The sequence below is a fragment of the Nelumbo lutea genome, chromosome 2 (assembly GCF_056320005.1).
Source record: "Nelumbo lutea isolate HS-2025 chromosome 2, American lotus-T2T, whole genome shotgun sequence".
In the NCBI taxonomy this organism is placed as follows: domain Eukaryota; kingdom Viridiplantae; phylum Streptophyta; class Magnoliopsida; order Proteales; family Nelumbonaceae; genus Nelumbo; species Nelumbo lutea.
In genome coordinates this window covers 31,427,138-31,566,584 of record NC_142685.1, presented here as the reverse complement: position 1 = coordinate 31,566,584, position 139,447 = coordinate 31,427,138, and the positions used below count along the sequence as shown (strand labels likewise).

Below are 139,447 nucleotides of genomic sequence, written 5' to 3'. Positions count from 1 at the left end.
TGAGAGAGTCTCCAATCTGAAAATCAATTGGAATAAGAGTTGTGTAGCGGGGGTGAATTTACAGCATGATGAAGTCTAGTTGGTGGCTAGGGCTTTGGGTTGCGAGGTAAGTGGTTGGCCTCTGGTATATTTAGGTTTACCCTTGGGGGGAAATCCTAGAATAGGAAACTTTTGGTACCCAGTTTTGGAAAGATTCACTAAGAAGCTAGCAAGGTGGAGGAGAAATTATATCTCACTAGGGGGTAGAATCACTTTAATCAAGTCCACTTTGGCCAACCTTCCGGTGTATTTTCTGTCTACCTTTAAGCTTCCTTCCAAGGTTGCCAGTAAGTTAGAAAAGCTCATGAGAGATTTTCTGTGGGAACCAGGTGACTCAAAAAATGACCATTTAGTGAAGTGGGAAGCAGTTTCTAGGAGAAAGGAAGCGAGGGGTCTAGGCATTGGAAATATTAGATTAAGAAATATAGCTTTGTTAGGAAAGTGGTTGTGGAGATTTCCTTTGAAGCATGACAGTTTGTGGCACTTGGTGGTGGAAAGTATTCACGGGATGGCAGCTAATGGATGGGATGATGGCGTCGACCCTAGGGCTTCTCATTTCTCCCCTTGAAAAGCAATTGTTGGAGTCTTGCCTTTCATTCAGCCTTTCATCAGATTTGATGTGTGCTCAGGTAATAAAATTCTGTTTTGGGAGGACCTCTCGCTTTGGAACACCCCCCCTTAAAGATAGATTCCTAGTAATGTATTCTCTTTCCTTAAATAAATTCAAAACCATCTCCTCACTCCGTGTGTCTGAGGGGACTTGGGATTTGGGTTTGAGAAGAGGGTTGAGGGATTCAGAATTGGCTTCTACAAATGAGTTGTTCACTGTGTTGAATTCAGTTTTCCTAGACCTTTCCTACCCAGATAATAGAATTTGGAAAGAGTCCTCTTCAGGAACTTTCTCTTGTTCATCTTTTTTCAACGCCTTAGTTCAGTCTTCTTTTGTATATGTCTCCTTTCTTGCTAAAGAAATTCGGTATTCTCCTGTGCCGCTAAAGGTTAGGGCTTTTTGTTGGGAAGTGGCTCTTCAAAAGATCAATACTATGGATGTACTTCAAAGAAAAAAAGGCCAAACTGGAGCCTTTCCCCACATATCTATTACCTTTGCTTAAGAAATGGTGAGACAGCGACTCATCTTTTGATTTCATGTCCTCTTGCTTATTATTTGTGGGATTGGTTCTCTTCTTTGTTTGGTTACAGATGGAACCCCCCCCCCCTGGGTGTGCTGAACCTTTTTGACTCTAGCTTCTTCCGACAACTAAGGAAAAGGGGTAGGATAATGTGGAGAATAACAAGAACAGCCATCCTATGATCAATTTGGGAAGAGAGAAACAATAGGATCTTCCTAGGGCAAGAAAAATCCAAGGAAGCACTTGTGAAGGTTGTCACCATCAAGGTTATGCATTGGATGAAGGTACATCATCTCTTAAAGGACTTCTCCTCAGCTGACTTAATTAGAAATTAGAGCGCTATAGTTGTACCCTCACCTTCCTCCCCTATGGTACAAGAATGTTGTGTAACACCGCCTCAGTTCAGGGTGAAGCTAAACTTTGATGGAAGCTCCTTGGGTAATCCAGGTCAGTCGGGAGTTGGGGGGGTGTTCAGAAATAAGGAAGGAAAAGTCTTGGCCCTTTACTCGGGCCCAATTGGGGTGAGAGATTCATTAAGGGCAGAAGTAATGGCCTTAATTCAAGGTTTGAGACTGGTGAAACAATGGGGAATGCAGCAATTAAAAGTGGAAGGAGACTCCAAGCTGGTAATAGGCTGGGTGCAAGTTGGAAACCTGGGAGTGTGAGACAGCCTCTAAGAGAGATTATTAGCTTAGCAAGTGAGATTGGAGTGCATTTTAAATGGGTAAGAAGGTCAGCAAATGGAATTGTTGACACTTTAGTTAAGCAAGGAGTTACTAGGGAGGCTTTATTTTGGACCTGTTTGTAAGTTTTTGTTTTTTTCCATCCATTTTGTGGGTGGTAAGCCTGTAATCGTTTCAATTCTCTAATGAGAGTTGTTGTTTCCTATCAAAAAATATATATATGCTTGCAGAAGAGAAGTTCTCTCAATTCTAGGGCATCAATGAGATGATTGAAATTTCTCATGCTAGTAGTGATTCCTTGGTTTGAATTATTTATTTCTCCCGAGAACCTAATAACATTAAAATCTCCCCCCAAACACCAAGGGCCAATCCAAAGTCCTCTGATAGCAGAAATCTCTTCCCAAACAAAGCCCTATATCTATACGAGTTAGGGCCATAGACATTTGTTAGTGTTAGGATTCCCCCATAAGCTCCCCAAGAAGGGCAAGAGTCCAGCTAAGACCTTTGATTCCCCAGATACATATGATCCAATTTCTGTCAATGTCTGCTAGCTTCGTCTCTTGGATCATAACTATATCCAGATTCTCTTTGGAACACATTTCTTATTAATCTCCTTTTCTTTTCACTGCTCAATCCTCTCATATTCCCACTTAGAATCTTCATCTCACCAACTTGATAGACCCTGATGATTTACCTGGTATCAGCTCTCCCCTTTTCTTCTTTCCTTTCCCCTAATTTCCTCCTTTTCATAACTTATACTGCATTTTTTGTCAACCACTAATCAATTAAAGACCCAACAGGACCCTTTAAAAGGGCCCTTTCTTTAAGATTTGAAAAGTAGATGGGGCTTATTGATCCCATGATTCCAATGTTGTCAAGAGATCAGGTCTGGGCTAAGTCAAAGTAGACCCAATCCTGACACGATAAGAAACCCAAACCTTATACATTCTACAAGTAATAGACCCAAAACCAACCCTGTTATTAATTGGGCTTAGACTTAGAACCCGTTTGGCACATTATCTGCCTGGGTTGTCGTCTGTCTAGAAGCTCAGAAGCCCGTGTTATCGTCTTTTCCCATTTGGTTGGGGGAAGATCTAGCCGCCAAAAGACTCTGCCCCAAAAAGACGAGAGAAGCCCATTTCGGGCTATTTTCAGGAAGCTCCAAATGGAGCTTTTCAACTTTTTTCGTCTCGTCTTCACACGGAAAGATGCGCCTCCAACCAAACAGTCTGTGGGCTGCCAAGATCTTTATGTAAAAGCCCACTATGTCTCTTGGTTATCAGATCTTTCAAAAAAGACTTGCCAAACAGCACCTTAATTTTAACTATCTGGCCTTTTAGCTTGGTAATTTGACAATAAATTTGCTAATTCTCTTGCTTCCTTCTCAAAATATCTTATATATCTATAATATATAAAGTGGATACTTGCCTTGGTTTTGGTGCAGGTCATAAAAGTCAATCAAAAGTCATATCCTAAGGTTTACCCTATCTTTACTTGAACACATGCCCTTATACTAGTCTCTTATAAAGTAACAGCTTTTTACATCTTATATGAAATTATTATAGGCAAACTATGAGAAACAATATAAAAATGTTGGGAGGTATCTTTGTCATGTGCTATGATGTACATATATGTATACATTTCCATAAGTATAATTGTATGTGTATTTACACTTTTATATTATAGCCTATAGGTACAGGTCCTTAACTAAACCCAATTCTGGCCCTACTATAATCTATAATCAGAATTCAGGACTCAAACTGCAGACCTAGAACTGACAATTTTTTTTATCAGCAAAAAGATTGTTTCATTAATTAAAATATGTGGAGTTAATTACAGAATGATGACCCAATAGTCATCCCCAAGGATTACAACCCAAGTTACAACGAGACCCAATATAGTTTCTGCCTTGCAGCCCCTTGTTTGGCTAAAGTATCTGTTAATCCATTTGCACTCCCCCCAATCCACCTAAAATCAGCATTTATATCCTTTTCTAATATCTTCACTTCTCTGAAGATATGCTTGAGGGTCCATGGGACGTGTCTATTACATTTTGCCCAAGAGATTACAACTTTTGATCCACTTCCACCTGACGAAAACCCAATTGCTTTGCCAATCGAAGGCCCTGTAATAATGCCAATAACTCAGCCTTTGTTGAGTTTGTAATGGCAATTGGCCTTGAATATAGAGCCAATATCTTGCATTCTTCATTTCTGATTGCTCCCCCAATTCCTACCACTCCCGGGTTGACCATAGAGCTTCCATCAAAATTCAGTTTCACTTTGTTTACCTCTAGTGGTTTCCATTTAATTCTTAAGATTTCCTTGCCCTTAGAGGACTGTGCTATCTCTTTCCATGCCCTTTGGATGTCAGTTACAGAGAAAACTTGGAAACTATCCAAGGTTTTTATCCACAATGCGACCCTCAATTTTATGCTGTCAATGACCTCTTCCAAAGTTCTGGATTTTCCAGCAAAAATTCGGTTATTTCTTTCCTCCCATACTCCCCAAGCAATAGCCGCTTTGGTAACTTTCCACATAATTCTCCCTCTCTTCTTTGGTTGCCTCAAGAAGTTAGGATTGAAAATGTCTATCACCTCTTGGGGAGGGTCCCATCTGCAACCAAAGAGAGCAGAAAAAAATCCCAAATACGACGTACAAATGGGCAAGAGATCAATAAGTGGGAGAGGGACTCTCCACTATTCCTACAAAGAGAATACATATGAGGAGAGAGGCAAGTGAAAGGCCTCCTTTTCTGCAACAAGTCGCAAGTATTTGCCTTACCAAGGAAAAGGGTCCAGCAGAAAGCTTGGATTTTTTGGAGGGGTAGATAGGTTTGCTCCAAATTTCTTTCACCGGGAGAGCCACCCCTTGGGGTCTAGCAGAAGCAAGATGACTGAGAAAAGAGGATCAAGAGAAGAGCCCATCTGGGGAGATTACCCAGAATCTAGAATCCTCCAAATTGGGGTCCAAGTAAACTGATTGCAAGGTTCCAAGGAGATCAGTCAACGAGATACACTCTCTATCCCTAAGGCCTCTTCTGAAACCAAGGTTCCAGTTGATGCCTGAATGGGGAGCCACACCCAAATTAGAAATGGTTTCATTCTTGAAGTCAGAAATGGTATAAAGGTCGGGGAATTGATCTTTAAGTGATGATTCCCCAACCCAAAGGCCTTCCCAGAAATGGATTCTATTCCCCTTTCCCACATCAAAACAGATGGAACTAGAGAATGTAGGGTAGACTTCATGATTAGCTTTCCAAGGAGAGGCCGAAATGGAGTGATGAGCCAATCCCAGCCATTGCAATCTAGACCATGAATACTTGCAATTACTTTGTGCCACAACCTATCTCTTTCAAAGGGAAACCTCCATAACCATTTACTCAACAATGTGGTGTTCCTTAGGGCAGTGTTTCCCAATCCTAGACCCCCTTGCTCTTTTGGCTTACTAACTTCTTCCTACTTGACTAACTGATCATTTTTTCCCTCCCCCGGGTTCCCAAGGGAAATCCCTCATGAACTTCTCTAAATGTTTCGCTATCCTTTCCAGGATACGAAAGGTAGAAGGAAAGTAAATGGGTAGATTTGCTACAGTGGCCCTAACCAATGCAATTCTTCCCCCTAAAGATAAATAAGTTCTCCTCCAAGTGGCAGCTTCTTTGCAAACCTTTCAACCACCGGCTTCCAGAATCCTTCTAAGATAGGCCAAGGTAGGTAATGGGCCAACTTCTAATCTCACACCCCCAATACCCCTGCAAAGCTCAAGAGCTCCTCTTCCTCCACATTAATTCCAGCAATTCCGCTTTTGTTCCAATTGATTCTCAAACTAGAAATATCCTCAAAATTCTCAATCAGCGACTTTAGGTTACTCACCATTTCCAGATCAAGATTCTCACAAAACAAAATTATATCATCAGCAAATTGGAGATGTGAACCAATTACTTGATCTCTTCCAACCCTCCCTGACATTATTAATAATTGGAACAAAATATATACACAGGTCCTATGTAATAGGGTTGATAGGGACCATGACTTGGTGTAGTGATAAAATCTTGGGCTGGCAGGAATTAGAACATGGATTCAAATATGAGGCCAGCCACTTTATGCGGGAAAAAAATTCCAAAGGTTAGAACCATACCATTCTACCCTCCCAAGACCCCAGATAGCTGGGGCCAACACTGGGTAATGGCCATTTTTTTAATACCCTATGTAATAGGGTTGATAGATTTAGGTCTGTCAGGTTGACCCAAACAATTGACAGCCCCATGTGATTCTCCAAACAATTTGGTCTTTTGCTAATCTGTTATGTAAAGTTGAAAACAGAAAATGTTCTTTCTCAAACAAAAGAGGTTTGACAAAGAAGGTAAAAGCTTTCAAACAAAAGAGGTGGATTTGGTTAATAGCCAGGTTTAACAAAAGTGGTAAAAAGAGGATCATTAATGGTCCTAGAAAGCTGCTTGACGAGGGAGAGTTGCAGAGAACTTCCAAAAGGACTAGCAGATCAGGAAATCGAAAAAGAAAAATCCGGTAGGCTGAAGGTGGGGATTCCGACTCTCACTCGGAGACAGGTTGCAGTAAGGAAGAAAACCTTAAAGAAGCCAGCAAAGATGAATTGGGAAGACAGGAAAGGTTGAAGGTCCAGGAAGAGAAGAGATCTCCAGTCAACCAGGATTCAAGCACTACATAGTACGCAGCTGAGGCTGCAGAAGGAAGTAAGGGAAGAGTGCATGTGCGTTATGATAGAGAGAGAGAGAGAGAGAGAGAGAGAGAGAGAGAGAGAGAAAGAGAGGTGGAAGAAGGAGATAGTGAGGATCATGCTTCGAAGCATGGGGTGATGAGGGAGGAGATTGGGTGGAGCTTAGAGTTTCAGGGATGTCGGGGGGAGCTGTAAATTTTATGGTTTTCAGGGGTATATGAAGCACTTTGGAACTAAATCCTTGTAATTTTGTCTCTTTTCAGTGTAATTCTGTTATGTTGTTGGTTTGCCACCAGCATTTTGAGATGTACTGTTTTTTTCGGTTTAATGAAATTTCTTTTTGTCCTTGAAAAAAAAAACAGAAAATGTTGACTTGATGGGTAACTATTCTGCTTGGATTTGTTATAGTTGATCCAACAGTGTCCTTCAACATTTGGGCTTTGAGCAGTGGATGAGGGTCTATTGATTCTTTGATTCTCAAGACAAGGCAAGAGAATTTTTCTTATAGGGGGATGCATCCCCACTGCTGTTATTTCGGGGAGTACACTCATTAACATTCCAAACCATTAGTTTGGTTTGGCAACATTAGGTGATAAAAGACTTTTCAGTATTCATTAAAAGGGAATAAGACTTCCTCTTGTTGTGACATATCAGATAATAATTATCAAGGCCTAGAAAAGTGTAGAAGTGATGGAAACATCTAAAAAACAGTTGTCTTTTGATTACTTCTCTCTGCTAACTGGCTTAAATATTAAATCTATTGCAGACCTTCTTGATGTGCTGTCACAAAACAAAGATGAGAAACCAAACCATGCTTATGTTCACATAATTATGACTACAGGTACACCTCTCAAAGAGATGCAAAAATAGACTTCAACTATGTTCATGCATTTGCAGGAATCATTCTGCTAGATACTCCAAATTTGTGATGCTGCAATGACCATTTCAACTCTTCAAAGATGACACATTATCTGCATAAATTTCAAATGGTAACGTTTTACAGCACAACAAAGGGTCATACAGATCCTCACTAACAGATATAAGTAAGATAAGATCCTAATCATGCAATCATCTCCATGTGTCATTCTAGTTACATGTCCAGCAAAAAGATAAAAAAAGAAAGACTGAAGAACAGGAGAATTATGAAATAGAATATAAGGTTTCATTTAAATTTCTACAGTACAGAGCCTACAACTTATATTGAATTTTGACTGTGCTAACTCCTACACTGCCTTCCCCATAACCAGTGGCTTAGGAGGGGAAAGAGATCTAACTTCAGGTGCAGAACTAGGAAAGAGTGTGTTAAGCTTGTGCATGAGGATGTCAGCCCTAGATGGAATCTCATTAAGAAGAAACTGCTGAACAATTGGTTTCTTAAACCATTCCAATACAGAATCTCCTGGGCTCCTCAATACAACCTTACTGACTTCAAATGGAGATTCTACTGAACTTAGCATCTGTGCTATCACAATCTTCAGGGTGGGTCCTGTAACTAATTTGATCCGTCTTGGAACAACACCATAATACAACATGCGCTTCCTAAATCTATGGAGGGTGTGAACAACAGCTATCAAAGCAGCACCTACAGACAAGTTTCTAACATCCAAGGACCAGGCAATATGCTGATCAAAAACTATTGCCTTGGGGAAAAGCTTATTCTCATAGGCAACCTTCCATACACAACGAGCCCGGTTGATTTGTCCCATGAGCACAAGATAGTTAAGAAGCACATTAACATAGTACCTAGCAGCACCCTCTTCCAACTCATAATCAATGCTCTGGAAAAATTCTCTGACAAATGACAAAACTGGCTGTTTCCTCTGCTCTGGACCAGTAAACAGTCCACACATGAAAGCATGTGCCTTATGTTTTGTAGCACTCAAGATAGACATTATGTGTCTCTCATTCTGCTCATCCTGGCACCGCACAAGATGGGCCAAGATTGATGTATATAATATGAGATCAACCTTTGCAGCTGAATTGACATAAGTCTCAAGGAGAGGCTTGGCTGACTCATACAGTCCATTCTTCATGCATGACTCAAAGAGCTGCCTGATGATGAAGTTGTTGGTTCGAATTCCAGATGCACCTATGAAACGTAGCCACCTCAAAGCAAGATCTACAGACCCATCTTTAATATAGATCATCAAAACATCACTAGCACTCACATCAACAGAGTAACCCATGGTTTTCATCTCAAGTAAAACCTTTGCAGCCACATCAACAAGTTTCTTATTTGCCAGGACTGTCAATAGGGCAGCATATGTGCTTAGACCGGGTCTCAGGCCAGCGTTGGTCATTGAATTATACAATTTCATGGCAGAATCTACTTGTCCAGAAGCAGCATGCATTTCCAAGAGGCAAGAATAGGTAGAAGGGGTAGGTAGAAACCCAGCTTTTTCCATATCTGAGAAAACTGACATTGCAATGTCAAGTTTCCCTGATTTCGCATGGGACTCCACAATCATTGTGTATAACCCATAATTTGGCCTGAACCCTGCTTTCTTCATCTCATCCCAAAGCCTCAGAGCTGTCTCTAGCTTCCCAGCCTTAACAAATGACTCAATCAAAGAGACGTACATCGTCACAGATGGCCTGAACCCAAAACCCTGCATTTCCATGTAGACTTTCATTGATGTATCCAGCCTTCCAGCTTTCCCCATTGAATCAACTAGAGATGCAAAGATAGAAAAGTTTGGCCTGAAACCCTTCTCTTTCATTTCTTGGAAAAGCTTGAAGGCAGCATCCAGACGCCCAGATTTTGCTAGGCTTGGTATCATCAATTCATAGGTAGACCCATCCAATGAACACCCAGATTCTTCCATGGTCTCGTATATCTCAAATGCCTTGTAAGGCAGGCCCTTGTTCAGAAACAATGTCATGAGCGAATTATAGGTGTGAGTATCAATTCTAGATCCTGAATCTTTAATTTTCTTGAAAAAACAGAAGGAAAGCTCTAATTTCTCAGCTCTGGCTAAATGCTGAATCACCCGATTATATGCCGTGAAAGATGAAATCCCATTATTTGCACATTCTCTAACCATATCATCGAATAGTGACTGAATTGCTTCAAATTCTCTGCTCTGATTCAATCGATCAAACAAATGAGTGTAGCATTCATCACTCGGGTAATACCAAGATTTCCTCCTCGCCCATTGGAATAAGCTCAAAGATGCATCACTTTCTCCAATCTCCTTCAACGCTTGGTTTAAATGAGACATATTAGGAACAAAATGGAGTTTATCAAGCTGGGTTTCCATTTCAGGACCCCATCTCCACCTCTTAACAACTTCCACGATCTTCGAAACTGCGGAAGCATTCAAAAACGGCTTCTTTAGTTCGCCCACCATAACATGGTCATCTAGCCCTGGCTCAACCGATCGAATTCCCTTTCCGGAGAAAATCACACTGCCCTTTTCATCTAAATACTCTATATCTTCCGTCCATTCAGTCGAATCATTACAGCTCTCTCCAGAAGAAAAAGTTCTGCAGAAACTAGAGTATCCTGTGGGAAACTTAGGGAAGATCAAATCAAAGTTCTCCTTCTGAGCTAAAAAACTAAAATTTCCGGAGCAACCCCTATGTATTGATCGGGAGAAACCTACGTTAACTGTGTTAAAGATTCGGTTAGAGGGAACAATAGAGTTTCGCGTAAGAAAACAGAGATTGCTCAGTCGAGTGGTTGCTCGTTTCAGCCTTATAGGGCAAAGAACACTGCGGTAAATAGCCATTATGCGTATTTCGAAATGAAGAGACTTCATGACTCGAAGATATGTTAATAAACCGAACTCGAACTGAGAATAGGGTTTGTTCGAACACTAACCTGCATTAGGGAATTCGCCATGGTGAAGGAAGGTTAGAGTCGAGACTCGCGCGCTCGGCTATGCTGAAAACGCTACTTATTGGTGCGCAGGAAGCCCATTGTGACCTGTTAGTGACGGGATCTGCTAGCTGCTACGCACAAAGGTGACCTGTTACTGTTAATCCGGTTTCTGCCACATCAGCGCCCCACAAGCGCACCATATGCATATCTCAGCGTGCATTAATTTGTCATTGGGAGCTCAATACACGGTCGGGATTTGCATTTGTGAGGCGCCCTATGTGGGGCACAGATGCGAATTTGCATTTGCCATTTCTTGAAAAAGGACTCATTCCTTTTTGCATTTAAAAATGAGTTCGTATCAGCGCCTTGTAAGGGGCGCCCCATAATGCCCCATGCTCCCATAGCATATTCCGACCTTGTATTGGAATATCTCTCACATCGTGAGAAGATATTCCCAATACAATGTCAAGATGTATTGTGGGACATTGTGGGGCGCGCTCTTGTGGGATATTGAAAAATTAGGGGCATTTTAACAGTAAAATGAATGGTATTTGTTTGCCGTATAAAACGTCATTAATAGAGTTTTCACACCGAATGGTTTGAAAAAAATTGAGTCCTAGAAAAAAGTGAGCATTGAAAAATGTTGACTATCGATGTAGAGGTGTTTTGTAGTGTGGTGTAGTTGAGACCATACCATGTCATCGCAGGGTAGGTGTTCTGCACTCGGTCAAATTTTGGTAGCTTAAAGGCCCTAAACCACACCTAGGCATTCTACGAGGTGTGGTGTGGTTTAGGCCACACCCTATATTTTGATTATGTGTATCTCATATACACAATGCAAGGTGATCTATGCCGTCAATGCAAGAGTAATACTTTTTGGCATTTTAAGTAAAATACAAATCAATAATATGAATTAATTTTAACATGTGATACAAAAATTAATAGTAATATAATTTAAAAAAGTAAAAAATGTAAGAGAATTAACAAATAAAAAGTCAAAAATTTAAGATTGATCAACAAATTAAAAACATTACTAATAATAAAATTAGTTAAATAATAATTAATATTTATAATAAAATAATAATTAAATTTTAAAAAAAGTTAAAATTAATATTGATAAAAAAACTCAAATAATTACTAGTAATAAAATTAATAAAGTAATAATTAATATTGATAATAAAATTAATAAAAGGATAATTAAAAATATAAGCAAACCATAAAAAAAAAGTTAAAAATTATATTGATAAAAAAATAAAAAACATTAATAATAATTAATATTGATAATAAATATCTCAACTTATATACTTGTTTTTGAGATATTTTTTTTATTCGGCATCTGTTTTTGCTTTACTAGGCAAATCAGAAAGGCAATAAAAACCTCAAAGACAGTTTCGAAACTTAGGCTTTGCATGAATTTAAGGCCTTTACATGCTTTTCCTTTACTATTTTAAACGTGTTACTCTTCAAATTGACCATAGAGATTGCATCCATACAATTCATTGGTACTCGTCAAACAAAACTTATAATTGACTGGCTCGTTGTTGGGTGGTTGGAGTACTTGATGGATAAAGTTTGATTATGGTTACTTGGTTTCTGTCATCCCATGGGTTCAGATGTCCTAGACGGGGTACTTTACCACCCCCAAACCCATCCTGCTTCTTTTTAGCTCTTTTTATCTCCTTCATAAAGATTTTGCACTGCCAATGAACCAAAGTAATACTGGTTTCTGTTGGAAGTTGTTCTCCTTCCTGTATTTTATTAGTTAATGAGATCTTCCTCAGTTTCCTTTGTTTTCTTTGGAAGGTTGGGTTTTAATCTGTTTGTTCACAAATTCAGTTTAGTTTACCAGCATTATTTAGCATGCATTGTTAAGGTGTATCAGAGTCTTGCTGTGCACAAAAGTAAATAAGATTATAAGATTAGTTTTTCCTTTTCAGTAAGCAATTAGAAGTCTGATTTTCTTCACTATTTCTAGTTTATGCATTTTAGCTTCAACTCCATTATAGAAAAATAAAACAAAAGTAGTGTCCTTAGAATTTGGTTTTCCAAGCTCAATAAATTCGGCGATGCAGATTAGAGGTTTCTTGAAAGTGCAGCCCAAGACATATATATAAGAACATATAACGTCGGTTGGAATGGTTAAAACAAACAAAATCCTATCTGTTGGAGCTTCGTTCAGGAATGAAACACAAACCTTGACTATCTATTAGACGTTATCCCACAGACATCTGTTGGAGCTTTGCGTAGGGATGAAGCAATGTCATACAAAACATAGTTCGACCCAACTCCCAAAACATATAATAACATACAAGTACAGAGGAAGGAAATAAACCAAGTAAGAACAGGGGCAATTACTTCCCTCTAAGAGTACGGCAATGGAGGTGATAACCAGGACGATAATGGAGGTTGTCGGGTGGGAAAAAATGACTGTGCATGCCGAAGAGACTCCGGATCTCCTACCCACAATACACTACCCCTGTGAATTGGGAACATCTCCCTCTCCATAATACTATGCAGAGGATGAGATGTTCTTCGTGTATGATTGAGATAAACGTGGGTAAGAGATCCGGACTCTATCGAAGATAGAGAAAAAATAATGGTAATCGAAGGCCCTCGTCTAGCTAAGAGTGGTGGAGAGAAGCATAATAATGGCAGTGGACTAGTTGCAACAGCAAAAGGTTTAGGGCATTCGGATAGATGTGATGTATCACCATCAAAATAGATTATGGGACTATAGTCCCTTTAACATGGTTGACACGAGTCCCATCTCCTGCCCATGAGAACTCTGCCCACATTTATTGCAGCCACACATAGAGGACATGTAATCGAGAAATTGGGCATGGTATGGTCGAGACTCGAGATTAGACCTATTCACTGGTGAGGCTTTTACTCTTTATCAAAACCATGTTGTATTCAAAACCCAAGCCCAAAGCCCAACCTGAGAGAGAGAGATTGATCATATTCTCTGTAGCATAAAAATGATAAGAGGAGATAGTTAACGGTAAACAACCTATGGTTTGGATGGAAAGGAAATTGAATGACTAGTATAAGCACCATTATGTGAGTGAGAAGTAGAAAGATTGAAATAGAAAACCAAAATGAGTACTGATTGACAATATTGCAATTTCTTATATAGTACTTTTTTTACAATATTGCAGTTTCCTTTTTTGTATTTGGTATTGCTGAGTGACGAAGGAAGATTTGGCCTGACCTCGTAACCACTCGACATGTGGAAAGGCAACAGCTCGGCACAATAATACGCCCAAGGCATGAACTCCGAAAAGAGGAGCGCGTGGTCCGAACTGCCTACGAGGAGCACGAGCTCTCCCTTGGACCCCGAGCCTTACAAAAGGCAACAACCCGAACTGGCCCGCCCCATGGCAATTCGATCCACATCTCTACCCGAACTCAAGACTTCACCTCGCACACCACTTCAGCACTTCGCCTCCGGAACGTCGAACTGGACAACCACACCATACCTGACACCGAAGGAGTTCGTATCTCGAGGTGGCACACCTGACTGACTTGAGACCTGACGCTTAACAGCCACATTCCAACGGCCACCTACCACCGCCACCTGCCACCGCCATCTCCAGTCATAGAGACGGCTCCGACAAAGAGAGCAGTGGCGGTTCTGCCTCAGTAGGGGTGAGAACACCCGACCTGACAGAAGCTTAGGATTGAGTGCACGAAGTGGTTATAAAAGGCTCTCTACCCCCCAAGAGTGAGGTATGTGAACTTTGCGCCATCTGGTTTATCATCTTGCCTTTGAGGATACTAACTTGAGCTTCGGAGCATTCTCACTGGGTCCCTCCTCGGAGATACTCACTTTCTTCCCCATTTTAGGCACCTTCAGCTCCAGCCAGAGGCAAGATCATTGACAGCTAGGACCGGCCGAATTACACACCATCAATTGGCGCCATCTATGGGAAATGCTTCTAAAAGCCTCCCTCTAAAACTCTTATAACCTCCTTTTTCCAAGAAACCCCAACGCTCATGGCATCTTCCAGCAACGCCGGACGTAGCACGGAGATGAACGCTTCTGGGGAACAACTTCAAGCCCCCGTGGTGTGCATCGGACAGTTCACCATCCCCCTTTCCAGTGGATGGGATCCCCAGACTTACTGCACCACGAACAGCGACGCCGGTGAACCTACCCGCCGTGAACGTCCCCCTTCCTCTCTTTGTCAAGACAACCTTTACTGAACCAACTGTTGTCCCCCTGGCAACTAGCCAGAGCCAGTTTAACGACTTGATGCAGTGCATGCGGGCAATGCGAGCCCAAATGCAGCAGTTCCAACAGCATCAGCTTCAGCAACACCAAGTACTGCACCACCTCTCTCAATATCACTATCAGCAGCAGTTCCCCCAACTGCCTATGAACCAACCGCAGCTTCCACTCTGGCACCCTGCTCCAAAGCCGGTTAAGGCTTCCCCTCAGGGTGGACGCCATCACCGAGAAGAAGCCTCCCAACTTCAGAACCCCCCTAACAGCCAGGCCTCATCCCGGGCCGAAGGGAAAGAAAAACCACCCCCGTCTCTTAGTTCGTTGGCGGGTCGAGAACCTCACTCGCAAAGTCAGCACCTCGGCGCTCCAAGCCTGAGCTCCCGCCCATAGAGAATTGATTCAACGTCCTAGTAGCGGACTACCAACATTCCGGGCCCATTGAGCTTGGCAACACAGAAGCCAGCAGTGCCAGTACCAGGACCACTCAGCAACGAAGGTGCCGACGAAGTCTCCAAACTGCCACCCGTGTCCTGACTGAGCTCAGAGGTAAAGAAGGGACAAGCTCGGACGAGGTAAAAGCTGCCCCTATTCTCTCAATTCCTTCCCCCCTCTCATCAGAACTACTTGCGGGCCCAATGCCCAGAGACTTCAAACTCCCCCCTCTAGACAAGTATGATGGGTCCTTCGACCCCAATGACCACATCGATAATTTCAAATCCCAAATGCACCTCGCAAGGGCCAGTGAGTTGTGCATGTGTGTGGTCTTCACCACCACCTTCAGGGGGGTGGCCCGCACCTGGTACAGGAACCTGGCCCCCGGGTCAATAAGAAGTTGGACCCAGTACGTACAGATCTTCACCGCACACTTTGTTACCAGCAAGCGGTGCCCCAGAACCGAGGAAAGCATCTTCAGAGTTGTCTAGAGGGAAGGAAAATCCATTCAGAGCTACATCAAGCGGTTCAATGACGGCTAAGAGAGGAGTAACACACAAGGAGTTCAAATGGCACATTGTAGCTAGCCAGCCCGCAACCGTGGCCGAGTTCCTCAAGCTCGCAGAGAAGTTAATGAGGACAGAGGAAGAGATCAACTAAAGGATAGAAGGCGGGGTCAAGAAAAGAAAAAGAGAAGGCGAGCCATCCAACCCAGATGACAGAAGAAAAAACTCAGCCCAGGAGTCGAAGCCAAGCCACCCGTCCCGAGCTCCCTTAGTAGCTTGGACCGACTACACACCCTTAAACACGAGGCGGACTGAGATCTTGATGACAATCATAGACGCCCCATACGTAAAATGGCCACCTCGCCTAAAAGGGAACCCAAACGACAGAAATAAAAATTTGTACTGTAGTTTCCATAGAAATCACGGTCATAGTTTCGAACAGTGTAATAATCTCCGGGATGAGATAAAGGAACTCATCCATCGCGGGTACTTGAGAAATTTTGTACAACATAATAATAATAATAATAATAATAAAATAATAATAATAATAATAATAATAATAATAATGATGATGATGATGATGATGATAATAATAATAATAAGACAGGTCAACAAGGGGAGCACGGAAGAGATGCCCCCGAACCTAGCAGCAGGTCAGCTGAACCATCGCAAAGACAGCCTCTGGAAGAGAGGCCAGTTCAGGGAACCATCCACGTAATAGTGGGAGGTTCGGTGGTAGCGGGTTGTACTTCGGCAATGGCCCAGACGTCAATTCACGAAGCGGCCCGATAAGAACAGAACCCTCCAAAGAGGATGAAGGAGGAAGAACCAATCTTCTTCATGGAAGACGATGCGCGATGTGTCCACTACCCCCACTATGACGCACTTGTCATAAAACTAAGGATCGACGACTTTGAAGTCAGGCGCGTGCTTGTAGATTCAAGTAGTTCGGTAGATATCCTCTTCAAGTCGGCATTTGACCAGCTTCAGTTGCAGAGGAGTGAGTTGAAGCTCGCGAACACTCCTCTGGTGGGCTTCAGTGGAGCGGTCAGACTCATCCACGATTTTCTAGTGGTTGCAACCCCTCCCCATACAATGCCATAATAGGGTGGCCAATCAAGCATGTCCTACAGGTAGTGGTCTCCACCTACAATTTGGCAATGAAGTTCCCAACAGACTTCGGTGTGGGGGTAGCGCGGGAAGACCAGCTTGAGTCCCGTAAGTGTTATGTTGCCGCCGTGAAGGGAAAAACCAAGGCGGCCGACGACTTTGAACTGGAGCGGCCTACGAAGCAGGGCGAGGAACGAGCTTCGCCCATAGAGGAAACGGTCGTAATCCCAACTTCGGCTACGAACCCAACCCAAACACTACAAATCGGTTCTTCCGTCAAGGAGCCTCTACGAACCAAACTGGTGAATTTCTTACTTCAAAATTTAGAAATTTTTGCATGGTCCGTGGCCGATATGCTTGGTATTGACCCTAGCCTTATAACTCACAAACTTAATACTAACCCTATAGTCAGACCCATTAGACAAAAGAAACACAACTTAGCCCCGGAGCGTTGGAGGGTGGTCGACGAGGAGGTCGAGAAGCTCCTCACAGCGTACATCATAAGGGAAGTTCATTACCCGAGCTGGGTAAACAACAAAGTGTTGGTGAAAAAGGCAAACGGCAAGTGGCGCATGTGCATCAACTACACCGACCTGAACCGAGCATGCCCGAGAGATTGCTTCCCCCTCCCTAGAATTGACCGCCTAGCAGATGCAACCTCGGGACATGAGTTGCTAAGCTTCTTGGACGCCTACTTAGGCTACAACCAAATCAGGATGGACCAATCCGATGAGGAAAAAACCAACTTCATAACCGAGTTCAGCATGTACTGCTACAAGGTCATGCCCTTCGGGCCGAAGAACGTTTGAGTGACCTTCCAAAGACTTGTGAATAAGATGTATCGTCCCTTAATTGGCACGAAAATAGAATGTTATATAGACGACATGGTCGACAAGACACAATTTTCCTAGGAATTAATACAAGACTTAGATTCTGTCTTCCAAATTCTGCGTCAATTTAGCATTAAATTGAACCCAAACAAATGTGTCTTCGGTGTCACATCGGGTAAGTTCCTAGGGTACATTGTCAACTGGCACGGTTTTGAAGCCAACTCGAACAAGATAAAAACCATCCTAGATATGAGACCACCCCGAAAAGTAAAAGAGGTTCAAAGGCTAAACGGCCTTATAGCCACTCTGAGCCGCTTCATGTCCAAATCGGCAGACCGTTGTTTGCCTTTCTTCAAGGCAATCAAAGGCAAAGGGTTCGAATGGACCCGAGACTGCCAACTCGCGTTCAACGAACTAAAAAGTTACTTCGCTAGTGTGCTGATTTTAGCCAGGCCCAAGGAGGGCGAGGTCTTAGAACTATACATCTCGGCAAGCGACGAGGTGATCAGTTCGATACTAATAAAAGAAGTAGATCGGGTCCAGCGGCCCATCTATTACGTTAGTAAAATTCTGCATGGAGCAGAGACGAGATACCCGCAGATAGAAAAGCTAGCGTACGCACTGGTAATCGTAGCTCGGAAACTCCGCCCATATTTCCAAGCTCACACTGTCATCGTCTTGACTGACAAACCTCTGAGGCAAGTTTTACTCAAGCCCAAGGATTCCAGTCGGCTGACGAAGTGGGACATCGAGCTCAGCAAGTATGACCTTCAGTATAAGCCACGAACTGCTATTAAGGCCCAAGCCTTGGCAAATTTTATCGTCGAGTGCACATTCAGCCTCGAAGTCCCTAGGCCGGTTGAGCTCAAGATCCCTAGTTCGGGTGAGCCCGGAGCTCCCAAGCCAATAGAGATAGAACCCCATGAAGTAGTAGTCAGTTTGGCATCTCTCCTAGCTAGGACAAACGTGAACTAGGATGAGGAGCCCTGGATCCTTGACGTAGATGGCTCTTCAAACCAGCAGGGCAGCGGGGCTGGAATAGTGCTGCGAGGCCCGGACAGTATGAAATTGGAATACACACTACGCTTTGAATTAGCAGCATCCAACAACGAGGCAGAGTAGGAGGCATTAATAGCCGGGCTGAACCTAGCGCAAAAGGTAAGAGCAAAACACATAGTTATCTATAGCGATTCCCAGCTTGTGGTCAACCAGGTCACAGGCGAATACAAAGCACGCGAGTTGACTATGATCGCCTACTTGGAAAAAGTAAAGGAGGCTCTGCTCAACTTCCCGTCACACTTCATCAGGCAAATCTCGAGGTCAGAGAACAATGAGACCGACGCTTTGTCCCGGTTAGCCAGCATGGGTCACAACACCATGAGAACTGTGTACATAGAGGACTTGTCTTGACCTAACATTCTCGGTGGGGCAGAGCAGGTCGCTCCCGTCCTTGAAGCAGACCCGAGCTGGATCGACCCACTCGCAGGCTTCTTGCTAGATAGAACCCTCCCCCCGGACCGCAATGCAGCCAGGAGGGTGCGTGCCAGGCAGCTAAATACGTCATAATAGACGAACAAATGTACCGACGGTCCTACACGCTCCCCTACCTACGCTACTTGCGACCCACCAAAGCCAAGCTCGTACTCCGCGACACTCATTAAGGTTTGTGCGGCGGACACTTGGGAGGCAGGGCCCTTGCCCAAAAGGCACTTTGACAAGGGTACTATTGGCCAACGATGAAGGCAGAAGCCGTCGAGCTCGTCAGAAAATGCGACAAGTGTTAGAAGCATGCCAATATCCACCATCAGCCTGCCGCCGACCTCAAGTACCTCACTAGTCCATGGCCCTTTGCGCAATGGGGCATCGACCTCCTGGGGCCATTCCCGCCAGCAACAGGTGGGAGGAAGTTCCTAGTGGTGGTGGTAAATTACTTCACAAAATGGAGAGAAGTCGAAACTCTGGCAACAGTTATAGCCCGAAATGTACAGAACTTCTTTTGAAAGAACATAGTATGTCGCTTCGGGTTACCTCGAGTATTGATCTTCGACAATGGCAATCAGTTCGTAGATATCAAGTTTTAAGAATGGTGCCAAGGTATGGGAATTCGGCAGAACTTTACTGCGACTAGACCGAGCTAAAGGGTTGTGGGTGGACGAGCTACCAAGTGTTCTATGGGCTCACTGAACTATGGAAAAAACTGCTACGGGAGAAACCCCCTTTAACCTCACCTACGACACCGAAGCGGTAATCCCAGCGGATATCAAAATACCTACACTGTGACTAGAAAGATATGACGATCAGTCAAACGGAGATGAGTTGCGTACCAACCTCGATCTACTGGACGAAGTAAGAGACCTTGCATACATCCGGACCGCAGCTTACCAGCAAAGAGTAGCTCGGTACTACAATGCCAGAGTAAAAAAGCAAAACTTCCGCGTCACCGACCTGGTCCTCCGTAAGATCATGGCACCCGAGCCCGACGTGGCCAAACTTGGACCAAACTGGGAAGGGCCCTACCGAGTAAAGAGCGTGCTCGGGGGCATACGAGCTTGAAACCTTAGAGGACAAACATGTACCCCGAGCTTGGAATGTCGTTAACTTGAGACGATACTTCCTATAGATCACCAAGCGAAGTGGACCAAGTCGATACCAGAGCCTAAGGGCTAGGATGCCGGGCTAACAAGGACCTCGACATGAGCACCAAGTGAAGTGCCAACAACGAGCTGATTGGTGTATCAACATATGGTCAGTTCGGCAATATGGTCAGTTCGAAAGAAAGAGGGAAAACAACACTTAGCCGAAAAAACATTCTATTCCAAGATGCTTTGTTTACATTCCAAAAAAAAAAAAAGAGGGCAAGCTCATAGGCCCGAAGGCACCTCTTCACCATCAGAAGGCACTTCGACGACACCCGAAGGTCCTGCCTCGTCCTTAGAGTCTGGCTCATCGTCAGCAGCATTGGCCATCTCCTGAGTAATGTGCGAAGTAGCTATGGCGCTAATATTGAGCTCGGGGTATGTATTCCAAATCATCCACCGGCTCAGTTTAAAGTCCGTCTATACGAGCCCACCATTAGGTCGTAAAAGCACGACGAGGCGATATATTCATCGACGGCCTTCTTCTTGGCATCCTCGATGCCCTGAGAAAAGATCTCCATCCTCTCCCTAATATTCTCTTGAAGGTATTCAACCTGATGCTGCAAGTCCAGCCTCAAATTCGCCACGTGCTTCACCACAACTCTCATGGCCTCGGTATCTCTCCGAGACCTCGCCATCCTAGCCTATGCAACGCGAGAAGCCACCTCAGCAGTGTGAGAAGCTGCCTCAGCAGCTCGAGTAGCCACCTCGGCAGCGCGGGAAGCCTCTTCGGCAGCTCACGCCTGCCTCGAGCTCCTTTCCACTTGGGTCGCCAAGGCATGGATAGAAGAATTCACCTACCAAAAGGAAAAATAACAAATGATCAAAAGAACAATAGCAAGAAAAAAAAGCAAAGAGCTCGACAAAAAATCGCTGACTTACCACTATGGCATGAGTGGCAGCATGACAAGCCGCCTGGTTCAAAGGAAGCTCGGCCAATGCCGTGACCTCCTCAGGATAAATGGCCTCCCTACTCTTCTGAAGAGCGTGGTTTGGTGACAACACGCTCATGAACTCACCTTGGGTTCCCGAGCCTGTGGGCCCAGCTTGCATATAAGCAGACCTAGAGTAAGCGGGAGCCCCCATGTAAGTAGCCTCGGCATAAGGGGCCCCTGCCGCGTCTTGCATTGGAGGGGCCATCTCAGGCTCCATGGGCGGATCCAATTCTCCCGATTTGGCACTCCACGAGCCATAATTAGTGATAGGGGAACTCACTTATGCAATAGCCAATTTGAGAGGTTAATGCAGAAATATGGAATTACACATAAATTAGCTACCCCTTATCACCCTCAAACTAGTGGCCAAGTGGAGTTGGCTAACAGGGAACTCAAAAGAATTCTGGAAAAGACTATAGCATCTGCCAGAAAAAGATTGGTCCATCAAATTAGATGATGCATTGTGGGCATACAGAACTGCATTTAAGACACCCATTGGCATGTCCCCCTGCAGATTGGTCTTTGATAAAGCATGCCATTTACTAGTTGAATTAGAACACAAGGCCTATTGGGCTTTTAAATTTTTTAATTTTGACATTCAGGGCACAGGGGCTAAAAGGCGGTTGCAATTGAATGAATTGGAAGAATTCAGACTTGCTGCCTATGAGAATGCCAAAGTTTATAAAGAAAGAACAAAAAACTCGCATGATAAGAACTTACTGAGACGAGACTTTTATGTAGGCCAACAGGTATTGTTATATAATTCCCGTCTCCGCTTGTTTCCGGGTAAGCTGAGATCCAGGTGGTCTAGACCCTTTACCATTTCACAGGTTTTTCCCCATGGAGCTATAGAAATCACCCACCCGGTTCATGGCACATTTAAAGTAAATGGTCTGCGCCTGAAACCATATTTAATGGGAGGTATTGTACCCCCTCCATCCACTATTTATCTTGATAACCAATAATCTTCTTTGCTCGATCCAGAACAGGTAAAGGCATCTCTTTGTCATTTACCCTTTTAGAATATTAGTTAGCAAAATAAAGATCTTTTTCTCAAAATTCCAATTCTTTAAGGACATTGTTCATCCTTTTCTTTTCTTCAGTTTGCTCTAGAAAGAGTGATTCCCTAACATTACGAACATTGAGGACAATGTTCATCTTAAGTGTGGGGGAGTGAGCCTGAGGCTAGGGTATGGGGGCTGAAACCATGCACCTCATTCAACCCAACACACATATGCATGCAATGACATAACCAAAAAAAAGACTGGAACCCCTCAAGTTCATTACTATTTATTTGATGATTTTTAAGAAGGAATTCAATGAGTTGAGGGAGACTTATGTACTCCGCTATTTTGAGCCAAATAGTAAAACTAGCAGCTCAAAACATGAGTCCTATTTACCTACCTCAAGTAAGTGACTACTGTGAGATGGAGCATAAGATGCACTCACACCAAAAAATAAAAAATAAAAAAGAGAGAAAAGTGTGTGAGATGGAGCATAAAATGCACTCACACCGAAAAAAAGAAGAAGAAAAGGGTGAGATGGAGCATAAGATGCACTCACCCTTATAAATAAGTAATTGTGGTGACAACTGAGGTTCAAAGGGGCACTCTAAAGTTGAACTCTCATTAAGATTTAGTTACAGATGTGAAACTTTGTGAAATTTGATTATTAACCTTGACAATTAAGGAGTTGATTTATATATGAATTAGAAGTGAAGGCTAGACTATGATGAAATTCATATTCTCATTTCCTTGGATCTTATACATATGTTAAATGGTAATTTACAAGAATAAGAGTTGAGCATTTACAAAAGTTCCCCGACTACTCAATGCATTTATATCTTAAAAAAGTTCACCAGGTAAATGGTGAGAACAGAAGGGGGGAATGTTTAGTTTATGGCTGATGTCTTTGCTTGAGGACAAGCAAAAGCTTAAGTGTGGGGGCATTTGATGAACCTACAATTTATCTATAATTTTTGAAGACTTTAGCATGGATTTTTATGTCGGTTTTATTAATTTTTGCCTTAATTTAGCTTAATGCTATGAATAAGTTTCAAGGATGATTCATCCAAGAAAATGAAGGAAAAAGGCATAAAAATAATGTTCAAAAATATCAATTTCAACCCAGCCCAGTTGTGGAAGCAAGAGAGAGCACTTCGGCTCAAGAAGAGCAAGTGAATTCTTTGAGAAAACACAAGAAAAGAAAGCCTATCTAAGAATAGAATTCAGCCCAGCAAAGAAGGCCCATTCTCAGCCCAAAAGAGCAGCTCAAAATATAGCTATCATGTGCTAAGAGAGAGCCTACGTGCAACCCAAATAACAGCCCTTAGGAGGCTTTCAAGAAAGCTCTAGAAAGTTCAAGAAAATTGTGTAATACACCCCATTCTAGAGGCTTCAAGAAGGGGCAAGAGCCCCCTTGAAAAACTATATAAAGCGGCCTTTAGGAGGAGGGAGAGGTGTTCAATTGCTTGAGAGGAATGCTCTTCCACTCTTAGAGGTTCGGCCACCTTGAGAGAAGAGAAGAGAAGAATGCTAAGCGCAAAGAAGAAAAAGAAGAAGGGCTGAAGGAAGTTCAAGTCAAGCAAGCAAGAAGAAGAAAATGTGAGTTCGAAATTGGGGGTTTGTGATTCAAAGATATTTTGTAATAATTCAATTGTAGTTTCATTCTCCTTTAATTTGAATTCAGTTTCATTGTTATATTTTCTTTCATTTTCTCCTTCTTCCATTCTTTCTTGATGTATTTCAGCTTGGAAAATTTCAGTTCAACAATCAAATTCTTTTTTTTATTCATTCGAATGGTTATGAATTGTACTTGAAGTTTCTTGAATAAGGGTTAAATTGTAGAATAATTCGGCCAATTAACCTTCAAAACTCATATCTGAATTCTATGATCTGAATTGCTTGAAAGAGAATTCAGATATACAAATTTCAGATTGGCCGAATGGATTTAAAGCTTGGAATTCCTCGAGTGTTTGAGAGAAACTCTAGGAATTTAGATCTACTATTCAATAACAGAATTGAGTGAATGTTAGAGATAACTTGCATAATTCAGTTGGTGATCAATTCAGATTTAAATTGATGCCTTAGAAGTGTTTGAAGAAATGCATGCATGGGGATTAGATTCTTGGTAGAGATAGAAGAACTGTCACTCATGCATATGATGAACATGCGCTTGAGAGTGTTCATGACCTTGGAGTTTCACCAAACCAAGGTTCAATAATGATTTATTCGAATGATCCAAATTGATAGATTGCTGAATTCTGAGATTGTCATTTATTACTTACTCTTCTAACCTAATTTGAAGGCAATTAGGCCAATGATTTAGATAGATTTTAGTTTAGGATTTTTAATTTTCATTAAAATTTTAATTTATTTGTTAATCAAATAAAAAGTACCCAATTTAGTATTGGTAATTGTTTCCTAAATCATAATGGGAACGATATTTGACTCACTACTTTATTACTTAAATGGCTAGTGCACTTGTTAGTGTCACAATGAGCCATACATCAGAATCCAATGGTGAGTTGCCGCTGGTTGGTAGCTAGAGAGAAAAGCAAGAGAAAGAGAGAGAGAGAGAGAGAGGAAACCCGATGGTAAACTTCCACTTGTTCTCTCTCGATGTTGTCAATCACTGACTGCTTTCTTCAATTTACAAAACAGAGAGTTGAAGAGCATCGATTATGAATGGAAAAAGATGACTAGGGTTAGAAAAAAGTATAAATACATGTATATTATTAAAGTTTCTATTATTTAAATTATTATCGAGCTAAACTTTTTTATGAAATCCCAAGCCTAACCCGAAATTAAGTCGGGCTTAGATAATAGGGCCCGAGCCCGAGCCCACGGGCCTAATAATATGTTCAAGCTCGACTACAGCCAAGCTAGGCCATCGGTTTACCCGACCCATGAAGAGGCCTAGTCGAGACCACAAGATATTGAATTTCGAACCACACCACACCTATACCAAATGCATCAAAGGTGCTTTGGTGTGGTTCGAAACCCACTATCTCGTGGGCCTACCACACTATTAAACACCACCATAATATTAATTGATTTTATCAATGTTGTTTTTACATTGATAATCAATGTAAAACTTCACTTGATGTAAATCAAATCTCCATCCAACGCCGACAAAACCAAACTGCTAATGATACTTTACACTGCATCCAACTGTCGACAAAACTGAATCGGTGGTGATGTTTTACACCACAAACAAATGTAGCCTAAAATAAGGAATGTCAAATGCTTAGTAAAAATGTTTACTTTTATTAAATTTTAATTTATATAGTAAAAATGTTTAGTAATGTTAGAATTTGTTATTATAAATTAAGAATAACATTATTGTAATTAATTTTAACAATTATTATTATTAAATTAACAATAGTAATGTATTTTAAATTTGCATTTATGTTAATAAATATTGAAATTAAATTTTATTACTTTATAATTATAAAATTATTATAATTAATTATTAAATTTTATAACAAAAATATGAAAATATTATTTATAATTATAATATTTTTTAACAACTATTAAATTTTATTACTTTAGTTTTATTATTTGCCTTGTTATATTATTTATTTTTCTCTTATTAGTATTTTATATATATTTTTGTTAATCTTATTTCAATGTTTAGGTTTTAATTTAAATTAGTTTAAAAAAAACTTAAACAATAATATTTTAATACATTGATGAAAAATTAAATGCATGTATTTAGAAGGTAGAGAGATATAGAGAAAGAAAGAGATAGCAGGTGGGAAAGAGACTTAGAGTATAATTTATTGGGCATGTGAATTTGAGATAGATTAGGAGAATTTTTAGGATGAAGTTGTAGGTAGGAGAGATAGTTTAGGAAAAAAATTTAGGAGGTGAGATGATTTAGGTGATTGGGGGGGGGGGGGGCGGGGGGGGGGAGAGAGAGAGAGAGAGAAAGTGAATTTAGGGAGATTTATAAGGAAAAAAGGAGAGTCTTTAACTAGTTGTTTTACAAATGACACGGAATAAAAAAGTCAAAACTTAAAACAAAAAAAAGGAGAAAAAGATGGAGTTCCTTGTTTTAGTGTGTGTGTGTATATATATATATATATAGGCAAATTTCTTAAACAACTACCCTTATAGTTTAGCTAATTGACTAACTCTACCCATATTGTTTACCTATTGTCTTGCACCACCCCTAATGTTTCTAACAATTGCCTAAAACCTCCCGTATTGTTAATGCTCCATCATAAACCGTTTACATGTGACATCACGTGACTGTTATACTTTTCAAAAATTCTTGGCTTATCTTTTTATGGTCAAAAATACCTTTTGGGTTTGGGCAAGATGATTTTATTATAAAATGTTATATGGGTTGTGGTTGGCACAACAAATTTTGTCAGACCAATATGGTGGATCAGCATGTTGCTACCACGCCGATTTATGGGAAAATGGCTGAGAAATGCTATGACCATAGGAATAATAAAATATTGTTGTGGTTGTTGTTGTTGCTACACGATTGCTTTCCCTATTAGTTTTCTCTAAATAGAGCTGCATGTCTAGGTTCCTCTCCCATTCACGACTTGCTTCAATGAACTTAGCCATTGAATCAAGATCACTCGTTAAGCTTCTTCGAGCGCTCCCTCCCTTTCCATCTTTCTTTTTCCTATTTATGATGAAATTGCTAAAGAAATCACCAGTATTTCCTTCTCATAACCATGCCTAGCTTATTTTTTCCAACAACCAGGTAAAGCCGGTCCTTTTTTAATTCATGTTCTTCAAATTTTAAGATTCTTAACATTATCATCTTTGAGGTACAATGGAAGGAAGTATCTTGTGTTCAGATAGAAGAAAATTATTAGTCATAAACAACATTTATTTTGAATTTCTCATGTCGGTTGTACTTAGTGAGCTTCTAGGAAGATTTTAGAAGAGAAGAGTTTGCCATTTCATATTTCGTATTGGACTGAGACGCACCTCTGTCCCAAGACGTGTGGTTCTGAGGAGGAGATGTGATTGGGGAGAAAGAGATCACCATTTTAGCTTTGTTGGGTCCTAATGCTCATATCGCCATTTCATATTGGATTGGGATGCATCTTTGTCTCAATACGTGGTTTCAAGGAAGAGTTGCATCTCTTGGAGAAGAAAGGGTCCCTCTCTTCTTTTACCTATCGTCATTGGTTGTTTCAATTGCATCACCAGTAGCATCATCTGCCCCATTATTTATTTCAAAAATGGTAGAGGCGGTGGGGGCTATTTCTGAGCTTAGCCACCGAAAATGGATAATGGTATGGTTTCTTTTGATTTGGGTTCTGTTGCTGCCAAGGATGGGGCTTAGGGCAACACGGTAACTTCCTTATTTGGTTGACACTAATGTGTCCAACACAAGAACAAGAGAGTAGACGTCAAAGGCCCCGGGTGTTATCCCCGGGGCGAAGACTCCGATGATCAAGTTAGTCAAGTGCTTAAGAGGAGTCGGACCAAGCTTGAGACGAGGGCTCAAATTAGGTCACTCGAGAGCAAGAGAGCTAGAGAGCAAGTAGGAGCAAGATTATCTTACCTTAAGTTAAGTGCTCCCTTTTATACTTGACATTTCCATGGAGTAGTTGTAGGTTGTTGGGAATGGACGATCAGGATCTCATCCGGCCAATGCCATGTGGCGCAATCCTGACCTTGCCATGTGCGTTTATATCACTTGCCCCACACTCTCGAGGTCATGATAGTCGATGTCAAATCGACATGTTGAACTGAGACCAGGATTGTGCCACATGGCATTGGCCAGACGAGATCCTGGCCATCCATTCCCAACAACCTCCAACTACTCCATGACAAGGTCGAGTATAAAAGGGGGCGCCCAGCTTAAGGTAAGATCATCTTGCTCCTACTTGCTCTCGAGTGACATTGTCTAAGCCCTCGTCTCAAGCCTGGTCCAAACCCTTTCAGGCACTTGACTAACTTGACCATCAGAGTCTCTGCCCCTGGGATAACACTTGGGGCCTCTGATGTCTACTCTCTTGTTCTTAGGTTGGACACATCAGCCTTAGCCAAAGAAGCGAATTTACCTTGTTGCCCTTGGCCCCATCCTTGGCAGCAATAGGTTCCTCTCAATTTGTTGCAGTTGTGTCATCTTCGGGATGGCTCCAATTGGAGTCAAATAAGTAGGAGAGCAATACCAAATTGGAATTGAAGCCTTGGACTGAATGATCATAATTGGGATGTGATTCAATGAGAGAGTGTGAGATAACAGCAAGAAGCATGCGCACAATGAGATCACATCTCCGCCCCACAACACATCCCCGCCATGTATTGGGAATATCTCCCGATGATGACATCATCAGGACTAGTACCATCATCGGGAGATGTTCACAATACATGGCAGGGATGTTTTGCGGGGCGTTGAGGGGTGGAGATGTGAACTTGTGCACAATAGACTTATTACTATTTTGAGCATCGTGCATTGTTGGAACGAAGATGGAGGCAGAGGCGGAGACGAAAACGAAGATGGAAAATGGAGATGGAAAACAGAGTGAGGCGATGACGGAGATGGAAATGAAGAAGGAGGTAGAAAACAAAGACAAAGATGAAGCAACAATCTGCTTCCTATCTATCTGAAATTTTTCATCTAATGGGTTCTATTTTGAAAATTTGAAGAATAGTGGAGGGAAAATTTGACATTTCTTTCTTTTTGTTAACACTTAACGATGATGTCAATTGTCAAAAACAATAAGGGAGGTGCAATACAATAATTAAACAATAAGAGTAACTACATAAAAGTATTCATAGAATCTCTCTCTTAAGATATCTCCTCTAATCATGTTACTCCCCAATCAATTCTTACAATCTCTCCCCTAATCTATATTCACTCTCTCTCTCTCATTTAAAATATTCATACTAATATAACCCATATTCAATGACTATTAAATAGTGTTATTACCAAAATTTAATAAATACGATTAAAATTTTACCAAAAAATAATAAATATTGTTATTAATTAATTCATCATGACTTTTTAAAGTATTTTGGGTAAATATTGTTATATTCATGTTAATTAAAAACATTTTATAGAAATTGAAAACTCTTTAACTAATTTATATAATAACTGAATGTAGAAGAGGGGAGTGGGTGCCTTAACTTGAACCTGTCCGACACTAGGAATGAAGCAGGGAAAATTTGAGGATCCCCCATCCTTGATGAGGAGTGGGTGACTTGCCCTGAACTCGCCCAACATTGAGGATGAGGCAAAGAATTTTAAGAATTTCCCATCCCTAACGAGGAGTGAGTGCCTTGCCTTGAACTCACCCAACATAGAGGATGAGATGGGTAATTTTGAGGATTTCCCATCCCTAACGAGAAGTGGGTGCCTTGCCTTGAGCCCGCTTGACATTGGGGATGGAGCGGGGATGTGGTAGAGTGTATTGACTACGAGGTGGGGACAGGGATGGGGTGCCCCGCCCCATTGCCATTCTTATATAATTGTTAATTATTAGTGAAATTAATAAAAATGTTAGCTTTTCTAATTATTATTTTTTATTTAAAGTCAATCAAAATTTTGTTTTAAATAATGAAAGTAATAACAATTATTAAAATTACTAAAAAGAATTAATAAAATTAAATTTATTAAAAAATATTTGTTCATATTAAATTAACAATAATTATTTTCTATAAATCAACATTAAATGAAAGTACAATTATTAAAATTTCAAATATTAACAATAACTTTGAATACTTTTGTTTATTTAACAGTAAATTGTGATTATTAATTTATTAATTGATAGTAAATAAAATTATTCAATCTTTCATATTTTCCCGTGCATCACATAGGTCCCCGCTAATATATTTAGATAGATAGATAGATAAACAGATAGAAAGAGAGGGATGATCAACCCCAACCATTTCTTGAATAAAAGGTAACGGTACCAAACACAACCTATATGGATTTTCAAGTGTGGAATATTTATGATAGATACCCAAGTTTAAAGCTTTAAAAGAGAAAATGATTAAAAAACAACATATTATCAGATTTTGAGAGAATAGATTTCTTTGATAAACCCTAAGACCAACCTTAGAATTGATCTTGACATGATTGGTCTTGGTTCCAAAAACCTAGAATCAAACTCTATGGGGTAGATTTTAGGTTCAATTTTGGAATCATTGAGGTTAAGAAATGAAAAAATTCCCGATTAGTATCCTGTACTTTACCTCTACCAAACGTCCACCGGTAAAGAAATTGCCATTGTTTTCCCAAGTAGTATAGGTCCGCATAAATTGTACCCGATTGGTTGAAATACATGTTGGTCATGGTAGATTAATCCCACGATTACATGAAGCCACCAAGGCTCCTCGTTAGGGATGCCAATAGGTCGGGTCTACCCAGCAGACCAAATTGAACCAACCCAAATCGATTGTGTTAGTTTTGATTCCAAGTTTTAAACCGTTGAGTCAGGTCTAATTTTAAGTTCTATGTCCTGATTGTTATTGTGTCGAGACTGGTTCTAGTTATCCCAAACCAATTAGGCCCTGACCGATTAGATGTTTATAATAAATTATGGCATCTCTTGATTAGAATAGATGCCTAAAAGTGTAATTTAGGTGGATAGAATATAAGGCAACGCAGCGACGTTTCAAAGAAAACCCCCTTACCATCAACCTTTTATCTTCTATTATTTGGGGGAGCCACTGAATGCAAGATACGTTATCTATTTTAGAAATCACTAGAGGGGACCCGTGCAATGCATGGGCTTTGTTATAATAGTTTGAGACAAAAGAAGTTAGGGATGAAAGTTGGGTGGACCCAGTCCAAGCCCAACCCTATTCAACCAAAACTTTTGCATAGGTTGGATTTAAATTTTTGGACTTCATACTAGGCTTGGGCCAAAAAGCTTAAACCTAACTAAACTCAGACAGCTTAGGTTAAGGCCTTGGGTACTGAATCGATGCAATCTAAGCATGCCCAACACTTATGTTATACATAATTATATATTATCAATCTATTTTACATGAAAATTGAACTGCAAAGATCAATATGCCCAAGTTTAAGCCAAGCACAAATAGGGATGGCAATAGAATAGGTTCAATAAGGGCTTTGTAAATTTCAAATTCTACCTGCCTCCATAAACCTCGCAATCCATACCTAACAAAACCCATAGTGGGTTAGATTTTGAGAAGCCAAACCCTCCCCGCAAATAAAAATGTAAAATCCTCCCTGACCCCATATTCAAGGATAAGGGTGATAGGGTTTACAATCCACATCTAATTTTCTATTATTTTTTGTTTTATATAACTAATAAATAAATAAAGTAATTAAGGGCAAAATATAAAAACCTCTTCCTGACAATCATAAAACCCACCTTTAGTTTCACTTTAACAAAAACCTTTCTTGTACTTTTAAAGAAATCAACAAAAACCTCCCTTCCCGTTATTAACTCAGACGGAAAACCTTAGACCGATGCATCAATATTTTTAAAATACCCATCTAACCCTTTTATAAATTACTCTCTCTCTCTCTCTCTACTAACACTTTCTCTCTATGAGTCAAGTGACGTTATTTCTTTATATCCGAGCCTCCAAATGCCCCATCTCCCTTTATGTTATGAAATCTCCGAGAAGCTTGGTAGTGCCAAAAGTAGAAAAATGTTATTTGTTACAGTGGGTTTTTCACCAACTTGAACACCACTGACGAGTTACGGAAGCTTAAATCAGGGTTTCAGCAGATGGATTCCCATTGTTTTAGGGTTTCATTCACCCTCTACTGTACAACCCAATGATTGCAGCATTGAAGCAGAAAACAAAGGACCAGTCAATAGTCTTAAGTCAGGATTTTTCAAATACCTGAACTGGTAGCTCCTAAAAATGGCTCTAACAATCTTTTCCCTTTTTCAAAATAGAAATTCCCCTTCATGAGTGTATCCCTATTCCCATCCGCTCCTCCCCTCTCTCCATTATAACTCTCTGATTTAGATTTAAAAAATCAAAATATAGAATCCTCCCGTTATCCCTCCTTGAAATTAAAAATGAAAAACATAAAAAAACACATCCTTTCTCCATCAAAAAGAAGCCAAAAACCATCCACTAACCACCATTACATATATCTCTCCCTCCCTCATCGTTTCATCATTTAACCTGCTTTCTCGTTTTTCTCGGACAACAGCAATGGATGCCATCTCTCTGTAAGACAACATCCCTCACTTCTTTGCCAACCAAATTAGCCCAATTCATGCAATCAATCCCTTTTTCACCAATAAAATGAGGACCAAAAGGCCTCTTGATAACATTACCCATCTCATCAATCCATCAGTTTGATGCAATTCAGTTGTTGATGTTGATATTCTTTTGTAGGTAATGCCGGTGCATAAGCTTACTAGAGATTTCATGAGGGAGATGGGGCATTTGAAAGCTCGGGGGGGAGAGAGAGAGAGATGGGGGACGGGCATAGCTTTTGAAGTAGGGGAAAGAACGGATCAAAATGTGAATTAGTGGCGTCACTTGACTCCTGGAGAGAAGATCAACAGAGAGAGGGTAATTTTTTATTCCTAGAGAGAGAGAGAGGGTCATTTACAAAATGTTTATAAACTAATGTACAAAAGGTAAAATGGGTATTTGGAAAATATTGATGCATGGGTCTAATATTTTCCATCTAAGTCAATGATGGAAGGGAGGTTTTTGTCAAAGTGAAATTAAAAGGGAGGTTATGATTGTAAAAAATTTTAGGGGAGGTTTTTGTAGTTTACCATAACATTAATAAACAACAAAGTTTCCAAATATTTGATTAAGACAAAAAAATCACATAAACTATTAATTATCCTTCACATCAAAATCAAAATATTATTAAATTCAACACATAATATACAAAAGTTGATATGCTTTCCAACAATATGTGTTTTGGGGATTGGAGGGTTGAATTTAGCCTAGTACCATACCCTACTCGTGACATACGGGTTGTAAAATCCCAAAACCTGACTTGCCCCAAAACCTATCATTCAAGCAAAAAACCACCCCGTTGGGTAGGGTGGAAATTGCACCTAGGTTGGTAAACTCGAGCTTAATATTGATTTGGGCCAAGCCTAAGCTCGAGGTTTGAGAGTTAGGATTAGGTTGACCCTTAATCCGACCCAACTCACCCAAGTAGCACCCTAAAAAAGAGGACTGTGACAATCCTTATTCTATTAGTTTTTATTGTTGATGACATTTGTATTTTAACTTTTACAAAATTCTTATTTAGTATTAATTTCTATTATTTTAAATGGAATAAAGGATTTTAAGTTAATGATAATTGAATGCAAAACTAATAATTTTATAACAAAATTGTAGTATCATTATCAAATTATAAGAATTAATTTTGAAACTAAAATGAAACATGTATTAATTTGTATTTACTTAATTTTTAAATAAAAAATATTGTATTAATAGAAATTATTAAAATAATTTTATTAATTTGTATCATTTTTACATATAATTTTATATGGAAGAAACTTAATTAATAATTTGTTGCTTTAACCAATAAAATTAAATTACCTAAATAAAAGTAAATTATTAAATAACCCAAGTTAGGCGTACAAAGTTCACTAACTACTAATTAATTATTTAAAACTAATTAGCTTGATTTAACTGAGCTAATGACGTAAATTAGTTAAAGTACTCAAGTTAATTTAATTTAACTAACATCTTTTTCATCCTAGCATGACCTACCTAAAAAACAGAAGATGATGAACAAAAAAAGGGTAAGTTTTTTAAACATTAATCGACTAATTATACTTTATTGTTTAATTATTGTCTTATGCTATCTTTACTGTTTCTAATAATTACCATCGTCGTTAAGTCATACCGGAACATATGAAATATCCGTTTTGCCCTTGAGTCAGAAACATGTGTAAAAGTTAAAAATTATTTCGTTAAACAGATGCACGGATAAGCTCGGATGAACAGAGCACCTGAGTAGAGAAGGAGAACTGTCATCGCCTGCAACAGTTGCCGCTGCAACTTCCGGTGGTGCGACGGCGAAAAATAGTGCTTCTTCAACATTTTTTTTTATCGTAAAAGCGCTATACACCATTTTTTTATATTCTTTAGCCAGATTTAATGGTAATGGGTAGCAACAACGAGTTATACCGCCGCAGGTTAGAGTTTCAAGTTCAATACCTGTCGCCATCGCCTCCAAGAGTTGCAAGGGCAGATCTGTATCGCCCTCAAATTTAATACTTCCATAGTGAGCTTTACCGTCACCCTCTCACATTTTTTTTTTCCTCTTTTTACACCTTTGTCACCATCGCATCCACCGACCGCACCGCTGAAACTCGATGGTTGTTTGTAGAGGGGGCCACCGCCGCAGGTTAGAGCTGCAACGAATTGCTTCCGACGAGCTGAGGTGAGTGTAAGAGAGAGAGGTCGGGGCTTGCACACATCTGTGCTTGGGGAAAGAGAGCAGTTGGAGCTAGACCCGTAACATCTCCGCAACAGCAGCAGAGCCGCTTCTGATGACCAAAGCATTGAATTGATTAGTTCAGGCATAATAGCCGGCCGATCAGTATTATCAGCCTTCTTCTTCATCCATGATAAATTCAACAAAAACCCAAAACAAAAATAAATAGCCATAGCATCAATCACGCCATCCTGTCCCGAGCCTCTTAGCGCTAATGGCGGAAACGACAGTCACCGGTAGCGATTGTCGTGCTTACTCTCGAATTGGCAGGATGAGAATGCCACAGTGTTTTCTCTGTTCTCTCCTATATCACCACGGTAAAGTGAGAAGATCCAGTGGCCGCACATGCTCTGCCTAAGGCTTCCTCCGTATCGGTCTTTTTAGCCATCTAATCAACCATTCAAGCTCTCTCTCTCTCTTTCGGTATGTAGGTAGTACTTCCACTCACACCGACTTCTCCCCTTCCAAGGTTTCCCTTTTTTTGGATCAGCAAAATGACAAGATTGAAGCTTGTATGGTGATATGGTATGTAGGGTATTATGTATATACTACAATTGAAGAAAGAAAGGGAAAGCCAGTCACTTCATGGCCCATTTTCCACTGCCCCTGCTTCATGGCAACAGGTGCAACACAGAGAAAACTAAACCAACAAAGAGTGGAGACAAATCCCACCAGTACATACATAAAAAGAAGATCTGCTTCCCCTGACACTTGGCTGAACATTTGTATAGTAATGCAGTGCATTGACAGTGGAAGTAACATCAAGCACCTCGAGAAGAGTCTGGTTTTTAGCACGTAGCATCACAAGCTTGGTGACGACACCAAAAGGCTGGACCAACTGAAGCAGATCATTTTCAGATATTCAGTGTCGAAAATCCCGCTATTAACACTTTACTTAATAGAACCGGTGCTGATTGTTTACTTCAGGTTTCTTTCCATGCACACCGACTTCTCAGTTTCTGGGGTGACTTTTGTTGATGTCGTCGGTGCTAGGGTCGCATGGAACATTACCAATTTCATTCTTTGGGGTCCACGGAATGCAAAAACGTGGTGGGTTGCTTCTACTGCTTGGTTCTCATCATCGTTTCCAACAGAGGAGAAGACGAGATGATTCTTAATGTAATCGCGGATGATTTGAAATCTGGATGAATGAGTTACTATGTTGCAAATACTTCGAGGGTGTGCTTGAGCATTTCACCGTCACCGATTGAACCAGAGAGGAGGAAGAGAATAGGAAGAAAGATAAAAGATAGAGGGGATAGAGAGAAATCAGAGAAGGGTAATATTGGATTTTAATAAAGTATTAAACATCAAGAGGTGTCACATGTGTATGGATTTTAACGGATGATACTAACACAGGGGTAGAGTTAGTCAATTATTGTAAGGATGTTTTAAGACAATAATTAAACAGTAAAAGTATTGTTTGTCAATTAGTTAATTAGTGAGAATAGTTTAAGAAATTTATCAAAAAAATAATGAATTTCTAATGGCATCAAGAGAAATTAACACCAAGAACCCTCAAATCTTTTGTAAAACTTTGCCTAAAAACCTTTTAAAATAATAAAATGAAACATATCCTAACTTGTGCTCCAAATAACAAAAGAATAAGATGAAACATAATGCAACGAACAAATTGTAAATGTAGCATCAGCTATGGCACGTCTTCCCTCCATTGGATTTACCTAGTCACCTTCTGTCAATCAACTGCTAGAAGAGAGCGGGAAAGATAAAGAGTACAACAGAGTGAAAAGACGTTATCGAGAGCATTGGAACTGAAGATTAGATAGAACTGTAATTCAATTGTAGAAAGTTTTCCTACTATATTGAGTAGAAGATAAATAGAGAGAATAGACTGCATAGTTTCAAATGTGGAAATATTTCATACTATATTCGAATATAGGAGAGAGTTTGAGATGTGGGAAGTTTCCTATTATATAGAGATTGGTTTCCTATTATATTGGGTTGGATTCCTAAAATCATGATATATATTATATGCCTAATTACTTGGGTTCAAAGAAAAGATTGCTAATTAATTAAATAAATTTCATAATTAATAAATATGGTATTTGTTTTAAATTTTCAGTAATTATTTTAAAATAACTATTTCCAGTATTTATTTTAATTTACTGTAATTGTTTTAAAATCATTTCAAAATAAATTTTAAATTTTAGTAATTTTTAGTGATTTTGAGATTTTTTTTGTAATTTTTGATAAATTTTAGCAATTTTCAGAAAATAAATATATTCAACATTATCTATTAATAAATATGGTATTTATTTTAAAAATTATAAAAAAAATAAAACTACTGAAAATTATTAGTGAATGGAAAACATAATTACTTTCAACATAGTATAAAATTTAATTAAATAGCTTACTGTAATTATGGTAAACAAACCTGGCTTAAGAAGTTTGTTTGTGACTAAAGTAATTAAACAAAAAATATTTTAAAAATTATTGAAGAACACAATAACAAAAATAACACAGTAACACACACAGTAAATGGGTCGGACCTGAGATGGACAGAGCAAAGATTTGACCCATTTGAATAATCTCTATTACCCACTTTGCATCTACAGTGATCGCTCAAATGTGCAATCACGGTATATACGTCCCAACTAAAAAAGATATTGCTGAATGTAATAGCGTACTTCTGCAGTAGCAAAACACCAAAACCAGTGCAATGAACACAACTCTTCTTCCATTGCTACTGTGAGTAGGGGTGAAAAAAAAAAAACGAACCAATCGACCAACTGACTAAAACCGAACCAAAAAAATTAATTAGCCGAATCAATTGGTTTAGTTTTGGTTCAATATTATTAAAAAATCGATAATTTTGATTCGGTTTCCATTTAAAAACATCGGTGGTTAACCAAACTAATTGATATATACACAGTAATATATATTTATATAATATTATATTATATATATATTGAAAATCGAATAAAAGAATTTGGTAGTATGAGAGACTTTCAGCTTTTCTCTTTAAAATCTGAACCTTTCAATTGAAAGTTCTGTAGTCCACCAGAGTGCCAGAGCGGTTTTCTCTTTTGTCTTTTCCCCGTACTGCTAAGTGTCAGACTCTCTTAGTCTTTTCTATTTTCTCTCTCTCACCCTCTCAGTTTCCTATTTTGTCTCTCTCACTCTCTCAGTTCTTCGACTCTCTTCTTCTTCTTCGACTCTCCTCTTACTCTTCTTCTTCTTTGACTCTTTATATTCCCCACTCTAGATGACTATGCGGCCCCACCAACCACTAGCACGACAACACCAAAGCAACAATGTCGATCGTCGCCTTGCCGGTAAGCAAGCACCAACGGTCAAACGCCATCTCTGACTCTAATCTTTGTATCTCTCTTCTATCTCTCTCTCACCTCTCCTCTCTGCGTCTCCGCTAGGTGCCACCTCTCAAGCTGTCACTCCAGGTGACAAATTGGCAGCAACCACCAGCACCAAGCAACTCGGCACCGGCACCAATCATCGACACTTTTAGTTTTTCTTTTTTCATTTTAAGTGCATAAAAAACCCAAAAAAAAATGAACCGTAGTTAATCGGTCCACCGGCTAACTGATTGCATTGGTTCGGTTTCGATTTGGAATTTTAAAAAATCAATCAGGCTGCTTTGGTTTGAAAAAATACCCCACGGTGAGCACCCCTAACTGTGAGTCTGTCATCACCTAAATCAATTAAATGTAACAATAATTGGATGATTAACAAAGTGACTTCACTTGTGGGGGAGATTTTAACTGGTAGAGGTATGTTGGCAGTGATTTCCAACTCAACTTCATGAGAATCAAAGGACGATTGAGTTGCAAGAGGAGAAGATGGTGGTTTAGGAACACGATGGAGTGGGGTCCCTATTTTGCTGCCTAGAAGAAGACGATTCCCCTGTTTTGGCAACGAGTCTTGCTTATCTATAGAGCACAATAAGCGGGACTTTGTAGTGTCATTGTTATACCTTTTAATCCAATTATGGTTGAACCGCAGTAGGAGAAGACTATAGGTTAGAAACACAATGGGGCGGAGCCCCTGTTTTGTGGCTTAGAAGAAAAAAAAAAACGATGAAACAATTATTGCCTTACTTGCAGGATGGGTTTTCTCGATTGAATAGTTGGCTGAACTGGAGAAAAGAGAAGATATGCCGGTATTTCACTTGGAAGAAAAAGACGGTGAGATGCGTTAGGAGTCCGATTTTGGGTTGAATGAAAATCATAATTTAGAATCGTGATTGATTCTAACTTTATTAAATCACGAAGCCTTAATTGATATTTCCATCATTGATTTGCCACATGGCCTAATGCAGATTTGTGAATGGATTAATTAGAAGAATGGTAGAAAACGTTGATATTCCTAATGGGAAGGTTTAATTTCTTCATAATTTTGCTTCTGTTTGTTAACGTTCCCATCAAATGAATGTTTTCTTGATTAAGTTAATGAATTGATTACCGATTACTATAAAAAAGTTCCCACCAAATGGAAAAAGTCATAGGGTCCAATTTTCTGTTATTGTAGTTGACAGGTCTTTTCTTGTGATTATTCAAAGGCATTAACAGGGGTAGAATTGAAATTTTTGGTTGATTTCGATTCCAGCTTTTAATTGAATCAAGCAACTGTAATTGGAATTTGACTGAACCAAACAGATGCCAGGAATGGACCATTCGGATTCTAATTCGAGGATTTTAATTCCGATTCCAATTCCAATTTTAGTTGTGAACCAAACGGATCCTAAGAGGCGTATTGGCCCTGTTTTCCTATCACATTTCCTCTCACGATTTGTGAAGTAGTGGGTCAAGCATGATGACGCGATTTCGTAAGAGAGAGAAATGGCATTGATTACAACTTTATGAGGGATTAAGAAAATTTAAAATGAGAGTGGCGGAGAATTCTCCACTGGGGTAACGGATAAAGCTCATGCCACCTGCATGACATCTTTATATATTTAAATTCATTCAATCGGTTATCATTGGGTTAGACCTAATTAACCAAAGTAATTAAGGATTCGACATTGGGTTTAAAAATATTGTTCCAATAACATGTGGTATAAGGTTGGGACTTGGGACAACCTAATTTCTTGTTGGTTCTAAGATGGTTCCACCCTGTCTCGAACTAGATCCGACCTGGTCTTTGTTATCGCTATTCGCTAATGACTAATCAGCCAATTTAATCGGATCCGGTTCTGTCCCAACTCCTCATATCGCTTTTCTTGTTTTCCGTATCTATGTTCCGCTCACATCCTCTAAGGCCTAAATGATTTTATTTTTAAAAAGTACTTATTTTAAATGCTGAAATCATACATTAAGTGGTAAACAAAGTATTAAAAAAGTTATTAAGAAGTATTTTTTTAAAGAATTTATAGAAAAAGTGATGAGATTGGCTTTTTTGTTTTTTTTTTCCTTAGCACTTATTGGAAAAGTGTTTTTTCAAAATGTATGGACCGATTCAATCCCTAAATAATTTATTTAATACCCATTTTGCCCCTACGCGAGGGTTTTCTTCCCTCTCTTATTCGAACATAGCAATTAGGGCTATTCATAAGAAGGCCCAACCTGACCAACCCAAACCGACCCAATCCGAGTCGGCCGGATTTTCATCAGCACTGGTCGGTTTTCGGGTTGGGCAAAATCATAAACCGATGTATCTGGTCAGTTTCGATTTTCTTATGTAAAAACCGAAGTCGACCCGAACCAACCAAACCAATTAGTTTTCTAGTTCGATAGTTCCTAGTTTCCTACTTAACTAGTCTTCTACTAGAACTAAAACATCCCTATCTCTTAGTTTTTACTTAACTAAATTGTATATATCCTAATTTCTATAGTCTTTTACACCAAATAGGCAATTACAATTAGAATTAGGTGTCCTTCTAGTTCTAGGCTTCTCTGTCATTTTTGTATAGAAGCAAAACCGAAATCGACCCAAATCGACCCAACTCGATTCAAACCAACCAGGTCGGTTTTGCCTATTAGTGGGTCGATTTCAATTTCCACCTCATATAACCCGACCAGGTCAGATCGGTTGGGAAAACCCTTGTAAACCGACCCAACCCAACCCATAAACAACCCTAACAGCAACCAGAGGGCGGCTACTGCAACTGCAAGCCATGGTTGGACCGCCTCTTCGTGATGAATCAAAACTCCAAAGGTGAGAAACTGCAATAACTACGAACTGGGGGTGTTTTAGTAATAACACCTCTGCCAACTTTACACATGCATGCGCTGGAAACTCGTGCCAGTCCACGAAACGTCCATTAAGTGCAAGTAACGGAGCTTTTTTTATAATTCTTTTTCGTAGGGTTTAATACAATTATTCAAACTCAAACCCGAATTGCTCTTCATCTTCCTCCTCCTATCTTCCGCCGTGTTCTTACTTCCGAGGAGCTCTCTCCTGTTTTTGCAACAACGCATACCGCTTCCATTGCAGATCTGGCTCGAATACTAACTTTTTGTTTGCAATCCAACTCTTGATCAGCACACACCACACAGACTTAGAAGCCTAGGTTGCTTCTTGCTCCCCTTCTTCCTTGAACCGACGAGCGTCAACTTAGTCGAGTCCTCACCTTCAAGCATTTTAGCAACGACGGCGTTGTTGTTTCCTCCGTAGCAAAGCTTTGATGCAATTGCGCTCTTTATGAATATTCCTCTATCGACGATTGCAGAGGTTGCGGGTTTTCTCAGTATAGCTTGGCTAATTTGTTGGTTTTATAACTATTTGCTTAAGAGTGAGCTACATCAAGGATCGGTGGGGATTCCGTCAGGCCGTATCAAACTGATTGAAAGGCATATCTCGGGAAAACTGATCAAAAGTTATTTCTGCTAGGTGCTTCTGCTTTGATTCTGCTTACATTAGCACAATAATGGTCAGTAGATTAGTCGAGTTAGGTGTAGCGTGTGAGAGAGGATGTGATTATAGTGAAAGGGATGGTAGAATCTATCGTATGGTCGTCAAAAAAATTGCAGAATAGGTGGGGGAATTTCAACAATTTTGTTCCAGTCTTTCTTTAATTTTAGAATCAAGATTCAATGATCCTACTTAAACTATAACAAAATCAGATCTGAACCAAAAGTGAAGGGAGTAATTATACATGATCTAAAGAAAAATTTCTCCCAAAGTTGGTGTTCACGCCCAAATAAGGAACCAAAATCTGCTCCTACTGAAGATGATACAGCAACTGTGGAACAGAACTAGTAGAGTGCGTTCTACACACTGAATCATTCACAATAATCTTTTGGATGTCAATGAGCACCAAACTGAATCTGACAGAGAAAATGAACTGTGACAGATGATGGCGGCTGCAACTGAAGGGAACTAGAGAAATAGATGGCGAACTTCTTTTCTTTTCTCTAGGGTTTCTGAGATCCTATCTCACAAAATTGCAGGTTGTGTCCTGTCTCCCAAGGATTCGAATTCTTGTAATTCAATTAGGGTTTCCTTCAGTTGCTTAATAATTAAGAAATGATTTCTTCAGTTGCTTAATGATTAAGAAATGATATTTTGATCATATCAGGAGTTGCCCTTATCCAAATCTGTATTTGGATTATGACTCTTCTTAATCCTATCTACAAATTAGACAAGCTTTTGGGCTCATCCTAATCTCATATCCGCCCCCTTAATAATCAAATCAACCTAGTTCGAAATGGGCTTTAAGCCCAATAAAGTTATGTGCTCAAAAGTCTTCCAAACTGTTGTCCAGTTTGACTTTTTTATATGGCGTGGGACCCAATCATTGATGTACACACCAGCTACATGGGTTCGGCCCAACTTTTGTTACAAAGCCTGGCTGAATTCACTAGAGAGCCTACTGAACCCCCTGAGCCCATCACATGTACCCTATGGCCCCAACACTTACATTAAGTGGACATTGGGCCAAGCCATTTTATAAAAACCCAAGGACTATGGGCAGGTGCAAGATTTACTTATCAAGTGTTGTCCCAAATGGCCATACACTTAACCTTTCAGCCCATAATGATCAAGCACTGCCCAACAAGAGAGGACTTTTCCTTCGAATGCAATAAACAATGCTACACTCTCAACTTACATGGATCATGGGAATTAAAACCATTTGCAAACAATTTTGAAAGCATATTTAAATATATATCTTATATATAAATTTTGCAAAACAAAATTCCAACGATTGAAATCAATTGCCGGCAGTTTGGTTTCCATCAGAGATAGTGCATCCCCAATCATTACTTTTGTCTGACAAAATGACTGATCCCGTCACTATGATCACCCACTCAGATGAATGTCAGACTCTCCTAACATACCCAATTTTTTACCCCCGCTAAGGATCTCACTGATTGGTATATCAAAGACAGTCTAATCCGATACCTAGTGCAGTACCATAATCGGGTTTAGGGGTTAGGTGTAACTTTACAGTTTTGCCCATTAATTTTCAAGGTCCAGAACAATATTGAAAATCTGGTTCGGTTCAAGGGTTAAAGTAATTCTACATTGCATGTGCCTGTGTCTCACCCTGATGGCTAAGACAAGCCACCCCAACAGTTAGCAACACATTAACATCAGCCTTGGCAGGATAAATCTCTCAAGACTTATCCAACGGCTGTAAACATTTAAAACCAACACAAATCTCATTAAGTGTCTAATTTTAGGGTCTTACACAGAAATATACCATACAACATGAATTAAACATGTACTTTATTTGTTTATATTAAATATCAAAAGTACATCAAAACTGATTGAAGCTAAGGGCATACAAAAAGTGTCAAATATACGGTTCTTATTTCATAGGCGAATTCATTCTCAGAAATAGCCCTCTAGCTTAATGTTTGACTTAACGGTTCTTGTTTCACAGGCTCGCACGAGTCTTTTCTAGCGCGCCTTTGAGAGGGGTATTCCTGTGATTTCCGCCGAAGAAAATAAGGTTATATTTAATTAAAAAAGAAAAAAGCATATTTTATTCTTTATTTATTATATATATAAATTACCTTTTAATTTCTTTTTCGTTTCCGTTTTCTCTCTCTCGTTCTCCCTTCTCTTCGCTCTCGCCAGCAGTAGAAGCTCTTGTGCTCCGAAGAAGCCAAAGGCAAGGTAGGAACCTCATACGCTCTTTTCTTATGGTTGTGCTTCTGTATTTTTCTTCGGTTTGCCCTTTTCTTTTTCTTTCGAAAATTTCGCTACGAAATTCCAAGAAATTCGATTTTGTTTGTCGAATCTCTGGAACTAGATTCTGGACTTCAAATGCGAAACCCTAGACATGGTTTCATTGAAGAAGAAGCTTTTATCCAGGGGTTCGTTCTTCAAGGATGGTTTCATGTCTTGGCTTGAGGGCCTCAGTTTGTTTCTTTCATGGATCGACTAAGCTTGCACAGTTGAACTCTAGTTCGCAAGCTAGTTTTTAGTTAAATATCGACGTCATTTGTTTTTTTTTTCTTTGCATCCAAGTTTTTAGCTTTCTGATGCTCTAGGCAATGGCTTAGCGAGTGCTAACTGGAAATGGAGAGTTCCAATATCATAATACGTTAAAGAACCATGTGGAGATTGTTTGATATGCAATTGGAGGATATGAATTAAAGACACTGAAATTCTATACCAAGGTAAACTTATAGAAGCTTCTGAAGGGATTTGATAACTTTGTTATCAGTGTTTGGGCACTTATGCTTGCTATATTGTTTCTAGAAATTGGATTTCTTTTTCTATGATTGGAAACAAAGAGGAACTAAGATTATCATCGCCTAACTTGAACATAAACCCATGGATTAAAATGAAAATGATTCATGCATAGGGTGACAATGATGAACGTGATATTTGAATGGGATTTCAATGATTACTACCACACGTTGTAGGAGTCTTCGAGGAAATCTTTTAAAATGAATCCATAAATATGTATATCTATTTATGATAGGTAACCAAAAAAATAGCAATTACCACAATGTTGGTCAGTTGATCCTAGTTATCTGGGGTCTTGGGAGGGGTATACTGGGTATGATTTTAACCTTTGGCATTTTTCACACGAAGTGGCTGCGCTTGCCGCTCAGGACTTGAAATTGGGTATGATTTTAACCTTTGGCATTTTTAACCCTGTTCAGAAGTTTGGACCATACTGTTCATCCTACTTGGAATCTGGAGCAAAAGCTATAGACATAGGATTTAAGACCCGAACCCCTGTTTGTGTGAGAATTAAGGATTTAAGACCCGAACCCCTGTTTGTGTGAGAATTAAGGATTTAAGACCCGAACATGAACTTGTTTGAGTTTGTCTCGAGGGGCGTGGCACAAAGGTGATTTGTAGAATCATGAATGTAAAATGTTTTACATCACATTAGCCACTTGAAGTAATGCAATTGAGGAAAAAAAGAGATTGTGGGCTTTACATGCTTGAAAATGTTTTATATGTTTGATTTATTTTTAAATTTTCATTTGAATATGCTTTACATGTTATGTTTATGTATTTTAATTTCAGATAATAGGTTTCTTAAACCATTAATTTTAAAATTTAAGTTTATATTTCTTATTAATATTGTTTAATATTTTTATTTTTGCATTTTTTTAAAAAAATTGGATTTTTTTTGATTTTTTAGCAATTTTTATTTTTATTTTTCTGCCTTGCTTCAATTTAGATGACTCAAGGGGGAGAGAAGGTCTAGAGTATCTGGTAGCAAACACCACGGAAGGCTTGGATGATTCAAGTGTAAGGGATAATATCTCTGAGTTGAGTGATTCAGTGGCTGGATTTGTGGAAATACTTGGTTGCAGATTGAAAAAACCAAATGATTTAAAAATTTACTCAAGAAAAAATAAGGAGGATGGGAAAATTAGGAAGAGAAAGTTAAGTGAAATGGAATGATTGAAAAGAGATGTGGAGAGAGATAAGGAGTTTAGTGAGAGTAGGGGGAGAATCAAAGGGAATAGGTAGATTGAGTAAGAGTTAGGGTAGGAAGAATGAAGATAATCAGTTGGAATGTTAGAGGTTTAGGGAGGGAAGAAAGAGATCCATTGTCAAAGAAGTGTTCAGAAGAGAGAAGCTGGACTTAGTGCTAATCTAAGAATCCAAGTTAGCTGAATTTGATAGGAGATGGATTAGAAATATTTGGAAAGAAAGGGGGCTGAATTGGGCTGCTTCTTCATGGGGATCTTGTGGTGGTACAGTGACTGTATGGAATAGTGAGACTTTAACTGGACTAGAAGAACTAGTGAGCAAATTCATCGTCTCAGTCAAATTCAAACAGGTGAGTGATGGTTTTGAATGGGTGATGACTAATGTTTATGGCCCAGGCAGATACATGGATGGTTTTAGAGTGGCCTTTTACCAGGACCGTTGGGTGATCTTGAAAGATAATATTCCAAGGGTGTTCCTAGAGTTTTATGTTAGATGGGTGATTATAAGGTTCAAAATGTCGGTGTTGGTGGAAATGTTGGTCGTCTAAATATAAGAAACATGTTGGAAATGTCGGAAATATCAAATGGAAATATTGTAAAAATTATAGACATAGTGGAAGCATTGTAAATATGCAAAATATATAATGATATTTTATGAAATGATAAAAGAAGCATAGTCACACCCTTTTAAATTATTATCTTATTCCAAATCACTAGACAAAGCTAAGAAACTAAGGTTATAGACAAAAGAGTATGTTCAGAAGTTGCCTTGTAAACCTTAAGATTCAAAGCTTCATGATAGAGTGAGTTAAACCAAAATTTAAACTCATAGAAAATGTATATGGTTGTAATAGATCAACTAAAGCCCTGGAATTAATGTATATGGTTGTAATATATATGGTCCAGATGGCTTTACAATAGGTTTTTATCAGGACTGTTGGGAGGTGTTGAAAGAGGATCTAGCTGAAGTCTTTAAGGAATTTGTAGACAATCACACTATAAGCCCTGGAATTAATGCCACCTTTTTGGCCTTGATACCTAAGAAGAATGATGCCAACCACCCAAAAGATTATAGGCCTATTAGTCTGGTGACAAGCATTTATAAAATTCTGGCTGAAGTGCTCTCATTGAGAATCAAAACAGTCCTCCCTACCATCATTAGTGAAACTCAGGGGGCTTTCATTCAGACGCGACAAATAACAGATCAGATCTTAATTGCGAATGTGTGGAGGAAATGAAAAGGTCTAGTAGGAAATGATTCATTTGTAAATTGGACCTTGAAAAGGCCTATGATTTGGTGGACTGGGAGTTTCTATTAGAGGTTATGCGGAATGGTGGTTTTGGGGACAAGTGGTGTAGTTGGATATTTGGGTGTATCAGTACTTGTCACTACTCTATTATGGTAAATGGTATGGCAAGGGATTTTTTTTTCCAGCTTGCAGGGGTGTCAGGCAAGGGGATCCACTTTCACCATTCCTTTTTACCTTAGTAGCTGATGTGATTAGTAGGATCATTACTAAGGCTGACAGGGAAGATGCCATTAGGGGTTGGAGAATAGGGAGACACCAAGTCCCCATCACCCACCTTCAGTTTGCAGACGACCTAATGATTTTTTGTGAAGGAGGTCTTAGTGAAAAGGTAGCAAACCTAAAGGAGCTGATAAAAGGATTTGAAGGTGTCTCTAATTTGAGTATAAATTTGGAAAATAGTTGTGTAGCAGGTATAAATTTGGAGGTAGGGGAGGTCGAGGCTATTGCGGAGTGTCTTGAGTGTTCCACCTCTACTTGGCCTATGTCATATTTAGGGCTTCCTTTAGGGGCAAATCCTAGGGAGAGTAGATTTTGGACCCCAGTGTTAGAGAAATTTGAGAAGAGATTAGTCTCTTGGAAGAGGAACTATATCTTTTTAGGAGGAAGAATTACCCTAATAAGAGCTACCTTGGCTAACTTACCTACCTATTATTTGTCTGTCTTTAGGATACTAGTTTGGGAAGCTAGGAAGCTGGAGAAGTTGATGAGAGACTTCTTATGGGAGCTGGGACAAGAGAAAAATGATCACTTGGTTAATTGGGAAATTGTGTGTAGAAGTAAAGAAGAGGGGGGTTTGGGAATTGGGAGGGTAATTAGAAAGAATCAAGCTCTGTTAGGGAAATGGTTGTGGAGATGGCCTTTGGAAAGAGAGAGATTGTGGCATGAGGTGGTGGGAAGCATTCATGGGAGGTCAGAGAATGGATGGGATGCTGGTGTATCGAGGCAAGCTAACCTAGCAACACCTTGGAAGGCTATTCACAACACCCTTCCTCAATTCCTCAAGTTTATCAGGTATGAAGTTTGTTCTGGCAACTCTACCCTTTTTTGGGAGGATATTTGGGTAGGAGACTCACCGTTAAAGGATTTGTTCCCCTCGCTTTTTTCTATTTCTTTGTACAAAAAAGAGGTGGTCTCAAAATTTGTCTCACCCTTGGGAACACCCTTAGATCCTACTTGGGATTTTGGTTTTCGTAGAGGACTTAGGGATGCTGAAATTGAGTCTCTTTCTTTTTTTCTTGGGTGTCTTAATCAGGTATGTTTGGATCCCTCCAAGCCAGATAAGAGGGTTTGGACTCCTAGACCCAATGGAACCTTTACTTGTGCTTCTTTTTTCAAGTCCATCTCCCAACTTTCTACTCACCAACCCTTTCCGTCAAAAGAAATTTTTCATGGGAAAGTAAACACTTTAGACAACCTACAAAAGAGAAGACCTTTTCTCTGTATTTCTCCTAATTGGTGTATCCTCTGTAGAGCTCACAGTGAGGATTGTTACCATCTATTAGTATCTTGTCCCTATTTTGCAGACCTTTGGGCTTGACTACTTTCGTTGTTTGGGGGTAGTTAGAGTCTACCGCCAGAAGTTCACATGCTCTTCAATCATTCTACCTTTTATTGGCCTACAAAAATAGGGAGAATTATGTGGAGATGTGCTCGTGCTGCCTTGACTTGGACTCTTTGGGAAGAAAGGAATCTCAGAATTTTTCAAGATAAGGAAATGAACAACCAAGATTTGAAAGACTGTGTGTTAAACATGACAATACATTGGCTGAAGACCTTGGAAATCTTTCATCAATTCTCCTTTAATGACATTTGGAGAAATTGGTTAGCAGTAGCAAGGTGCTCATCTTTAAAGGCCAAATCAATTACAAGCTGGTCTCCTCCACCCGAAGGCTCAATTAAGTTGAACTTTGTTGGAAGCAGCATGGGTAATCCAGATTATCCGGAGTGGGGGGTGCTTTGAGAAATGAGAAGGGAGATATTTTGTTGCTCTACTCAGGTCCTTTGGGAATTGGGAATTCCATTAGGGCAGAACTTTTAGCTGCCGTACAAGGGGTCCAATTTGCAAACCAGCTGGGGGTACAACAACTAATAATCGAGGGGGATTCCAAAGTGCTGGTGGGTTGGTTGAAAAATTCTGAAGAGGCTATGTGGCAATACAAGAATGAAATGAAGAAATTTAGTTGGTTGACAAGGAATATGTTGGTCACTGTACAGTGGGTGGGGAGATCAGCAAATACCTTGTCAGATGTGTTAGCTAAGCAAGGGGTAAATAGCGAAGAATTATTTTGGGCTCAGTTGTGATTCTTGTTTTTCTTTCCTAGTTTACTTGTAAGTTTCAAGGAGGGGCTGCAGCTCGCGCCTCTCACTAGGATGATGTATGAACTCACTGTAATTTGCTTATGAATCAATAAACTTACTATTATTCATAAAAAAAAAAGATCAACTAAATAATCTATTAGACAAAGAAAAACTAATATTTGATTTAATGCATTAAATGAATATTTATAGCTCAAAGTGGTAATCATGTAAGTTAGGAGGGCAATAACATTGTTACTCCACATATCTACAATATTATTACCAACTTATGTTATAATACTATTTCTTGTACTCCATATAGTGCTGGTAGTGTTCACTAGGGAATATGTATGTCATGGAAACTATCTCTTGTACTCCACATAGTGTTGGTGGTGTTCATTGGGGAATATGTCGATTCCGGTAAAATTTTGTGTCACTATCCATGGAAATGGAAATATGTCGTGGAAATATTAGGGAAATTGGGGACATTTTAAACGATCATTGATTAATTTGAGTCTTAATTCCACTTTCATTGCTTTGATTCATAAAAAAATGGTGATGCGGTGCTTTTGAAGGATTTTATATCAACTAGTTTGATCAATAGTCTTTATAAAGTCATTGCTAAAAGGCTCTACATAAGGGTGAGGACCATTCTTCCATTCATTATTTCATAGGCTCAAGGGGCTTTTGTATAGTATAGGCAAATCACTGATCATATCTTAATTGCAAATTAGAGTGTTGAGGAGATGAAGAGGAACGAAAGAAAATGTTTTATTTGTAAGTTGGACCTGGAGAAGGCTTATGATTTGGTTGACTGGAACTTGCTATTGCAGGTAGTGAAAAACTTTGGCTTTGGTGATAGATGGTATAAATGGATCATGGAATGTGTTAGGACTTGCCGTTATTCAATTTTGGTGAATGGAATGGTTGTGGATCACTTTCTAGCCCTGAGGTCTAAGACAAGGTGACCCTCTTTCTCCTTTCCTCTCTACTTTACTTGCAGATGTGCTCAGAATATTATTCTCTAGAGTGGACTCTAGGAATCTGATTAGAGGTTGGAGGATAGCAAGTGATGTGGTTTAAATCACTTATTTGCAATTTGCTGATGATACGATCCTTTATTGTGAAGGGGGCGATAATAGAAGGGTTGGGAACTTAAAGTGGATTGTGAAAACCTTTGAGCAAATGTTTAATATGAAGATCAACCTTGACAAAATTTGCGTTATGGGTTTGAATATGGAGGAGATGAAGATATTAGAGGGTGCAAAAATATTGGGTTATACGGTTTCCCAATGGCCTATGGCCTATTTGCCTTTGGGGGATAATCCAAGAGCCAAGAGTTTTTGGAACTCTGTGATTGGAAGATTTACAAAAAGAATGACCTCTTGTAAAAAAAAAACTTTCTTTGGGTGGTAAGATGACCTTAATTAGGTTAACACTTGCAAACCTGCCTATGTATTATCTCTTTGTGTTTAGGATCCTAATGGGGTCAAGTAGAAGGATTGAAAAGTTGATGAGGGACTTTTTATGGCCAATTCTCTATCCAACCTCAGCCACTCCAATCCTTCCACCCTAATCCTTCTACCTTCTTGCCTTTTACTACATTGAAGTGATCCACAAAACATTTAGCAATCCTTTTGTGATCCTTGAAGGTTTCCCTGTCCACTTAGCAACAAAATTCTTCTCGTCCCGTTAGCAATTGCGTGGAAAAATTTTGTATTACCATCCCCCTCCTTGATCCATTTGTCTTGATTTCTATCTCAAACATATCACTTCTCTTAATAATATTTCTTTTAGTTCCTTCTTTAAAGTCCATCTCAGATTGCTTTCCTCCTTAGTTAAAATGCTGAAAGTCTCTTTGTCATCCAATTGTTCAGTACTAGAGGTCACATTTAATTTATTTTCCTCAATTCTTCCGAACTGATCCCTATTCCATTCCTTGATTATAGATTCCAGCCTTTGTAATTTCTTGTGGAATAACACTCCTTTCCATTGGAAATCTCTCATCTCCTCCCTCCACCACTCCACTCTTAGTGAGCTTGATCGTCAAAGCTACCGATACTCAACATCTCAAAAAACTTAGCATCATTGTCATCGTCGACATCATCCTCAGACGACTAAAATCCTCCTCAGAATCTGTTTTTGGCTTCTAAGGTTGTGTTGCCCTAGAGAGGCCTCCTTTCTGTCATTGGACCCCAACACAATCTACTGTCACTGGGCTGTCATTGATCCTCGTTCGAACCGGGTTGAGAGAATCTCTCAGATTGAGTGGAATGGACAACTTCTAACAAGGGAAATAGATATAGCACAAGCCTTTGTGGAGCATTTCAAAGCCATTTTTGCTGGGCTGGGCAGAAGTAGAGATTGTTTAGATAATCTTGAGTGGGGGATAGGGCCTAGGGACTTGATGGAGGCTTTGGAAAAAAAATTTGAAGTCGAAGAGATAAAAGAGGCAATTTTCTCTATGGAGAGATCTAAAGCTCTAGGCCCAGATGGCTTCACGGTGGCTTTCTATCAAGACTATTGGGAGATAGTAGGTGTTGAGCTTGTGGAAGTTTTTAAAGAATTTTTTGAAAGGGGCAAGTTCAATTCAGGGGCAAATGCAACTCTTATAGCATTGACCCCTGGGAAGTATGTTTAAAATCATCTCTAAGGTTTTGGCTGAGAGGATCAAAAGAGTCCTTACTTTTTGATCTCTCCAAACCAAGGGGCTTTTGTTTTTGGGAGACAAATAATTGATTAGATTCTCATTGCTAATGAGTGTGTAGATTTTAAGAAGAGGAGAAAGGAAAAAGGCTTGGTTTGCAAACTGGATTTGGAAAAGGCCTATTGACTTGGTGGATTGCAGCTCTTTGCTATAGATTTTAAGGTTGAGAGGTTTTGGAGCTAATTGGCGTAAGTGGATAAAGTGGATTTTTTCCTCCTGTCATTATTCCATACTAGTCAATGGAGTAGCTAGAGACTTTTTTCCAGCGAGAAGGGGCCTTCGTCAAGGAGATCCTCTCTCCCCTTTCCTCTTTACTCTAGTTGTAGATGTATTGAGTGTTTTGATCTCAAGGGCTGATATTACAAATCAGTTAAAAGGTTAGAGAATTGGAAGGGAAGAGCTGGTGGTGACACATTTACAAATTGCAGATGATATTGTCATATTTTGTGAAGGGGAAAGGGAAGAACTGGTTCAACTGCAATGGCTGGTAACCCACTTTGAACGGGTTTCTAACCTTAAGGTGAATTGGGACAAGAGTTGTGTAGTGGGATTAAACAGAGAGAAAGAGGAAGTAGAAAACCTTGCTAGGGTTATGGAGTGTGAGGCAAGGGAATGGCCGATATTGTACTTGGGACTACCTTTGGGTGGGAACCCAAATTCTGATAGCTTCTGGTATCCAGTAGTGGAAGAATAACACTAATAAAGTCAACTTTGACTAATCTGCCAATCTACTATTTATCTACCTTTAGGATTTCCACCAAAGTGGCCAACCAACTAGAAAATCTAATGAGGGACTTCTTCTGGGAGCCAGGGGACACAAAAAAATATCACCTAGTGAAGTGGGAGATAGTGTCCAGAAGTAGGGATAGTGGGGTCTAGGGATAGAGAATATTAAACTAAGGAATGTTGCACTGTTGGGAAAATGGTTGTGGAGATTCCCCCTAGAACAAGACAATCTATGGAAAAAGGTGATTGTGAGTATTCATGGTATGGCAGACATTGGGTAGGATGCTGGTCTTGACCGTAGGGCATCTTGGTATTCTCCCTGGAAAGCGATCCATGGTTTATTGCCTTCCTTTCTTCCATATATCAGGTATGATGCTTGTGAAGGTAGTAAAGTGCGATTTTGGGAATCCTCTCTTAAAGATATATTTCCATCTATTTATTCCCTTTCCCTTAACAAAGAGTCAACAATTTCCAATGTTCTTGGTACTGAAAATTCTTGGGACTTGGGACTATGGAGAGGGTTAAGGAAGTCTGAAATGGGATTAGTAGATGAACTCATTTCCCTTCTTAGCTTAGTATTCTTGGATCTTTCTTGTTCAGACAGCAGAATTTGGTCGGTGTCATCCTCTGGATACTTTACATGTGCTTCTTTCTTCAATGCCCTTTTTCAGTCTACTAACGCTGAAGAATTTTTTCCCACAAAGGAAGTATGGTGTAACCCTGTTCCCCCGAAAATTAGGGCTTTTTGTTGGGAGGTAGTACTCCCGAAAATTAACACTTTGGATAAACTACAAAAAAGAAGACCAAATTGCTGGCTTTCCCCTCATGTTTGTTGTCTTTGTTCGGGCTGTGGTGAGTCAATTACACATCTATTATTGTTTTGTCCTTTTGCTTCTTTTGTTTGGAATTGGTTTTCCTCTTTGTTTGGCTGCAGGTGGACCCCGCCTTTTGATGCAGCAAGTCTCTTTGAACCAAACTTCTTTAGACTACGTAAGAAAAGAGGTACGATGATGTGGAGAGCTACGAGAGCTGCCATCCTTTGGTCATTATGGGAGGAGAGATAACAGAATTTTCCAAGGAAAAGAAAGGTCCAAGGAACAAGTAATTTATAACATAACTCACAAAAGACATACATTGGCTGAAATCAACTGACTTATTTAGAGGCTGCTATTCAATGATTATTTGGTGGAGGACATATTTAGAGGCTGGTTGACAGTGGCAAACCTTTCTACTACTATGGATGTGGTTTAGCCCTAATGGATACCAGCACACACCAAAGGGTAAAGTTGAATTTTGATGGAAGTTCTTTGGGCAATCCAGGACCCTCAGGAGGGTGGGGGGAGTATTCAGAGATGGGGAGGGCAGGCTAATAGCACTGTACTTTGGCCCAATAGGTAAAGGTGATTCTTTAAGAGCTGAAATTATGGCCTTACTCCAAGGACTGAGACTGGCCAAGCAATGGGGTTTCCAAAACTTTGAAGTGGAGGGAGATTCTAAGCTGTTAATAGGATGGCTGCAGACAAAAAGTCTGGGGGCATGGCCTCTGAGACAGCAAATGAGGGAGATTTATTGTTTAGCAAGGGAAACTGGAGTAATCTTTACTTGGGCAAGGAGGTCAGCCAACAGTGTGGCTGATACTTTGGCAAAACAGGGAACTCAAGAGGGAATTATTTTTTTTGGGCTGTACTGTAAACTTTGGGATAAAATATGGGGTCAACACTCATGCTGTGAGTGATTGGCATTGTACTGCTCCTTTACTAATGCAATGAAAGTTACTGTTTCCAATAAAAAAAGAGGAGGACAATGATACACCCTGTTTACTGTCTACCGGCACCACAACCTTTTGGGCTTCGAAAACTTTAGGCCCAATAGAGATCTGCTCACTTGAAATGTTTGACTGGGCTGTCCATCTAACCGGGCCCACATGACTTTTAATATTGCCACGTGAGTCCTTTTTAGTACTAAGACTGTGGCCCAATCTTTATTGGCCTAAAAACCCATTACCTGGCCCATCTAGTGATTTGTTTGGGCCCACCTTTATTTTGGCCTTCTTTTGTTCATCATCTTCCCTTCTAATAAAATGTTAATTTGCTATCAATAAAAAGGTTAGTGCTTGTATTTATTTGTGTTCCAGCTTATTTTCTTCCCAATTTCTTTGTGAAAATGAAAATAAATAGGAGCTTGTTTGTGTACGCCGATATTTGAAGCGATGAGTAATGAAAACTCTGGTTTTATCAAGGCATGGTTTAGTGCTTTCAATGGTATATTAACTATAAAGTTAATTGTGGATGTGAATGGTCTTCCGGATACAAATTTTCTTGCTAGCTAGTTTCTCTTTTACATTCTCATGCATCTGTACATTTTGTGTATAATATTATTTTAATAAATGCAATCTCCGTTTTTTTTGAAAAGGTAAGGTAAATTTATTAGACTAAACTTTGAGAGTACAAACAGAAACCTGCCAAATTGACTGATTTGGGGGCCTGGGGACCCCCATTACAAACACCAAATTGACTGATTTCTCAATAACTGAGCTACATTTACATGTTTGAATTCTGGGGTAAGTGAAATCCAGGATATCAGTTTACTAACAGCCATCTGTACTAATTCCTTAGGCCTTCTCACTTTAAAAATGCATCTCCATTTTTACAAGTATTTACCTTCACATTTTTATCATGTTGAGGAAAGTTGAGTTACAATTTATTTATTTATTTTGTTTTGTGTAGGATATGAGTAGTTTAGTTGAGAGACTCCGAATTCGGTCAGATAGAAAGCCTTTGTATGATGTAGATGAATCAGATGATGAAGCTGATCTTGTACATCGAAAATCTGGGGCTACACAGGAAAAGCTTGAAAGGATAATCCGGAGTGATGCTGTATGTTCTCTTGCTGCATTATTTTATACTTTCAGGGTTATGCATGCAATGCTTACTGCGACAATATTACTTCGGAACCCTTGTAGATCCAATCTCCTTGGTTTATATTCTTTTGATGGGGCTGTAATGCTTGTTTATACCTAGTATACTCTCTGTTTTTTTCCTTCTTTTTAATGTATTTTACTTTATTATGAAAAATTCTTGATTATTGTGAATCATATAGGAACCTACTCATAGAGTACCTCTCTTAGAGTTCTTGAAGGTAGTATTTATGTGGGAATGTGGGAGCTATGCTTCTCATGGAATGGAGAGATATTGATGAAGCAGTGAGAATAGATTGTAAAGATTATAAGCAGGGTTCGTAGCACTTGCACAGTTGCACTGCAGGCACTATCCATCCATTTTTTGTTTCTAATATACTTCACCTTTTTAGGAAATAGAAGTCTTTACCAAAGTTTAGAATGTCGGTGTCAGTGGAAATGTGGTTATCCAAAAATGAGAAACATGTTGGAAATGTCAGGAATGTCATATGGAAATATTGTTAAAATTATGGACATGGTGAAATTGTGAAACATGCAGAAAAATAAACTGATGTTTAGACCATTCGCTTGTCCAAAACCATCAAATAAACGCAATAAATTAAGGTTGATACACAAAATAACAAGCCACAAGTTGTTCTGTAAACTAACCTATCAAAAAAAGTTGTTCTGTGGACTTTAGGATTTAAAACTATGTACTAGGGTAATTTCAAGCAGAACTTAAACTCATGAAAAATGCAAAAGATTCTCATAGCTAAACCAAATAATCTTTTAACAAATATGAAACTAAGATTTTATGATACAACAAAAAAAGAATTTTGAGTTGGCTAAAAGTGATAATCATCTTCATTGAATGGGCAATTATACTGCTGCTCCACATATTTGCCATATGCTTCCAAGTTTCAATTCATCATGTTATAATACCATCTCGTGCACTAGTAGTTTTCACTGGGGTGTACGCCAATTCCAGTAATATTTTGTGTTAATGGAAATATTTGTTGAAATAGCAGGAAATATGTTTGCAATTTGAACCAAATAATCTATTACACAAACAAAAACTAAGATTTTAATGTACATCCAAAAGGAATTTTGAGTTGGGTAAAAGTGGTCATCATCTTCATTAAATGGGCAATGATACATTAACACTGCTGCTCCACATTTTTGCAATGTGATGCCAACTCATCATGTTATTAATACCATCTTGTGCAGTCCCTGTGCTAGTAGTTTTCTCTGGGAAATGTGAACATTTTGAACCATGGCCATCACTTGATGTTGATCCCAACTATCTGGGGTCTCGGGAGGTTGGACTGGATACAAACCTAACCACTGGCATTGTTTTTTTTTTTTTTTTTTTTTTCTTTTTCTCACAAAGTGGCCGCTCTCACACTATAACCTTTTTTTCTCATCATTGCCAGCCTATTAATGTGCTTGGTGACAGTACCTGAGGGCTTGAAGCTTGATGAACTTAGTTTTATATGATTTAGCTGTATCTTGCAATTTGAATCCTTGTTTCAGATGATTTTTTCTACCGTTTTACCCAGCTTCTAGAGATCTACACTTATGTTATCTTTATATATAATTTTCTTTCATGTTTTGCAGAAAGATGATGCATGTCAAGCTTGTGGGGAAAAAGGGAATCTTCTAAATTGTGAGACATGCACTTATGCTTACCATCCTAAGTGTTTACTCCCACCGCTAAAAGCTCCTCTCCCCAACAGCTGGAGTTGCCCAGAATGTGTATGAAACTAGGATTTTATTAGATCAATTTTGGATTTGATTGAGATTGGTTCATGATATTGAAAATCAGAAATTTTGGTTGCTGCAGGTGAGCCCCCTGAATGACATTGACAAGATATTGGACTGTGAAATGAGGCCTACTGTAGCTGGTGATAGTGATGTCTCAAAACTTGGCTCAAAGCAAATATTTGTTAAACAGTACCTTGTGAAATGGAAGGGACTATCTTATTTGCACTGCACATGGTAGCCCTTGTCTTAACATATCTCTATGGTTAATTTACATAAATGAACCATGTTTGCTTGATCATTACTGGTTTAATGAAGTTGCTTTTTGCAACTTCACTTATCCCACAATGTTTTTCTGTTATGAGAAAATCGTTTTTCTCATGAATCTGTACAACTTTTGGTTTCTTACTGCAGCCAATGGTTAAAGGTTTTTCTTTTTCTGTTTTCCATTTTCTCTTGCATTGCAAATCCTGCCCAAAGTTCTATAATGTTTCCATTTATAAATAGTTTACTATGGCTTACTGACATAGCACTTACTGTTTTCCTTAGGGTGCCGGAGAAGGAGTTTCATAAAGCTTTCAAAGCACATCCTCGCCTGAGGACTAAAGTAAATAACTTCCATCGTCAAATGGCATCAGTTAATAACTCTGAAGATGACTTTGTTGCAATTCGACCTGAATGGACAACTGTTGACCGCATCCTCGCTTGCAGGTTTGATCATATCTCTGTTTCTGTGCTCTATCTGATGGTAAAAGTTAAGACTTGTGGCCATTAATTGAAGCAATAAAAGCACAGTTTGTTTCCACTTTACTATTTGCATTTCCAAGTTCACTATTTCTTCTCAATAAAAAAAAGTGGAATATGGACCATCTCCTATTTCCATAATAACCAGTCATTTATTTATCCTTGTTTCTACATCGTGCAATTAAAAAATTCACTATTCTTTTGTTCTATGAATTTGAGTTCTACTATAATTTTTCTTATTTGATCAGCATCAAATACATCTTTGACTAGTTTATCAGCATCAAATACATTTTGGTTATTTTATCAAAGCTCTCCAAATTATAAATAGTGAAAGAGGGCTGCATAGCTAATTGGTTTTTCTGTTCACAAATCATGATGTTCCTTCTCTTTTCATTTCTATTCTTCCATCCAAAGAAGAAAATTCTATTTAAACTTAGGATTCTCTAGTTTATTTCTTTCTTAATTCTCAAGTTGAACCCTTTACAGGTGTAGGGTACAGGATACTCCACAAATATGGGCAAAATTTTTACCCATCCCACTTCCCACTACCCTCTGTTTTTTAAGAGCTTTGATAAAACTGTCAGTTAACCATCACAAAAAGAATGAGAAATATGTATAGTATTCTATATGATAAAGAAGATAGTGGAAGGAAAGAAATGAGGAGAAGAGGTAAATAAATCAATAAAGAAGGGAGTCTAACAAAATTAAGAACAAAAATCATAGGTTGGATTGTAAGAAGATTAGGGAGCGCAGGAAAGTGGACCATAAAAGATGCCCTAGGAAAGGGGAGATCAATGTTGTACTTTTACAGGAATCCAAGCTGATGGAAGTGATGTGCATTGGGTTAGGTGTATCTGGTCATTGAGAAGCATTAGATGGGTAATAGTTTCCTTTTGTGGAGCATTAGGAGGAATAATTATGCTTCGGGGTTCTGAAGTGATTGATATTGGAGAGGAATAATTGGAAGATTCATGGTTTTTGTAAAGTTTAGGTGTTTACCAGCTGGGTTTGAAGGGTGGTGACCAACATATATGGACACAACGAGTTCTAGGGATAGTTATTCTATGTTAGAGGATTGTGGGAGGGTCTTGATGTTTAGGTAGGAACTTCAAATGTTTATGACTGACTCATGACACAAATAACCTTCACCTGTCCAGAACCACTAGTTTGAGGAACTTCAACCGCTTTATCAATGAGTGTGATGTAAGAGAACTGTTCTTGTTACAAACCTCCTTTATGTGGTCCAACTTTTAGATGAATCCTATTTACTTTAAATTAGTCAAATTCCTATTCTCAATGGATTGGGAAGAACATTGGATGGGATTATATTGTCAAACACTCCCTAGGTCTACTTCAAATCATTGTCCCATTTTGCTTTCTCAGCAATCTCTTCGTGGTGGACCCTCCCCCTTAAATCATGGGTGACCCATTCAGCATTTCGATGTAATGTCAAAGCTTGGTGGGGGGAGGATTGTAATTATAGATGAAGGGATTCAAATTTTGGAAGAAATTGCAAAGATTAACATGAAAGCTAAAAGCTTGGATTAAGGAAGTTTTTGGCATCATTTAGGAAAAGAAAATCTTATTTTATCCCAAATTGAGATGCTAGATATATAGCAGGGGAGAGAGCTGGCGTCTGTTTGAATAGTATAGGAAAAGGTGGAAACCAAAGAATGAGTTGGATGAAATCTTAAAGGGGGAAAAATAAGTTGGAGACAAAATTTAGATATGAGTGGACCAAAGGAGATGGGAATTCAATTTTTTTTTTTATTTTTTTATTTATGGCTAATAGAACAAAAAAGGAAACAAAATTGGATGGTAAGATTGTACTCTGAATGGAATTATCATTTTATGGCAAAATGATTCTAAACAAATCATAACACTGAAGCTTAATGGTATCTGTGCAGAAGCATCAAAACTCTGTAGTTATTGTTTCTGTCATTTTTGCCTTTTTGATGTACTCATCGTATACTATGTTACCGTGATATCACTACACGGGATATATTTTGTTCTTTTTGTCTAATCAAACTCCCTTTTTTGAAAACTGATGGTTGTGGTAGTATTAACTGAGTTTTTGCAGGGGAAAAGCTAATGAGAGAGAGTATTATGTAAAGTGGAAAGAGCTTCCTTATGATGAATGTTACTGGGAGCTTGAATCAGATATCTCTGCATTTCAACCTGAAATTGCAAGGTTTCATAAAATTCAGTCCAGATCTCACCGCCCATCTTCAAGTAAGCAGAAGAGCACTCTCCGTGATATAAAAGAATCAAAAAAGAAGCAGAAAGAATTTCAACAGTATGAACACAGCCCTAACTTCCTTTCTGGAGGTATGCCCTCTATTAGGCTTGAACTTTGTTTGGAAGACATTCCATTGTGTTCCATATTTGGATATCCTTCTTTGACTTTTTTTTTTTGCTTCTCTTAACTTATACTTGATTATTGTGATCTTTTACATTGATACCTGATTATGTTCGATTTCACTGAAGGCTCATTACATCCATATCAGCTGGAGGGACTGAATTTCTTACGCTTTTCTTGGTCTAAACAAACACATGTTATCCTTGCTGATGAAATGGGTCTTGGTGAGTTTCTATTTGTATATTAGAGGGTTCTTGTTGAGGGCTTTGATGACCAGAAGGTCTAATGGCTGAGACTTACTGTTGCAGGAAAAACTATACAGAGTATAGCATTTCTAGCATCTCTTTGGGAGGAAAGTCTTTATCCTCATTTAGTAGTGGCTCCTCTTTCAACTTTGCGTAACTGGGAACGTGAATTTGCAACATGGGCACCTCAAATGAATGTTGTATGTACATGGAACTTGAATTGTAGTGATGCCTTTCCTGTTTTCTGTTTTATGTAGATATGATTATAAATTAAAACGAACTTATTTCAGGTAATGTATTTTGGGTCTGCTCAAGCTCGTGCTGTTATTAGGGAATATGAATTTTACCATCCAAAAGGCGAATTCAAGAAGCACAAGAAAAAAAAGGCCAACCAAGTTGTCACTGATAACAAGCAAGAAAGGATAAAATTTGATGTCCTTTTAACATCTTATGAAATGATTAACCTAGATACTGTCTCTTTGAAACCAATAAAGTGGGAGTGTATGGTAACAACATGTAACTGATTCTGTACATTCCCCGATCCCAGTTTGTATATTGCTACTTATTACTTGGATATCTTTGTGCAGATTGTTGATGAGGGCCATCGCCTCAAGAATAAAGATTCAAAACTGTTTCTGTCCTTGAAGCAATATTCAAGTAGACATCGTATACTGTTAACTGGCACTCCTCTTCAGGTTGGTTTCCCTTCTTAATATTGTATCATAAAAACTGTTCTGTGAAATTATTGTTGCCATAATTCATAAAAAAAAATATTTTTGCCATAAAGTCATATTGTCTTTTGTTTTCCATTGATCAGAACACATGATAAATACCTGACTAACAAATGAACGTAAAGTGGAAGTATTCTATATATGAAAGTGATTATTTGCCAACTTACCAAGATATTACTGACATAATTCTAGCATTTAGGTGATTACAGTCATTGCCATTTTTTTTCCCATTACAACTGTGAAAGAGGATGTTATCTTTTGAAGGGTTCAATAGATAAGTGCAGAGAAGCTGGCTTGATCTGCTATTCATGCCCCGGACCATTTACAGGCTTCTTACCTTGTAGCCCCCAAGGCAAGAAAGAGATTTTCTTCTGAACTTTGATGGGAGTTTTAGATGTCCCTGCAGCTGCAGGAATTGGGGGCCTTTTGAGAAGGCTCATTGGCAATCTGGTTTGGTTTGGATTAGGACTTTCTGGGGTATTAGGGGCTTGAGTTGGTCTTATGTTCCATTTTGGGGTGCATTTGGAGGAATTCTTGCGGTTTGGAAGAATAAAGAATTGGGATGCCTGGAGTTAGGGGTGTAAATGGTATCCGAGTATCTGATTTCGAATTCCATATCCAGCATAAATGAATCGAATTTGGATACTTTGATTGATTTAATGGTTGAATTTGAATTAAATTTTAACACCGATTAATTTATTGAACCGAATTCAAATCTATGCTGATGTAATTCGATAAATATTCAAATTCGATTGAATAAATTTAATATATAGTAATATAAAATATATACAAATACAATGTATATAGGGTTACATGTCTTATACTCTTAGTACTCCTACACCTTTTAGAAAAAGTTACTTATTTAACATAATAGACAAAAAAAAAAAAAAACAATTGATGACAATATTGTTCACTTGACTTTAACTCTTTCATTAAGACCATTACTCCTTAACTCCTCTCCGCTTCGTCTCCCTTGTTTTCACTTCCCTCCCTCTCTGTGTTTCTTCTCCCCATATCCTACCTGCAACTCTTGTTTTTGCTCCCTCTTTTTATCTCTTCTCTATTTCTCCCTCGTATTCTAACCCATTAACCCCTCTGTCTCCCCCATTTTTCCTCTCGCATTTTATCTTTCTTCCCTGTATTCTAACATGCAACTTTGCAACTCATCTTTCATGGCAAATGTTAGTGTCGAGTATGTAGGGGTGTCTTTGTGCTTGTGTTTAGGTGCTGATGTGTAAGTTTATGTTAGATTTAATGTCCTTAACTTAAGTAGGGGCATATGTGACTTTTCCACATTATTTTAGTAATATAAAATACATCTATCCGAATGGGAGAGAGAACTTTTTCTCTCATTCGAACCAGAATCTTTTCTCCTTGTTTCTCTTCTGCCCTTCTCCTTTCTCTCTTTCTCTCTTTCTCTCTTTCTCTCTTTCTCTCTTTCTCTCTTCCTTGACTGTTATCAGTCTAATAGGCAGACTGAACACTAACATGGTATTAGAGCCAAACTGAGCAAATCGGATCTGCCCAGAATTCTGTTATTTGCGCGCCCAGCCTAGGGTTTTCTCTTGTTTTCTTCGCCATCAGCTAGAGATAAGGGAAATGACTGAAAAGGAGTGATCACCCTCTTCCCTTGGAGGTTTCTATGCCTCCAGTTGTGGTGTTTGTGGTCGGTTGTTGCAGTTTCTAAGAAGCCCTCCCCTAATCGATGAAGAGAAGAGGGCTGATTCGTGTGGTGCAGTGGGTGTCTTGTGTGGTCTGATTTTTGGTGATCAGGTAAGAGGTTTTATGCATTTTTTTGGTGTGATTTATATGAGAAGTCTATTTCAGACTGTATGGTGGGATTTCAGATTGTAGTGTGCTAGGGTTTGTGCATCCTTCAGTGTGATTCAAAGGGGGGGGGTATTCCTCAAACAGTGTTGTGAAGTTTCAGGTAGTCGTGGAGTTGGGTTTGTGGTGTAAAGAGTGCAGTTTGCAGCAGTAGTAAGTGCTGAAATCAGTGTGTAGTGTGATCTAGTGTGCAGTTTGCCGAATTCAGCAATATCAGAATTCAGCAATGGGAGACAACAGTGATAGCAAGACTAGTGTGATGGTCCCTAGTGACCACCTGAATGTTCAAATGACCTCCATTAAGCTCAATGGAGAAAATTATGTACCTTGGGCCAAATCTATAGAAGTATTTCGTAAGGCAAAGAAGAAGGTGAAGCACATAAGGGATGAAAAACCTTCCACCGATTCTCCCGATTATGATGATTGGGAGCAGGCAGATGCACAGGTCATCACATGGTTATGGAATAGTATGGAACCCATGATTAGTGTAAATTTCATGTTCCTTCATACTGCCAAAGAAGTGTGGGACCATGCTAAGAAGCTGTGTTCGGGTCAAAACAACACAACCAGAGTATATTAGTTGTACCAAGAATACTTCAATCTACAACAGGGTAATCGGAGTCTTGAGGAGTACTATGCTAGTATGAGAAACATTTGTAATGAATTGAATGTTTATCACCCCCTCACTTCTGATGTCAAAATTCAGCAACAACTTGATGTGACTTTGTTTTTGGTGGGGCTGAAATCTGAATATGAACCAGTGCGGGCTCAGATACTAGGAGGGTCAGCTCTCCCTTCCTTAGAAGAGGTGTTTCGACTCAGGAGGATTTTCATTGGATCTACCGAGAACCCTAATATTTCTGATAGATCAGTGCTAGCAGTATCTAGAGGCCATGGTGTTAGAGGTGGAGCTTGGGGAGCTCAATCTGGCCATAGTGGTAGTAGTGGACGGCATATGGCTAGAGTGGTGGTAGTGGACCTACTTATAACCGTGGTGGTGGTCGTACTGGAGGTCGAGATTCAGGGGGAGCCCGTGGCAGAGGACGTAGTTCGGGTCCAAGGAGGTGTATACATTATGGTATGGATGGACATACCATCAATTATTGTTATGACTTGCATGGTCCATCTTCAATTTGGGCCAATCATGCTGTGATCAGTGACAATAGCTTCAGACAGGAGAGCCATTTAGCTGATCAGGTACCTCCTCCATCCACAAATGTTACTGGGAAGGAGATGATGAGTATTCTCTGTGATGAGTATGAGAGGTTAGTACATGCCACATCTCATCAGAACACAATCACATTTACACACTCGGGTATGGCTTTTATGGCATCCACACCCCATCACTGGATTATTGATTCTGGAGCCTCCGATCACATGACTGGAACTCCAAGTGTGTTTTCTTCCCTCTCTCCTTGCCCAACATCACAATCTGTTACCCTTGCTAATGGTTTCACATCCTCCATTTGTGGTGTTGGTAATGTTGACCTGGACTCTATATCCCTATACTCAGTTTTGTATGTCTCTAAATTTCCTTTTAATCTTATGTCTGTTAGTAAGTTGACCAAGGCTCTTAATTGCTCCATTACCTTTTGCCCCTCTTCATGTGTTTTTCAGGATCTCAAGACGGGGCTGAAGATTGGTGGAGGGCATGAAGCTGGTGGATTGTATTAACTTGATGGTGGTGGAAGTACGTCAACAGCTCTCCAATCATCCCTCTCTCCTCTCCAGTGGCATTGTTGATTTGGTCATCCTTCATTGAAAGTGTTGAAGTCTTTGGTTCCTTCGTTGAGTCATCTTTCTGTTTTGGATTGTGAGTCATGTTAGTTGGGGAAACATCATCGTGTTCCCTTTGGTCCTAGAGTTGATAATCGTGTATTGAGTCCTTTTTCTTTGGTTCATTCAGATGTTCGGGGTCCTTATAAAGTGATGTCATATAATGGATATAAATATTTTGTCCTTTTTGTTGATGATTATTCAAGGATGACATGGCTTTATTTAATGAAAGAAAGAAGTGAATTGTTTACCATTTTCCAAAAGTTTTATGCTTAGATTTGCAACGAATTTGGTGTTCACATTAAAATATTTCATTATGATAATGGCCGTGAATATCTCTCTTCATCATTTCAAGATTACCTAAACCAACATGGCATTATACATCAGACTTCATGTACCTACACCCCACAATAAAACAGGGTGGCTGAGAGAAAGAAACGTCATTTCTTGGAAACAACTCGGTCCCTCATGCATCACATAAATGTTCCCAAATCCTTTTGGAGTGATATAGTGCTTACTTTCTGTTTCTTGGTTAACCGGATGCCCACGTCTATCCTTGATGGTCATTCTCCATTCACCATATTGTTTCCTACCTTGTTTCCATTTATTCTCTCTCCTCGAGTTTTTGGATGCGTTTGTTTTGTTCGTAATTTGGGGCCAAGAATGGACAAGTTAGATGCACGGTCTATTAAGTGCATCTTCCTTGGCTATTCCTGGACTCAAAAATGGCATAAGTGTTATCACCCTAGCTCACGACGTTCCTTTGTATGTGTTGATGTTACTTTCTTTGAGTCTACTCCATTCTTCTTGGGGTCCGGTGATGTTTCTTCCTCCTCATCACCTCCTCCCCTTCCTCTTCCAGTTGTGGACTCTGTTTCCCTTGTTCTCGCAGTGACCAAGTCTTTGCCTCCGGTGCCACCAATCCGTCACGTGTATACACATCGCCCACATGTACCGGCACCTCCTCCAACTTCATCATTGTTGACAGATTTGGTAGCTATTACCACACCAGCCCTAACCCCAGTATTTGATCTTGATCTTCCCATTGCCTTGTGGAAGGTAAGCCCAGTTGTACCCTTCATCCTTTTTCTAATTATGTTTCACTGACTCACCTTTCCACTCCCCATCACTAGTTTATCTCTTTGTTATCCTCTGTTGTTATACCTAAGGATGTCCAGGAAGCCCTTGCCTCTCCAGGATGGTGCCGTGCAATGGAAGTAGAACTCTCAGCTCTGGCTCATAATCATACATGGGAACTCACAACTCTTCCTCCTGGTAAGCAGGCTTTTGGTTGTAAGTGGGTTTATACGGATAAGTCTTTACCTGATGGTAGTGTAGAGCGGCTGAAAGATAGATTGGTTGCCAAAGGGTATTCCCAAACCTATAGTATTGATTACATAGAGACTTTCTCCCTGATTGCTAAGATTGGTTTAGTTCGTGTTGTGATTTCTCTTGCTGTGATGTATGATTGACCCTCTATTAGCTTGATATCAAGAATGCCTTTTTGCATGGTGATCCACTCGAGGAGGTCTATATGGAGCAACCACCGGGGTTTGTTGCTCAGGGGGAGGATGGTAAGGTGTGCCAACCACTGGAGGCCATTTATGGGCTTAAACAGTCTCCTCGAGCATGGCTTGGCAGATTTAGTGAGGTAGTAAAGAAGTTTGGTATGAAATAGTGCGAAGTTGACCATTCTGTCTTCAGTCATGACTCTTAGGAAGGGAAGATCCTATTAGTGGTGTATGTAGATGATATTGTCTATACCGAGAATGATAAAATGGGCATTGACAGGTTGAAGATCTTTATGCTGGAACATTTTCAGATAAAGGACCTTGGTAAATTGAAGTATTTCTTGGGGATAGAAGTAGCAAGGTTCAAACATGGTATTAACTTGTGTTAGAGGAAATATGTTCTTGATTTGCTTGAAGAAACTGGTTTGTTAGGTGCTAAACCAGTTGAAACTCCTATGGAAACAAACATTAAGCTGAGTAGTGATATGGGTGAAGTGTTGAAGACCTTGGCAGATATCGGCGGCTGGTAGGTAAACTGAACTACCTAACCATCACTCGACCAGACATTTCATTCGCAGTTAGTGTGGTAAGTCAGTTCATGTAGAAACCTCTGGTTCCACATTGGGATGCGGTTATAAGGATTGTGAGGTATTTAAATGGGGCTCCTGGTCGTGGTTTGATATACATAAGTGGTGGAAAACTTGAAATAGAAGGATATATTGATGCTGATTGGGCCGGTTCTGTATCTGATAGGATATATTGATGCTGATTGGGCCGGTTCTTTATCTGATTGGGCCGGTTCTGTATCTACCACATTCTATTGCACTTTTCTTGGGGGTAATCTGGTGACATAGAAAAGCAAGAAGCAGACAGTTGTGGCAAGAAGCAGTGCAGAGGCAGAATATAGAGCTATGATACATACTACTTGTGAATTATGTGGCTAAGGAACCTTCTACAGGAGATGTGATACACTGTTGATACTCCATTGAAGCTCTACTGTGACAATCAGGCTGCAGTTCACATTTCCTCTAATCCGGTATTTCATGAGAGAACCAAACACATTGAGGTTGACAGTCACTTTGTTAGAGAGAAGGTGCTGAGTGGAGTGATAGACATTGCATATGTCAACACAGGGAACCAATGGGCATATTTGTTTACTAAAGGGTTGAGTCGGGGGAGAGTGGACTACATATATAACAACCTGGGATTATATGATATATACTCTCCAGCTTGAGGGGGAGTGTTAGTGTCGAGTATGTAGGGATATTTCTGTCTTTTGTGCTTGTGTTTAGGTGCTGATGTGTAAATTTATGTTAGATTTAATATCCCTAACTCAAGTAGGGGCATATGTGACTTTTCCACGTTATTTTAGTATTATAAAATACATCTGGCCGAATGGGAGAGAGAACTTTTTCTCTCCTTCGAACTAGAATCTTTTCTCCTTGTTTCTCTTTAGTTCTTCTGCTTTTTCTCTTTCTCTCTTCTCTTCTCTCTCTCTTCCTTGACTGTTATCAGTCTAATAGGTAGACCGAACACTAACAAAAAACAAAAAATCAGAGGTAGCACGGAGAAAAGGGAGACAACACCAGATTTTGTCAAAGACAAATGGGCTTCCTGGCATTCCAACTTCTGTTATTCCAACTTATCTCTTGCTCTTCCCATTATTTCTCCATCTCTCTTTTTTATTCTTAAAATTTTAGGTGTTTTTTGCTTCTCTTTTCTTCTTGTTCTAGTTTCTTGAGGTTTTTCTTTTTTGCTCACAATTCATAGCCAAAGGGATTTCTTATTTCTTGATCTGATTTCTAGAATTAGGATTTTCAATGGTTTTACAGTTGGTCAAATTTGAATCACTTCGAATATTTGGTACTCTAAACAAATTCGAATTAAGTTTGTATTTTTGAATATCTGATGGTTGTTGATTAGAATTTGCTTGTTCTTTGATTGGAATCGAATACGGGTATCACTTGATTTGATTCGAATTTGTTCCATTTACAAGCCTATTAGGAGGAACTGATTGGACAGTACTCTATCTCAATAAAAGTAAAAAGGCTATGTGATGGAAGGGTATGGGCTTTAACAATTGTCTATGGTCCTAACTCATATAGAGAGAAGGACCTATTTTTTTGGGAAGAGTTAAGGAGTTGAGTGCAATCTAAGGCTTATGGGAAGGACCACGGTCTTTGGGTGGTGACTTTAATGTTATAAGATATACACGTGAATAAAATAATCCAAATAAAGGCATAACCATGAGCGTGAGGAAATTTAATGCATTGGTGGATTGTTTGGAGTTAAAAGAGCCTCCATTACTACAAGCATTCTTTTCTTGGCGTAATTTTCAAGAAGTTGCGGTTCGTTCCAAATTAGACTTCCTGTTCTTGGTGGATTCGGAAGAATTTTGGGGGAGTTTAATGTTGAAAGCACTTCCTAGAGTAACCTCTGATCATTGCCCCCTTTGTGGAGGCCCTACTCCTTTTAGGTTTGAATACCATGCAGCTGGAAAATCTCACCTTTATTGAAAAAATAAAGGTCTAGTTAGTATTTTAAAAGCGAAAGGCCAGGTGCATGCCTTTTTGAAGCAAGGCACAAAATTAAAAAAATTCATAAAAATATCATAAAATGTAAAAGGTTCAAAATAAATTAAGAAAATATTTAAAATAGTATTAATTAAAAGAATTCAAACTTTAATTTTAAACTAAATGTTTTAAAAGCCTATTAACTCAAGTTTGAATACATAAACATATCATATAAAACATATTCAAAGTGAAAAATACAAAAATAAAATAAAGAATGGCATACAAAATATATTCAAGCATGTCAAACTTTTAATTTCTTTATTTCTTTCCAATTGCATTATTTCAAATAACTAATATGATGTTAACTATCTTTCATTCCTAATTCTATTAGCCACCTTTGTACCATGCCCCTTGAGGCAAGCCCAATACAATTCCATGTTTGGATCCTCCCTAAACTTCTGCTCTTTCACTAACTTATATGAGTCCATACTCCATATATATTTGAGAGATCACATTTATCATATTTTAGACTTGGGACAGGCCAAGAAAATTACACCACAGGTGTCTCAAATGTGAATTTCTGGACACCTTCGACCATCTCTCCCTCATCTAGCCTTTTTAGCAATTAACTATTAACATCCTTAATTCTCCATTATAGTAACCTTTTAGCCTATCATGCCTTGCCAGATTTTTAACTTGTGAATTTTTAACTTGTATAGGTTTCCCTGTCTTTCCCTTCCTTTCCCTACCTTTTCCTTCAAACCAAACATTAGCCTAAGTGCATCTGCTACAATATTAGTCGTCCAAGGTGTTCCTCCCGAATGAACAGTTAAGGGTGGATGCCAAATATTGAACTTTCTTATTAAAAGTTGGGAGTACCCAAGGGTCATCTTTCATACTCTCCAGCCAACTCATAAGCCACTTGACAATCTCCTTCCACTCAATTATTATTGTTTCAATTATACCTTCCTTACCTCTCTCCATTTCCAAAAATATTATGGATCCTTTCTTCCCAAATTGTTAATATTGTTTCCGCTCTTGTGCGTCTCTAAATAAGTCTTCCCCTTTTGTCCATGTAAAGATAGTTGGAGCAAGAAGGCTTTGAATATCTGCAGGAGGATTCCACCTACATCCAAACAAAGAGAATAACCATTCCCAAATTGAAGTGATAAAACTACAAAGAGATTAGTAAGTGGAAACAATTCTCACCATTAGCCTTACACAAGGTACACCACTTCGGTCGTTTTCCTTGATGCAAATCCCCAGTATCAATTTTCCCATGAACAACTTCCCAACAAAAAGATCCAACCCTAGGAGGAATAGGCTTGCACCATACCTCCTTGACTGGATAAGAAGGCGAGAGCTAGTGGAAGATTGAGATAAGGCTTTAAAGAAAGAAGTGCAAGAGAAAGAACCTGAGGGAGTACACACCCAAATTCGAGTATGAGGCTTGGAAGGATCAAAATAGAGCTCTTCCAGAATTTGAAGTAGGTGGAGTACATTCTGAAGTTCAGAATCTCTTATAGCTGATAAAAAAAAAGTTCAGAATCTCTTATACCTCTCTGAAAACCCAAATCCCTTGTAAATCCATTGCTTGAGTTTGAAGGAATAAGGAGTTTGGAAATAAGCTCATTTTTAAACCAAGTTAGTGGATACAATGAGGGCAAATGTTCCTTCAAAGGGGAAGACCCAGCCAAATATGTTTCTAGAACTTAATACTATTACTGCTACAAGGATTATATTTGATGAAGGGTAGGAATGATTGAAGAATCTCATTGATGGCTTTCCATGGAGAAGCTTGATTTGCACTAGCCAATACTCCAGCATCCTATCCATTGTCAAAGAGCCCGTGAATACTCAATATCATTTTTGCCCAATAATTTGTCCTGTCTAAGAGCCTGAGAACAAAGTATTTTTAACTGAAAGAATACTCACTATCATTTTTTCCCTTATTCCAGCATTCCATCCATTGTTCTTTATGTTGGTTTTATCCATTTTTCTAATTTCTCTTCATTAGTGTTTTTGTGGAGGTTCTTTTATTTTTCTTCTATGCTTATTAATATTTTGTTTCTTTTCCTCTCCAGACTGTTGACTTGCTACAACATTTTAATCAATGGTTGGCATAAGTTATTAACTTTGACTTGTTTGATTCGTTTTCAGAATAACCTGGATGAGTTATTCATGCTCATGCACTTTCTTGATGCTGGAAAGGTCTGTACATCTGCCACTTTTGCATGAGTGTACTATGCATATTTCTGATCTATATTTTTGTGGGTCACTTGCCAGTTTGGAAGTTTGGAGGAATTTCAGGAGGAGTTCAAGGATATCAATCAAGAGGAGCAGATTGCCAGGCTTCATAAAATGCTAGCTCCACATCTTCTTAGAAGTATAAACTTTGACTTTCTATCCTCTGGTGCTACCTGTTCTGTTCCTGCTCTCTCATCTAACTTTTAGTTTTTGAATATCTGTGGCGAGCAGAACATTTAGTTGTCTTTTGTTTATCTCTTCAGTGAGATCCAGTAGAATTTTATTATTACTTGCATGATATTTATATGGTATATTTTCCTGTTGATGCTGTTTTAAGATTTCCGGTTCCATTATTATTTTTGCCCTTTGCATGGGAATCTGAAGACTCATCTAGTGAATGTGGTTCCTGGTTGGTTCTAGTCATGTCTGTTGCATTTCTTCAAAGTGTGATTTAGGTTTCTCCTAATGAATTCAGTTATTTCTTTTTGCATATGTATTAACTACTGTTTCATGAGCTTCCTGATAAACTAGCTGTGAAGTCTTTGGTTAAACTGTAAAGTGTGGTTGCTGTTCTATTTTAACTATTCTAATTTATTAGCTTGTTGATTAATTGTTTGTTGAAACCGTAGGAGTGAAGAAGGATGTCATGAAAGAGTTGCCTCCTAAAAAGGAACTTATTTTGCGTGTTGAATTGAATAGCAAGCAGAAAGAATACTACAAAGCCATTCTGACCCGTAACTATCAACTACTAACTCGCCGGGGTGGTCCTCAGGTAATATGGCATATTTTATTGGCATGAATTTCATTTTTCCTGTTCTTGATATGCAGATATCATGGCTAATTGTTGCCCTTTTCTTTTTCTCTCTTTAACTTATGTTTGCAGATTTCTCTAATCAATGTGGTTATGGAACTACGCAAGCTTTGTTGTCATGCATATATGTTAGAAGGAGTCGAACCAGAGATAGAGGACACTGGTGAAGCTTACAAGTAATTTTATATCATATGCTTAGCTACCTGTTTATTACTGATAATTTTGACTCTTATGAATGCAAGTTCTATGCTTGCAAGGTTCAAAAGATGCCATTCATACATTTTTATCTTAAAATTAGAGCTAGATTCTTAAATTTTGGGGTAGAATGAGATAATTTCTTGGTTATTTCTTGAATTTGAAGTAATCTTCTCCCAGAAAATTTGAAGTTTTTCCATATGGTTGAAGCTTTATTTACTTATTTTCTGCTAGTGAGCATTCTTTGTTTATTTCATTAATTTTTGTGCTTCTATCTTTTTTACTTTCAACTGGCAGGCAGTTGTTAGATTCTTCTGGGAAGTTGCAGTTATTGGACAAGATGATGGTCAAGCTAAAAGAGCAGGGGCATAGAGTTCTGATATATTCACAATTTCAGCACATGCTGGACTTGCTGGAAGACTACTTGGCTTATAAGGTGTAACTATTATACAATTCTGCGATATGTTCTTTTGCAGTTGAAAATGGAATTTCTTGTAAACAAGTGTTGAATGGATGTGGTTTTCCCATGTTAGTATCTTGATCTAACAATCTCAACTTCATCTTTTTTTTTTTTGGTAAGAAATGGCACTATGAACGGATAGATGGCAAAGTTGCTGGAGCAGAAAGGCAAGTCCGCATAGACCGTTTCAATGCCAAGAATTCTTCAAGATTTTGCTTTCTGCTTTCTACTAGAGCAGGGGGATTGGGAATAAATCTTGCAACTGCAGACACTGTTATTATTTATGACAGGTAACGGCCTTTTTTTGTTTCTTTCTCCTGCTTTTTACTTGTTACCATTTCATATCTTTATTTCTGGTTCCACTTTATCTATTTAGTGGCATTCTGTTCTGTCTGCAGTGATTGGAATCCCCATGCCGATCTACAAGCAATGGCCAGAGCTCACCGGCTTGGGCAAACTAATAAGGTTAAGTGTAGTTTCATAAGTAGCATGCAGGAAGATGGTTCTCAGATTTTTCTTCTTTTTCTATGGTTGAACAAAGACATCATTTGGTGACTGGTGTGATGTTTCAGGTAATGATTTATAGGCTCATAACACGAGGAACCATTGAAGAAAGGATGATGCAGATGACAAAGAAGAAAATGGTTTTAGAGCATCTAGTTGTGGGCCGGCTTAAGACACAAAACCTTAATCAGGTATACTTTTGTGTTTGTCAGAGACTTTTTTTCTTTTTTATTTTTCATTCATCATGATATTTGCAAATCCTCTCGAAAGTCAAAATCATTTTAAAATTATCCTGATTGATTAAAAGAACTCTTTCAGTTCTATTTCATTTAGTGCTATTATCTTGGGAATACAAATGACCATGAATTTCATCTTTGCTCTGATCACATTCATATATAAGCAAGCATTAGAGTATTGATACTGGTGGCTATGAACTTGTTCTCTTTAACCTCTCTCCTTATTCTTGTCTTCTTTTCTCTCTAATAGGTAATGCAATTCATTAGCCATTACTTTAGTCAAAGAAAAAAAAAAGGAAAACCAGTGTTGTATCACTGTGTTCCATAATTAACGAGTAAATTAATTTGCATTTCCTATCCTGTATTTGTTGTTGTTTTAGACTTTGAGTGCTAATGCAACTGTTTTATACATGCTTTACATGCTTTTCTTTTCCCTTGTTATTCATATCTTACTTATCTGGTATGCTCAATTGTCTCCGTGCTTTTCTGATATAGGTGTCTTAAGGTTGTTGTGGGCCATTTTTTATTGGCTGAAGTGGCTTAACTGCATTACTGAATGACTTATTGGATTGTCTTTTAGTGAATAAGTTTTTGAGGTTGTGAGTTCCTGGCTAAATTTGAATTGGGATCATCATTGGGTAATGGCTTTTTAGTTATTTTAACCGCTTAATGACAAAGCCATAAGCCATTAAGTTGGGCTATTACAGCTGTAATCAAATGACCCTTACTGATATGGCCCTCAATTTATTTGGGGACATTTTAATCCTTGAATGTGAGGACTTCTTAACATCTTATAAGAAACTCAGCCATGATTGCCTTTCATGTGTGAATACTGTCAGCATTATTCGTACAATGTACACTACATAGTTTGATCATGAAATTATTTTTGTCACATTCTATTCTTTCAGATATAACTGCAAAGTGCATTTTGTTAAGCTTCCAAGTGATGCAAGTGATGAGGCTAACTTCCACTTGGAATCTTGTCACTAGGAAGAGTTGGATGATATCATCAGATATGGTTCAAAGGAGCTATTTGCTGATGAAAGTGATGAGGCTAAGGCCCGGCAAATTCATTACGATGATGCTGCTATAGATAGGTAAAATATGTTCCATTATTCTATGTTTGTGGTCTTCGTACTGTTAATTTTTTTGTGGTAATGAAATTTGGTTTTCATGGTTTTTTCTAAAATAGATTACTTGATCGTGAGAAAGTTGATGATGAAGAAGCAACGGTGGACGATGAAGAGGAAGATGGCTTTTTAAAGGCCTTCAAGGTTTGTGACTCTTGTGTGTAATTTTGCATGTGCAATTTTTCCTTAATGCAAATAGGTGCATTGGAAATTTTCATTAAAAGTTTTATTGTTCGAAGAACAAAAGAATGTAACAGTTCCAACAGCAGTCCTATACTCAAGGCTGTCAGGGCCCCATAATCCCAATCCGTCTTCTAGTCCAAAGAGTAGTTACCCTTTTGTTTTTCCACAGTGCTCTCCCTCTTTTCCTTGGTGGCTATATACATTAGAAGTAGTATTCTTAATGGATTAAGAGGCATGAGTTCCTTGATCATGTTAAGAGAACATATACAAGATGGATGGATTCTAGAGGCTTAGTCAATTAATGTTGATAATTTTATTAAACTTTGTGTTATCTATCTATCTATCTATATATATATTGAAAGAATGAAGTCTAGAAATTTTCTCCTTTTTTTTGAGTTTTTTATTTTTTAATCCATGTCATTTTTGAAACTACCAATTAGAAACTCTACTTTCCCCCAAAAAGTCTTCCTAAACTCTCTCTCTCTCCCCCACACGTTCCAATAACCTAAATAATCTAATATCCTAAAATTTATCCTAAACAATCTCTCCCACTATCCCCAACTTTCTCCTTGGTTATCTCTAATTTAGTAGAGTTTCTCTCCTAAGTTATCTCTAATTCTTATTTATCTTCTACCCCACTTTTTAAATACATCTATCTAAAGTAAGTTTGAATTAAAAATTTTAAGAATTGTTTAAATATTCTAACAAAATTATATAATAACTTAAAAATATTTATTAAAAAGACAAAAATAATTATAATCAGTTTAATTATATTCATATTATTAATAATTATATATTTTTACAAAATTCATCACGAAATTATGCACAAACAATATAAGTTATGACTTTTTGGATTATTCAATCTAAATGTTATTCAAATAATAAAAATCCAATATAAAAAAATGAAATATTATTTAAATACTTCAATAACTAAATATCTTAAATAACAAAATCTTAAAGATAATATTTTAAATCAAATAATAATATATTTTAAATAGTTACTGAATAACTTTCAATTATAATAAATAGATTACGATTTTAAATATTTAGTTAAATATTTCAAATAACGAAATATTTAACATAACCAGATTTTAAATAGTTAAAATAAAAAAAATTATATATTAATAGTACTATAATTTTATGGATTATTAAATTCAACAACTATTTAATATTTTAAGATTTAAATAATGACATAATTTCATTAAATAAACAATATTGTAAATAGCTAGTTTCATTTATACTTAGTAATAATTCTAGAAAATAACTTAAAAAAATTAATGTTTCTTAATAATAATTTTAAAAACTTAATCTATATGTATTATATATTTATATATACTAAAATTAATATTTATTGCATTTAAGTAATTATTTATTGTTTTTTGTGATAAATATGTTTTCAATATTATGTATAAATCTATTTTTGTTTTGTTATTTAATAGAAAATTTTGAATAATTATTGGAGTAACTACTCTTATTTAGCTTCTTAAATTTAATTTGTTCTGTATTTGCTATAAATTTTTAATAATTATTGGAGATTAAACTAGTGTTCACGGGTTATTTCGGTTTAGTTGTAGGTTGTTTGGCTAACCAAATTGACCTGGTTAGTTTGGCCATTCATCTAGATAAAATATGGTAAGTCTCGTAAATCAAATAAAAATCTATAAAAATGATGTAAAAAATCTAACCTAACTTTTTAATATAGAATATTTAAAAATTGAAATTATTTATAGATCATAGACCCATACTTACTATGCGGTCATGCCTAGTATACATATATAAACGTATGTGTATATATACACATATATTTTAGTAGGGATCCCATGGGGCAGGGACCGGGGTCTCAACGGGCCAGGGAGTTCTCTCCCCATCTTTGTACTATCCCCACCAACGGGGATGAAAATTTTCCCATGTCCGTCCCTGTGGGGGGAAAATCATCCCCATCCCTGCCCCATTCGGGGAGGATCCCCACGGGGATCGAGGAAATGGGGAAAATTGCCATCCTTGAGTTTGATAAGCAACCCTATCTAAAATTAATTATTGCTATTTTTAGATGTAAATCAGTCCTCTAATATCAAGTTTAAATTCAGTGATTAGCAGAATAAAACAGGTTTGATATCTAAAATTAATTATTGTTACTTTTAGATGTAAATCAGTCCTCTAATATCAAGTTTAAATTCAGTGATTAGCAGAATAAAATAGGTCTGAATAACTGTATAAGAGAAGAAGACAGCGAAGAGAAGAGGTAAGAGAAGAAGTCGAATAAAAACTCCATTCTCCTCTAACCCTATTTTATTAAGATCTAAAAAATTAATGATGACAAGTATGCCCTTAAGTGGGCGGCCAGCTTGGCAGTTACATAAAGGAAATAAACAAGAATAAATAACCGGCCCATTAAGTGTGGCCCATCAACATAAAATAAAAGATATTACAAGAGAGGCTGTTAGGGCCCATTCGGCCCAGTCTCTTTACACTCCCCCTCAAGCGGAGCATAGATGTCAATCATGCCCAGCTTGCTTATATAGTGTGTCAATTTCCCCCTTGGAACTCCCTTGGTCAAGATATCGGCCTGTTGCTTTTCTGATGTGATGAATGGTAACTTCTCTTGAAGAGACTCTTTCTCTTTTGAAATGCCTATCAACCTCAATGTGCTTAGTTCTGTCATGTTGAACAGGATTATGTGCAATGTTGATAGCAATTTGGTTGTCACAATAGAGCATCATTGGTTTCTCATAGTCCACCCCCAATTCCTTTAGAAGGGATTGTAGCCATAGTAATTCTGACACACCATGAGCCATTGCCCTGTATTTTGCTTCAGCTGAGGATCTAGCAACTACTGATTGTTTCTTACTTCTCCAAGACATATTATTCCCAACAACTAGAGCACAATAACCAGAGGTGGACCTTCTGTCATCAATATATCCTGCCCAATCTGCAACAGTAAAGGTTTCCAGCTTCATGTGACCATGCTTAGCAAACAGAATACCTTTCCCTGGAGTACCTTTCAAGTAGCACATAACCCTTTTTGCAGTAGCTAGATGAGTATCTCTGGGAGAATGCATAAACTGGCTAATAACACTTATTGCATAGGAAATATCTGGTCGAGTCATGCAAAGGTATAACAACTTCCCAAGCAGTCTCTGAAACACTCCCTTATCAGGCAAAGGTTCACCATCTGTGGCAGAAAGCTTATGATTAGGATCAATGGGAGTGGAGATGGGTTTAGCGCCAAGTTTACCAGTTTCAGCAAGAAGATCAAGGACATATTTGCGCTGAGATATGAAGATACCATCCTTAGATCGAGCAACTTCAATGCCCAAGAAATACCGAAGATCTCCCAAGTCTTTGATTTCAAATTTAGAGTTGAGAAATCTTTTTAGTTTGTTGGCCTCTTCAATGTCATTACTCGTGACCACAATGTCATCAACATAAACAATCAAGAAGGTCACTAGAGAGTCATTTTTCTTTAAGAATAGTGTATGATCAGATTGTGTTTGAATGTAGGCAAATGAGATAAGAGCAGCCCGAAATCTCTCAAACCAAGCCCGAGGAGATTGTTTGAGACCATAAATAGATCTGTGTAGTTTACACACTTTGCCTTTCATTTCTTTCCCATACACTCCTGGAGGTAGAGACATATAGACCTCTTCATGCAGGTCTCCATTCAGGAAGGCATTTTTAACATCAAACTGGTGTAAGGGCCAGTCAAAAGTAGCTGCTAGAGAAAGTAAAACATGACTGAAGTCATCTTAGCAATAGGAGCAAATGTCTCAAGATAGTCAATGCCATACATTTGGGTGTAACCCTTAGCAACCAATCGAGCCTTAAATCTCTCAACAGAGCCATCAGAGTGATACTTAATGGTAAACACCCATTTACAACCCACTGGTTCCTTCCCTTCTGGCAAGTCCACAATATCCCAGGTATGGTTCTTATGCAATGCATCAAGTTCAGTCATCATAGCATCCCTCCATTCATCTTGAGATAATGCTTCCGGTACATACCTGAGTATCACATGGGAAGACACAGAGGCAAGAAAGGAGTAGTAGGAAGGGGAGAGAAGGCTGTAAGATAAGTATTTGGAGATACAATGGGCTGTACACTTCCGCTTGCCCTTGCGAAGAGCAATAGGAAGGTCAAGGTCTGGGACAGTCAGAGATGGGTCAGTAGAGGGCTGACCTGTTTCCTCAGGAATGATGGGAGTGGCAAGACACTCTTCTGAAGGAGTGGAAACAACCTGCACATGTTTGAATCTCTGCCTTTGGTACCACCTTTGGAGAGCAGGAGCAGAAGGAGGTGGAGGAGCTGGGATATCAGAGGTAGGTCCAATGGAAGAGGTGGACACCCCATGATTGGACTCACAAGGGATGGGAAGAGGAATGGTTGGAGACGCCAACAAAGGGCTTATCAGACTTCTCTCCCTCAGGAGGAATACTAAGGAAGGGAGTCAACTCGACAAAGGTGACATCCCGAGATACAAAGCGGGTGCCACAAACTGGATCAAAACAGCAATAACCCTTCCGTGTGGAGGCATATCCCAGAAACACACCTTATGAGCCTTAGGTTCAAACTTGTGCCTTTGGTGACTATGAATATGCCCATAGCAAGTACACCCAAACACACGGAGAGGAAGAGAAAAGAGATCCTCATCCGAGACGAGAAGACTAAAAGGAGTTTTAAAGCCAAGGATCGGGGAGGGCGTATGGTTGATCAGAAAGGTAGCAGTAAGAGCAACATCTCCCCAAAACTTTACAGGAACATGAGATGCAAACAAGAGGGATCTGGCAACCTCAACCACATGCCTGTTCTTTCTTTCCACCACCCCGTTTTGTTGTGGAGTGTAGGAACAAGAACTTTGATGAATAACCCCAAAAGTTTCAAGATAGGTGGAGAGGGTTCTCTCAAAATACTCTTTAGCATTGTCAGAGCGGAATATTTTGATACGAGTATTAAACTGGGTGAGGATGAGTTCATGAAAATTTTTCACAATAGCTGGTATTTCATCCCTGGATTTCATGAGATAAATCCAAGTGTAACGTGAATAATCATCAATAAAAAGGATAAAGTACCTGTAATCCCCCATGGATGGCATGTGATATGGCCCCCACACATCAGAGTGAACAATATGGAAAGGAGAAAGTGATCTTTTATTGCTAATTGAATAGGAATGTCTACAATGCTTTGTCAACTCACATGATTCACAATGAAGATTCGATAAAGACACTCCTTTAAACATATTTGGGAATAGATGATTCAAAGCAAAAAAAAGACAAGTGACCAAACCGAAAATGATATAATAAAATTTTGCTAATAGACTCTGACACGACCGACTCTAAGGCAACTCCATGAGGTGGTCCCAAAGCTTGATCTGGTGTGTCCAGCAACTATATTCCGTTTGCCTCATGGCCACTCCCAATCATCCTCTGAGACTGCAGGTCCTAAAAAAACACAATGAGTGGGAAAGAAAGTTATGTTGCAATTCATGGACTTTGTTAAGCTACTAACTGATAAGTGATTTGTGTTAAGCTTAGGGACATGAAGAACAAAAGATGAGAACAGGGTGTTAGAGGTCTTTATATCACCCTTACCAGAGATGGGGGCAAGGGACCCATCGACAAGGGATAGTTTCTCTTTCCCAGAGAGAAGTTGATATGAGCAGATAAGGTTAGATAGACTGGTCATATGGTCTGATGCACCAGAATCGATAATCCAAGGGATTTTATGATTACTTGAAGCTGAAGCCTGATTTGCAGAAGCACGAGTGCCTGAGTGAGCAAAAGCCGATGATGATGATGTACTATTGGAAGGGTGAGCTAAAGAAACTGTAGCTTCCAGGTGATTTAGGAGTCTCCCATACTTCTCAAAATCCAGCTTCATTGCAACCAACTGTTCAATGGTTGATTTCTCTTTACTCTCCTTACTTCCCCCTTTAGGTACTGTAGCAGCATTAGCAGTCTTGGGTTTTCCCACCTGACTGCCCTTCTTAGGGTTATTATTGTTCTTAAAGCTATCAGGGAGAAGTCTAGGATGAAGCTTCTGGCAGGTGTCCTTTGTATGCCGTGGTTTCTTGCAATATTCATACACTTGTTCTTTCTTCTCAGTAGGGCCCTTTGGTTTTGTTCCTCCATGTGCAAAATGTTCTGTAGATGGACTCTGCAACTGAACCTGCCGCCTACTCTCGTCGCTACTTATCATAGCATATGCCTGTGAAAGAGTAACCTCATCCCTGACCAAAATATTCTGTTTGATAATATCAAACTCAGGGTTGAGTCCAGTGAGAAACTCAAACACCCTATTTCTCTCCACCAACTTTCTATACATTTCAACATCCTTTTTACTCTCCCATACCACTGTCTCCCCCTGTCTCAGGTTTTTCACATTACTTTTCAATTTGTACACTCTGGCTACATTCAGTTTCTGTGAGTAGGTCTCAGTTACACTATCCCATATCTCCTTGGCCGAAGACATCCAGAGATAGTGCTGGCTTATATGGGGTTGCATTAGAGTTAACCAACCATCCTATAACAATGTAGTTCTCTTGCATCCATTTTTCAAATTCAGGGTTTGTCTCTTCGGGTTTCACCTTACTGCCTGTGAGATACCCGAGTTTTCCTCTACTACAAACATAGATTTTTATAGACTGTGCCCAAGCAAGATAGTTCGCCCCATCTAGCGTAATTGTGGTCACACCAGTCAAAGCGAAATCTATTGAGGCAGGTCCAAAAACCGACACCTGCTTGAATTCACTTCCGTATGTCTCCATTAATCAAACGGAAATCAAAGAACAAAAAATTGTGACTATGTAAACTTACTTGAAGCCAAACCAGAACTTGGGTCTTTGAAAAACTAGGATTTTGCAACCTCGAAAACCCAAACTCTTCCAAACCTAAACCGCCCTCCTTTAGCAGTCACAAGACACCTTCCAAGCACAGAGCGCCACACCCGAGCTTCACCTTTCCTGGTAACCTCGAAAATCTCTAGTCGGCTAGGGTTTTGGGCAGTAGCAGAACAACAACACTTCTTGGCAAAATCTGGCCAGAACTAAACTCTCCAAACCCTTCTACCAACTAGGCAAGTGATTCTCTATACTATAGAGAACCTATCTCTCCTTACACTCTCTTGAGTTTAGAGTGTACAGGAACGAAGAAAAAGAAGGAAGAGGAACTAAACTTGCTCTGATACCAACATGTAAATCAGTCCTCTAATATCAAGTTTAAATTCAGTGATTGGCAGAATAAAACAGGTCTGAATAACTGTATAAGAGAAGAAGATGGCAAAGAGAAGCGGTAAGAGAAGAAGGAGTCGAATAAAAACTCCATTCTCCTCCAACCCTATTTTATTAAGATCTAAAAAATTTATGATGACAAGTATGCCCTTAAGTGGGCGGCCAGCTTGGCAGTTACATAAAGGAAATAAACAAGAATAAATAACCGGCCCATTAAGTGTGGCCCATCAACATAAAATAAAAGATATTACAAGAGAGGTTGTTAGGGCCCATTCGGCCCAGTCTCTTTACATTTTTGTATTGTAAAAAATTATTAAAAGTAATATAAAATATAAGTAATTATTAATTATTATATAAAACGATTGTATACTCTTACATGTTTCTATTTGTTTATCTTTAACTTAACAAATCCCCACTAGTTATGGTTTATGGATAAGAATTGTTTCTATGACTTGGTTAATTAAGTTCTAAGCTATGCTATTCAGATATGTTAAGGATATGCATGGACATGATATTGGATATGCAATTTATACTAAAGATGAATTATCTGACAATATGGAACCCTTGTACACTTGATGAGACCTCTGGTTTTTTTGATAACGTAGGTTAATAGAGGTAAACCATCAGGGACTCAAGACATCTGGGTAACATAGGTTGTTAACATAGGTGTTACTGCATCATGGACTCAAGATAGAAGCTAATATTGATGAAACCTCTGATTTTCTCATGGTATTTAGAGTGCTTTTCGACAAAAGAGCACTTTGCAATTTGATTGGAGTAACTTCAGTGCTAAAAGTATAATATTGCCATGTGATATCATCTGCTTTGCTTCTGTTTCTTCTTGCTCTCCAACATACTTGATGATGTTCTTTTTTTATTTCTTGTAGGTAGCAAATTTTGAATATATAGATGAAGTGGAAGCTGCAGCTGAAGAGGAAGCTCGAAAGGCTTCTGCGGCAAATAAAACTAATCTCACTAATTCAGAAAGAACAAATTATTGGGAGGAACTTTTAAAGGATAGATATGAAGTCCATAAAATCGAACAATTTACTGCTTTGGGCAAGGGAAAAAGAAGCCGCAAACAAGTATGGTCTGCTTTTTATGTTGCTTTAAATGAATATCAGATTGATCTGTTGTATTATATTAACTCCTATATCATATATTTTTTGCTTTTTGATATTCATTTTCTTATGTGCATTATCATCTGCATGTGGTATAGTTGCATTTTTTTACTCAATTCCTTTTTATCCCATTATTTCATTCTTGCAATTTTACAACTTTACTCCTTTTAATCTGCTGCTCAATGTGTATTTTCCAATAATTTTCTCTTAGAATGTCATTGCCTTGTAATATAACCAGCTTTTTTAGATGTGCTAAAAAATCCTCTTATTTAGTCCATGTGTACACTTGTTCCTTGATATTACATTCCTATTACTAGTCACTTTGAATCAATATATTGGTTTAGACCATTCAAAGTATCTTTGACATTGGATGGTAGAACCAGGTAAAATTATCTATTGCTAGATGGATGTCAAGGGAGCCCAACGGAAGCTGAATGCCCTAGATGCTATAGGAGTGTTCAATTGACTAAAATAAGGTGGGGCATCAGATTTGGATGGGGGATGACAAAGGAGATGGTGCAAATGTCAAGGACATAATTAAGAAACCAGCTAGGGATGAGGTGCTGTTGGATGAAGTTCACTTTCTAGTCTCCTGTCCATTTATAGCTGCTATTTGGAGTTCTTTCTTCTCTCTTATTGGCTGCAGGTGGAATCCCTAATTGGACCCTAAGAACCTTTTTTTTGCACCTTCTTTTCTCCACCAAGAATGAGGGGAAGAGCTTTACAGAGATGCTTGAATGCGGCTGTTTTATGGACTGTTAGGAGGAACAGAACTGAAGAATCTTCTTGGATAAAGTCAATCTATGGAAGCCTTCTATCGAGAGTGATGTTGTGGGTCAAAACTTGTTCACTCTTTTGTTGGTTTCTCAGTGATGATCTAGCTAGGAATTGGTATAATGAAATTTGCAAATTCGCATTCTGTGAAGCCAATAGTTTATAGCCTTTGAAGGCTTCTGGACCCACCTTGCATTAAGATGAATTTTGATGGGTGCAGCCTCAGTAATCCAGGGGAGTCAGGTATTGAAGGGGTGTTCAGATGTGAGGAGGGGAAGATAATGACTTTATTCTCTGGACCTATTGGTCATGGATTTTATGAGGGCAGAACTGTTAGGAATTTGAATTATAAAAATATTATTATGGGTGGGGATTCCATGTTGGCAAGGTGTCAGGAACATGGAACTATAGGTATATATTAAGAGAAATCAGATCTCTGGAAGATGAATTAGTTGTTTCAGTTCAATGGGTTCTGAGGAATGCAAAAAAGCATGATTGATGCCTTGACTAGGCAAGGGAGTGCATAGAGTAGATTTGTTTTTGGGATATGTTCCAAGGGGAATCCAGAGATCTGATTGTCAACCTTTCTTTGTATATTTGTATATTCTGTTCTTATTCCGCTGGCACAGTGTTTTAAAAGCACAAGGTGCAAAAAAGGCGCAGGGGTCAATTTGTGTCTGAGGTGTAAGGCGAGGCATGCACCTTTTTGAAGCAAGGCACAAAAATACAAAAAAAAAGCTAAAAAATAAAAAAATGTCAAAAAATTATAAAAATGCCAAAAAATGAAAAAATAAAAAAATATTAAGCCTAATATTACTAAAAATTATAAAGTTAAATTTTAAAATAATGTTTTAAAAAACCTATTATCTAAAATTAAAATACATAAACATAAGATGTAAAGCATATTCAAATGAGAATTTAAAAATAAAATCAAACATATAAAACATTTTCAAGCATGTAAAACCTCTAATCTCTTTTTTTTTCACTCAATTGCAGTACTTTACATAGCTAATGTAATGTAAAACATATTACATTCCCGATTCTATGAGCCGCCTTTGTGCCATGCCCCTCGAGGCTAGCCCAAAAGAGTCCATGACTCTATAGTAAAAGAACAGGGAATTAGTGAGTGTGCCTTTTGAAAAAGGAACCTTGCCAGGCATGTGCCTTTTGAAAGGGGTGTGCCTAGAACCTGGGCGAGGCACATTCCCCAAAATGCGCATCGCCTGGCACCTAGGTGCACCTCAGGCAAAATTTTCAAACAAATCATTCAAGTGATTTATAACATATTATATCTCATATTTTATATATTTAATGTTTTATATTAAAATTATAATTTTTTTTCATTTAAAATTAATGCCTCCTACCTGCCCTGCTGTGGCCCATGATCTCAAGTAGCTACTTCCAAAGGAATGTGGCAGCACAAGTATACTTTGAGACATTACTCAGATGGCTAGAGTATTGGGAGTGACATGGTCATGGATACATAGAGCAGCAAAGTTTAGAAGATTAACTTGCAAGACAAGGGGCAAATGGAGAAAGTTTGTAGTGGGAGAGAAGACAGCACATAAGCATTATATTAAACTGTGTGGTCAGTACCAGCATGTTTACAGTCGTATTATGGCCTTTTGCTCTTTTGGATGGACTGTTTTGACATGTTCATTGTCGTATAGGTCAATAATTGTAAGATGTGTTGGAACTATATTTGGTATCAGATGGTGCCAAAATATCCATTTCTTGGTATGACAGTGGGGAGTGTGGCCATTTAGCTTCAAAATTATATATAAACAGATGATGTAGGAATATTAATTGGGATACGATCACCATATTCATTTTTGAGTATCATAGGATAAGGGCCAAGTGCAATGATATCGTTTAACTTCTAATATCATTTTATAAGCACACGGTTTAACATCTAAAACTAGGCCATTGTGTTGCATACATGGTTCACAATATCGGTGAGATTTGGAAAAATTCCTATGAAAGCTCTCCATTTTGCTAGGTGGCGTTACAATTTTTTGAGAATCTCTTTTTCCTAATTTCTCTGAAATTTTGCCGATATGTTTCGATAGGATTGTACATTTAAGGTTTAACTTTTGCTGGTATGTTTTAAAGGCACTATAACTCTAAAGAAGAAGAAAAATGATTGTAACTACAGAAGAGGATTCTGAAAACTTAAGGGATACAAGGAGAAAGATACCTATTTAAATTGGAAAATAATTTACATATGTAATGAAGAGAAGATGGCTAAAAGAGTAAAAGGCGGACGGAGAAAGATACCTATTTAAGCCCCTTAATATTCTCTTATTTGATTTATATAGTTGTTTGTTATGATTGTGATTATACTTTTAACAATTCCTTGAAGGTTTATTGGCTAATTATGTTTCTAGAAAATTTACCTGTTTTTTTAGATTATCCAAGTCTTTTAGTGAAATTAGCAAAATATCCCTGAAATTTCCCCCGTCTCTACATGGTCGAAATTCCATTAATGCCAACATTGTGAACTATAGTTACTTTTTGTTGCCTAGTTTACTTATTCAGTTTCTATGCACATTTTCATTTATTTCAGATGGTATCTGTTGAAGAAGATGACCTTGCTGGTCTGGAAGATGCAAGTTCAGATGGTGAGGATGATAGTAATGAAGCTGAATGGACTGATGTTGAAATAATTGCTTCTGGAGCCGGATCTGGAAAAAGGCCTCAGAAGAAGAAATCCCGCGGTACTTTTTCCTTATTTCAGTTTTTTTTTGCTAAAGTCTAAATACAATGGCCATGCCCTAGTAATCTAATAATTGAATACTGATAAATGAAAATCTTCACAGTGGATAGTTCAGAACCACTTCCTCTGATGGAAGGTGAAGGGAAATCGTTTCGAGTTCTTGGATTCAATCAAAACCAAAGAGCTGCATTTGTCCAAATATTGATGAGGTTTGTGCTGTCTATGCAATTATCTCTTATTTCTTGTAGATATAAATGTCAAGGACCACGTGTACTTTCATTTTTTGGTAAGTTAATGCACACTTAATATCATTATGGATACTTTGATGGTTAATCAGTCCGTGCAATTTTAAATATTGTTTTTTTGGCACCTTAATGCACTGTTGCTGGTATTGCTGGATCTATGAAAGGAAAGAAAAAAAAAAAGAAAAAAAAGGTATCCATGATGCTTAATCTGCTTTCATATTAATGAGTTTGTTTCGGTTATTGCTAAAAAAAAGACATGATAGAAAGGGAATGGTGGTACTGCTACCTTTCTTGGGTCTTAGCATCATGTATTCTGTAGTTGAGGAGACACACACATATTCATACATTCTATTTTTACCTGTTTTAGTTTTCCCTTCTTACAGGTATGGTGTAGGGGAATTTGATTGGAGAGAATTCACTCCTCGGTTGAAGCAAAAATCTTTTGAAGAAATTAAGGAGTATGACATATAACCTTTGCTTCATGTTCTAAATTTAATAAGTTATCTCTATGTATGCACACATGCACATCTATAATGGACTGCTAGCAAAATTTTCTTCCTTAGATGGTCATTTGGACTAGCAGATTCTGCTCATAAATGTGGTTACAGAAGAACTACATATTGATATCTTTGGAATCAAATGCACTTTATGCTGCATAATTTAAAAAATCCAGGAATACTAGACAAGCATTGGTGGTTGGTCCTTAATAGCTATTATTCTTATGTTCTTTCCATTTACTATTGGTTCTTAACACTTATATTTATTATAGATCTTACACCATCATCATCATTGTCATCTAAACCTTTTCCCAACTGTGTGGTCAACTACAGGAATCCTGTTTTGCCATTCTGTTCCATTTAGCTCCATATCCATTGTTAGAGGTGTAAATTAGGCCGTGCCGCCTGCGACCTAGCACGATTTTGAGCCAGCCCAGCCCGATGTTCCACGGGCCGTGCTGTGGCCTGGCACGATTGTATGGGCCGGTCTATGGCCCGTGGGCTGGCATATATTTTTTATATATTTATATGTTTTAAATATATTAATATATAATATATAATATTTATATATAATATATTTTATAAATTATAGTTATATAATATAATGTAAATATATATAATTTCTATATAATTTATATATTTATATCTAGTCCACGGCTTGGCCTGGCCTAAGGTTAGGCTCACGGACCAGCCCAGCCCGTGGCCCGGCATGGGCTTGGGCCATGGGCCATGCCGAGCCGACCCCCCAAAATATCCCAGGGGAGGGAGGCACAACCCATGGGTCGGCACGACCCGACCTGCTCTTTCGAGGGCCGCACGCGGGCTGTGCCGTGCCGGCCCAGCACGACCCATTTTACACCTCCGTCCATTGTTAAATTATGAGAACTTAAATCATTTTTTTTTCTACTACAACTCTTGGCCTTTTTGGCTTGTTTCCATCCCTTCTATCCCCATCAACTTGCAAATGATTGTTTCTTACATGTCCTCTAGATGGTCTTCTTTACATGTGATCAATCCATTTTCATGTATGGTCTCTCATCAGCTATTGGCTCTACCCCAAGGTTCCTTTTAATGACTTTAATTTCTGTCCCTATCCTTTCTAGTTTTTCCACTCATCCATTTCAACAAACAATTTCTGCCACAATCATTTTTGCACCTGCTGTTTGTTGACTGCTCAACACTCTATTACATAAAGAATTGCTGCCCACTTGTTGGAAGCCACATTGCAGATGGCAATTGGATTGTACATGCCATGATTATTGGCCACATAGTTTGGGACAAGGTTTTAAAAATTGGCCCGGAGACGGAACCGTTGTGGCCACCGGTTTTTTGGGTCAGTGGTTTGATCGTCCGAGTCAAACAGTTCGAATGGTTTGAACATCTTACCCATTAGTTGGAATATTAGGGTAAGATGCATACTATATAAGAGAAAATAATGGTTGGAACTTTGAATGAGAGATTTGAGAAAACTGTCGGCTGAACTGAAAGAGTTTAGAAGAAGAAGAGGAGGAGGAGAATTTGCGGGTTGCAGGCCTGCAGCGCCAACGGAGACGGCGATGGTGATGGCGACGACGACAACGATGGTGGCAGATCTGAGATTTCTCAGTTTTAAAACTTTACGGCAAACCGTTCTTCGGGTCGAACGGTTTCACAGTCAAACTGTCCGGGTCAATGGTTCGTTGACTAATTCAATGGTTTTTGACCAAATGTTGGGTTTGGGGTAAAACGGAACCGGTCGCCTGAATGGTTTCCGATCCGAACAGTCCGACCGTCTGGGTCAACGATGGTTTGAAAACATTAGTTTGGGATAATAGATTCAATAAAAGTAAATAGGCAGATCATAGGGAAGGGAGAACTAAGGTCAGAAACCAAGTTCAAAAGTATATCTGCAGATTCTTCCATGATAAAGTGGATTTTAGACAACCATAGGTGTAACGAGTTTCGGATTAGGTGTATGGGCCCAGTGATTTAAAAGGTGCGCCTAGGACCTGGGTGAGGCACATACTCCATTTGCGCCTCGCCCATGTCCTAGGCACACCCCTTTCAAAAGGCACATGCCTCGCCTAGGCGTGCACCTCAGCCCAGGCATGCACCTTTTTAAAATTTTGCGCTTTTTGTTGTTTTTTGAGTCTAACGGCTGGGCCGGGGGCTCCGCCTTCGGACCCCCATGAGAAATAAGAATTTCAGACCCTAACACAGACTTGTTCAAGCTTGAATCGAGGGGCATGGTACAAAGGCGACTCATAGAATCAAGATGCAATATGTTTACATCACATTAGCTACTTGAAGCAATGCAACTAAGGAGAAAAAGAGATTGTGGGTTTTACATGCTTGAAAATGCTTTATATGTTTGCTTTTATTTTTAAAATTTCATTTGAATACACTTTACATGTTATTTTATGTATCTTAATTTTAGATATTAGGTTTTTTAAAACATTTTTTTTAAATTTAAGTTTATATTTTTTATTAGCATTATGCTTAATATTTTTTTTTGAATTTTTGGGCATTTTTTTGAAATTTCTGACTTTTTTTTTGGGTAATTTTGTGCCTTTGTTAAAAAGGCTCGTGGGGGGGGGTTAAACACAGTGGGGGTATGCTAACAAATGGGGAGATATGTAGGCGGTATTGCACATGGCTGGGATATGTGTACCCATGTATTCTATTCAAATTGAGCAAATGAATTGGATTTAATCTGTTTCAAACTTGGATTAATGGATTTGGATATCTGTTTAGTCATAACTAGATTGGATATGTATACAGCTTGATCCGATCTGATCCAATCATATACATACATATAAAATGTTATTTTTTTCGTATTTAAAATCTCTGGAGTTAATTTGGATTTATATTAATTTATTTACTCAGTTAATATATATATATTTGTTTTATATTTAATTTATAAATTTATGCTAATTTTTTATAGATCTACTAATGTTTTAACAAAACTGGATTTGAATTGGATTTTGATTGTATTTGAGTCTATGTTTGCATATCTGTTGGATATTTGATCAGGTTCGGATCTCTCGGATTCTTATTGGATCATACTCTGATATGCCCCTAAATGAATTTGGTCCGATATGTTTACAGCCACATCCTTATCTTGCAAAACATAGATTTGGATCATATATTCAAATATGTAAATGAATTAAATTCAAATTTGGATTGTATACCCATATAAGTAAAAGAGTCGAATTTGATCTTTTTTTTTAATCAAATCAATTTGTATCGGATTTGAATAAAATATATCGGGTGCAAGTGCGTTTACCTTTCCGCAAGGCCATTGGGAGATCAAGCTCAGATGTGGGGTTCAGGTCTGGAGCTAGATCTTTGACGGTGATGTAGTCGGAGGAGTAGCAGTTGGTACGCGTGGGCGATGTGTATACACTTGACGGATAGGTGGGCGTTCAACAGGTGGTGGCACTGGAGGCAAGGATTTGGTCACGGCTGGAACAAGGGGAAGAGGATCGACAACGGGAAGTGGAAGAGGAGGAGGTGACGAGGAGGGAGAAGCATCACCGGACCCCAAAAAGAACGAAGTAGACTCAAAGAAAGTGACATCAGCACACACAAAGGGAACACGATGGTGTTTCCTAAACTGACACGACTCACAATCCAAAACAGAAAGTTGACTCAAAGACGGAACCAAAGACTTCAAAACTTTTAGCGACGGATGACCGAATCGGCAGTGCCACTGGAGAGGAGAAAGAGATGACTCGAGAGCTGTTGAAGTTCTTCCACCACCGTCAAGATAATACAGTCCACCAGCTTCATGCCCTCCACCAATCTTCATCCTTGTCTTGAGATCTTGAAAAACACACATAGAAGGATAACAAGTAATTGAGCAGTTAAGTGATTTGGTCAGTTTACTAACAGACATAAGATTAAAAGGCAATTTAGGAACATACAAAATTGAGGAGAGGGATACATGGTCTAGGTCAACATTACCAACACCACAAATTGAGGATGTGGAACCATTAGCAAGGGTGACAGATTGTGATGTTGAGCAATGAGATAGGGAAAAAAACACACGTGGAGTTCCAGTCATGTTATCGGAGGCTTCAGAGTCAATGATCCAGGGATTGGGTGTGGATGCCAAACAAGCCATACCTGAGTGGGCGAAAGTCGCCGTGTTCTGTTGTGATGTGTATTGGATAAATTCTCATATTCATCACAGGGAACACTCACCATTTCCTTCAGGGGACCATCTGTGGATGGAGGAGGTATCTGATCAGATGAACGGTTCTCGTCTAAAGCTAGAACTGGTGTGACTAGTCACGACATGATTGGCCCAGGTTGAGGGTGGACCATGTAGATCATAACAATAGGTAATGGTATGTCCATCCATACCACAATGAGTGCACCTCCTCGGGCCTGAACCACGCCCTCTACCACGGGCTCCCCCTGAATCTTTGCCCCCAGTACGACCACTGCCACAATTATAAGTAGGCCCACCATTGCCACTTCAGCCATACACCGGACCACTACTACCACCACGGCCAAACTGAGCTCCCCGAGCTCCACCTCTAGCACCACGGCCTCTCGACACAAAAAAGGCAGATCTATCCGAGATATTCGAGTTCTCAGTAGATCTGGTAGAAGTCCTTCGGAGTTGAGCAAATACCTCTTCTAAAGAGGGAAGAGCTGATCCTCCTAGTATCTAAGCCCCTACTGGATCAAATTCAGATTTCTGTCCCACCAAAAGTCGAGTCACATCAAGCTGTTCTCTCTGTTGTTGCCGAATTTTGACATCAAAAGTGAGAGGGTGATAGACATTCAACTCTTTACGTATGTTTCTCATACTGGCATAGTACTCAAGACTCTGATTGCCCTGTTGCAGATTAAAGTACTCCTGATAAAGCTGATACACTCTGGTTGTGTTGTCCTGACCCAAATACAATTTCTTTGCATGGTCCCACACATTTTTGTCAGTGTCAAGAAACATGAAATTTACACTAATCTTGGGTTCCATACTATTTCATTACCATGTGATGATCTGAGCATCCTTTTGCTCCCAGTCTTCATACTCGTGAGAGTCAGTGGAGGGTTTCTCCTCTCTTATGTGTTTTACCTTCTTCTTTGCCTTTAGAAAGACTTCAACGGATTTAGCCCAAGGCACATAATTCTCTCCATTTAGTTTAATGGAGGTCATTTGAACATTCAGGTAGTTTGTAGGCACCGTCACATTAGGTTTACAGTCACTGTTATCTCCCATTCTGTTATCACCGATTCTGCACACTTGTTGAATTCTATTATCACTGAATTCTGCACATTGCACACTACTAGATCACACTTGTCACACTGATTTCAGCGCTTGTTGTTGCTGAAAATTGTACTCGTTTCACCACAAACCCTACTCCTACGGCTACCTGAAATCTCACCACTATATGATCACAACTCTTCATTTGAATTACACAAAAAACAGCATAAACCCTAGCACGCTACTGTCTGAAACCCCAACATATGATCTGAAACATACTTCGTAGTTGATCCACAACAGAAATCATGCATAGAAATCTCTTACCTTATTACTGAAGGAACAACCACACGAGAAAAATCAGTCCACACATGACACACACTGCACCACACGAATCAGCCCTACATTGATTAGGGGAGGGCTTAGAAACCACAACAACCGACCCCACAAGACACGACTGGAGGCATAGAAACCTCCAAGGGGAGAGGGCGATCACTCCTTTTTAGCCCTTTCCCTTATCTCCTGTTGAATGCAGGAAAACCAAGAGAAACCCTAAATTGGGTGCGCAGAGAATAGAAATCTAGGCAGATTCAAGTTGCTTTGTTACCATGTTATGATTCGGCCTGCCTTGGAGTTATATTTGTCTGAGATCAATCACGTAGAAAGTTGGAAGAGAGAGAGAGAGAGAGAGAGAGAGAGAGAGAGAGAGAGAGAGAGAGAGTCTAGTTCGAACTGGAAACCTAACTCCCGTTCGACCAGACATGTTCTTTTATTATTAGAATAATGGAAAAGACATATGTGCCCTTATTTAAGTAAGGAGCATTGGTCTAACATAATATTATAGATCAGCAAGCTTAATATAAGTATAGAGACAGAAATACCCCTACGCTAATTGGAACAATGTTTTAAAAGGTGTGGGAGCCCCTAGGTGAGGCACGCTCAAAACACCCTAAAGAGCAAGCCAAAGGTGTTGATGCCTCCGAGGTGTATGCCTCATGCACACCTCATATGAAAAGAAAGAAAGAAAAGAAAAAAGGAAAGGGAAGGGAAGAGAAAGAAAAGAAAGAAAGGGAAGGAAAAAAAAGAAAGAAAGGGTAGAAAAGGAATAAAAAGTTTGGGTAGGGGGCTTCGCTCTCAAACACCCTCCATGACACCTTATTTTGTTTTAGGGTCTCTGCTCTAGCCCACTTGCACTTCATTCTTCTTAATATAAAACATATTTCATAAAATGACTTGAAGTTATTGCTGTTAGCAGAACTTTTAGGTTGAAAAGTAACCCAAAAATTGAAGAGAAGAAGAGAGAAGAAAATATATAAAGAACAAGAGAGGAATGGGCGAAAAATGTTACATTACTGCCGCCCTAAGCAGTATTATTTATGTGTTTAACATAACATTAGTTAAAATGACAAAAATGCCCTGCTACCTATAATAGTACAAGAAAGCAAGTCTGGTCCACACGTAAATATACCAGGTCTGGTCCATTGTATCACTACACTCCCCCTCAAGTTGGGAATAGATATTCATCATTCCCAACTTGCACAAATCTGATTCCAATTTGACTTTGGTGACTGTTTTGGTGAAGAGATCGACAAGCTACATATTAGAGGCAACATAGGGCAAGCAAATATCTTGAGAAGCAACTTTCTTTCAGTCTCGGATGAAGTGACAGTCAACCTCAATATGTTTAGTTCAGTCATGCTGGATGGGGTTGTGAGCAATATTTATAGCAGCTTGGTTATCACAATACAACCACAATGGTTTCTCATACTCAATCCCTAGTTCCTCAAGAAGGAATCTCAGCCATAACACTTCAGCCACACCATGAGCCATGGACCTGTATTTTGCCTTAGCACTTGAATGGGCAACAACATTTTGCTTCTTGCTATGCCATGACACTAAGTTACCTCCAACAAATGCACAGTACCTTGAAGTCAATCTTCTATCATCAACACATCCAGCCGAACCAGCATCAGTATACACCTTGGTTTTCATATGACCATTGTTTTTAAAGAGTATACCATGAGTTGGACATTTCTTCAAGTAAGCAAGGATGGATGATGGCCTTTGTTTTTGCCAAGGAACCTAATATCCTGAGTATTACTTTGAAGCAGTTTCAGAAAAAAACGCCTGAGTGATGCAGGAGCTAAAGAGTCAATTTTTGAATTTTCTGGATTTTTATGTATTTCTATATTTTTGGACAGTAGAGTTTTTTTGGTCATTTTAGCATGTGTCTAGTGGGTCTAGCCAAGTAGTTTTATTTGTCTAGAATAGTGTTGTCATGTTTAAGTTTTCAGTCATTGTTGAAGTAGTTAAGGGCTAATCAGTTTTGTTTAAGTCGATTTATGAGTGGCAGAATTGTAATTTTGACTTGGAAAAGTATTTCGGCTGGCCTTTGTGAAATATCATATGGAAATATTGTCAAAATTATAGACATGGTGGAAGGATTGTAAAATATGTAAAATATAAAATGATATTTTATGAAATGATAAAAGAAGCATAGGCACACCTTTTTTAAATTATTATCTTGTTCCAAATCATTAAGCAAAGCTAAGAAACTAAGGTTAAAGTTGCCGTGTAAACCTTAAGATTCAGAGCTTCATGATAGAATAATTTAAAGCAAAATTGAAACTCAGAAAATGTAAATGGTTGTAATAGATCAACCAAATAATCTATTACACAAATAAACACAAATATTTAACTTCATGTTTGAAATGAATACTGAGCTAGCTCAAAGTGGTAATTATGTAAGTTATGCAGGCAATAACATTGTTACTCAGCATATCTGCAATTTTGTTACCAACTTATGTTCTAATACTATCTCTTGTACTCCACATAGTGCTGGTAGTGTTCATTGGGGAATATGTTCATTCTGGTAAATTTTATGTCACTACTCATATGTCGTAGAAATATTAGGGAAATTAGGGACATTTTAAACCATGATGATATTTTAGAAAGGTGCCATTGCTGAGTTAGTTTCTTCATTCTAGATAATTATGTTGATTTGTCTGATGTACTGACTTATGGTCATCCTTCTAATTCAGATATGGAACTCTTTTCTTGTCACACATTTCTGAAGATATAACTGACTCACCATGCTTTTCAGGTAGCATCATTCGATTGTTAATTTCACTATTTCTTGATTTGTTGTCATATTTGTTCTTTGATTTCCTTCCGTACATGGTTTGATCTATTGCTGATCTTTCCTTTGTTATTGTCTTTTTGTGATAGATGGTGTTCCAAAGGAAGGACTTAGGATAGGAGATGTACTTGTTAGGATTGCAGTTTTGCTTTTAATAAGGGACAAGGTATGTTCTAGGATGTACCATTTGGCGTATGAGGTTGTTCAAAATTTCCCAATTGTTTCTGTGATGTATGCTACATTAATATTTCAAATTGGCTAGTAGAATGGTATGTTCTAGCCTCTAGGAAGTACCATTTGGTGTACGAGGTTATTCAATTTATGCATATCAGACCAAAGATAAGTACATGTGTATGTAAAAGTTCACATCTACAGCTTGGGGTTACTTCTGGTCTCATCTAATCAAGTTGGGGCCACTGGTCTCTCTGAAATTGTTAAAATCAACAGATAATAGCAGCAAAAAATCTAGGGTTGCAAGTTGGGCTGGGTTTGATCAGGTTGAGGTCAACCATAACTCAGTTGTTCAACAATCCAGGTTAAATGGGTCTACCTGTCAAGTCATAAATCAAATAATAAAAATATAAAATAGATACAAATATAGAAAAATACTTAATATCTTTAATATTACATATAGCTCCTACTAAACAAAATAAATGTGATGAATAAGAATTGCTGTTATTAATGATGGAAATGGCCAGAATGCCAAAAGAACAGATTAGCTTATTAATTCTCTATTAGTTGGCCGCTATTCCTTTATTAGGTTTAATATATTGATATGCTTTTTCGCTTATTTTATTTCATTTGAATTGTCACCCAGACAAGGGAAATTTTTAAAATTTTCTCACATATACAATCAGTTAGTATAAAACATAATAGGGTTACAGTTGAGCCACATGACTGTTTACTTTTTCCAACAATTTCTTCTTCTTGTCTTCCATCCTTTATGTGTTCTTCTGATCTGCTTTATGCTTTTTTTTCCTGTATCTGATTTAATTGGTTTAGGTGAAGAACTCTTTCTGGATTAGTTGTTGCTACTTGACAAGTCACTATCTGAGCAAGTTCTCTCTTCTCTTCATTTGATTCCCTTGCATAACTAGGTCAGCTGGGTTAATTAGAAATTAAGGAGGCTGATCTTTATATATCAGATCACCTATTTTTTATGGATTTCTGGAGAAGATTCAAGGTTGGTTTGCTGCTTAGGAGTTACAAGAGGTCACTGCCCAAAAATTGAGAAAAAATCTCAAAATTGCATATCCAATTTTGGTTGTAGGTCAGAAAGGTAGATTGATTATGTATTTATAAAAAAAAAGGTAGATTGATTGTGGTGATCTGATATTTTTTATTCACTTTTATTTCCTTCTAGGGATCTTCACCTGTTGTGGTGCTTTCTAAAGAGCCTGGTAGGAGAGGCTCATATTTCTCCCTCTCAGTTTTGGCACCAAATTTGGTAGTACCCTGAGAAGTGGTGATTCTTGACTGTAGGGAAAAAAATACCTAGCTTGTCTTGTACAAAGGCATTTTTGGTCTTGATTTAGTCTTTTATGGTTATAATTGATCTATTTATAGGGGATTCCAAGTAGGGAGTAGATCCCTAGAACAACCCTGGATGTTCTAGAGATACTCTTGGTTCACAAATAACTATTGTAAGGTTTGATGGAATCAATCATTTAAAATGGGCTCAATCTATATGTAGTACATGGGAAGCTAGGATATCTCACAAGCTTTGTGGCAGAACCAGATCCACATGATGTAAAATATGGAAGGTGAGTGCACGAAAATAGCTGGTGATGTCTTTGTTGATGAATTCCATGCAACCCCTTCTTAATTGGAATTTCCTATCGATAATGATGGCCATTGAAATTTGTGACAGTATCAGCGCTTTAAAAGTGCAAGGCGCTAGGCAAGGCATGCTTTTTTGAAGCGAGGTGCAGAATTATTAAAATTAAAAAAAAATGAATGAACTCAAAGAATTGCAAAAATTGAAAACATTTTAAATAAAAAAATGCATAGATAAATTTTAAAAAAATGTTTTGAAAAGCTTATTAGGTCAAATTAAAATACATAAACATAATATAAACCATGTAAAGGTGAAAATGTAAAAATAAAATTAAACATAACATATAATACGTATTCAAGCACTCAACAATTCAAGCATGTGATACTTTCAATGTCTTTATTTCTTTTATAATTGCATTACTCTAATTCTATGAGCTGCTTTATATTGAGCCCTTTGAGGCAAGCCCAAGTAAATCCATGATAGGGTCTTGAATTCTTAATTGGTACTTAAAAAATTGTTTTTATTATTTAGTTTAGTTCATATCTTTTAAAAGATATCTTGTATTAGGAAGAATGGATGAACAATATTAGCAGAAAAGGAGTTCTCGCTTGCTTTGCTCACTTCCCAGTGCTTTAAGAACCCACTTTTTGCTAATCTTGTTCATTCACTCTTCCTAATACAAGACATTTTTTTAAATATATGAACTAAAAACTAAAGCATAAATTAATTTTTAAGTACCAATTAAGAATTTAAAACCCTAGCATGGGCTTACTTTTGTTTGTGCTTGGTTGGGGGTACAGGGGCGGAGCCATTGGCCCATCCACCATACTTAAAATAGTACAAAAGGTGCACATTTTAAGAAAGATGAACACCTGGGCCTAGGCAAGGCGCGGGCCTTGAAATGCACCTTGCCTGTATGCCTAGGCATGCCTTTTCAATCATTAGACAGTATTGCTGTGATCTGTTCCCTGGCACTTAATTAGCTCATGCTCAACTGTTTAGGTAAGTAAGTGAACAAGCTTAAGCTGGGCAAGAATTCTCTGGCCATGTATTTCTTTACCATCAAGTCATAATTGGCACTTTTTAAGGCAATTGATTTGTTGGAGACAGTAGTTTGGAAGGTTCCAAGGTGTCGTTACTTATAGGAATCTTGTTGAAAGGAATACATGATGCTTTCACAAGCCTATTCTCTTGTTCGTATTGAGGAAAATAGGGGAGAGTTGTGTTACAGACATCCACTTCTGTCCCCAATGTTCCACCGGTGGAGACACTGGTTGCAGCTAGAGCCAAGTTAGAGCAGTACAATTGGTACTTATCTCAGTTGGAAAGTAGTGTTACTAGGTAATTCTAGTATTCCTCGGTTTATAGAATTTGGGGCACCTGACCCTGTGAGTAATGTTTCTTAGTTATTGCATGCCAATCAATTGTATTCAGGGAAGGATAAGGTATCCATTGCTGACGGGTCTACTGCTCCTATTTCTAGGACGGGGTGTCTTTAGTTGGTTGTCATTTTTGTAGGTAGTCTTATGAAGTGCTTGAATTTTTTAATTTTTAGAGGTGACTTCAAGGAGGATAGTTGGGAGCAGTTGTGAGGTGGATTGGATTTACTTGCTCAAACATCTTTAGTTGGGTTGTCATACCAAATTTGGAGATTTTGGATTGTTTCATTGAAGTCTATAGATCAGAAGATGATTTGGCATTTCTGATTGGGCGATTTGTCTTGTATTTCTTTGAGAGCTTTGTTTTTGGGCTGTTTGTCTTGTATTTCTTTGAGATCTTTGTTTTCTAAGTTGTTTGGCTCTGTTAGTCTATCCAATTTAGGTGTCAATTTGCTGAACAGTGTAGGCAACCTTTTCTTCCTAGTAATAGAAGAAGCATTTCTTTTGATATTATGTATATAGATATGTAGGGACTATATCATATTCCTTATATAGGTGGATATTGTTATTTCCTTCTTTTTAGTATTGTTTTTTTTTGGATATTCGTGGTTATATCTCATGCTCTTGTATTAAAGTATTTCAGTTTGATAATGCCAAGGAATACTTTATGAAAAATCCAACTTCCTATATTTGGAGTATTTAGTGTTGGTTCAAAGTTCTTGTGCATTTTGGGATTGACAAATTCATCTCTAAAGCAAAATGGAGTGATAGAAAGGAAGAATCAAGGAGTGGAATCTAGAGCATTTTGGGAGGATTGAAATAAAGAAGCAAGAGGTGGTAAACAAAATTGAAGGTTTGGGCATGAAAGAATCTAAGGCCTTTTTGAAGAGGGAGATAGAGAGATTAGGTGGTTGATGAAAAAGCAACTAGAGGACATTTTGCATAAGGAAGAGATTAGTTCATTAGTTGGAGGGAAAAATCAAGGATTAAATGGCATAAAGAGGGTGATAGAAACACAGTTTTTTCATGCTATGGCCAATGGGACAAGAAAGAAGAATTTTGTGTCCAAATTGGTGATAGGAGGTGAGAAGATAACTCATCCAAGGATGGATGATAACTAGGGATTTTGTGGATCGCTTTAAAACAATTTACAGGAGACCTTTAGACAATAGATTATGGATTGAAGGGTTGGATTTGCCTAGTCATTTAGAAGATGCAAAAATATGGTTAGAGAGGCATATCATTGATCAAATCTTGATTGCTAATAAATGTGTTGAGGAAATGAAAAAGGTCTAGGAAGAAATTTGTAAGCTAGATTTGGAAAAAGCTTACGATTTGGTTGACTTGCATTTCCTAATTGTGGTTTTGAGACAATGTGGATTGGTGGAGTAAGTGGATATGGGGATTTGAGGTCCTGCATTATTTGGTGATAGTCGATGGCAAAGTGGTGGATTTTTTCTCGGCTAGGCGAGGAATTAGACAGGGTGACCCTCTCTCTCTCCTTGTCTTTTGAGTAGACTTATAATAAGGGCTGATTCAAGGGGTATGGTAAGGGCTTGGAGAGTGGGAAGAGAATTGTTTGCGAGGGAGATGAATTAGAACGGATTAGGAACCTGAAGTTGGTGGTGCAAGTTTTTGAAAGATTGTCAAAATTAAAAATAATTTTTGAAAAGAGTTGCATAGTTGGGGTTAATTTGGAAGAAGGGGAAATTAAAGAGTGTGCAAATATCTTCAGGTGTTATATTGCTTAATGGCTTCTGCCTTATTTAGGATTACCTCTTGGTGAGAAGCAATGTTTTGGGATCTAGTTGTTGAGAGGTTCTCTAAGAGGCTTGGCAATTGGAGAAAAGGGTTTTTATCTTAGAATTACCTTGATTAAATCAACTCTCTCCAACCTAACTGTCTATTATATGTTAGTTTTTAAGGTTTTGGTGGGTGTAAGCAGGAAGATAGAGAAGATGATGAAAGATTTTCTTTGGGAACCAGGGAAAGGAAATAGGGATCATAAATGAGTTGGGAAGTGGTTAGTAGAGGTAAGAGTGTTGGGGATTGGGTTTAGGTAATATACATTAGAGAAACTTAATTCTTTTGGTAATATACATTAGAGAAACTTAATTCTTTTGGGGAAATGACAGTGGAAAATGCTGCAAGATCTGTACATATTATGGGCAAAGGTAGTGAGCATTCATGGCTCTTGGATAACGGCTGGGTTGTTGGAGCTTTGGCGAGGGCAACTTGAGCATCTCCTTGGAAGGCCATCAATGAGGTATTACCACTGTTCACTCCTTTTTTCAAATACAATCCTTGTAGTGGTAATCATATCAAATTTTGGGAACATGTGTGGTTGAGGTCTTCCACTTTGAAGGAACAATTTCCCCTACTTTTTGTAGTCGGTTGTTCTAATAATAAACCTATTTCCAAATCCTTTAACTTTGAGTAATGACTTTAATTGGGACTTGAGATTTTGAAGGGGCATAAGAGACTTTGAACTTTTTTTTTTCTCAAAAAAAAAAAAAAAAAAAAAAAGAAAATGTTCGAATGTACTTACCCTACTTGAGTTGTTGTTGAAAGAAGTCTTTCTTGATCCTTCCAAGGCCGATTACTGGACTTGTTCAAAAAAAAAAAACAAAGAAAATGTTGGAATGTACTTACCCTACTTGAATTGTTGTTGAAAGAAGTCTTTCTTGATCCTTCCAAGGCTGATTACTGGACTTGTACTCCTTTTCGTTCCTTTTCTTGTGCTTCCTTTTTCCAAGCCCTATCTCAACCTTCTTTTAGTTCTTTGCCTCCCTTTCCTATTAAGGAGGTATGGTGTAAGCCTATCCCACCTAGATTTGCTGCCTTTTGTTGGAAAGTTGTCCATGGAAAGATTAACGGGCCGTTTGGCAAGTCCTTTTGGGGAGATCTTCTAATAGCTCTGATAGTCAAAAGATGAATTGAACTTTTGCATGAAGATCTTAGAAGCCCAAATCTAGTTTGGCTACTGCGCGTCTTTTCGTGTCTTACCACGTGAGAATAAAGTGAGAAAGATGTGAAAAGCTCCATTTGGAGCTTCCCAAAATCAGCCGAAATGGGATTCTCGTGTCTTTTTGGCGCACCGCCTTTTGGTGGCTAGATCTGTTACAAACAAACGAAAAAAAGATTGCGGCACGGTTTGCCTGGCTTGTAAACAACTGAAAGACCGTGCGGAAAGACACGCCAAACGGGGCCTAATACTTGTGACTTGCTTCAAAGAAGACAACCAAAGTGGTGCTTATCCCGTCATTGGTGTATCTTATGTAGGGCTAATGGTGAGGGTTGCTATCACTTATCTCTTGGTTAGGATGGGTTCGGCTTAACCTGATTCTAGTTGCAGCCCTACAAAACCCACCATGATCATCACTTGATCTAGAAGCTTGAAATGAGTAGGAACCACAATTTGCTGATTCGGTCAAGCTTCTTGTGAAAGGAAGAGGACAAAGTTGTAGATTTTAGCAATAGGAAGAGAAAAGGAAAGAAAGGAGAAGAAGGTCAACTAGGATTGTGTATCATAACCCTAGCCGCTAGCCTCTCATTCTATTTATATTTAACTTAAATATGAGATATTACAAAGATGCCCTTAGTTGGGTGACAACTCAAACTAAATAGTTACAACTCTATTAAAAATAAAAACTAATGGGCCCAAGGCCCAACAACTTCTTATTTTAAAAGAAAATAAACTAAACACAAATCGACCCATTCAACAACACAAATCGGTGGCCCCACTCAACACTCCCCCTCAAGTTGGGAGTAGATGTCACACATTCCGAGCTTGCGTAGATCATGCTCCAGCTTATTCTTTGCAACGCCTTTTGTCAGAACATCAGCAAGCTACAGATCAGAAGAAATGTATGGAAGACAAACTTCTCCAGAAGTTGCCCTTTTTCTGATAAAATGTCTATCTACTTCAATGTGCTTAGTTTGGTCATGCTGGACTGGATTATGGGCATTATTAATTGCTGCCTGGTTATCGCAATATAGCATCATAGGTTCTTCTGCCTGTACACCGATTTCTTCTAACAGAGAACGGATCCAGAGAAACTCTGAAACTCCATGTGCCATGGCCCTATATTCGGATTCTGCACTTGATCTTGCCACAACTGTTTATTTTTTACTCTTCCATGAGACTAGGTTACCCCCAACTAGGGTGCACACCCCCAAAGTTGATCTTCTGTCATCAAGGCATCTTGCCCAATCCGCATTTGTATAAGCCTCTAGCTTCAACTGTCCTTGATCAGTAAACAATATGCGTCTACCTGGATGTCCCTTCATATAAGCAAGGATCCTGTCAACTGCCTTCCAGTGCTGGTCTCGTGGAGCATGCATGTATTGACTCACTACACTTATTGCATAGGAGATGTCCGATCTTGTCATACACAAGTATAGTAGCCGGCAAGTCTTTGGTATCTCCCAAGGTCCTTTACTGGTTCACCTTTTGATGCACTGATTCTATGGTTCTGATCAATGGGGGTGCTAGCTGCCTTTGTTCCAAGCTTCCTTGTCTCTTGGAGAAGGTCCAAAACATACTTCCTTTGAGAGATAAAAATTCCATGTTTCGATCTTGCAACTTCGATGCCTAAGAAGTATCTCAGTTCTCCAAGATCCTTAATCTCAAATTCCTTATGTAGGTTTCTCTTCAGACTATCAATCTCACTTAGATCATTCCCAGTGACAACAATATCATCCACATAAACAATTAGGATTGACACCAAAGATCCCTTGCGCTTCACAAACAAGGTGTGATCTGATTGAGTTTGAGTGTAGCCAAAAACAATCAGGGCCTTTCTAAATCTGTCAAACCATGCTCTGGGATATTGTTTCAAGCCATATAGTGACTTTTGCAGCTTGCATACCTTTCCCTTTTCAGCATTATCATAAAAACCAGCTGGAAGATCCATATACACCTCTTCTTGCAGATCCCCATTTAGGAAAGCATTCTTCACATCCAGTTGAAACAAGGGCCAAGAGTATGAGGCAACAAGAGAAAGGAGAATCCGAACAGAGGTCATCTTTGTAACTGGCGCAAATGTCTCTAGATAATCAATGCCATAGGTTTGTGTGTACCCTTTCGCAACAAGTCTTGCCTTGTACCTCTCTATACTTCCATCTGCCTTATACTTTACTGTGTAAACCCATCTGCATCCAACTGTCTCCTTGCCTTCTAGTAGGTCCACAATCTCCCATGTCTGATTCTTAATCAAAGCCTCCATCTCTTCCTGCATAGTTGTCTTCCACTCAGGTTTGGAGAGAGCCTCACTAACACCCTTGGGTATAGACACTGAATCAAGAGAAGAGAGAAAAGCACGGTAGGAAGGAGAAAATCCAACGTAGGATAAGTACTGTGAAATACGATGAGCAGTGCACTTTCTTTTCCCTTTTCTAAGAGCAATAGGGAGATCAAGGTTATCTGTAGCAGTGTTAGTAGGACCAATGGGAACTAAAATAGTAGTGGGATCGAGAGGAATATCTGAATCCGTATCAGCCAAATCTGGAGTCTCCAAGGGATCGACATGAAGTGGTGTGTGTTCTGTTGTAGTGGAATCAACTGTCTTATGAAGTCTCTGCCGTGAGTAATGCTGTGAGATGGAATGCAAAGGAGGTGGCAAGGTAGGTGACATCGGGTGGTGGTCAAGCACAGGAGTAGACACAGGGACTGGAACTGGGAGAGGGATAGACTGTTGACTTACTTCCCCATAACACTCCCCCTGCGAAGGATTCCTTGAGAAGAAGTACGTAGATTCAAAAAAGGTAATGTCCATAGTAACATACCGGTTCCCAGGGATTGGATCATAGCAGCGGTACCCTTTCTAATTCTCTGCATATCCAAGGAAGACACATTTCTTTGCCTTGGGATCAAGCTTCGAACGGTAAGGACCAAGGATATGCGCAAAGCAGACACACCCAAACACCCTTAGAGGAATATGAAACATCTCCCCCTGAGGAAAAAGAAGGCCGAATGGAGTGCTGTATCCAAGTATACGAGAAGGCACTCTGTTAATTAGATATACTACCGTGAGAACTACACCCCCCCAAAAACGAACTGGAACTGGAGCTGTGATCATCATGCTTCTTGCCGTCTCAACAGTGTGTTTGTTCTTCCTCTCTACAACACCATTTTGCTGTGGACTGTAGGAGCAACTACTCTGATGGACAACACCATACTCCAACAGATATGAGGCAAGATGTCTCTCAAAATATTCCCTAGTAGTGTTAGATTTGAACATCTTTATTCTCGTTCCAAACTGTGTTAGTACCATCTGGTGGAATTGCCTCACCAAGGATGGTACTTCATTGCGGAATTTCATCAGGTAAATCCAGGAATATCGAGAGAAATCATCCACAAACAAGAGAAAATAGCGATAGCCGCCCATAGAGGGAACATGATTAGGGCCCCACACATCCGAATGAATAACATCAAAAGGGGAAGAACATATTTTATTACTAGGTTTAAAAGAGTGTCTACAATGCTTTCCAAGTTCACAACCTTCACACTTCAAACTTGACAGATTCACAGACTCAAACAGTTTTGGAAATAAAGAACTCAGAGAAGAAAAAGACAAATGACCCAGATGATTATGCCAAAGCATAATTTGATCCACAAATTTTGACTCACTGTCCCTACAAACATGATTACTTTGGTGAAGAGGAAGAGCATCCAGGAGGTAGATTCCATTTACTTCACGACCACTCCCAATCGTCCTCTTTGAATCTTGATCTTGCAAAATACAGTGTCCAGGAGAAAAAATTACAGAGCAGTTCAGATTCTTAGTCAAAATACTAATAGATAATAAATTGGTGCTCAATCTAGGAACATGGAGGATAGAGGGTAAAGAAATGGAATCATTAATCTTGACAGATCCCTTCCTAGCAATAGGAACATGGGATCCATTAGTTGTGGAGACCCTATCTTTGCCAGAACAGAGCTTGTAAGAGGAGAAAATAGTGGAGCATTGGGTCATGTGCTCTGAGGCTCCAGAGTCTATAATCCAAGGAGATCTCTCCTTACCTGAAGCAGAAACATAGTTTGCAGTGACATGTGAACTGCCTGTGTGGGCAAAGGAGGTAGAGTGAGCTCCACTTGTGCTACTTGTACCTTGTTGTCCGCTTGCGGCTGAATTGGAACTAGTTGTATCCCTCTGATTCAGAAGTAACCCAAACCTCTCAAGCTCGGCCCTTACTGCAGTAGCTGCAACGGACTGCAAAGCATTTGTAGTAGGGGGGGGGGGCGGAGTGTCACCAGTAACTGCCATGTGCGCATATCCTTTCTTATTCTTCAATCTGGTCGGCACAAGATGTGGGTGAAGCTTCCAACAAGTATCTCTTGTATGCTTAGGCTTCTTACAGTAGTCACAGACCACGTCCCTTTTGTTTTCCTTCTTGTTTTCATTGCCATTCTGTTTAGATTTCACAGCACTTACCATAGTGGACTGATTAGAAATGAGATTCTTCATCATTACATCCCTCCTGCTCTCCTCTCCTGACACAAAGGCATATGCTTGGGAGAGAGTGACACTGCCCCTGGAAAGAAGATGCTGTCGTGCAATGTCATACTCAGGGTTAAGGCCAGCAAGGAATTCAAACACCCTATACTTCTCTAAGTGTCTTTGATAGGTAGCTGCATCCTTGGTGGTTTCCCAAGCAAAAGTCTCTAGATGGGCGATCTCCTGCAACATGGTCTTAAGGACTGAAACCCCATCCCTGGCTTGTAGCAATAATCTAATTTCTCAGTTGATAAGCCCTAGCAACATTCTCCCTTTGTGAATAGGTTTCTACAATCCCATCCAATATCTCCTTAGTAGTATTTGCCCATAAAAAAATTTTACTTATATGTGGCAACATGGAATTACATAACCATGTCATTTCCATTTAATTTTCCTGCACCCACCGGGAGTTGCCAGTTTCAGGTTTCACCTCTTCACCAATAATATACCCCAATTTTCCACGAGCCCCAGTGGCCATCTTTGTAGATTGGGACCATTCCAAGTAGTTTGTACCATCCAACCTAACTGTAGTAATGGTCCCAGCTCCGAAGGGGTCTCTAGCACCTCCTCCCACTGGTTCCATTTCATTCTCGGGCTTATATTCAACTCTGTGACCCTTCATGCTTCTCAAAAGGGTATAGAAACAAATAAAAAATGCAGCAAGAACAAACAAAACACCTTCTGGAACCAACGACACTATTTTGGTGTCCTGGACTTTCTTCCCACGAAAGATTCATTTTCTATGGGATGGGAGAAGAGAAAGAAAAAGCAACCGCCCTCTCTAGGAGCCTCCAAACCACGTGGGACTTGAATCGCCCCTTATAAAAAACTCCAAGGAACCCTAAAAAATTAGGGCGCCACTACCTAGGTCAAAATTGAAGAGTCCAACAAAAACAAGACTCTTCCCCTTTCTCCAGTTTTTCCTGATTTTGATGAGAAACTCTAGACCAGCTACAAGAAAATCCAAAAACTGGGCTTACCTGAGTACTTCTCTCAGCCGCTTAAATCTCCATGCAGTCAGCCGATCTAGGGCTGCATGAGAGAATCACTTCCAAAACCTTCAACGTGCTCTGATACCAAGTAGGAACCGCTATCTGCTGATTCGGTCAAGCTTCTTGTGAAAGGAAGAGGACAAAGTTGTGGATTTTAGCAATAGGAAGAGAAAAGGAAAGAAAGGAGGAGGTCAACTAGGATTGTGTATCATAACCCTAGCCGCCAGCCCCTCATTCTATTTATATTTAACTTAAATATGAAATATTACAAAGATGCCCTTAGTAGGGCGGCAACTCAAACTAAATAGTTACAACTCTTTTAAAAATAAAAACTAATGGGCCCAAGGCCCAACAACTTCTTAATTTAAAAGAAAATAAACACAAATCAGCCCATTCAACAACACAAATCGGTGGCCCCACTCAACAAAATGATAACATTTTTTATTTTTCAATTGCAAATTGTAGAAAAATATTTGATCTGCTTCAAATCTCTGTGTGAAACTTACATAGAAATTCTTCTAAAATCAAGTTTTATCAAGGGATACCATCAGCTTCTTCTCAGGCATCGGCCTACCACCTACCATTCAACCTGTTGTTGTCAGACTGTGGCATTGATGATGCCAAAAGCCAGTGGAGACCTTTGTCAAATTCTTTTGCTCTTATACCAACTTGTGGATTATGATGATTTAATAGCAATAAAAATAAAGAAGAGAAAAGATGAAGAGAGAGAATAGAGAAAAATAGGAGAAAAGAGAGAAAAGGAGATTAGGGAAAGTCATGCATCAATCTTGTATTACTTGCCAGTTTTATTAGCTTAAATACTAATTAAGGTGCAGTTACGATTATATCCTTAATTACATGACGAAGCTATAAGACCAGAATATCCTCTGTGGTGTCTCAACAAATTTTGTATAATTTGACTGAGAAGTAGAGCTCAATAAATCTATTGTTAGGTTCTTGAGCACCATATACTGTTTCTCACATTAAGCTATTGGAGCAAGTTATAGGAATGAATAAAGAAACTGAATCAGAAGAGTTGGTGAATTGACTTGGAAGAGTCAAGTGACTTAGACCAGAATAGAAGAAGCCATCGAAGTTGATCCCTTGATTCATAGGGGTCATGCGCATTTTGAGTTATTATTATGATTATAGTTTTCAGAGTGGACTAAACTTGGTGGAGTCAAGGAGTCAACTTGAAAATCATCAAATTATAATTGGGGAGTTTCACTTCAATTTCTTTTCGGAAATGAATCTGTCTTGATCTTATTTAGTCGTTTTATATTTCCAGATAAGTCAGATAAATCAATAATGAACCAATTTGGTATTGGTGTTGCCCATATTGCACACAGATGCTTTTTTTTTTCATAACTACTTTCTTTATTCCTGTTCGTCCCACTTTTCTGTGTAACACCAGACTCTCTGACTGTAAATATAATATTCAGTGTTCTGTTTTAGATATGTTTGTGGAGTTTGGCTATAAGGTGCCTATTGCCATCTTGATGTAAGGCGCTTGATCTGAACTTCGTCTAACAGTGCAAGACAAAAGCCCAACAGTGGTGGGGTTTGTGTTTTGATTCTATTAGATTGAAATGATTTGGATTACCTTAATCTGGTGTGCTGGTTGCAGGCAACAAGAATAAGTATACTCTGGGCATTCGTGTCTTAAAGCAACAAGAATAAGTATTCCTTCTTGCATTAGGATATTGGAACAACTAACTTAATTTAAGGGTATATTTACAAAATTTGGATACATGGGGATTAATGCAAATACACTGAAAAAGTAGGGCGACAGGTGTACAGCAGATCTATTGTTTTTTGAATATTATTCACTAATCATAATATTCAAGACTTGGCAGGGTGGCCATTTAGGTAAGTCTAGACACCTAGGGATTATTCACATGGATCTATTGTTTTTTGGGCACAAACCAGCCCCATCTTCCTCTGCTCCCTATATATTAATTAGTCACATTTAGCTTAAAAGTCCTCACTACTTGTAAGAATAAATCTCGTGCGTGTGCTTTTTCTAAATTAAAATAATAAACACCATTGGTCAGTTAATATCATGTTGGGAAACTTCAATACAAGGTTAACTATATAACTGACATGGATTGGGGAATAAAAGCTTGGCCAATTCGGAAGGTCCCTTCTGTGTTTTATGCTGGAATCATATGCTTATAATTGTTTTTTTCTTGGAATGGTAGGTGAAGATTATGGCAGAAATGCCTGGTACGCCCCTTTTCGCAGAAGACATTGTATTACGTTTCCCAGGATTGAAGAATGGCAAATCATGGAAGGAAGAGCATGATTTATTGTTATTGCGAGCAGTATTGAAGTATGCTTCTGTTGAATATTAGTTTGTTAAGATTATTATTAATTAAAATTTCTTCTGATTAATTGATTTTATTGATTCCCATTTAGCTTATGGCTTAGATTTGGGGTTTCTAATATTGGTTGGATTGATTTTTTCTGTCACTAGCTAAACAACATGATATGATACACATTTCTATCAGTGTTTGCATCTTAGGAACCTAATTTTGACTCAATGTCTTTTCTGGATGAAATTTCTCAGTGACCTACTCTTTTGTTGCAATGAGTTCATTGACCTTTAGTATATATTATAATATAGCCATTTTACAGTGTTGGTCCCAGCTATCCGGAGTCTTAGGAAGGTGGAATGGAGATTCAGATTGACTGATATTGGTTTGAAGGAAAAAGGCAAGGAAAGGTAGGGAAACCTGTGCAAGGTATGTTTAGGTTTCCCTACCTTTTCCTTCAAACCGAAAACAGACTTCCTCCTTTCTTTTATATTATAGTGACTTATTAATTGAATTATATGAAAATGGTAAGTCAATCATCTAATTGCCATATCCCTATTTGTTCTTGTAGGAAAAAGAATTAAAAAAAAAACTATGATGATTTAAATGAAAATTTTGGAAGTTTCTAATAATATTAAACTTAAATATATAGTCTACCATTGATATCTGAAATATTGTCAAAATATCGGAGATTTTATGAAAAATAGATTATTGGAATGTTCCATATCACCACCACCTACCAAAATGGGGAAATTTCGCCAAATCTCATCAATATTGCAAACCATGTTCCTAAGTACATACTATTAGATTACAAGAAGTTTATACAGAAAAATAACCTAGAGAAAGACCAGCAATTTAAAATGATGCGAGTCCTGTCAAAATCTGAAACTCTATCAGTAGAATGGCAAGAACCATCCTGGATCACAACAAATTTGCATGATCCTAGTAATTCTTAATAGGCGACTTAAAAACGTAACTAATGACACTAAAATCAAGTTGAAACAAATGAGTTTTGACCCTAAAGCTTAGGTTGCAAAATAAAAAACATAATTATTACTCAAATCTTCTAGATTCCTTTGGTTCCTGGTCTTTGTGTATCAAATATGTGAGGTTCTTGGTGTTCAACACAGCTTGTTCTATTGGTTTACAATGTTTGCCATTTCTCTAGCTTTTAGATTGACTTGAAGTGGGTGGGGAGAAGTGGAGAGCTGAGCTTTATAAGGATACTGCTATCCAGATCTAGCTCTTTGTATTCTGATTTTTTTTTTGTTGCAAATTTTCCATTCTTTCTTCTTTATGTGGATTGGAGCCTTCTTTTGGATCTCCTTTATTTTTTTTTGTTCTTGCTCTTTTGACATTATTAAAGTTTTTATTATTGATTAAAAAAATTACTTGTCAGTGATATTTTATACCATGTTCTATTAGCAAGACACATGTTTCCTTTCACTTATTTTGTCTCCTACTTATATTTTATTTATTTTGAACTTTTAGGCATGGGTATGGAAGATGGCAAGCAATTGTTGAAGACAAGGCTTTGCTTTTTCAGGAAATAATTTGTCAGGAGCAGAATCTCCCCTTTATAAATGTCTCAGTCACGGGTGGAGTACAAATTCATGATGGTTCAAATATGACTCAGCCTGATGGGTCATCTTGCAACCAGTTAAAGGTAGCCGGCGGTGGAAATGAATCTGGATCTGATACTATTTCCCAAAGTGCATCTGAAATTGCAAGTAGAAGCCAAGTATATCAAGATCCTTCCCTCTTATACCATTTCAGAGAGATGCAGAGAAGACAAGTTGAATTCATTAAGAAAAGGGTGCTTCTCTTAGAGAAGGCACTCAATGCAGAATACCAGAAGGAGTACTTTGTAAGTTGATTTCTATCTTCCTTGTATACCCATCTTTACTAAAATCCCCTGAGTAGCAAACATGTACTAGACCACCCTTTTTTTCCCTTTGACTTCATGGGGCTACACAGGGTAGCCTATCATCCCCTTACCCATAACCCTAGCAACCCTGGTGACAGCAAGATTTGATCCCAAGTCTCTGTTTCAACCCGGCAGAGACCTTACCAACTGACCAGTCTATTAGACCGCTTATTTATTTCCACTCACTCATAAAGTCACCTGATCATCTCTCTTCTTTGTTACCATACTGTAGTCTACAAGTAGTCTCCTCTCTCCCACAAATCACCTGGCTCTGTTTTTCCCTCATAACTCCCCTTCACCCTCCAGTAACTTTTCTTTTTTTGGTTTATTATTATATTTTTTCTTTCTTCCTTTTAGGACAGGGGAGGGATGAGTCGGTAGTGCATTGAATGGTTTAACCAAGGTTCCCTAATATGTGTCTGTGTGTGTATTTACAACATCCAGTTTGGTTTAGCTTTCAGAACATTGCTCTTCAGTATTACACCAATTGATATTAGTTTGCATTGATCATTACTTTTTAATTTGGTGATATTTGTGCTTGTTTGCTGTAGGGTGATTTCAAACCAAATGACACTTCAAATGGAGAACCTGAAACTGAAGCCAAGGTTCCAGACATGTCAAGTCCAAGCTCCTTGGATGTTGACACTGAAATGATTGATCAGCTCCCTTCGGTAGAACCAATTGGTAAGCTAGCTCAGACCATTTCAGAATTTTCTTACTTGGCGTTTGGTAGGAATGGACACTTGCCTCTGAAAAGAAAAAAAGATTTGAATGTGGTTTTGGACTCTGAATAGACAATCTAATCATCATCACTTTCTCTATGAAACTTATTTGGAGTATTTCCCCAGAGATTATGAAACAATGAAAATGTGTTTTTTTTTCACTCACAATGGAAATGTGAAGATATTATTAGGAAACTTGCCTCAGAAGATAAATTTCTCTCTCAAGGAATATTATTGATGTTCAACCCGAGGTGTCTTGAACCGAGGTTGTAGTCAGATAGTCCTGCCAAGTGCCAATTGATGATGCCGAGGTGGAAGGACAAAGCCACGCAGCAAGTTTTAAACCAATAAAAGAGATTAGAGGCCCGAGGAGTGATTCCACGGGTAGGCACTCCGACACTCATGTCAGTAAGGAAAGATGGGTGGTCGGGCCGAGCAGTTGAGGGTAATGTTGGTCTGAGCAGTATAATAGTGTGGAGGTTGAAGAGTCAAAAGTCCCTTACCTTAGCCAAGGATCCTTGTCCTATTTGGATGAGGTTTTCGGGGTTGTCTGTCAAGGTCTTCGGGATAAGTCATAATCCCTGGCAGAGTTGTCCTTATCTGTACACTACTCCTTCCTTGGTCACGCTTATCCATCCTACGTGGTGCTGACGTGTGGCACTCGAGGCCAGGTCTGAGGTCTTCGGTTGAGGAACTCTTTGAAGTGTATTTTTTCGAGCTGGATGACCCAGGGTGCAGCCGGTTTGAGTGAACTAGCTGGTTCGACGCACGTATCATTTCCGAGACGGGCCAGTAGGTGCGTCATTTCGCCTACCCGAGGCTACACGCGTGCGAAGGGCAGTGGCATTGTTTCGTCTTCCCCAGCTGTCAGAGGTGGCGTTTGATCTAAGCCGTTGATTTGCCTTGATCTGGGTCATTGGGAACCCTATAAAAGGGGAGTGAGGAGCATTTTCACTTTGCCATTTGCGAAAGGAGTCCTTATAGAGCTCGACGAGTAGTCTTCGGCTCGGTTGGTGCTCTGTTTATTACCCTATCTATGTTCGTTTATTACCCTAGAGATTACCTTATCGATGTTCGTTTATTACCTGCAATTGAAGCATCACCATTTGGGGTATTACTACTCGGCTCGGAATCATAACAAGGTGCTGGTTGGGGACCTGTCTTCGGTGAAGTGCTGGAAGGATAAGTTCTTTGTGCACTACCTTGAAGACTGGTCGTTCCCTGTCAAGCTCCGAAAGCCGATGACTAAGGTGAAGGCGTCCTTCTCGATGTCAATCTACACTGGGTTGATGAGTGAGACTGGTCTGTGTCGTGTTGATCTTTTATGGGCTTTCTTTTATTTACGAGCTCTTTACTTGGTGACTGACTTGGTGTTTGTCTTGCGCATGTGTTGAAATGGCCATCAACAAGGACGTAGCTCGTTGTATGAGGGTTGTGACAAAGAGAGTGTGTCTGGAAGGGCCCAGAGCACATAACCCCGGGTCGTTGAGACACAACTGTGGTTTGCGGAGCACATGCTTCGGCAACCGAAGAGGCTAAGGCTGACTGAAGAAGTGGTGGTGGTCGACCTGGAGGAGGGTGCTCGGGCCGATCACTCCTTACCTCCGACGGAGAACATGCCAGAGAGCAGTACTGTCAACGTCTACTAGTCGCAGTGGAGGGGTCGGCTGAGTGATGGGCTTGAAACAGAGGGCGTTCCTGAGAAGTTTGCTCAGGGTTTGTTTGTTGATGCCCGCCATCAGGCAAGAGGTCTTTGGCATGACGAGCAGTTCCTTGGAGAGAGTGGCTCTGTGGCAGTCCGCGATGGTAAGTCTTTTCATTTCTTTTGTCACTTTACTTCGGTTGATTATTGTCTTTGTTGTGTCGATGGTTAGTCTTTCCTTTCAGAATGCTTGCTCAGTCGCTGGCTTGGTCGACCGCCTTCGGACATTGCGACACCTTTACGAGGATGAGCAATTGAGGTCTCAGGTTCTCAAGCTTGAGGCCGAGCTTTCCGAATTAAGGCACAACATAGATGAGTAGAACGATACTGTCCACAAACTGAAGAGCCACGTCACTGAGTTGAAGGAGGCATGGGACGCCTTGAGTAAGGAGCTTGGGGAGGCCAAGGAGAAGGTTGCCCATGTGGAGGAATATGGGTTCGCCAAATACAAGGCCTCGAAGGACCAGTTCAATGTGGACGACTGGGCTACTTGCTCCTTGGAGGAGGGGTTCAACCTTTGCCGGAGGAGGATTGTGCGCCGGCTCCCTGATGCTGCTGAAGTCGCAGAGGGCTTGGACCCGTTCGATCCCCTACGCCTGCCGAGGAGCACCCGACTGAGGGTTGAAGTATTTGTCTAGCGCTGCTACTTCTGTTGCCAATCCTTTTTCTTCTCTCTTTTTTTGTAATGTATATAGCTTGGTATGTTGAGCCTTTTGACATGCAAATATTTTTAATCAATAAAAAGAGATATTTTTTTGGCTCGAGCTGTGTTTTCTTTCCTCCTTTTATTTTGTTGAACTTGAATGAGTGGGTCAGTCATAAGCCTCGGTCTTATTCTAGCCGAGCTCGGCTTGGAGAGTTGGGGAGCCTATCTCTATGGGGATCATGGCTTCAGTCCCGTATACTAGGTTGAATGGCGTCTCTTCGGTAGCTATTCGTGGTGTGGTCCTGTACGCCCAAAGGATGCTTGGCAATTCCTCAATCTACCTTCCCTTGGCCTTGTCAAGTCATGTCTTTAGGCCGTGTAGTAGGGTTCAATAGGTCACTTTGGCCTGTCCGTTGCTTTGTGGTCCGGTGATCTATCTTTAGGTCAGCATAGTGGGACTGGACTAGAGAGTCTGGTCTTCTTGGAGGCTGTCTTTCTTGATTAGACAGTGCCCTATGTTTATTAGAGCAACGCTTTTGGGGGTCCTCGAGATGAGGATTGGTCATGGAGAGCGCCTGGACAATAGGGGGCACAGTCTAAGGGGCTTGTGCGGGCTGTCCTAGGTTTTGCATCATGGCAGGAATCTAGTTGACCTTTTGCTGCATCACTTGGAATTGAGTGGGGTCGACTGCAGCTTGTGGCTAGGGCTCTTGAGGTGGAGAGCTACGGCGAGAACGAGATCCCTGAGATGGGGATCGGGTTGTAGAGTGTTCAAATGCGTTTCTTGGCATGTTTCTTGATTGCATGGAAGAGGATTTGGGAATGACTTTTTGTATGTTTTCCACAGACGGCGTGAATCTAATGTTGTTTGATCCGAGGTGTCCCGAACCGAGGTCGCAGTCAGATAGTCTTGCCAGTTGGTAAAGTCGAGGTGGAAGGGCAAAGCCGCATAGTAAGATTTGAAACTAAGAAAAGAGATCAGAGGCCTAAGGAGTGATTCCCCGGGTAGGCACTCCGCTGCTCAAGTCAGTAAGGAAAGATGGGTGGTCAGGCCGAGCATTTGAGGGTAATGTTGGTTCGAGCAGAATATTAGTATGGAGGCTGAAGAGTCCTTGAGCGGGGGTTAATATTTATAGCCGAGGGCCTGTGTCCTAGTCAGATGAGGCTTCCGGGGTTGTTGGGGATGAGGTTGTCTGTCGAGGTCTTCGGAATAAGTTCTAATCCCTGGTGGAGCTGTCCTTCGATCTGTATAGGGCTCTCCTTTCTTGGTCGTGCTTATCCATCCTACGTGGTGCCGACGTGGCCGAAGAGATAAGATGGCCGCAGAGGAGACATGTGGCACACAGGCTCAACCATGACCCAAACAATTATTAAGCTGTTTCCAATATAAGAATGGATTCTTGCCTCGGTGGTGTTAAGGGTCCCAAGTTCTTATCCTTAGTGTTGGTGAAATTTTAATGACAATGTGGCTGGAGTAGTGAGACTCTACTGCCTAGCTTTCTATTGCTGCCAAATATGAGGTCGAGGGCAACAAGGTGATTTCGCTAGTGTCCGAGGCCGATAGGTCCGGTTTGTAAATAGGAGAAGAGCACACGTCAGAGGCCCCAAGTGTTATCCTAGGGGCCCGGCGGACCAGGCAAGAGATGAGAGCTCAAAGCTTAGTTCTTAATAGCCAAGAATGGTTCTTTTTTCCATCCTTGCCTGAGGTGAGTGCCCCTTTTTATAGCTAGCCTTGCCTTAAGAGTGGTTGGAAGCAGTTAGTGATGTGCGACCAGGATTTGATCTGGCAGATGCCACATGGCGTGATCTGAGGCCAGCCAAGTATCCCTACATCACTTTCTTTTCTTGTGTTTCTTCAAACACCAACCTAGAATCAAGAAGCCTTCTCAGCCCCGGCGCTTGTACCTGCCTATTATTAGGACTAGAAAGTTTGTTGATAAGGTGACAAGCTGTCAGAAATATGCACCAGTCTTATGTAAAATACTTAAAAGATTCCTGGTTTGAGTTCAACTATACATTTTAGTGTAGCCTCCCCATATTATCAGGAGTAAAAATGTTTCTGGATAAAACAAACTTTGTTGTTATTTGTCCACTTATTCCATACAGTACCGTATGCTGTTGGAGGGTGAACTGAAGTTTTGTTACAAATTTAATGTTCAATTACCCGGGCAAAGATCTTACATGCTTGAACTTGGGCCATGATATCATTTTGTTTACACTAAAGTCGTAATATCTTGCAGGGCCAGAAGAATTATCAACACTGGCCTGTGATGACAGATCAGATCGTTTGGAGATGGGCCGACTCTATAACGAGGCAAGTCGATTTAAACGTAGTTTAACTGCAAGCAAGAACTTGAGTAAAAGATCTGTATGTTGTTTCTATGAGTGCATGGGCTCAATCCAGTGCATATACATAGGAACATAAAGAAAGAATATTAACTTTGTCTGGCATTATGACTAATTATTGTAACCTTTGATTGGGCAGATTTGTAAAGTAGTAGCAGATAACACCAATGAATCAATCCATACATACATGGGGAGCAAGTCTGCGGGTGCTAGATTGAGAAAGAACCTAATTCCGCTTGAGTCTCTTTATGAGGATGTACACCGAATTCTTGCTCCTTTGGACCAAAATTCCATTACCTCGGAACAATTAAATGTAAATCCAAATCAATCTGTACAGCTTGAAGGCCAGAATGTTGTTGCAGAACGTGGTGCATCATCAGCCAAAGAGGAAGATGGTTGTCGACCTGTTGCAAAGTTTGAATCTGAGCCAAATGTTCCTACAAAGGATTCAGATCCTTCAGGTGCCACAAATTCTGGAAGGGAAAGCAGTAAATTGTCACGTACAGCTTCTGCATCAGCAGATCAGTTGGCAAGAGAATCCTCTTCTTCACCAAAGAGAGTTGAAGGTGATGAGATGGTAACGAAAAAAGACGATGGTAATGTTGCACTAAATGAGACCGCAGCAAAATCTGAAGCAAATGTCATTATTTTAGATGATTGATTATATCGTAACGCCCGCTCAAGCTGTGCTATGTTTTCCCTGTTTCCTCTTTTTGTACTCTTCATTTCTTCATAAATTCATTAACATGGGGGACACAAGCTTAAGTTTGTTGCCTCCAGTGTTGTAATTTTGATGGTGCTGCTTTGTGAGAACAATTCAGTGTAATCTAGTCACTGGTCAATGTTGATTAAGGTTAAAATATACACGATCTTCCACCTTGGGTAATTACCGGAATGGATGGATATTGTGTATGTGTGTGATTTCTCCATTCAACGTTCTCAGCTAAAATGCAATGTGCGCTTCTAAATAAGGCAGGAAATCAGGGATCGAGGACTATATAAGGTTGTGCTTGGCAGTATTGCTATTTCTATGTTGATCAGTATAAAATTGTGGGAGTCGTCACATAACGAAGCTGTTTATGTTTATTAAACTCAAGACTGATCATGAGACTGAGTAGTTGAATTCATGGCACTTTTGTTTTTACCCGTTAAAAAATCAACTTTAATAATGGATGCATATTAATCTTAATAATTAGATTATTAACCAGATATGGATGAATGACCAAATTACAAATGCATTGGATATGGATGTAAAATTAAATGGGTTATATTCAAATTCAAATTTGGACGCCCTACGTTACTAGATGTAACAAAAAATATATAGCGAAGAGAGGGCCGTGGATCTTTATGATAAGCTAGTCAATTGTGGTTAGCTCTCCCCCATGCCCTATGGTTGCTGTAGTGGAAATCTTCCCTGCGAGGCATCAAGACCAGCAAACCATTCTGGCTTCAGAGTAGTGTTGGATCACATCCAAATTAAAATCAATTTGAACAGGTTGGATGGTCTCTGTAAGACATTGAATAGTCCAGACTTAATAGTCCAAGGTAAGGGTAGGGTGTCAATGGATCAATTTGGGTTGGGCTCAATCTAATAAGACATTGCATTGGAGTATCTTTCTAGGTAAAATTTGCCCAGGCACTCTAACCTCTCTTTTGTTTCAGCAGATCCCAGCTGGAACCCAACCCAGTCCAAGACACCTCATCAAACACGAGGGAGTGAATAGATTCTATGCTTCATGCATATTTTGTGCTTCATCACAAGCTTATGGTGGGTCTCAGTCTTATGGTGAGATGTATGGACATAAAGTATTGGAACCTTGGTATACCTTTATTGGTATGCTCCTGTGTATTTCAAAACTTTGGAATACATTTAATGGTGTTTGCATGTATATAACCATTGTTCATATCTTGGTTTAACCTTGGTCTGCAGTTTGCACTATCTAGTCATTTTTTTAACAGAAAGTTAAGGGAACATTTGGATCCCTTTACATGAATTCTCAAAAAGGTTGGTGAGATTTATGGAGTTGGCATAGCTATCTACAAAAGAGTTCATATGCTTAGTTCTCCTTGCCATTTCATGGACTGACAAAATAACATCCCTGCTTACATACATAATTTTTATATTATCAAAAAGAGATAAAAGTTCCAAAATATGGTCGTAGAGAGCTTACTGGTCCCACTGTATCCAGTTGTTTGTCCCTTTGAGCTTTGCTAACACTGATTTGGCATTTGAAAACAAAAAACCTGTCTTTACACCCATACAAAAAAACTTTCTTAGTCCTCTAATCACTGACTAGAGCTTTGCACTATCTAGTCATGGTTTGATGACCCTAGCAAGAAACACATACAAACTTACATGCTTCATTCATTTGAAGTTTGAAGTTTTGAAACAATGTTTCACGCGTCCAAACTGCACAAAGTCAGAACCTCAACCCAATTTCTAAAATATTACACGACAGAACCCATGCCTGAGACGACCTTCCCAGATCGCTATAATTGTATAAAATTTATGTGTCTGACGTAATCCGATCGATAATTTCTTTAAGCTGCGTTTGGCAAAAGAGAGTTCAGATCATGGCTGCTGGGACCCTTGTTGGGACTAGATCTGGTGTCGTAAGAAAAGGTATTTCCTATCTTTTTTTTCAAATCAAAACAGCCTTAAGCTTTCTTAAGCTTTGTTATGTTATGATATTCTTTTATGGTCCACCATCCACCGGAAAATAATGCTTATCCACGTTGATTTTTTAATTATATAATAGTTAAACTTATTAGGCGAGTGAGATTCCATAATCATGTTTTCAAAACCGGACTGGATCAGAAAAACCAGGAATCAGTCACCCGTTTTATACCTTTATCTCAAAATCGTTTTTTGGCCAAAAATCATTGATTGGGTCACTGAACCATTGATCCGGATGGTCGAACTGTCGACTCAAACAATGATTTTTGACCATTTTTTTTTGTTTTTTTCTTTAATTTTTTGTCAGGGTGGGCCATTCATTCGGTCCAAATGGTTGGACCATTCTATCTGAGAATCGAACCGAAAACGATTCCTTATTCGATCCAGTTTTAAAAACCTTGCTATATTTTGTATTTAAACACTTGGGACACTGTCATGTTCACTTTTGATTGGTCAGTGGTGACGATTGCACACCTCTTTGTTTTTACAAATCCTATGTGCTGTACAATGAGCTGAAAGGGGCATATACAACGGGCTTTGTAAATTGTAATGAATCCAGAGTGAACACACCACACGAATCTGGATCTGTTCCATATACATTGATGGTGAAACCATGAAAATCATGTTTGAGATGTGCAGCCATAGATCATGTTAGAAGTATGTGTTGGGAGCAGAAGCTCACCACACACATATATATGGGTATGGAAGCAAAATGTCCAATAGGTATATGGATCATTGTCATGTTGTTAACTCTTAATTGGTTACGTATCCTTTCATACACATCATTGTTTATAAATTTGAATTTTGTCCTCACAGACTTTTGCGGCTACAAATTGGGAACAGCTTTGTACTTGTATAATATTCCCAAATCCAACATTGATGAATACACCAGAAGTCAACCGCCCATGCTTAAGCAAATAATGTTAATCATGGTTGGTTAGCTTAACCAGGGTTAGTTACTTAAACAAGTATGAACAGAGAATAAATCCATGATCCATCAGAGCTTTAGCATCGTTTTGGTTCAATGCCTGAGAATTAAGCAAACTAGTGGGTGGTCACTTGTCCCAGGTGTGATCATAATTGTGAATGCTTTTTTCTTCTTCTTCTTGTGTTTTTCTTTTCAGTCTTTTATCTTTACCATTCTTCAATTCTCCCATTTCTGGCCTAAATGTAATTATAAATATATAGATTGCTTCAGTTTAGAATATATCTTGATGGAACTAGTATTTATTAAAGGATTGTGTTCCCAGCTTAATCTATGAGTTGTGAGATATATATGATGAGTGAACTTTGGCTCTTGTAATGTACAATCACTTTTTTTATGGTGGATGTTAAATAAAGAGGCGTGGACTTATCATTCACCATTAAAAGTGATCGTAGCTACAATTTAAGGATATGTTTGGTATTGATGATGTAGATACAATACCATTTTCTCTGATGTGTGGGTTAGAAGTATCGTTTTTTGAGAAAATAGTAGTTTTTTTTTTTGTTTGAAAATTTTGCTGTAAGGTAAAATGTTTCCTAGAGCAATAACAACATTTTTTGTTTGGTACCAATGCTCTAAAAAACGTTTTCAGCACTAATACCTATTATCCAGTGCCATGTCATGTCCTTACCATTGCCATCTCATGTCCCTATTGGCAGCAACGAGCTGCAACTCTAGGAAACGCCAAATTCATTGTTGCTCCAAGCCACACCTTCCCAATTTTCAGGGTGTGGTTTGGAGCACTGTTTTTTATGGAAAAACAATTTCAAACAAATATGCATTTCCTAGAGCACCATTTTTTCCGATGTGGCGTTGATGTGTCGCCGTTTTTTGGAACAATGGCATCGATGCCAAATAGACGCTAAGGCTATGTTTGGTTTGAAGGAAAAGGTAAGGAAAAGAAGGGAAATACAGGGTAAACAATGCAAGGTTTGTAAAGGTTTCTCCACCTTTCCATTCCTTTCCCTACATTTTCCTTCAAACCAAACATAGCTTAAAAGGACAGTTTTTTCCATGGGAATGGGAAATTTTATGATACTAGAAAGATATGATACCAAAAGAGATTTGATCAATCAAAGTACCCCATAAATTTTGATTAATACCACTTGATTGGTCACCTTTGTTATGAGACTACAGTAAGTTTTTCCAGTATATATGTCTTTCAGGTATCATAGCCGAACCCTTTTCCTATAGGATTTGCCATACCTTAACAGCTTTGCAAATTTCATCATCATCTTTTTTTTTCTCTCTTTTCCTTCTTCTTTTCTAACATTTCCTGAATAGTATTACAATTTTACATTTTCCTACTATTTTTTTTTTCACTTTTTTTTTTGTATCTAGACAAGAAGGAAGAAGTAATAGGAGATAGGGGATTTGCTTAATTTGTGATTTCAGTCTCGGGCCTATATTGGCTGGATGATAGCTGCAGGAACAGAACCACCACCGAATGGGTGGGGCCGACTCAATCTGCATTATTGCATAAATTAAACTCGGGTTTATATTATTATTATTATTATTATTTTATTATTTGGGTGAGCAATGACCCATTGTTTCAAGTTCACATCTGCCCCCATAGAATGTGCCTAAAAAACGTTCCATAGAACACCCTAACCGTGTATCTGAAACATCTCCCAATGACAAGTATAAAAGATGTTTTCAATGTATATTGAGATGTGCATGTGAGACATTTTTGGGGTGCATTCGGGAGGGGGGGGGATCCTTCATGCTCATGTAGAATGAACAGTGGGTGCTCCTACAGGCTAGCATCAAATCGCATTTGGCATTTTCAGTATACATTTATGCAGAAACAAATAAATCAAAGCCTTTGGGCTCCGTTGGTTTTTGAGAATTTTAAGGAGAGAAGTTGGTTAATGGGATTGTGGTTTTTATTGATCAATTTATTAATGTTCTTATTTTAAAAAGTGTGGAATTTACAAAAAAAAAAATTTGATTTTCTTAAGTATCATTTACCTGGATAAGTAATATCTTTCTCAGACTTGGGTAAATTGAATTTTCTAAGTAGAGAGTAAAAGAAAGAAATTAAAATGACAATTCCACCACAAGATACATTTACGGGGGTAAATTAAACAAAGAAAAGGAACAATATGTATAAATGCACTTACTTGAGAAAGTTGGTTCATGAAAAAATGAAGAGAGCCATGATGTATTATCATGACCTCATCATGAATTAAATGAATTGATGCCTTGGTACCCAAAAGAAACCCAAAGGGCTCTGAGAAAATCTGTGCTGTCAGAAATACATGATACCCAAAGGATCTTCACCAATCAAATCCCCCCTCTGAATTTTAATAATTAAACACCACATGATTGGTTGCGTCTATTATGATAGCAGTTCGTCTATGATACAGAATGGAGAAAATACCAAAAAAATAAAAAAAACTTGTAACCAATCAATCCTCTTTTGAATTTTGATAAATACCACTTTGATTTATCATCATTTTTATAACATTGGTTGATTGATTATAAATTTTTCTGATATCATACTCAAACCTATATATAATTATGGATGGGCTGAGCCAAATTAGGTCATGCCTGAACACAAAACCTAAGCCCATGCCCATAATTTCTAGGCCGGGCTGAAAATGGTCATCCTAAGATATAATAAATTGCATGTAATAATAATAGAGTCATTATATTGTTAGCCATCCGACAACTTTTTGTTTTTATTGTTGCTCACTTACTCTTTACAGCAAGGATCCCAAGTACTTCGACAAACTTTCCCTAGAATAACAGCACCCAAAGGTACCATTATGTTAGCCCAACATCAACTTAATTTAATAATTTATGCTTTTTTTTCTTGTTTTTTGGATTAATAATTCATGATTTTGACGATATATATGATTTAAGTAGCCCGATGGGCTCGGGCTCTAAACACCCAGGCCTGACTATTTTTTGGCCATGCTTGGGGTTTTGCAAATAAACTTGGCTCGAATCTGAACCTGATTCATTAATATTACATATAATATAAATTAAGCTTCAGATTTAGACTTAAATTTCAGACTTTATATAAGGGTAAGGGTCAGACTCAAGATATAGGCCTGTGAACAGGTATATGTATAATATATAAAGCATCCTGTCTCATTCATATGCCATACATCACGCATGATTAATCTGATTCAATATTCTTAATTTGGTTTTTGTTAATTATTATGTATATGAAGATGATCACTGGTTTCAGATTTGCAATTTTTGGTGTTGGCATGCTCTGATTCCCGTGTATGTCCCTGCCACATACTTAACTTCCAATCGGGAGCACAAGGTCCCAATTCTTCCCTTCCTCCCCCCTAATATAACAAGTACTAATTTTCATATTTCAACTTTCAATTTTTCCTCTCTTGGCTTTGAGTTAAAACAAAGTGTTTGTAAACCATCATTGATCCGCCCGGCCGGATGGTTGGAACCATCATCATCAGGCCATAATTCCGGTTGGGGTCAACCTCAAACCCATTAGCAATTTGAAAACCAATTGATTTGGTTAAAACTCATTCGGCCCAAGTGGTTTTCGACCCCAGTTGTGGGTCACAAGTTATAATTTACAATTTAGGCCCATTCATTTTTCAGTAAGTTGTTTATCTGGGTAAATGTACTTATTTGGGTAAATGTTTACAAGGAAAAATTTATTAGGGTAAGCACATTTATCCATGGTCTTTTATTTCCCATGTAAATAAGGTAATAATCATTTTATCTATAAAAATCTATTATTAAAAGAACAATTTTGTCCTATTCAAGTATGGGCAACTTCCCCACTCAGGTTGGAGAGTAATTTACCCACTTAGGAGATGGGTATCACTTATTCAAGTAAGTGATAGCCAAAAAAATAAATTTTCCGTAGTCTCCACATAAATCTAAAAAAAGAACAAAAATTTCTTGGTCGATAGAAATCAAAATCCTATTAACCAACTTTTCTTCTCTCAAAATCTAAAAAAAGAAGGCTCCCTTATATGTCAAAGGTGTTTTGCCCAGCTATTTTTGTCAAAAAGAAACATATTTTTTAACCTCAAATATCAAAATTTAGCCATATATATATATATAAGGCCTATAACAAACATATATTATATGCAAAATGTAGTTATATATTATTGATTCTGTTTCATAAATATTCAAGATCCATCCGACGCAGATGGTTGAACGATTGACCCGCAATAAAACATTAATTGATTATATATAACATCTCTAATATGCTGTGATGTGTACAGCTTAGATACTCCGGAACTGGGGCGGCCATCGAATATGCTGCGATGAATCTTCATGTGAGAACTGATCAACTGAGAATACATTATTATAATTGTTAGATAATATATGTTTTTTTTGCAATGAGAAAATTAAAACAATACGTTAATTTAATTCCATAGGTTGAGAACATCATGGTTATCCGTCACAGCCTGTGTGGTGGGGTAGAGGCACTCATGCACCATCCCCCATCCCAACCTACATAAGTTTTCTTTTCTTTATTTTAACTTCTTATGGTCATTTATAAGAACATTCATGTAGTTTCATGAATTTACGTAAAACCTATACTATGGTCTTCCTTTTAGTGAAACACTCCTTGTAGTTTACAACTTATTTATTTAAACAAATTTTCATTAAGAACCTATTTGTTTTATCATCTAAAATTAGTAAGATGATCACCACTTAAACTGAGTAAAAAATGTTTAAAGGCATGGATCTATGGTTGTTTATTCCAAAAGTATCCTTAACAGTTTTTCATATAGAAAACAAATTTGACCAAATAAAGTAAAATACTTTATTTTCTTTTGATTAAATTTATTTGAATGGATGTTAGGGGTCAAAACTGTCATTTTCCACTTTCATCTAATGAAAGGTCAATTAAATAAATTGATTGCAACCTTAAGGGGGATGTTTTAATAAAATGCAAACTATAGGATAGGTTTTAGTAAATCCATGAAATTATGAGAGTGCTTTAGTAAATGACCCTTTTTTAAGTTGTAAACTGTAGAGTAATGTAAGTGTTGCACAAAATGAAAATGAAGAGGTTGGGAATGCGAGATCATATTTCGTGCAATCATGGTTGTAGGATAATCTAGAGACGCCTTAACAAAATGCAAATATAGAGGTGTAAATCAGGTCGTATTGGCCCGCGTGTGGCCTATGCAAAGTGTTGGTCTTGCTATGCCGATCTGTGCTTCCCTCCCTTATGATACTTAGAGCCTTAGAGGTGTAAATCGGAACGTGTTGGGCTGTTACGACACAACCCACGTACGACCCATGCAAAGTGCGGGCCAAGTCGTGTTTCCCTCCCCTTGAGCGGGCTACATGTCGTGCCGTGGGCCTGGCCCGTGTCACGTTGGGCTACAGGTTAGGCCTTGAGCCTAGGCCGAATTTAGCCAAACTATTTTTTTACATTTTGATTTTTTTTTTGCTAAAATACTTCACTTTTCTTAATTCAATAATTCCTTTGAACTTTGGGAACAAATTGGAAAAAAAATCTAACAAATAATTTGAAAAAGTACTTAAATACTTAACAAAATACAAAATGGACAACAAATTGGAAAAAATAGGAATGAATAATTTGTTAGTAAATTATTTCTAAATAAATAAATGTTTATTGAAATCTATCTTTTAATGTCACATCTCTTTTATTCTATTGATTTATTTTATTAAATAAATGATGTTTATATAATAATAATAAAATAAGTAAATGATTAACTAAAAATTGAGATAGAGAATAGGAGAGAGAGAGAGAGAGAGAGAGAGAGAGAGAGAGAGATGAAAAAGAAGAGGAATAGCATTTTATTTATAGGATGTCATAATCATAAATAATTGTATGTGGCTATAATTTTCAGATGCCATTGAGTCAATTATATAAGGAGATTTGTCTTATATGTGGCATTACTGTAATTTTTGAATATTATAGAGGTAATTATATAAGGAGGCTTGGTTTGTCTTATATGTGCTTATAATTTTCTAGAGAAAGAGAGGTGGGAGAAAAAAGAGAATAAGAAAAAGAGAGAGAGAGAGAGACACGTCTCAATCATTTAGAGAACAAAAAAATATAAAATGTCAATATCTCAATAATGCCACAGACACCTTCCCAATGCTTTAAGTATATAGATAGATTATTTAAGCACTCAAACAAGAATAGTACCCAACCTCATGTAGTTTGGTTTTATACTTTGTCCTATAACATCAGCTCTTAACATCACTTAAATGGAATTTAGGTTTCGTCCTCACTAATCTTCCTAACACCCATCTCACAGCATGTTGTAGGCTTGTAGCTGGACATCGTGGGAACCACTCCCATGCTTGTATGTTTTCATTCATGGGAGGTGGTCCTAACACCCATCTCACAGCAAGTCACAGCTGCACATGAGGAACCCTTCAGATACTTATATTTTTTCATTCATGGGGAGATGGTTCGAAATGTACAGCTGCAAGTGCTATGAGGTGGAATAAGGCTGAGGGAGGTGATGTTGCATCCATGCATACATGTTCTCATTCATAATACTCTCTTAATGCACCGTTACTTTGTCCTCCTATCTATTAAAAAGAAAAGGCAAAAAAATTGAAGGAATTATGCCAACCAACTGGCCATTGCAGCCGCACATTGTGAGCATCTTCTCATTAATGAAAAGAAAAAAGTTCCCAATGTATGGCTGCAATAGGATGATCTCTTGCCAACAAAACATGTTTTAACACCCTACCGAGTTGTTCTGACACTATCACACATGTTACTATGAAACTAGGGCCCATCATAAAAGTTGAACCCATCATGTATGAGATGTATGGTGTTCGATGGTGTTTGGTAGGGTTTTGGAACGTACTTGTTGGGAAAGTGTTGGGAGTGTTTTGTTGGTAGTTTGGGCTCAGGTTGGATTAGGGCTGACCTCAATCCTACTAAATTCATCCAAACTTAGGGGTGCTCATGGTTCGGTTAATCGAATTGTAGGCTAATTTTTGAAACCAAACCGGGGTTATTAGTTTTTGAAAAATCAATAATTGAAACCGAATCGAAGCCGATTGGTTAACCGGTCAACCGGTTTAGTTAATCGTCGATTCGATTCATCGGTTTTTTGGTTTTTTATTATTTATAATATTTATTATAAAAAATATATAAATATATAATAAAACACTAGAAATATATATAATATTGTATTTTAAATAATAAATAATATATTATGTATTATAAAAATATAAATTTATATATATAATACATATTTATTAATTTATAATATATAAAAAATAAAAAATATAATATATATATGTATACTGGTCGATTCGATTAACCACCAGTTTTCTATTTTAATTAACCGAAACTGAATTGATACCTTCGGATTTTTAAAATAATGAACCGAAACCAAACCGATCGATTTCGTTAACTGAATTTTCAGTTCAGTTTCAATCGATTTGGTTTTTCTATTTTTTTTTTCTCACCCCTATCTAGACTTGTACTCCAAGTTGGTATTGGCACAAGAAATCATGTGGTGACTGTATAACGATAGGCATCAATTCAAGCGTGTATTGACTGCTTTTTTTTTTTTTTTGCTTCACCCTAAAATTCTATTTTAATATAGATAGGTGTACGCTTGAAGATTGGATTTGCTCCCAACAAAAAACCATTCCAACATTAAATATGTCCGCACATCTCACATGGTAAGTCTCAGTCTAAGGATGAGATGTGTGGATACAAATCATGTTAGAAGTATATTGGAACATTTATTATTGAGACGGATCCCAATTTGTGTGCGGTTTTTTTATTTCAACCCGTATGCTTGCCACCATTTAGTATTTCTTTGGTTCTATGAGCATTGGTGTTTATTGCATATGAGATTACTATTTGGTTTCACGTTTATCAAATCATATTAGAAAATGAAATGATTTGATTTATGTGCATAGGACATTTGGGGAAATGTTAAATTCATGTTTCCACCAATGTGGTACACTTTATTTGAGGTAAAAAGCAACTTTGTGGGGTGTTACTTGAAACTTCCATAAAACATCCAACCAAATAGAAAAAGCAAAAAACATTTATTGTTGCGTTCTTCATATACATTTATCTAAAAAGCCGCTCAAATTCAAACTTGAATCTGATAATTTATCAATAAGCCGAGCTCAAATAACTAAATATTCAACTTGATTTGACTCAAATCAACTCCTATTCAGAGGGTAATAAGAACTTAAAACACAAAAGGAATACTGTTATCGATATTTAGAATCTTGTCTTAGGAAACTCCCACGTAACCAAACATACACTAAATTGGCGTGGATTAAAATGATATTGGAAGCGACGGTTTTCCCAACTCTATGTGCTTGCCCACCGATTAATTGCCATGGACGGAGCCCGTTTGATTGGGCCTTTGATATAGTTGATTGACACCTCATCAATCATTTTAAAATAATAAAGCATTGGCAATACAAATTTTCATAATCTAATCAAATTTAGATACAAGTTACCAATAATCGAATTGGATTCAAATATTGTCGATACAGCCCTAATCGGATTTGGTATACAGATTTAGCTCAACGCAAATTGAATGCAATATAGCTCCAACCTGATTTAACCAACTAAATAAAGAGGGGTATCACATCTGATCCATCTGATCCCGGGATCTGTTACTCACAAATGGGCATCTCAGATACATTTACTGTGCATTGGAAATATTTCCCATGAATAATAACTAATAAGTACGGGAGATGTTTCCAATGCATGGTAAGATGTGCATGTGAGGCGCCTGTGAGGCACCAGGGCACAAGGTGTGAGGAGCAGATCCGGTGTCCATCTGGTCCCACCCTTCCTATATACTGTACACCTATGTTCAGTAGAGCAACAACTGCTACATGTCATCTTTCCATTGCTTTCAAAACCGGATCGGACTAGACGGTTGGACCAGAAAAACCGGAAACCAATCACTTGACCAATTTCGTTTTCCTTCAAAACCGTTTTTTTTTCTCAAAACTGTTGATTTTGGTCAACAAAACGTTTGAACCGTTTTGACTGTTTTCACCATTTCCTTATTTTTTCCTTCAAACCAAACATAGCCTTAACGTTGCAAGTACTTCTTTTGCATCTCTTCATAGTGATGGTTCATATGAGATAACTTTGATGGTTGGGGGCCAACAAATTATGCTGGTGAGAGCATTTTTAGGGTGGGCATGTTCACTTATTCACGTCCATGTCTTTCATTTTTTGTCAAAATAAAATAGGTGGCAATTACTGATTTATCCACTCTCATGGTAACATGGTATTCCCATGAATGCTCTCAACAACATAGGCTGTTAGCCCCCTAATAGCTAAAGTTTTTCCGGTTCATTGGACCCCGCAACAGGTTTTGCGGGACGAGGTTTATTCCTACAGTGTTCTAGCACAGCACCACCATTGCAGAAGGAAAATCATGCTATGCATTTGGGAGCTATGATGCAGAGCTCTGTGCTTTAGTTCGAGGATTGGAAGCAGCTTCATCACAAAATATAAGTAATCTAACAGTATATTCTGATAGCAAGCAGCTAATAGATCTTTTGAACTTAATGGAAAAGCCCATGTCATGGACAGAACAACTTCACTGGGGCCGAATCAGTAAACTCAGGCTTTCATTTCACTCAATTTCTTTTGTCCATATAAATAGAGATCAAAACAAATTGGTCCACTTATTTGCTTATCTTGCTTGTAATGGCCAGATGAAGATATCTTACAATCCCAACTCTCAAGGCCATGTACTCAGTTCTCACTTTTAATGAAGCTGCTTCTTTCCTTTAACAAAAAAAAAAAAAAAAACACAAAAAAGGCATAGTACAAATTTGCAAATACTGCAATGCTAATGGGTCGGTGTTTTTTGAAATATTCGGTTTTACACTAACTGGATGAATGGGTTTTAAATCATGTAGACAATATGATTGATTCTGTATCTTTTGCTTATGGAGATTCAGTTAGTGTAAAATCAAAAGATTGTGGTTAATGTTCAATTTAAGTAATCTCCATTTTTGGCAAAAACTTATATAGAATTAACATTGATGGGATGTTTGCGTTGATCAGAGAGGATTTTATGACTTTTTAAGTTATAATAACAATTTTATAGTGGCTGCATGCAATGTTTTAAAAAAAAACCACTTTAATTGGACAATCAAGCACAAAATTATGGCCTCTAATGGCCCTGGTGGGATGGTTTTTAACCAAGTTGACATTCTTGACAAAATGCCAGATTTTAGGAGAATCAAATTCAAAATTTAAGCTGGGAAATGGCTTGAATGATTTAACTGGCCGAATCAATGAATAATTGAAAACATTGGTTGTATGTAGAAATGCAACTTGAGTGGTTATGTACGTAGTAGATGGGATTAAATGCCCTCGATAATTTTTTTTTAAAGGTTGTTTAACTACATTCCAAGAAAGTGGTTTTTTTAAAGGTTGTTTTAGCTAAATGTTCCAAAAATCTTTCTGAACAGGAGCTCTGGTGGTATTATCCACCAAATTGGCTGCTTCTTGATGTTATATCTTCCTTGTTTGTTAATAAATTTATTTATGTACATGTCCCCGTCGGATTCGAATCTTTGTTCCAGGTTTACACGGCACAGGGTTGGACGCCAAACCACGCCATTCCATCTGTCCATCACGGGTGGAAGAACATAAATGGCGGATTGGCAGCCCAAGATTTAAAAGAGACAAATCTAGACGAGACCATCACTGATTCACTCCATGACTCCATGAGATGGACAAGACTTTCCATCTATTCTAATTTCTAAATGGTAATATCATATTCTATATCAATCATTTATCATGTGCAGCGACTGGGAGCTGCCACCGGGTCCAGTATTCATCAATAATTACAGAGAGTTTGAAGATATCTCATATCTTCAATTCAGACTCCAGAGTTCAGATCGAACGATCTGTGAGAGAGGGGAGAAGAGGAGAGAGGAGGTGGGATTGTAAATCATCTGATGGAGAAAACGTCATGGGTTTGTACCCTGGGAACGCAGGTTTGCCTCTGCTTGGCTCTCTATGGTGCCCTCAACATCGGTATGCCTCAGAGGTCCATTTACTCGATTGCCATCAGAGGAGGGGGTAGGCCTCTTGATCTTTATTTCATCAGTGTCAGAGGAGGTTCTCGATCTCTTCAACAACAGACCCACCTTCTCAAACAGGTCAGTTTGTCCTTTTTTGTCTATGAGAATTTCCTTCTGTCTTTATTTGGGGAGGAAGAAGTCAGGAACTGGTTTGAGTATTGATTTTTTTATTTGGGTTCTTGGCCTATTGCCAATTGTTATTGGGTATGCATAATGGGTTTCTTTGTTTTAATTATTTAAGAATTTGAGTGGTTTCTGCCAGCGGATTGGTTGCTTGTTATCTATGCCTGCCTCATTTAGATTGGGGTATGAAAATTTGTTGATTTTTGTTCATGTTAGTCGGTTGCGGTTCATTGTTCTCTTTGCTGTCACTTGCTCTGTCTGGAAGTTTCTATTTCCTCTTGTGAATTCAGGTCTTTCATCAGTCTCCATTGCTTCTTGGTTTCTCTAACGACTCATTGTTATTTTTATTTGGGTTCTCTATGAATGGCTTGATTGTATGTTGGCCAGGTACTAACCTAGTGTCTCCTTTTTCCTTTTTGATGCTTATGTATGGTAGATTTTGAAGTAAGATATGGATAAATTGTCTCTAATTGATATGTACGTTCTACCAATTCTTGTTATTCTGAATGGACATTGTTACTGTTGGTGAAGATGGAGAAAGTAGCAAGGATTTACGGTGCAAAGTTTGTAGTGAACATTAGCGAACTTGGGGAAGATGATCCACTAATGCAGAATGTGAGCTTTTATCCTACACAAACTACACCCTACTTTGGCATTACTTTTACTATTCATTGATTAATTTGCCATCATAAATTTGACCTTTTCTGCACTTTTTACCATGATATTTAAAGCGCATTTCAATGTTGTGATGCTTATTGGAAAACAGTCAGATTAAGCTTCTTCTATATTCTATTTTTTCAGGGCACTTTGCATTTTCCATCATTGAAGGTTCCCTGGTACACATCATCCTCTCTGTGAAAAGTTCCATAATTTGGGTATACAATTGCATTACACAGGATCCTTTATCTTCTGAAAATTTGTTCTTACAAGTGTCAACCTATCATTTTTTTTCCAAGAAAAATATCTGGAACTTTCCTAATTCAACAATTTAATCATGAGGAGTAATATCTATAGGTATTCTACTTGCACTTCAAAAGGAAAGGGATACTTTCTGAAGCAGATTGCAACTCCAAGTGGGCAGATCTTAGACATCATTGTTCTGGAGACAAGTTCATTACAGGTATTAGTGCTTTTTCTTGAATTCTGGTTTTAAAGCTTTGTTGAGTATCATAAGTGGGTTTAAGAGTTTATTTCTTAATAAGCTCTTTGCACTTTTGTTCTTGAAAGGTTGGTGTTATTAGATGTAATCCTCCTATTGGTTTCATTATGTGCAACTCTTAATTTCATGTTTAGCTAGCTATTATCTCTTATTAGTTGGTACCTCAGTGCATGTTGCCTGTATGCATTTTCTGTTGTTTTTTTTTTTTTTTTTTGATAAAAAAACCCACTTTGCAAAAGATTATAGGGATATATACTTGAGAGAAAAGACAAAAAGAATTTACACCACACCCCACTTTACATCCAAAAGAAAAAAAAGATATCAAAATGTCCCTCCAATTGGACTGAAGATATACTAAGCCAAGCCTGTGGAGTTGTGGATAGGCCTGAGTCCAAAAACTCAAGTACCGTTCTGCCTTCTGGATCAAGACTTCCACAGGGGGAGCTTTTTGGTCGAACACTCTCTGATTGCATTCTTCCCAGAGAGCCCAACAGATAACCAATAGTGCAAGTTTCCAGAGGACCTGGCCTCTCCTACTGAAGCCTGTGGCTTTCCAGGATGTAAGCAGCTCATCCAACCTGTCTTATGGGACCCATTGTCCTCCAAAGAACTGAAGGAAATGGTGCCATAGACCTGAGGCAACAAGGCAATGAATAAATAGATGACTCACTGGCTCTCCTGCCCTGCCACACACTCAAGTAACCTCCAACACCGTGCCTATGTGAGATAGGTTCTCTCTAGTTGGGGCCTTGTCCCATGCAACAACCAAAATGAAAGACTGCACTTTCAGTGGAGCTGCTTTCTTCCAAATCCAAGCTGCTATAGCACAATTTGATTGAAAACACACCTGAACTGTTAGCACCCCACTGCCTGCGATCAGACCCTGTAGGTTGTAAACTAGTTCTATAAAGAAGGTCCATTGGCCTTGAAAAAGCTCCCACCACCCAATCAGTAAAGTTTTGTTTGAATTGGGGGCACCAAAGCACTACCGTTTCTGAGGATTCATATGAATCTTGGATGGTGGCATCCATTTTCTGTTGATATTTTTAATACTTAATTATGAAAAACTGGTCCAATATCAGTTCCTTCTATATTTGTTGTGTATACTACAGCTAGAGAAAATATAGTTTTTGAAACAAGTAGTATTGCTAAAAAAGGCTTTTCAAATTAAACATGCAATGGCTTCTTTTTTTATTATCATCCATGCCTTATCCGAACTCAATGGGGTGGCTACATGAATCCTGTTTCACCAATCGTTCTATTTAAAGCCAGATCTACTGTAAATTGTTAGTGCTCAAATCATTTCTTGTTACTTATACCCAAGGTTTAAAATTTCGATACGATACGCTCGATATGGGGCGTATCGTATCATATCCTTGAAAAACAGATACGGGATACGCATGGAAATCGGACGTCTCGTCTTTTTTTCATGCGTATCGGACCTGTATTGGGGCGTATCGGGGGTGTATCAGGGCGTATCGGTAGCGTATCGACGAAAAATATACGACCAAAAACTGAAAAAAAAAATTATGGGGAAAAACAAACTTCTTTTCCTTGAAATAAGCCTTCTTTCACCCCCAAATGACTCTAAAACTCCAAACATCATTCCTAGAGTGCTAGATTTGCAAAAAATTGCAAGAAACAAGTGTGGTCATTATTATTTGAAAGATTTTCAAATTTTGAAAAAATATGGCAAAATTAGGTAAATTTTTTCAATTTTTTATAATATCTAGTGATTTAATTTTTTTCTTGAATGTTTAAATTTATGCTGATCTACATTTCTTACATTCAAAATCATAATTTTTTTGTGTTATTAATAAATTTATGGAAATTTCATGAAGATATTTGGGGAAAATATAAATTAATAAAAAAATTGAAAATGTAATTTTTCTCTGCCTATAAAGACTAAATATGTTTTAGATCTATGGATTTATCTATAATATCCATAGAGCAACTGAAATTTCTTCTTTAGCATTTTTTTTATTTTTTATATTTTTAGAATTAAAAAAATAAATAGTATAATTAATTATATTTTATCATTTGATCACAGCAATTGAATATATTATAATTCTATGGATGATCTTTCATATCCATAGACCAATTGAAATTTCCTATTTAATAATAATTATTAGTTTTTTATTTTTATATTTTTAGAATTAAAAAATAAATAAATAATTAATTATATTTTATCATTTGATCACAATGATTGAATATATTATAATTCTATGGATGATCTATCATATCCATAAAACAATTGAAATTTCTTCTTTAATAACTAATTTTTGAATATATTATATAATGTATATTTATTTTTTATAATTTTTGAAAATACATAATAAATAATTATTGATTATATTTTCACTTAGAAGTTGTGCCAATGCATGTTTTATGGTTGGATAGGAGAATTGAGTTTTTCCCATCCCATAAAACATTAAAACTTAAGAATTTAATCTATATATTATAGTTAAGCATAGGATTTTTAATGAAATAATTACCTACAATATATTTCTTCATAAAACCATTAAAATATATTAATTTAATGTATATACATCTCATTGAGGCTCATGTTAGTTTTGGTCTACCCTGAGCTCTTCTAGCCCCTTCAATCTGTAACAAATTGCTTCTTTTAATTGGTGCAGTTGGTGATCTTCTATGCACGTGCCCAAACCATCTTAGTCTACTCTCTCTCATTTTATCACCTATTGGAGCTACTCCTAGGTTCCTATGAGTAACTTCATTCCTAATCCTATCCTTTCTAGTTTTTCTACTCATCCATCTTAGCATTCACATATTTGCCACATTCATTTTCAGGACATGTTGTTTTTGACTATCCAACACTCTATTCCATACAACATAACTGGTCTTACAACTGTTTTATAGAATTTTCCTTTTAATTTAAGTGATATTCGCCTACCACATAAAATTCCAGATGCACCCCTCCATTTTGCCTATCCTGCTCTAATTCTCTGGGTGACATCCTCCTCAATCTCTCCCTTGTTATGAATTATTGAACCAAGGTACCAGAAATGCTTGTTTTCCATTGTTACAAGCAACCTATGACCTACATAAAATGATTAAAGTAAGCTTTGATAGCAATAAATTTGAAAACATGGAGAAACTGCAACGTCAGATGAGGAAGTTTTTTTGTCAAAGTCTTAAAATTTTAGAAAGTGTATAATTTTGGGATCATATCTAAAACAATGTTGCAAGTGTGGACTCTAGTGAATGAAGTTTCTATTAGTGAACCATCTTATATATTAGCAATGAGAATGAATTCTTTTTATGTTTGATCATCTAAAGAAGCCTTGCTTCGGTCTAGTTAATCATTTCATGTGTACCTTCAGAATGTTCTGCTTTAATGGTATGCATTGCACAAGCAGGTGAGCCACAAAGCAGTGCTCTTGGAAGGATGATTTTAAGCATTCATGCTGGTTGAACTGAATGTCCCAATAATTGCCATTTTTTTAGTAAGAAAATGTGGGAAAGTTTATCAATGGCGAACTTAATTACCAGAAATTATACCAGTCCAACACTGGAATACTATTCTTATGGGTTTTGGTTTTGTTCGGGGGCCTTGATTTTAGGTGGTCCTACAGATGTATAGTTGTTTGCTGTACATGATGTTTACAAGGTTCATACATGTAATCTTGACTTTTGATAGCTTACCTATTACTCAAAAAAAGTTTCAAATTTGAATTTGTCCTCATGGTTTGCAATGTCATCTTAGCATGCAATTTTAATTTGGGAACTGGGGTGCCCCATGGTGAACAAGGATCAAGTATCAGTCATTCTGATGACTAAAATGTGATAAACATTGCCTCGTTTTTTCATTATGTTCTCTTTTATGGATGCAGAAAGTGGAGTTTGGTTGTCAGTATCTGCATAACTTTTTATCTTCTTCCAAAAATAAGTTCCAGAGAAGAAACTTAAATGCAAATAAATAAGAACCAGCAGGGGGGAATGTTTTTTTAATGTAAACTATGATACTCGGACACCTATACATCCAGAGTAGTAGAGTTAACAGGATATGATAAATGTATGGGTAATACACCATGGTATGTTGAGCCCTCCTCAGAATAGAGGAGATATGTTGTTTTCTTTTCTGTTTCCTTTGGTGTTGGGGGTGGGGCAAGGGTGATAAGTAAATAAATAAACCTATAACAATAAAGAATAATCAGTTGAGTTACTTAGATTGATAGCTGATAAGTTGTTTTTTTATCAATGATAACTGATAAGTTGTTCATAGAGGAGATGATTAGAATGGAACTAAAAAGGAAAAAGAATCATATAGGAAATGAATTCATCACTAGTATCCATATCTAGGTCCTACTTTTTCTTCCCCATTATAGAGGCACCCCTTCTCTTCCTCTTTGTTAGCTAATCTAGACTGCAAGGAATTAACACTAGCTCTAAGCAGTTCACAACAAGAGGGTAGCTCTTAAGATCAAAGGATTTTTTGAATATTCTATATCAACATTTAGTGTAGATTTAGTATCAATTTCTATTTCCTTGGTGCTTCCAAAATCACAAGTTCTGTTAGTAATGTAATTCCTTAAATTATTATTAAGAATGGATGCTTGTCTGACATGGTTTTCTCAATAGTATCTGAAGGATCTAGATAGTGTGGTTTCTTACATTTCTCCTTCCACCAGAAGAAATACTGTTTGGATCTTTTTTTTTAATGTTTTTAAGGTACTGTTCTTTTTTTTTTGGTTTCTTAAATTACAGTTCTTTTGTTTTTACAAATTGAATTATCACTAGGTTCATTTGCTAAAGCGAGTGATACTCTCATTAGTTCTTCTTATAAACCCAGTATAATTTGAATTTTGAAGGATCATTTGCGTATGGGAAGACCAAGCATTCCTAAGAGTAATCAACTACAATGGCTGACAAGGGTACTAGGAGTAACTGATAGTAACTGGTATGATGAAGGTGCATCTTAATTGTCCCATGTTAATATGATTTTGTCCCAGTCAAGATTTTCTCTTAGGTGAAATATCATAGAAAACAGTCCTACATTGTTTTATTCAACAAACCTACACCCTTGCCCCACCCCCAACACCAAAAGAAACAGAAAAGAAAAGTCCTCCAGTTACATACATATGTTATAACAGGCCGTCTTTGTGCTATTTGTTTTCCTATTTTTGTTCAACCCAGGCGCATAGTTGTTGGATTCCACTCACCGGAAATTTGTGAAGAGCACAAGGAACAAATGGAAACAAATGATGTCTATGAGCCCCTACACCATATCTTTCTGAGGTTTGGAGTGGTAAGATATGAAATACCTATGTTTTTAACTTAACATATTTATAGGGAACTTCTCATATTTTATTTGTACTCTATGGTAATTAATGATTAAATATCTTCTTTTCTATCTTCTTCAGAATGCCTACCTAAGTAAGCAGGGATGCAGTAGCCACTACACACGCAAAGGGAGCATTGCTTACATCACAAACCCGGACCCTACAGATAGACCAATCAATGGAGCACCTTCTGTAAATGGAAGTTCAACCTTCGCTAAGTAAGTTTTGTCCTATTCATAAAATGGTTTTCTTACCGTACTCTATGGAAGATAAATTTTAGTTATAATTGTTAATTGTAATGCCACAGGTGCATGCATGATGGATTCCTTCTGCATAGAGTCAGTCCTTTGGAGATTGTGGGTATCCATTATTGTCTATTTAAGTTAGTACATTTAGTCATTTATTTTATTTAAATTCTTGTTCAATTCCTTATGTTTTAATTGAATCTTCAATGGCAGGCATCTTACTTCATTAATTCAGCAAGTGAAGTAGTATACAGGTCTACAATTCATCAAGGAGGCAAGGAGATCATGTAAATTTGGCACCAAGCAACTCAAGTGTTGCCCATCTTTTGAAACCAGGCTGTAATTCTAGCAACAATTTTTTAGTGCCATTCTTTTATTTGTTTTGTTTCTCTATCCAATATCTTTCGGTAGATGATGCTTATTGTTCATACATGGCTTCAACTGATCAGGTTGTTAGTCTCAAAATGTAGTGGTATTTGCATTTGAGATCTTTGAAAATGTTAATTAATTTATTGTCATCTTGAGTACAATTGTTGTACGATGGGAAGGAGAAAAAGTCCTACAATCTTTGCATGGTGCAAAGAAAAGGGAAATTAAGGACTTGAATTATGAGAGAGGGACAATTAAGATATGAATAAAAATTAGAAAGAGAAGTAATTATAGATGGAGAGAGAGAGAGAGAGAGAGAGAGAGAGAGAGAGAGAGAGAGAACTTAAAACAGGCTTATAAAAATTAGAAAGAGAAGTAATTATAGAGAGAGAGAGAGAGAGAGAGAGAGAGAGAGAGAGAGAGAGAGAGAGAGAACTTAAAACAGGCTTTTCGTTCCATTAAATTCATATAAAATTCCAAATCTTTTTTTGAAGAGTATATAAAATTCCAATTACAACAACTCTTTAGAGAAACACAGAAGATCAGAACTCCCTTCATAAACTCAAGTCAACATGAAGCTGCCTGAAACTTCTAATTAAAAGTCTCCAAATACAATAAGGAGCCTAAATCCCAGAACAACTTCAAATACTTAATTAGTGATCTAAAGAAATAGAAAAACTCAAATCCTATCACAGATTGACACCCTATCAATAAAATGCTGAAGTTTTTCAAAACACATCACATTTACAAAACCTTGATCTTTGTTAGATGATAACTCAGTCATTTAGAGGGTATTCTCCGGTATAAATTGTTTTTCTTCTTGTGAATTCCAAAATCAAATCAAAATCATCTGGTTTGAAAACAAATTGGTTCTCAAAATGAAAGCACACAAAACATGTTTTGGA

General features: G+C 38.3%; 3 protein-coding genes and 1 long non-coding RNA gene across 13 annotated transcripts; 2 read left to right on the top strand and 2 right to left on the bottom strand.

Moving 5' to 3' along the window:
* Positions 1–7,686: 7,686 nt before the first annotated feature.
* EMB2217 (Pentatricopeptide repeat (PPR) superfamily protein) lies at positions 7,687–10,454 on the bottom strand. The gene has a single exon (XM_088973396.1). The coding sequence runs from the start codon at positions 10,305–10,307 to the stop codon at positions 7,770–7,772; it is 2,538 nt and encodes an 845-aa protein (XP_088829522.1). The 5' UTR covers positions 10,308–10,454; the 3' UTR covers positions 7,687–7,769.
* A 22,334-nt stretch (positions 10,455–32,788) lies between these two features.
* Positions 32,789–34,957, bottom strand: LOC148869646 (uncharacterized). Its single transcript, XR_016108014.1, has 2 exons — positions 34,695–34,957; positions 32,789–34,490 (listed from the first exon to the last, which is right to left on the bottom strand). It is a non-coding gene; the product is annotated as an uncharacterized LOC148869646 (long non-coding RNA).
* Positions 34,958–41,115: 6,158 nt separating this feature from the next.
* Positions 41,116–117,530, top strand: PKL (chromatin remodeling factor CHD3 (PICKLE)). Of its 5 annotated transcripts, none has more exons than XM_088970395.1 (32): positions 43,387–43,477; positions 49,703–49,833; positions 55,029–55,178; positions 56,816–56,953; positions 57,042–57,196; positions 57,509–57,670; positions 59,784–60,031; positions 60,191–60,286; positions 60,371–60,507; positions 60,598–60,813; positions 60,895–61,002; positions 70,826–70,876; positions 70,952–71,051; positions 71,542–71,684; positions 71,796–71,899; positions 72,216–72,354; positions 72,499–72,668; positions 72,777–72,843; positions 72,951–73,073; positions 74,109–74,215; positions 74,311–74,392; positions 82,541–82,738; positions 86,115–86,265; positions 86,368–86,473; positions 86,893–86,967; positions 95,242–95,303; positions 95,429–95,505; positions 109,188–109,318; positions 110,793–111,168; positions 111,780–111,912; positions 116,539–116,612; positions 116,784–117,530. In XM_088970395.1, exons 3-32 carry the CDS (start codon positions 55,032–55,034, stop codon positions 117,303–117,305), a joined length of 4,398 nt encoding a protein of 1,465 aa, XP_088826521.1. In that variant the 5' UTR covers positions 43,387–43,477; positions 49,703–49,833; positions 55,029–55,031; the 3' UTR covers positions 117,306–117,530. The 5 variants fall into 5 exon arrangements, with proteins under 5 accessions (XP_088826523.1, XP_088826524.1, XP_088826520.1 ...); XM_088970396.1 differs by lacking the exon at positions 49,703–49,833 and adding an exon at positions 43,855–43,983 and having other exon boundaries at positions 43,392–43,477; XM_088970397.1 differs by lacking the exons at positions 43,387–43,477; positions 49,703–49,833 and adding an exon at positions 41,116–41,241.
* A 13,288-nt stretch (positions 117,531–130,818) lies between these two features.
* On the top strand, positions 130,819–138,700 carry LOC148869644 (Calcineurin-like metallo-phosphoesterase superfamily protein). Of its 6 annotated transcripts, none has more exons than XM_088972319.1 (10): positions 130,939–131,421; positions 131,998–132,081; positions 132,268–132,302; positions 132,481–132,586; positions 137,228–137,317; positions 137,458–137,546; positions 137,783–137,894; positions 138,010–138,146; positions 138,236–138,284; positions 138,387–138,700. In XM_088972319.1, exons 1-10 carry the CDS (start codon positions 131,218–131,220, stop codon positions 138,462–138,464), a joined length of 984 nt encoding a protein of 327 aa, XP_088828445.1. In that variant the 5' UTR covers positions 130,939–131,217; the 3' UTR covers positions 138,465–138,700. The 6 variants fall into 6 exon arrangements, with proteins under 6 accessions (XP_088828447.1, XP_088828445.1, XP_088828446.1 ...); XM_088972320.1 differs by having other exon boundaries at positions 138,236–138,310; XM_088972323.1 differs by lacking the exon at positions 130,939–131,421 and adding an exon at positions 131,729–131,853.
* The last annotated feature ends 747 nt before the right edge of the window (positions 138,701–139,447 follow it).

Bases quoted from the DNA above. Each gene is read 5' to 3' on its own strand.
- EMB2217 (XM_088973396.1), bottom strand. From the start codon at position 10,307: ATGAAGTCTCTTCATTTCGAAATACGCATAATGGCTATTTACCGCAGT.
- PKL (XM_088970397.1), top strand. From the start codon at position 55,032: ATGAGTAGTTTAGTTGAGAGACTCCGAATTCGGTCAGATAGAAAGCCT. The intron at 60,508-60,597 runs GTATGTACATGG...AACTTATTTCAG, and splicing joins GGGCACCTCAAATGAATGTT to GTAATGTATTTTGGGTCTGC. The intron at 86,474-86,892 runs GTTTGTGCTGTC...CCCTTCTTACAG, and splicing joins TTTGTCCAAATATTGATGAG to GTATGGTGTAGGGGAATTTG.
- LOC148869644 (XM_088972319.1), top strand. From the start codon at position 131,218: ATGGAGAAAACGTCATGGGTTTGTACCCTGGGAACGCAGGTTTGCCTC. The intron at 137,895-138,009 runs GTAAGATATGAA...TATCTTCTTCAG, and splicing joins TCTTTCTGAGGTTTGGAGTG to AATGCCTACCTAAGTAAGCA. The intron at 138,285-138,386 runs GTGGGTATCCAT...CTTCAATGGCAG, and splicing joins GAGTCAGTCCTTTGGAGATT to GCATCTTACTTCATTAATTC.